A 144,179-nucleotide genomic window follows, 5' to 3' on the forward strand; every position below is an offset into this window, starting at 1 on the left:
TTTATATCCTAATATGATAAGGCAGAAAACACATAAATCTTAAAAGAAAAAGTAGAGGTTGTGATAAGTGCTACAAGTAAAATAAAGCAAGAGACTAGAGAGTGAATGTGGTGTGGTGTGAGGGAGTACCCATGACTACACTAGGCAGTGGTCAGGGAAGGATTCTTAGAGGGAGCTGAGATTTGAGAAGGAACCTGATTATCACTCGATAGTATTTGTTGAATGTATGAATGAACAAGAAGGAGATAGTCATGGGAATATTTGGAGGAAGAACGTTCCAGGCAGAGGAAACAGTCAATGGTAAACATCCTGAGTTGAGAATGACCTTGGCATATTTGAAGACTAGAAAGAAAGAGGTGGGACTGAAACATAGTGAGTAGAGTGTCACTATGAAGTCAGCAAGAAAGCCAAGGTAACCAGGGTCTTGAAGGTTTTATTCTGAATGCTAAGGGAACCATTGGCAGAGTGACATAACCTGATTTACACTTTAAAAATATCATTCTGCAATGTGATACCAGTTCCCACCCACCAGAATGGCTAACATGAAAAAGACAATATCAAGTATTGTTAAAGATGTGTAGCAGCTGGAATTCTCATACCCTGCTGGTGGAAGCAGAGACTGGTATGACAAGTTTGGAAACTGGCCATATCTATAAAGCTGAACATATGTACACCCCATGACCCAGCAATTTCATTCCTAGTTACATACTCAACAGGTAGGTAAACATATGCTCACCAAAAGGTATGTACGAGAAAGTTTATAATAGCTTCAAATGGGAAACTACATAAATGCCCATCAAGAGTAAAACAGAAACGTGAATTGTAATATCGTTGTATGGTCGAGTACTATAAGCAACAAGAATGAACAAGCTATAACTACACATAACCACATGGATGAATTTCACAAAGTTAATGTTGAGCAAAAGAAGCTGTACGGAAGAGTTCAAACTATCTATTCCCATTTATATAAACTTCTTAAACAGGCACAATTAATCTGTGTTAGAAGTCCAAATAGTAGTTCTTTTTGGAGAGTCTAATGACTGATAGAGTTGTGAAGGGGCCTTTTGGGGTGCTGTAATGTCCTGTTTCCTGACCTGGAAGCTGGTTATATGAGTGTGTTTGCTGGCTTTCTCTAGTCATCCCTTTATTCTTGCTTCCCCAGACTAAAAGGATGTTGAGCCTAGAGGGGTGGAGTGAAGAATGTGGGAGGGTATTTTTTTTGCTGGCCATCATAGAGCAATGTCTTCTTTTCCCTTTACAGTTGCAATTTTCTTCTTCTTATTTTTTTTAAATGTTTATTTTTTTTTATTTTTTTTTTTAAATTTTTTTTTCAACGTTTTTTATTTATTTTTGGGACAGAGAGAGACAGAGCATGAACGGGGGAGGGGCAGAGAGAGAGGGAGACACAGAATCGGAAACAGGCTCCAGGCTCTGAGCCATCAGCCCAGAGCCTGACACGGGGCTCGAACTCACGGACCGCGAGATCGTGACCTGGCTGAAGTCGGACACTTAACCGACTGCGCCACCCAGGCGCCCCTTAAATGTTTATTTTTGAGAGACAGAGACAGAGTGCGAGCAGGGGAGGGGCAGAGAGAGAGGTAGACACAGAATCTGAAGCAGGCTTCAGGCTCTGAGCTGTCAGCATAGAGCCCAATGAGGGGTCGAACTCATCAGCTGTGAGATCATGACCTGAGCTGAAGTTGGACACTCAACCGACTGAGCCACCCAGGTGCCCTGCGATTTTTTTTTATTATTTTTTTTAATGTTTATTTATTTTTGAGAGAGAGAGAGTGTGTGCACATGAGAGGGGGGTGGGGAGGGGCAGAGAGAGAGACACACACACAGAATCCAAAGCAGGCTCCATGCTCTGAGCTGTCAGCACAGAGCCCGACGTGGGGCTTGAACCCACAAACTGTGAGATCATGACCTCAGTGGAAGTCGGACACCCAGGTGCCCCGATGTGATTTTCTTCTTTTTAAAAAATGTTTATTTATTTATTTTGAGAGAGAGAGTGCTAGTGTGTGATCAATCAAGTAGGGGGAGAGGAAGAGAGAATCCCAAGCACCTTCTGGGCTGTCAGTGTAGAATCCAACACGAGGCTCAATCTCACAGTTAGATCATGACTGAGCTGAAATCAAGAGACAGATGCTTAATTGACAGAGCCACCCCGATGCCCCAACAGTTGTGATTTTCTCAAGAGTGTTTGGCAGATGAGATTCATTCATTTTACAGGCAAGGACATTGTAGCTTAGTGACCTGTCTGAGGAATCCATCTCTCTACAGGGAGAGCCAAACCTCAAATCCAGGTCCTCAGATGTTTTTTCATGAAGCCCACTGCTGTTTCTGTTTCTCCATGTTGTCTCTCTGGATTGGACCAACTGGTCACCCAGGCCTCCTTCCAACTCTCTGACTCAGAAATGTTACATTTGCATTTGAGAATTTGAATCTTGAAACTAATCTAAGAAAGTACAGTGCTTCGACCATTATGTTTATTTATGGAGTCTTATATCTAATTATTTTTCAAAGCAATGTTTTTAATTAAGGAGATAAAAATATTATAAGTTAAAAAAAAAGAGGTGGAGAGATCTGTTAAACTTTGGCGGAAGAAATGATGGTTTTCATCATTAGATTTTCTCAGCCCCACTGCACGGACATATGGAATTGTGTGTGACACATTTTTGCTTTAACCACAAAATTTCATGAATTTTCAGTCACTGAATAATGAAATGAATCATCATTCTAGATGAAAAGGAGGCAATTTTGAGGGCAAAAAAATATTTCCCTGAAGACATTTTGAGAAACTAAGGCCTTGACCACATTCATCAGGACTGAGCCCTTCTGGGATAAGTGTACTGTACCTTTGGCATGGAAGAGCAGGTCACGGTGTCCCCATCGGATGAGGAGCTGGTGGCCAGGTATCTGAGATCTATTTAGTCTCTTTTTCTGTGTATCTACAGCTATAGCTAATAGGTAAACATTCTTTGTTAATAGGCAAGTAAGAGTTTTCTTTTTGGCCAGTTGAACTGGGACTGTGGGGCAGCAAGGAGAATAGCACTTACTGAGTGCCTATTGGGTGGGTCCTCCACTATCATTTTATTTGTTACCTATTCTGGTGGAGGCTATTTATTCTTCCACATACAAGGACCTCATAGGTATGGAAGTGAAGCTTGAATTTTTTGAGGTGGGAGACCATTGAAGGGGTTTAAGCAAGAAAGAGATCTGGCCAGGTTTATCTTTCAGAAAGACAAATGGATCTATTGATTTTCCCCAAGCCCGCTAGGATTGCCCCTAGCAGGGGACGGGGAGCTAGAAGAGGAGACTTTGGAGCCAGGAAGAGTGGTTAGGGGGCCTGTTGTATAGTCTGGTGAGAGATCATTGTATCCCTATGCAATACACCCTTAAAGCTTTGCCACCTTCTCCCCCACCCCCCATCCTTTCTGCTACCATTGTTATTTACAATGTCATTGTAAATTTAAATTTTAAGTGTCACTGACATTCAAAATGTCACTGTACACTTTACTTCTACATCTGTTATTACCCCCAGCGTTCATAGTGGCTACTGTTGCTTTAGACATTTATAAGGTCATCTCAGGTGCTTCCCCCTCATCAAGCCCTGAGAATGAGGAAAATAACATAATGCCTAAAATATAATTTGGCAACTGTGTCCTAGTGGGGTAAGTGGTTTGCCTGGGGTCTTCTTTCACGTGGGAGGATTTAGAGGGTGACCGCTTAGGATTTTGTGTCTCATCATTATGTCCAGGGAGGAGATGGGTTACGGGCAAATGCCCACTGTCCTCTGTGACGGGCACAGACATGTGAAGACTTGTAAACTGTTACATTAGTGGCCATACCTCATCATCCTTCCTGGTGATGGGAATAGCCTGCCATCTAAACTTTCTGGACTTCTCCATGCTTCCACTGGTTGCCGGCAGAGTGATCTTCTTACAACACTCACCTGGATAAAGACCACTGTGTCCTCCCATGCCAGTCAACCACTTCCCCATATTTCTCCCCTTCTCCTGTGTCATTCCCCAAACTTACCTTCTCTATCTTTTACGCTCATCCTAACTGCCTGGATTGCCATTCATTCAACTCATTCATTCATTCATTCATTCATTCATTCAACAAATCTTTGTTGATTGCCTTCTCTGTGTCAGGTACAGGGAAACAGACGTGAACAGGGCAGCCATTCTCCATTCTCAGGGATCTTCCATTTGGGTGGGGATGTCAACTAAATAAACTCAGGAAAGCAAGTAAGACAATAAATAATTATGATTAAAAGGTGTGAAGGGAAGAAATAAGGAGTGCAAGAGGACAATGCAGTGGGTGGGATGGGGGCTAGGTTAGGGTGGTCAGGAAGGGTGCTGAGGAGGTGCGAGAAGCTTCTTGTGTTAACTGAGCTGGGTAATGCAGGTTCAGTGCTTAGTAAATGGGCAAATCCATTAACAGCTTTAGTTTACTCTTCAGATAAGTAAGCCAAATCAATCTATACTCCAAGTGGGGATTAATTCTGTTTTTTCTTTTTTTCTCAAATACTCGACAAAAGATAAATGTCTCAGAGACTCTGCTAATGAATTCTGCTATTTTTCTCCTTGGTCTTATCTTGAGCATAGATGTCTCTGCATTGCTTCCCTCCCAACCCCTTTTGGAAGGTTCTGATTTTGCAGTTGTCCTGAGGTGGCCCTCTTGTCTCTGAATGTGCGCAGTGCTAATGGGACTGTTGGGGAAACTACAAAGACAGCCTCTGATTCTGAATAGGACAGAATTTCCTGTCTGTATCTTTCTAACTTAGAAACACCTCACATTATTGAATCCCTGTCTGTGTCCTCAAAGCACCATTTTCCTGGACAGCTGGCTTGTTATGGGAGCATTACTGGGGAATTCTGGATTGCATGCCCTGGAATTCTAATTAAATCAAATAAGTGAAATCAGGAGGAAGAGAGACTCCTGGATGTCTTTAGGGAAAGCAAAAAACCAAATTCCCCACATGAAGAGAATAACGTGGCATTTGAACAGGAGCCTAGAATTCCTATAAGATTGCGTGAAAGCTGACATTTCAGAAAACAGACTTCCTTCTCCCCAGCATCCTTAGCATCGGATTCACTCTCATGACATCACCCCAAAGGCTTATGTTGGCAAGATCAAAAATAGGACATTATGGGTGACACTGTGCTAACAGATTAGTTCTCTCAGATAACTTCTTATGCCCGACCCTAATTCCTTCTTTTTTCTTTTACTGTTTATTTATTTATTTTGAGAGGGAGAGCAGAAGAGGAGCAGAAAGGGGTAGAAAGGCTGGAGAATCCCAAACAGGCTCTGTGCTGTCAGTGTGGAACTTGATGTGGGGCTTGATCTCATGAATCGTGAGATCAGGACCTGTGCCGAAATCAAGAATTGGATGCTTAGCTGACTGAGCTCCCCTGCAACCCCCCCTCCCCCACCCCAATCAACCAATTCCTTCTTGATTGGCATTTGGCAGGTATTGTTCACCCTGTACTCTTGGGAAGCTGCTCAGAAACTGTGTCTTGTGCACATTAGTCTCAGAGTCCATACAATGTTTGCTAGTCCCTGTGAAATGGTTGGATTTAACTTATGCATGTTCACTGAGTATCTTTGCAGTGCCAGGCCCTGTGGGGCTGGAGTGGGGGATACAGAGATGAAAGACACAGTCCCTTCCCAGGAGGTGCTCCTGATGAGATGGGGAGAGGAGGAGTCCGTGCCACATGGCTCCACCTGGGGTGAGGGGGTGGTGGTGGTGAGGGCTCATCAAGGATGCCTTCTTGTGGGAGATGGTATCTGAAACAGGCTGAATTGTGTCTCCCCACAAATGCATGACCACCTGGAACCCAGAACGTGACCTTATTTGGAAATAGGGTCTTTCAAGATGTAATGAAGGAAGGGATCAAGATGAGATCAAACTAGTTTAGAGTGCGCCCTAAATCCAATAAGAGACAGAGGAGGACTTACACAGAAGGAAGCCATGTGATGCTGGAAGCAGAGACTGGGGTGAAATGCAGCTAAAAACTAGGGAATGGCAGTTTGCCTGATAATTAACCCCTTCTTTCCACCCAGAGCAGCCCATATACTCCAGTGATGTTTAGGGCCCTTTCACTTGTGCACCTGCTCATTCATTCTGCAGGCATGTCATCACTGTTTGTGTGCCAAGTACTGCCTGAACCTAGAGGTTCATAGGGACCAAGACTCTGTCTGCTCCTATGAAGAGCTTTCCTTCCAGTTCCTTTAACAAGTCTCTACGGTGCTATGATGTAGAAGGAGCTGGAATAAAGGGAGGGGGAGTGCAGAGGTGGGTAGAAAGGCTGGAGAAGGCTCCACAGAGGAGGTGAAGGCTGAGTAAGAGTTCACGAGGCAGGGCAGGGGAAGGCGTCATGGCAGAGGGAATGACGTGTGCAGAGGCACAGAGACATGGACAAGCATGGCATGTTGGAGGGGGGCAGCATTGTGTCAGACATCCTGAGAAGGATAAAGGGAGTAAAACCAGTCATAGTCCTTGTCCTCTGGGACATCGCAGATTTTTGTTATAGGTGGCGAAGGTAAATTCAGCCACTTTCTTCCTGCCAACACTGTTTTCTCTGCTGGCTCCTCTCCAGCTCACTGATTTATGTTGGGACAGGGTGTTTGATATTTTTGTTAGCGTTTTCTTGCAGAGCCCTTGTTCTGTCCACTTCATTTCCACCCCCCTCCCTTGTTGCCTGTTGCAGTGATTAGTCAGGCTATCTGACATTTTTTACTTACAATGTTTTAGTTTAACTGCTGCTGGCTAAATATATTTTGACTTCAGCTCTGGATTGTGACTCTCTCCTTAGCCAGTGAGATGCACAAGCCTCATGCTAAAACCTCTTTCTTTTTGGACTGTGATTTCCTTAGCAGATTGCAAAGGGTCCCTTATGGCAGAAGGGCATTTCCTAACTCAGCTCAGATATGGGGTTTGGCCAGGCGGACCCCCAGGTATGTAAATGCACCTGCCACAGAGACCTCTTACTGGACGCACGAAGTGGCCTGCCGTGTGTGTCCCAATGTGTTTGGCCCTGGTGCCATCTTTCTTTATACATTCCAGGGGACAACTTACTTAGTGCTTCTGTGCCCCAGTGAGACTCATACAAGCTCCAAGTAGCCACAGATGCCAGCAGCTTATTAAATTTTGGATTAAGATGAAGGGAGAGAAAGCTGAGGCATTAGCAAGTCTCTGACAGAAGGAATTTTGGAGGCTGCAGGAGTTTACAGATGGCAAGACTCTCACTTCCAATTCCAGACAAACAGGACCCTCTAGGAGAAGCTCTCATCCTCTAGGCCTGACATAGGTAGGCCATGCTACATCTTCCCCGGGGTGGGAGAGAGAAAGAGGATAAAGGAAGGACACAGTGATCCCTTAGCAGAGGATCTGAGATGCTTGAACTAGGGCCTATCCACACTGACCTCTGAGTTTGAGATGGATTTTAGAGACAGTGTAGATTCAGCAGCCTCATTCTTTTATCCATTCATGCTATATTTATTGAGGACCTACAATACATGTAGGCAATGCCAAGCCCAGCCCTGGAAATGCGGAAGAGATTGGACAGATATGAGCCTGGAGGGGAAGATAGTGATCAAGTAATTACAAGTAGGATGAGGGTCTCAAAGAGGATGTATAGGGACAATGGAGACATTTAATAGGAGAGAGAGCTGACCCAGGCAAGGGTGGGGTACACGGAAGTCCTCTGATGCAGTGAATTTTAATCTGGCTGGTAAGGTATGACTTGAAATTATGTCAGGTGAAGAGGTGAGAGAGGTGTGTATTAGACCAGAGCAAAGACCCAGAGGCAAGAGAGAGGAGGGGGAATAATAAAGGCAGAGGCAGTGGTGGGCACCGTGGGGAGCAGCAAAAGGCAAGGTCAGAGACATGGATGGGTGCTGGGCAGCAGAAAGCCCTAGAGGCTAGATAAAGGATGGGGGGCTCTGTTCAAAGGTCTCTGGGAAGCTGTAAAGTCATTTAAGCAGGAGAGGAACATGAACAGTTTGTGTTTTTAAAAGATTAACCTGGCTGTTGTTTGGAGGGGACCCTGTGGGTGTGGTATCTGGGCCAAGCGTGTTTGGGTGGAGAGCACAGCAAGTGTGAACACAGACAGTGGAAACGATGTGTGAGCCTGGAGGCCAGTGTGGCTGATGCTGAGTTGGGGGACACGGTGCAGAGTGAGAGTAGGGGGGCAGCAGTGTGGGGTCGCAGAGCAATCTTGCAGGTGTCTGAAAGTTGTCTGAGAAAGCTGGGACGGCTTTGGAGAGGTTGTTTTTTTTTTAATTAAAGACATTTTTTAAATTAAGTTTTCTACTTAAAATTTTTTTCTAACTTTTATTTATTGTTGAGAGACAGAGAGAGACAGAGTGCTAGTGGGGGAGGAGCAGAGAGAGAGGGAGACCCAGAACCCAAAGCAGGCTCCAAGCTCTGAGCTGTCAGCACAGAGCCTGATGCGGGACCTGATGCCACCCAATAGCATAGGGGATTGAACTCACGAGCCATGAGACCATGACCTGAGCCAAAGTCGGATGCTTAACCAACTGAGCCACCCAGGTGCCCCAACTTTTCTACTTTAATTCCAGTATAAGCTTTGCAGAATTTTAAACAAGGGAAGGATCTATTCTCACTTATAAATTTGTGAAAGATGCTCCAAGCTGATGGGTTGAGGGAGATTTGGGGGCAAAGGTGGAAGCAGAGACACCAGTGATGAGTTCAGATGAGAGAAGATGGCAGCTTGGACCATAGTAAGAGCTGTGGCTGGTGAGGCGACTGGGCTCTGTCACACCTGAAACAGATGGAGTTGGGTGTGAGAGCCAAGAGCCAAGAGTAGCATCCAAGGCTTTGGGCCCGAGAAACTGGGACACAGGTGTTTCCCTCTCCCAGGATGGGGAAGCCTATCACGGGAGGAAAAAGTGTTCTTGAACATGTTTACATTGAGGTATTTAACATCCAAGTGGAAACATGGAGCAAGCTGTAGAGTCTGGAACTGGAGAACACTGGGAAGTCAGCAGCACATAGCTGGAATGATAAGCCCTACACTGGGGCGGGAGGGGGGTGTCTCTTACCTTGGGAGTGAGGGTAGATGCACAAAAGGTGTAAGGGCTGAGCACTGGAGTGCACCTCCATTTATTAGTTGGGAAAGAAAGAGAGAAGAATGAACTGCACGCAGTAGGAAGAGACAGTGAATGGTGTCCCAGAGGTGGAGTGAGGAAGACATTTCTAGATGGAGAGAGAGTCATCTGTGTTGAATGGTCAAGTCAGATGAGAAATCAAAATGGACCTCCATTTAGGCACTGGAGGCATCACTGGAAGAGGTGGGATTGAGAGCCTGAATAGAGAGGTTCAAAGAGAATAGGTTATAGTAAGAGGCCAGCCAACTGCTAAGGTGACAGGGATCATGATCAAGAGTAGGGGCTGATAATCTGGGCCAGGTGTCTGGACCACAGCCAAGTGGTCTGGGGAACAGAGCAGAGCTTCAGACCCCAGCAGGAGAAACTGAAGGGCAAAAAATACAAATTATGAAGAAAGGGTAAGTCCAGAACATGAGCCTGAAGAGCAGGGTAGGAGGAAGGCTCCAGCTTGGGGTCACTCTGGTGCCAGGTTCAGGGCAGTGAGACCCATTCCAGATGCTTCCATTGCTAGAGAGAAGACTTTACTTATGCTATTGGGTGGCGACAGGGCTGGCCAGAACATGCTGGGAAGCGGGTCAGCACACGAATGTTTCAGTACCTGCAGCCGAGCAGGACAGTGGTTCTTGTTTTTTTATTTGTTTAATTTTTAAAAAGCTTATTTGTTTGTTTGTTTGTTTGTTTGTTTATTATTTATTTATTTATTTATTTATTTATTTATTTATTTATTTATTTTTAAGAGAGAGAAAGCGAGAGAGAGCAGGGGAGGGGCAGAGAGAGAGAATCCCAAGCAGGCTCCACACTGTCAGCACAGAGCCTGACAAGGGGCTCGATCCCACAAACTGTGAGATCATGACCTGAGCCGAAACCAAGAGTTGGTCACTTCACGGACTAAGCCACCCAAGTGCCCAGGATGGTGGTTCTTAATCCTGACCGCACATTTCAATGATCTAGGCTCCACCTGAGAATCCCTGTCTGTCCCTCCGGAATGCGGCTCAGCCCCATTTTCAAACAGCTTCCCAGGTGATTATAATGTGTCACCATCTTCAGTTTATTCTTGAGCTTGGGATTGAGCCAGCTTGGGAAGAACTTTGAGATAAAGAGGGCTAGGGGATATTCAGCCCTGGCATGGAGAGGGCAATAATTGCTGGAATCTGTGAAGGAATTTGTTGGCTTGCCTCGGAAGAGCAATTCTCATAACATTTACCAAAATGAAAATCCTGATTAATTCTGCAGGTTTATAGCTCCCCAGAGGCTGGAGGAAAACATCCTTTGGCACTAGAAACAAACTTTATTCTGGCAGCATAGATAATTTTGCAAACCCTAGAAACTGAATTGACATATTTCCCTGGAATCCCAATGTACCACATCCATAGAATGCAAAGAAACAGGGTCACGGTCAATGTCTCACACTGCCACCTGGACCACCTGCTTCTAGGGACTCTTCCGGGTCTCTCAGCCCTTTAGTTCTGGATTTCCATGATGATCTGGGCAGATGTGGTTTTGGTCAGCCCAGCAGTTCTTCCTTTGGGGAAACTGCCTCTATCTCATCATGTGCAGTGGATAGACTGTCAGTGATAACAGTTAACATGACCTCAGCCTGGAGGGACATGATCTGGGATTACACAGTAGCACAAGCCCTGGAAACAGTGATTGACTCAAGAGGAAGCCATGGAATTAAAAAACGTCCAATTAGGATTATTTTCAGGATTAATATATGGATGATGGTCAAGTTCTGTCTTGAAGATGCAAAGTTAGAAAATGTGAGTCTGAGTTTATCAGTTGCCATTGTCTTCATAATTTGTGGATCAAGAAACTTGTTTGTAGAATGAAATCTAGTAGAGATGAGGTAGAGAAGGAGGGAAAGTGAGGAGAAAGAGAAAGGGGGAGAGAGAGAGAGAGAGAGTTGTGGTGTGGACAGAGAGTTCTGGCAACAATATGTCTGGTTTCAGGCCTCCGGGCTCTGGAACTTTCAGTCCTGTGGGCACTTCCTGCATCCTTTTAGGGTTAAGCTCCTTGGAATTGGGTTTCTGTCCCTTGCAACAGAAAGCATCTTGACTAAGACCAATAGTTTCTCGCCGACTTCATGAGAAGGTGGGAGTGTGGGGTACGCACTGGAGAGTGAGGCAGGCGTGATCAAAGAGTTTGTGAGGAAGCTGTCCCTGGGATGTCCAGGTATCTGTCTCAGGGTCGTAGCAGTCAAAGGAGGCCAAGTCCTCGATGTTGCAATCTGTGGTCAGCCGCCGCCCACCCGTTACATAGATCTTGTTCCCCATCACCGTGGCCCCATGGTGCATCCTGCGGTCTTTCATGTCCGCACACTTGACAAATTTGTTGGATTGAGGGTCATAAGCAAGAATCCTCCTCGTGTAACCTGAAAACCAAATGGCATATCGGCAAGCTCAGTGTTGCTCAGTTGGGAATGGAAGGCTGCAGTCGGGAAACATGGCTGATCTCTGCCATTGCCCAGTATCAAGGCTGCACTCTGAACTAAGGTGCAGTATGCTTTGGTAACCTGCCCAAGGTGTGGGCACAGCTGGGGTTTGGACTCCAATCTGTCTGATTCTGGCCCCTGAATCCTTAGCCTCAAGTTAAGGCAGCATTATATTAGAAGCAGCCTCCTGATTCCAGTGGCTTTCTCAGCCTCAGTGTCATTTTCGTTTCTTTTACACACTCTCCACCTTCCCCAAGAGCCTTAACAATCCAGAGAAGGAGCCTTTGGGAATTCAGGAATGATTTCCATGACAGCCCTACCTGGTCCCTACCAGTCCCCACTTTTAAGATCCCCATTTTACAGATGTGCAAATGGAGGTACAGAAAAAAAAAAAGATTAATAAATTGCCAGAGAGTATACAGCCAGTGGCAGAGTCAGGATTTGAACCCAGGTCTGACCCTAAAACCAGTCGTCTTAACCAAGACACTATACTGCAATTGCAGAGAAATTATCTCTTAATGGCTGATATTATGAACAGTAGCAAACATTATTTTAGTATTTGCCATGTACCCGGGAGAGTGCTAAGTGCTTTAGATATATGAACACATTTTATTATCACAACAATTCTGTGAAATAGGCATTATTTCATTCCCTGTTTATAGATAAAGACAGGGAAAAACTTCTGGATGAGAAAAAAACTTTGCCAAGTCGTCCCCACTCCCCTAGTTGGATGGGTATGCTTTTAACAGCACTGTTTTGTAGAACAACATCTGTCTATTAGTGACCCGTTTTCCACGGGAGATGCCAAGTTTGTGTCCAGCCTCACGATCCTCTGTTCAAACTCACCTCCCACGATGACAATACGTTCCCCCAGCACCACTGCAGGGGCGCACACATTCTTGATCATTCTTGTCTCCATTTTGAACCATGTGTTTCTGGAAATGTGGTAAACCTGAGGGAGAAATATAATCATGGTGCTGCATTGTAAAGGGATATATATTTTTAAAAAGATAGAAGTAGTAGTTAAGAGAGTGAAATAAGAGTGATTTTTTTTCACTTTTTCCTAGTTTTTGAAATGTAGGTAGGTATAATACCTATTATACCAAGCAATATTGATATATTGGTATATACTAAGCAATACTGATATATTGCTATCAATAAGATATAATTAAATAACAGAAAGAATATATTACTAGAAATTGGTCTTTATGTGAGCCCATGAGATCCTTGGCTATGTGTCTATAGAGTGGACCAAGAGTTAGGCATTGTAGTATGTGTTTTCTTACCTTGCTTGGAACATTTTTTTTCTTTTAATGGGAAATGAAGCAACTTGGGTATTCATAAAACCAATGATTTTTCAATCATTTCTATTTCCGGCTCATGTTTAGGTTTCTAAATGTTCCAGTGTATCAGAGAGGGCCTTAGAGCCAAGAATACATTTGGGGCTAGGAGAGGAAGGCTTTCGAACAGTTTGTGCCTGAAAGTCATTAGAATCAGAGAGGAAGTATGAGAAAAGAAAAAAAGAGCATAGAGGTGGGGCAGGACTCCTTGGCCATGCTCTGAAATAGAGTCACAAATCATGATTTCCAGAACATGTTCCCCTCAGTTTAAATAAAGTTCAAATATCAAATATAAATTAATTCAATGTTAGCAAAATTTAACACAAGAGATTTAGGATGGACTCATATAAGAAAAGAAGCAAAACATTTACCTACAGAAGAAAATGGCAATGCTTTCTATATGAAGTATAATTCTTTGCTGGCAATTCTTTCTATATAAAATATAATTGCCACCATATGAAAGACTCTATGTTTTGTTAGTTTACCAAATTTGGTCTTCACAATCATCCTGTGAAGTAGGTACCATTACTTGCCTCCATTTTTTTCAGATTAGATTGAGGCTTAGAGGGGTTAAGTGACATGTCCAAAGTCACACAGCTAGAGTGAGTGGAACAGCTGGTCTGGTTGACCCCACCCGGAGTCCAGGTTCTTAACCACCACACTCATGGCTCTGCCTGGGGCCATGTAAGTGTTGCCTTTCTTGATGGAGCCTTTGAGACTGGAGATCTCTTAAGGTCTCTGTCGGTTCTTGAAGTTGGTGAAGCATAGAGGAGGCCATGTGCTAAAGACAGAGGCAGTCTTGATGGCTGTTAAGCCTCATGGTTTCATCTGAAAATACGTAGGTGACACTTTGGAAAGTAGGATCCTTGGAGCAAAAGCAAACACTGAATGAGTAATTGCCTCCTGACTTTCTGTTCTCTGTCAGCTTGGGGTATGGTTTCAAAGATAGATTAAACAGTTGCTCATAATCCTCATAATACCCCTAGAGAGGCTGGGGCAAGGATAACAAAAGATGGTCTTTGACCTGTGGAGGAAGTGATGTTATGGTGAAGGATTTGCTTAATGCCCTCCAGAAACAGAGGTAGAAAGAAGGCCAGGGAGAAAGGTACACATACACACACAAAGTGCACAGTAACCCCATTGCGGTATAGTTCCTCAAAGAATGCATGCCCGCAGAAGAACCATCCATTAAAGAAAACTCTGAACCTGTGCCAGAAAATCCAACCTATTCCATCAAGCAACCCCCAGCATTGATTTTACACTCTATTTGAATGAATAAAAATTTCGTATCAAAGTTAATGCTAGGTAGACAATAAAGGTTTCCATGAATACTTTTCCCCTTTCCCCCTTCTCACTACTGCAGTATAAAAGGATCACTCATTTGTTAGTGGATTTTTTTCTGCCTTTGCAAGAGTCTTGCTTGATGGTAGTATGCATTTTTTGACGTGCCAGCTTAAAAGCTTTTCTGAGCCTTGTATTTATTCTTAGGAAATCAATAACAATTTTGCAATGTGAAATACTTAGCATAGTTGTTGACTTTATTTTGAAAAATATTTTTTAAAAGAGGGAGGGGCTCTAGCTTTACATAGAAGCACTTTGTTACATCTGAATTGTGTGGCCAGAGCTTGGTGGAGAGCAAAACATGTCTCTCCTGGCTCAAATAAATCATTGGGATTTGGAACAGACTCAGAATCTGCCTAGATGGTCAGGGAGGAGCTGAAAATATGGGCTGGAGAAGTGAAGGCAAGAAAAAACAGAAATTAAATTGGAGCTTTTCACTTTTCTCCATCTCCACTGGCACCAACTTAGCCCAAGCCACCAGTCACCCTGGCCTGGACCTCTAGAACAGTCTCCAGCTCTCCTGCTGTTGTCCACTTAGACCAGTCCTGTCTCCCCAAGCCATCTAAAGGGAACTTCTAAAAATGTAAATTTGATTACTTCAGCCACACTGTTACTCTCAGGCTACAACCCCAATTCCTTGACAAGGTCCAGAAAGCTGGCCAGGTCAGCCTCATCTGCACAAACACCCATCCCCTAAGAATGTTCCAGAATTTCTATAGTAGGGGCTCAGGGGCAGCAGTCTGGGTGGAGAGCACATGGGGACTAACCCCCCAGCCCTGCCTGGCATACCACCTTTCTCCTCCTGCTCTGTGTTGCAGCTACATTCTCAGGCTTTCAGTGTCTCCAGGCCATGGGCTGTGCCCCTTTCTGCTTCAGGGCCTTTGAGCAGCTGCTCCCTTGCCCAGCTTCACCACCTTGCCCTCAAAAGAGGACTCTGCCTCTGCTTAGAGAAGCTTCCCGTCTCCCTCCATGTCAGATCCTTCTATCCACCCAGTGGTTCTCCCTCTTCATTTACTCCCCTTCTCTCTTGCCTCTCTGTTCAAGTCAGCAGACCAACCTCGAAGGTCACACCATCCCCGATTCCTTCTAGACTGGTTTAAGGCACTCCCCATGCTCTTAAAGCACCCCTCCATTTTGCACCTGAATTGCAATTGTCCAGCAAGCTCCTGGAGTGTAAGTGCACTTTCTTCCTCATGCCCACATCCCCAGGGCTCTTACCATGGCTGGGGCTCAATATAGCTCTTGAATAAAATAAATACTAGGAATTTCCGTATCTTTAAAGATAGGCTCATTATTCAAGTTCTTCATATCATTAGGTAAACTGCAGAGATTAGAACTTGCATGAAACACTTCATATTCTGACATTTTGGCCTCTGTTAATAATACTTCTAAGAGAGCTTGCTAGTGATATTAGCATCTACTTATCATTTAAGGCAAGGTTCCGCAACGTGGCTGCAACTGAGAATCTCCTGGAGATGTCTCTGATGTGTAAATGTCAGGACCCCACACAAAGAGATTTTGATTCCGCTGATTTGAGGTTGGGTTCCCAGGGATTTGGTAATGGACTGTGGACCAATGCTTGGGAATCTTACAGGGCCTTGCTGAATTGTTAGAAGCATCTGCAAAATTCCTATAGAATTTCACTATCAGACATTCAGTGTGTTCTAGCTTGGACTTTTCCTCCAATGAAGATAAACTCTTTGTGTACAGGGATTGTATTTGATGTTCCTTTGTATGTGTTAATCTTATACAACAAGAATTCATAAATGGATGAAATCTTGCTGAATTTAAACTTTCTTCTTTCCTTCCTCCCTTCCATCCTTCCTTTCCTCCCTCCTTTACGCTTCCCCTGCAAATGATAGTGTGTATATATGTATTATATGTATGCATGCATGTACTCATGCATGCATGTATACACACGTGTATATGCATGCATGTATATACATGTGTGTATGTATGCGTATATATGCATATGTGTATAAGTATGTGTGTGCATGCACTTGTGTGTATGTGTGGGTATACACTCACGCACTTACATGATGGGAAGGACCAGTCATTTACCTGGATAAGGCGCACAGGATTCTGCATGATGTCCTCTCCCCCAAAAAGGTAGAGTCTTTGGTCTTTCACAGCGACTGCAGGGTGGAGAACCCCCACTGGCATGCTGGCCATACTCTCCCAGATGTTCAAGATGCTGTTGTATCTCTCCATGGAGCCCATGACCTCCTGCCCTTCTCCAATCCCCCCAATGGAAAAGATGAAGTTCTTATGGGTAGTGCTTTTATGCGAGTAGCGGGCGACCAGCATGGGCTGCCCCAGCCTCCACTGATTGAGCTTCAGGGAGTAGATGTAGACGTTGTGGCTGGGCATGTTCTTCCCTGTGCTGACAGCCATGCCTCCCAGCACATAGATGCTGCGGTGCAAAGTGACAGCTGAGGCCTTGTACAGCCGGGTCGGGAGTTTGGCAAGGTTCTGCCACTGGCCGGTCTGTCTGTTGTACAGCAGAACGTCCCTGGTGGTCTGCTGGCTGTCCTTCCTTCCACCCAAGAGGATGAGGAAATCTTGGTAAGAGGTTCTTGGGGGGACATGCCATGGAGGTTGGAGGTCTGGGGCACTGGTGGCACTGTGCAAAGCAAACATCTGCCTCTTGGCTGTCTCCAGGATGGTCTGACATGAGGGCGAGGACTGAAGGAGGGCATTGTTGGCGATGAAATGGTGGAAGAAGGCCGGGTGGATGTACTGAAGCCTGACTTGCTTGAACAGCTCCTGCACGTGTCGTTTCCGGGCCTGGAGGTCATGCTTGACCCAAACCATGAGGGCCTCAAACACCTTTTCCTCATCTGCACAGAGCCCGTCGTCCCCCAGATAGTCTCTCAATTCCAAGACACAGAGCTCCTTCAGGTCTGCCGATGCAGCCACCTCTGGAAAACACGTCAGGGCCACCTCCCTGGCTTTCTTCTTGAGGCTCTCACAACTTAAGATTTCAGAGAGTCTGATCATGCCCAGGCAGTTGCCGGGGGTCAGCTGGCTCTGGAGGTAGGAGGAGCAGGCCTCCAGAAGCTTGGGATACTGTAGCATGGAGGCTGCCTCCATCAAGGGCAGGACGTTCTCAGCCGTGATGTGCACCTCCCCAGTGTACACATACGAGATGATCTGGTCCAGAGTTGGGGGGTCGATGCCCCTCAGCTGGACTTTGGGCTCACTTCTCTCCCGGAAGTTGCTGCAGAACATGGCCCTGAAGTAGGGGCTGCTGGAGGCCAGCACACTTCGGTGGCAGGGGACCTCCCAGGTCCCAGTACAGATGCTCACATCAGTCAGCATCCTGTTTTGCCTTAAGCCATTGAGCTGCCTCAGTAAGTCAGAGGAGAAGTCATGGTCTTTGAAGAGCAACCCATCTGGCAACTCCTCGTCCATTCTACAAGGTGGGGAAGAGGTCCCAAGGGGAAGCATGTGCTGAAGTGTTTAACTGTGTTGGCTCCAAGACTTATAGCATCTATGTCTATTCACCAAGATGCTTGTGGATAACGCCAACAATGTTGCTTAGTGAAGATTGGAAAGAGAGGCCACCTACACCCAAGACCTCACAGCCAACACCTCTCTTTTTGGTTGTGATTACTCTCAAAGGTAATAGGCAAATAGCATCTTCAGATAATCTGAGAAAAATGAAAAAGAACCACCAATGTTGTTGGAAGTTACTTGATTGTCAGGGGCTTAATTAAATGTGAGCCTGAAGCAAAGTGACAGTCCATGCATTTGACCAGCCGAATTCTGTGAGCTTCTCAGCATATGTGTTATTTAGTAAACCCATCTAAACATCTTTCTGGGTGTTAGTCATTCCCCAAGGATGTCATTCTGGGGGCGTGGCCCTCGGGTAACTAGACAGTACTAAAGGATGAAAATGGGCCTTTGCAACTTATTTTTTAAAACATGATTTCACACAGTCTTTGGGGTTTTGTTTTAAACATGTGATAAACAGAAAGCAGAGACCAAACAGTACCCTGGGCAGGGTTTACTGGATGACATCTGGCAGTCTACCCACAGAAGAATTAAACATTAGAGATATTTACCTTCATTTGCTGCAGTGACATCCACTGATGATGCCTGGTCCGGCTGGTCCCTCCGGAGAGCTTCCACCTCTGGATCCAAGTGAGACCATAAACCCAAGCCTTTCCTTCAGTTGGCAGATGATTTGTCCTGGGAGAGTTCTGGATTTGTTTATGCTAACGGTACTTTCACAGTTTTCTAGAACTTCGGGAAAGAAGCACTGGGCAGGGAGACAGTGTATACATTCCAGGGCTAAGAATAGTTGCATATGTACTTTCCACTGTTATGACATGTGACTTTTCAGTTGCCTTTTGCAGCAACCCGAGGGACTGTGGGGCCGGCGCATGCCCACATGCCTTGTTTCCTTGGCAAGTGTTTACGTCGTCATAAATAGATCTGGAGGAACAGCTTCTCTTAGAGAAGACTTTGCTGCCCACTTGGACACATCCTGAGTCCCTTGTCCTAAAAGTGCCTGGGAATTCTAGATGTTTGTAAACAGGTTGCTGTGACCTGGGGAGAGTCACTGGAGATAGTCTGGGGCAAGCTGAAGGTGGTGGATGGCCTTAAGGAAGCTGGAACATGGGCCCAAGAGTACTGGTCGGTGGGTTTCTTATTTCCCATTGTCTGTTAGCAGGATTGTTGGAGAGGGCTATGATTTCCTCCTGCAGGCTCCGAGGTGATGGAATCTGTGACAAAAGTTGTTTTTAATATTTGTGGGGCACCCCGGAGTCTCCAGACTCTGGAAAACACAAAACTTTGTTGGTTTTCTGTTTTCTCCCATCAGGGAGTCTTGAGCTGGACGCAGGAGGCAAGGCACATCTCTCCAGGATGTGCCAGAGAGGGAGGGGAAGGGAGGAGGGAGGAAAAGGAATAAGCAAGAAGAGAAGGAAGGAGGCAGAGAAAGGGGAGAAAGGGAGGGAGGGAGAAGAAAAAAGAAAGAGAGGAGGCAGCCCCCAAATGTAAGAATCAGAGCCACAATGGACAGCTAAGGAACCACAAGGTTGATGCCAGCTCTGTCCTGCCTCTGCCCCCAGGGAGATGCTGATTTGACTGCACCAGCAGTGAGTGGCAGGGGAGCCTGGTTTTCTCAGTCTTGCTCACACTGTGGCAACAGCCTCTCCATATTGACTTTTTCCTTTGCTCCCAGTCTCTCTTGAATCACCTTGAATAACCAGCAGAGTAACCCCGAGGAAGGCAAACTGGAATCTGCCAGTCCCCTGCATCATGCCTTTCAGTGGCTCCCCGTGTTGGCAGGATGAAGCCCAGACTTTAGCAGGAATCAGATTGGTCTCCTGCCTCCCTGGAGAACCATCTCCTGCTGCGTCTCTCTCCCACGTACATTTTTTATTCTAGCTCTAGTAGACGAAGTGCAGATCTTTATATGTGCCCGGTCTCTGTTGGGGAGGCTGGGCGGGCCTGGCCTTTAGGGTACCACAGAGCATGGTGGAAGGAGGGGTATCTCTCCTTGTTAGTTGCAGATCACAGAGTGGATCCTACCCCAAAGAGTCTAGAAGATCAAGGTCAGGCAAGTAAAACCATAACATGTCATTAGGGCCAGATGCCCAGAGGCCAGAACTAGGAGCAGAACACCTGAGCCAAGGGGGTCAGAGACCCATCGGGGTACATGCAGGGAGCTGGAGAGAAGAGCGGTTTAATAGCTATCAGAGCTGGTGATTATTTCTGCACTTCTGAGCCAAGCTGGCAATATGACAGGCGAGTAGCCAAATTCCTTAAAAGGTCCGAGTCCCCTCTGTTTTGTGCTTCTGTGCCTTTGCTTGCTCTTCCCTTTGCCATCTCTTCCACTTTCACCTCTGAACTCCTAGTCATCCTTCAAAATTTGATTTGTAGATCAGCCTCTCTGAAAGTCTTCCTTGACCCTCTCACATCATTAATTCCCCAGCCTTCTGTGTTATTTCCATTCCTATTGCATACTTCTAACATTACATGCCTCATTCCCTCAGTGCAGTCACGTTTACCTGACTGTGCCCCCCGTCTTAGAGTGGCAGTGTCTGGACAGCAAGAACCTTGTCTCAGTCGTCTCTCTATCCCTAGTGCCTAGCACGGTGGCTGACACATATTGGGTAACTTATGTATAGTTCTTGAATTGAGCATAGCAGAATGGAGACTAGGGAAAGAGGGGGAGCACTGTTAGGTGGGCTTCATACCCCTCCCCCCTCACCATACAGGTGTAGCAGGGCCTTCCACGTGCAGCTTGGCACCTGGCCATTAGACTGCAATGTAAACAGCGCTCTGGAGCCATCTGGATGTCCCTCATTGCAATAGAATCCAATAACTTGATAAAGAGAAAAATAAAATAACTGCTTTATACCACAGAGCAAGAATTATGAAGCTCAAGGTTGGGAGCTGATCTTCCCAACCCCGTGCTAGTGCTTTAGTCCTTGGCCTCAGAGTCAGCACAAGGGAAAAATAACTTTTTATTGCTCTGAAATACCTGCATTATTTCTCTTCCAGCTAGTGATCAAGCCAAGGGTTTGTTGTGAGGGCAATGGGTAGGGATTTCTGGGAGTGAACAAATACGGCGCCATCCATGGCAAGCATCTTGGAGCTTCCTCTATGTTCCCTAATTAATTAGAATTTCTGGAATCCAGCCCTGTCAAGAGTTCAAATGAGCCCTGGTGTGCCGAATCAAGGTCTGACCAACTTTAATAAATCCTTTGGATCCTAAGGTTTAGAAAAAAATAGGCCCATTCCATTGGCCTGGCCTACTAAGAGAATTCTGACTCTGCATTAAACGTCTGGAAAAGTCAGATTGAGTCTTGGTATTAACCTCATAGCAAACACACACAAATAACCCAAGTCCAATCCAAAAAGCATATCTACCACCCGCATGTAACCCCAACCAACCCACTTTCAATTCATGAGTCTATTTGTCTCTGAGAGTTCTATACTTTTTGTCTTAACTTTGTGTCTTGACTTTCTCTGGAACACATCTTAGTTTAGGGTCTGAACATATGGAAACCTAAAATAAATGAGGACATTCAGCTCCTTGCCCCTCCTTTTGATGGAAGTCAGTACCATAACGAGTCAAGATGCAGGCTTTGGGGGCAGAAAGACTCAGGAGAATCAACATTTCTTCTCAGCATCCGTATGGTCTTGGGCAAGTGATTTATAGTCTTCCAGCCTTAGTTTATCATCTGTTAAATGGGGATAACCAACCTTGTCACAAAGAAATAATGTATGGGAAGCATCCAGTAAAGTGGCTGGCATAGTGTGTAGGTTCACAGTAAATTATGCTTAGTATTATATTGTTACTCAGAAAATAATCTCATTAGATTCCTATAGGTCTTGGTGCCTATTTTTCAACATCTAATTTGATCTCCTTTCACTCTACCTCTTTCCTTTGCCTTGAACAGTTTGCTATGCTCCTCATTATCTACTCAGCCTTCAGGAATCCTGGATTTGTTCCAGTCCAGGTTCTGGCATGAACTGACTGTGTGTCTTTGGACAAGTCACTTAACCTCTCTGTACTTACTTTCTCACCTGGCTGTGACGGTATGGGCCAGGTGACATCTGAACCCTGCCTTTTCCAGTTCACCCTGTGGTTTGTGTCCTGATGTTGCCAGAGAAGAAACTGTTAGAGGCTGTGCCTCAGCAAAGGGACCTCCTCTGAGCTTCCGTACATCTCTGGCCTGAAGCCAGAAGCTCTGGCCTCAACGCCAGTCGGGCTGCCAGCTGATATTCTTTATTATTTTGCCTTTTTAAGTAAATTCATAAAGCCTTCAGTTTCCTCATAGAGTTTTGCATTGACAATACAGGGCGCTTCGCCTCAGGAGGCCTCTCTCCTGTCTGGGTGCCCTGGGCCCGGATTCCTGTGGAGAGGCAGGCTGATTCGAGTCAGCCACAGATCTGACAACTACAGTCTAGGAGGCCACAAAATGTGCTCCATCATGCCCAGGCCTCCTAACACCCTCTGGGGTCGGGCATCACTTTTACCAGCAAACACTCGCTGTGGCAGTGCCCAGGAGCTGGGCTGCAAGAATGCACAAACGTGCATTTAAAGGCTTTGTGACAGCTTCTTGGTGACTGGAAGGCTGTCTCTGCTGGCACCAGAATATTTCCTGTTGCCACAGTCTGCAGATGAAGAGCAAAATGAGGTTTCGGTGAACTGGATCATTAAAAGCTGTAGGAAGGAACTTGACTCTTGCTATATGAGTAAAAACTTTTCTGTGAATGTGAGTGCCTGTCTATCAGTGTCTGTATCTATCTGGCTGGATGTGTTTTTTTAAACCAGCTTGTGGAAAGCTGAACAGGGACTTTGTACTCCAGACAATGGCCAGAAGAGGATCTGCTCCCTGATCCCAAGGTTGCCATGACGACTGCCCTTTGAGAGCTACAAGTGCAACACTACTTTTACTAGGCCAGCAGTGCAAATGACTGCATCCACAACTCTTCCTCCACCCTGCCCTACCACCAGAAAATATCTTTTTTCCCCCTGGGAGGGCAGAGACGAAGTCAGGGCTGTTGGTGGCTTATTGGTATATAACCCAGCTGTCTACCCTGCCTTTTCCCCACAAACTAAAGTCTGACCTCACACAACATTTATGCCACAGATCAGCTTTCTGGGCTCTAAGTCAAATTGGGAAGAAAGAAATGTGATCAAGGATGCATTCTTACTCTCCCATTTTAGCACTGTGAGTCACAAAGAATAATACACTGCCTTGGCCTCTCTGCTCCCCAGGGCAGGTGCCCCCTGATGGTGAGAGAGGCATTTAGGCAGGAACATTACTCCCTCCAGGCTTCTCAGCCACGGTTTTGATTTGCTGCTGTGGTATAGAAGAAGTTGGGTGACCTGCAGAGGGAGGGTGAACTTTATTCCCTTAGAGGTAGGATTAATTAGGATCCCTAAGGGAAATGTAAATTGAGCAAGGTAAGGGTCTAATTAACTGAAGGTCCAGTCATCTATCTGTCTGTCCATTTATCCATCCATCTGTCTGTCCATTTATCCATCCATCCATCCATCCATCCATCTATCCATCCATCCATCCAACATCCATCCATCCATCCAACATCCATCCATCCAACAATCTATCTAGTAAGACACTAGGGAGACAAACAAGTCCCTGCCTTTGTGGAGCTTGAGTCAGTATAGAAGACAGATGAATAAGTAATTTAAATGTTCTAAGTGTTCTGAAGGAAAGCCTTACCCAGCCTTCCTCCTTCCCACCTCACGCACCACCCACCATGAATTCTAAGACCCCATAAATGGAGAAATTAAACATATATCTTTGAAAAGCTCTCATATCAGGCAAAATGGGTTTCCATCTCTCTCCTGTACCTCCTCGGGGGCAAGGATAAGTCTTAACTCCCTGCCTGCTTTTTAGGAAAGGTAGAGAAGTATAATGGAATTGGTTGACAGAGACTGACGCTGGAGACTTTTTGCTTACTTTTGACTTTTTCAGACTATTTATATTTTTACTAGTGGCTTTCTTTTAATTTTTTCCAAAAACATTTTTTAACGTATGTTTTTCTGGTGATCATAAGTAAAAACAAAATAATGCTTGTTGACTCCCTGCTAGGTAGGAAAAAGAATCTGAAACCCATTTACTTCTTTCTTCCTGGTTTTTGTAAAGATGACCCGGAATTTAAGGCCCTGATTATTATCACCAAATTACTTTATATTTTATATCTTATTTTTTATGAATGGCTTTACTATTTGCTTTTGCATCCTATTTATAACAATTATTTAGACTTAGCTCTGTGTTTGGCTGGTTTACATTTTCACTGCCAGTTTCCCCATTTTTAAATGTTTAATTCTGACTCATATTTTGATCAACTTGAGTTCATTAACTTGCAATAGTTTTTTAGAGAGAATATGAGAAAGGTGCATTTTTCCAAATCCTTCCTTATCAAAGATTCTCTTTTCATTTCCTATCATCTACAAGCAACAACTTGGCTAGGTATATCATAGTTTAGGATCAAATATTTTTTTCTTCAAAAATTTCTGAAAACCACCCATTTTATTCTGGGAAGGCTACAGAGCTAGGGAGTAGAAACTTGATAATTGACTAATTTATATCTTTTTTTGTTTTTTAAACTCTTTTCTTCATCCTTTTAGTTAAAAAATGTTGCCGGGATGTGCCCAGGTATATGTCCTTTTTAAAGCATATAAAATATAGCTGTTGATTTGCCTATAAATCATAGGCATTGATTTGTATACTTTGGCCTTCACTCAGCATAGGAAAATTTTCTTTAATTATATCATTGATTGTTACTTCAATTGCATTTTGGTTTCTTCATGTACCTATATATTTTTAAACGTGGCTTCCTCATGTAAATTTGTATCTCTTTAAATATTTACTTGCTTGTTCTTTTCCCTTACATTCTAGAACACATCCCAGATTTACCCTTTGTACTGTTGGTGTGCTTTTCACAGGGTTACTTTTTCTCTTTACTTATCCTAATGCAGATTTGAAATATGTTATTGCATTTTTATTGCTCCAAAATAATCTCATGGCTCTTCTAGCTTTCTTTGTGGTTAACTTTGATCTTTATGGATTTCTGCCTATTTTACAGAAAAATGTCATTTTTCTTTCTATTGATGCTGAAGTTTTTGAAAACATTTCTTCTGGATATATACTTGGGTCTTCAGAATGGTGTTGTTTTCCTTTGTTCTGCAGTGTTTTTCCATAGTTTGCCTCTTTTCTTTATTTATTCATTTTTTTTAGTTAAAAAGACATAATTCTTTTATTTTATATTGCAATAAAATAAATTAACATTACATAAATGGAAGACTAGAAAGGGGAATTGAAGAATGCCGCTTGAAGAACAATTGAAGAAAAATTTCCTGGGCTGAGTAATGGCCAAAGTATACAAACCAATGGCCATATTTTATAGGCAAATCAACATCTTGTCTAGTCAGCCATTTTATCAAGGCACATGATCAATGTGGTAATACAATGGAAATGATGGCTATGGTGCCTTGTTTTACTTAATCATACATTTAACAGACCTGGAAATTAATGGAACTATTACTCTTAAATCCTATTTACATTGTATATTCCCAAAGATTAAGTTTTACTTCAAAAAGTAAGTGTTAATATTATTTTCATGTACTATGGGAAAATACAAATAGGTTTCAATTACTGGGTGTTTAGAAGTAAGGAGTTTTACCTACTAATTCATCTTTGAATGAGAAGATTTATCCAGACTCAGTGATGGCCAACCAACAGGCTATATGTAGCTTGCTCCTGGAACCACTATCCATCCCTTTGGTTGCTACCAGAATATCCTTCTTATACTACCAGTTGGAGGGATGGCTGATTGTTCTTCCCACTCCCTCACTCCATTCTGAAGAATCTAGTGGCATCCATGTAGTTTGGCACTGCTGGATTGGGGTGTGGTTTTATATCTCTACTGTATGAGAAACTGTAACCCTCAACTGTCTAACAAATATCTGCAGTAGGCTCTTCCAGTCATCCCCACAGCTTTTAAAACTTTATTTATACTGACTCCATTCCACCTTCAGGATCCAAAGGGACTCCTGGCAAGGACACTCCCCACCATTTTCCGCCTCTTACCCTGTTGCTTGTTTGAGAGTTGCCATCTGTGTACAGATATGGAAAGATTTTGTAGTGTGTGTGTGTGTGTGTGTGTGTGTGCACAAACAAATGCACATGTGTGTATAAAACTGTACTCTGGCTGTTGTAAAAAAAATATCACCCCAACAGTAGAGGATAACCAGCTAGTTTTAAAACTAGAAGAGAGTTTTAGATCAATGTATGTCTCAGTGTCTATGAGTCAAGGAGCAGGAATGTGGAAGAAATATCTTCTTGCTGACTTTCAGAGAATTAGGTTTCTTCTCTTCCACAGGATAAAGCATGAATAGATCAATCACAATTTCTCTCAAGTCAACTGCACCTGCTTCTGATATCAGGTTGGTTCTAATACTGGGTTGTAAGCAATCCTAGTCTTCCAAGATGTGGTAAATGTTCACCATTCCTTGTAAATCATTTTTGATGGGAAATAGAGGCTATAGGAGAGATACCATTTTCTATTAACTTTATACATTGTTCTTGAGGTTTCAGTCCTCAGAGCCTACCAGAGGTTCGGGAGCCCCTGAGGTAGAGGCTTCCCTGTCACCTCTTTACTTTCTTCTACACCTGAATAATCAAATGGTAGAAAAAAAGTGTAGGCAAAGACAAACATGGTTGATTTGGCAACCCCCATTCCTAGGAAAGCTTGCCCATGTCCCCAAGGCTTTGAGTAAGGAAGTAGAGAGTATCTTGTGTTTTCCATTCCAATGGGCAGGCCAGCACAGGCCATGGAGTCTCAGACATGAGTTGGAGGTTGGGGAGTCGGCTATTTAAACTCCTTATAACACCTAGTGCATTGTCAGTTGTCCAAAAACATTGCACAATATTGGTAGTAATAATAGCAATCAGAAACCTGCCATTCCACTTGGGAGATGTGCACATTATTCCTATTGTCCTCTCCAGAATTCTCTTCAACACAAATGCCGGAAGGGGAACTTTCTCTCCTTGTGGCTCCCAAAGTAGATCATACAATGGATGTGGGGGACGGTAACTGGTGACGTGACTGAGATTCCCAATTGTTATGGATGTTCCTCCAGAAATGCTTGTGTAAGAACAGCACTAAGGATGACCTTTTCTGATATCAGGAGAGCTACCAGGGCATGCTAATTGATTCTTTCATTCCAACACAAAACTATTGAACACCTACTACACACCTACTGTATCCCCTGCTCATGGAATGCATTTGGAGAGACACACAAAGATCTCATTTTTACCAGACCATACACTTGCCCTCTCTTCTGCTTGAAAAACATTCCCTCTCATGAGACAACAATTAGAAGGAAAATGAAGGGGAGAAGAAAAAAAGGTTGTTCTGGAAGGTGTTATCGAAATTTGAATTATCCCTAGGAAGAGTGTTCCAGTCCTGTGATTAGTTTGTCAGATAAGCGGGTTGGGGTCTGAGAAGGGGCACCTTGGACAGGTAAATAGAACAGTGACAGACATGGGATATGGTGATGTATTAAGGTGGTGCTTTCCTTGGAATGATGTTTCTGAGATGTTGGGGGATTTCTTGACAGAGAGCTACTCAGACTTGGGGTTAAACACTGAAAGGACAGAGGGAACTTGTTTGCTTCCCGGCTGTGCCTGAGGTTATTCGAGAAACTTTGAAAAGGTCCTCCTGCCCGTGCATCATGCAAGGTGCTCAGATGTTCTGATTTAGGAGGAACAGACCTTTCCCACTTGGCATTTTCCCACAAGCTGTCTTCATGTGGTTTCCAAAGGCCCTATTTCCCTCAACTTTCCCCCCCACTATCTCCACATCTCATTTTCTCCTATTGTTCAGCGGAGTCATTTTTGTTTGCAAAACCACTATCTTGTTATCTCTTCTGTTGTCATAGCTCATGAGAAATGTATCTGGACTTCACTGGTTTAGCCACCAGATTCCAGCCTGTCTCCTTTCTTTCTTTGGGGACAAGGAGAGAGCAGAGAGCCCCATATGCTGCGCGGGGGGTATGGTTTTTCTGGGCCCATTTTCTTATGGAACTGAGTCAGTAATCCACCATGGCCATTTTTCTAACCTGTGTAAGGGGGCAGAATTGTTTCTTTTTGGCTGTTAGATAAAGGGAGAAAAGCAGTCTTTGAACAGACCTAGCACTACCCCTTCAACCAAGTGCTGCCAACTCTCGAGTTAGGGACCTATGAGCACTTTTCATTTGGTGTGTTATTAACCCTCAGGATAATCCTGTGAGGCGGGTTTCATCAAGCCAAATTTTCAGCACGGGTATGGCCCAAATATTCAAAAGACATACTTGTGCTAAAATATTTTCTTGTTCTATGAAATTCAAATTTAAGTATGTATCCTATATTTCTATTTATCTTTTTGTTGCTTCTTATTTTTGTTTCTGTTTTTAATGCATCCTGTATTTTTTATTACAATTTTTTAATGTTTATTTATTTTTGAGAGAGGGAGAGAGAGAGAATAAACTGGGGAAGGGCAGAAAGAGAGGGAGACACAGAATCTGAAGCAGGCTCCAGGTTCTGAGCTGTCAGCACAGAGCCCAATGCAGGGCTTGAACCCGTGAACCGTGAGATCTCGACCTGAGTTGAAGTCGGACTCTTAACCGACTGAGCCACCCAGGCGCCCCTGGATCCTGTATTTTTTATTTGCTAAAGCTGGCAACCCTCCATTACACACTACAGGTAAGGTTATGTGACCTGCTCAGGGTGCTTTGATAAGTGTTAACTTCTTGCTCCTGTCCTTTCCTATCTCCACTATTCAAGCAGTTGAAAGAGGAAGAGGAAAGAAAGAAAATATTATTTAAAGTGAATGAATATACTCCGGCTTTCTGCCCATTTGCCATTCCATTAGACATTTTCAGCTCTTGTCAGAAGCTCCCCGGCAGCACTAAATTCAGTAGAGGGCACAGTGATGATCTGATACTTTGGCTGAATCCTGACCAGAAATTTGACCTTTGTGAAAGGGACAGGGCAGAGCAGAGAGCCCAGAGGCCTTGGCATCCAAGGCTGTGAATACCTGCCCTGGCTTTGGCACAGACTCAGCTTATGAACCAGACCACCTCTGTCAATTCTTTTGTGAGTTTTAGTTTCCTTATTGAAAATTGAGATTGGGACTGCCGACCGTCATTCTTCAGGACATGTCATACAGCATCTGATACCAGATAGGCCTGGGTTTAAATCCCAGCTCTGCCACTTACTAGCTGTGTGACCTGGGGTAAGCAGCTAGATCTCTGTGTGCCTTGGTTTCCTCATCTATAAATTGGAGATAATGCTAGTGCAAAACAGAATTAAGGCTGTGTGGTTTTGAGGCAAGGCTTACTGATTAATTCTTTCATTCACACAAACACTTAATTGACCACCTAGTCAACTCCTCGTATCAACAATTCTGATTAAGGGCTATGAATGAATGCCTAGCTCTGTTCTAGGAGCAATGAAGGATAGTTGCAGAAAACCGGATTGATGCCCCGAAGAGCCAGTGATCCCATAGGAGGAGACCAGTTGTACCCAGGTGAAACAACAAGACAATAAAATCAAGGGTGTGATGATTCAGTGCAGATTCAGGCTGGATGCTAAGGAGGCATGGATAGCACCAGTAATGTCTTGTGCTTTTATACTGACTTCAGTTTATCAAGGGCATTTACAGACATTTGAGGTGAGCTGAAGACTGGCCAGAATGAGGAGGGGATGGGTGCAGGAACCTTCTAGGAGGAGGAGCTTCTGGAAGAAGTAATAGGTTTGGGTGGAAAGATGGCATCTCTGATGGCACAAATCCAAAGGGCAGAGGCAGGGGAGGTGGTGACACCCAGCAGGACAGCAGTGGAGCTGAATTGGAGCTACCAGGAGACTGGGGCTGGGGCCTTTGTACTTGCTGTTCCCTCTGCTGGAATATTTTTCCCTCAAGTGTTGTGCTGGCTGCTCAACGTCCAGGATCCGGCTTGGATATTATCCCAGACCCTTCTCTGACCACCTGAACTAGCCTGCATTTCCTTACCTGTCTCTCTAGGTCACATCACCCTGTTTTATTTGTTTTATTACACTTTTTGCTTTATGGAGTTATTCTATTTGTAATGTTTCATTGTTTATTCTCTGTCTCCCTTAACAGAATGAAAGCGTCATGACAACAAGAACATTGGGCCTGTAGAAGGTGCCCAATAAGTATTTGTTGGAAGAATATATGAGCAGGTAGATGGAGACCTCAGAGTGCTAACCTTAGGAATTAGAATTTCATAGAAAATGATGAGGTTCAATAAAACCTATAGCAGTATTCTGTATGTCCCGGAAGGACCCTTTTGTGACAAGAATCAGTGAATGGTTCTTCTCTTTCCTCTTTGCTTAAAAGGAGTCCAGAGGGTGATGGGCGTGTCTAGGAGTGTCCGTGGATGAAAATGGAGGCTGGGTTTCAGAGCTTCCTCAACCTGTGTTAGGCAGTGGTGCTCACTTGGCTTCACATTAGAGTCCCTGGGAAAATTTTTAAGTGCCCAATTCCCAGGCTGCACCCCAGCCTAAGTCCAATAAAATCCAAATCTTCAGGGGTGGAGTCCAGGCATCGGGATTCTGTAAGCTTGCCAGATTCCACTGCACAGCCAAGGGTGGGAACCACTATGCCAGACAATGCTCACATCTCTTATGGACTTCAGACATGATTAACTGGCGTATCTTATTCATAGTGAAAATAAAGTAGGAATCAATAACTTTTCTTCCTCAGAGGCACCCTGCCTCATGGTAAAGTGCAGCCAGCTGAGTTCTTGGGTGCATTTCTATATTTGATGACCTGTTTGGAATTAGCCAGACATTTCCCTGCACTGGGGTGGACCAGTTCTGGGCAGATCTCCATGCCATCCTGATGAAACCTTATTTCGGGGTTGGTTGTTGGCAGGCCTGAGCTGGCCTCTGTTCTGCTGGCCCCATCAGCAGGCTCATTCCCAGCATCCACTTTCGCTGCCCTTATGGTTGTCACATCACCCATGTCCTCAGCAATCCTGTGGACCTACAGTGACTTGACGTGGTTGGTATTATTTACATGTCACACGGAGATGCCAAGCTGATGTCACCAGCAAGTCTCATGCTCCTGCTCCCCAGCTGGCCCAGGTCAAGGGCCTGTAGAAGGTCTTCCTCTTGGAAAGGGACTTGTGAAACTCGTTTACTTTTGGAACTTGCATTTGAGACCTGTTTTGCTGGGTGTCATCTCTTCCCCCATCTCTGTATGCCAGTATCTACGATAATCTTCTTGGGCTCCATATGCAGTGCAACCTCTGATGAAATCAAACATCTGGGCAATTATCTCTGGACGTGTTTCTAATTGGACTAATTGGAATAGAATTACTAGAGCTGCAGAGAGACCCGCTGCTCCTGTCTGGACCTCTAAATGCCAAACAAAAGAAGCAACCAAGTAGTAATTCGGATGGTGGATGCCTCGGGCCGTTCAAGACCCATTTTCCTCATTAGCCAAATCTCTGTTGCCCTCTTTCCCCTCTCCTCTTCAACATTTGCTTCCTAGTGTGATATAATTTTCATGAATCACATCCATGTGTCTTGTTTTGGAAACTATGAGTAACTGCTGTAAACATAGCATTGCATCTCCCTACATTTGAGTACCCTGAGATTTATAGTGCTTGTGGTGGCTAATACATTAATTAGGCCTTCATTTAATAAACATGTCAAATGAGTAATTTGTAAACAAATCTTTATTAAGCACCTACTATGTGTCAACCACTGTTCTAGTCACTAAGGTTATAGGTAGAAGGCAGACAATAGATAATGCAGAACAAATAAATCAATAGAGATGAGATGATTTGAGATAACGATAAGTGCTATAAAGGTGGCAACATGACTGAGAAGGGAAAGACTATTTCACATTTAGTGGTCAGGGCAGGCAAGGTGGTTAGAGGTATAGAGAATTACTATGTGTGTTGGACTGGAAAACTAGGTAAGATGTGGCCCTTGGTCTCAGCTGGAGATATGGGTAAAGAGAATGATAAAGAATAATGCAGTATGTGCTCTGATGGAACTGTGTGAAAGGGAGAGCTTGGAGAGAGTAGCTGACTGCATGGGGAGAGGGGCAAGCAGGGCAAGGGGTGATGCTTGAGCCACAGCTGAAAGAGAAAATAGACTGGAGAAAGGGAGGAAGGCAATTGTGTTGGTAGTTCACCAATTCAACCACTTTTATTGAGCATCTACTATGTGTCAGGCATTGTTCTAGGTGCTGGGATTACATGGTAAACAACAGATAGACAGTCCCTGATGCCCTAGAATTTATCTTCTGATGGTGGGGGCAGTGGGGGTAGACAATGAATAAGTAAAGAGATAAGATACTTTCAGATGGTGACAATTGCTATGAAGATAATACAGGATAAAGTTAAAGGGAGATTTGGGGCATGTTCTGAGGGGTGTGGTGGAGATGGGGCTTGATAGGTTGACCAGTGTAAGCCTCCTGAGGGAGTGACATGTGTGATGATGTTGGATCATGGAGTGGTCTGGGAGAAGGGGAGTTCTAGGCAGAGGGAACTATGGTGCAGAAGTCTTGAGTCTGGAATAAGGGTGACAAGTTTGAGGAACAGAAAAAGCCCAGCACAGTCAGTGACTGGTAAGTGGGGAGGGAGGTGTATGCCTGAAGGACTCAGAGGTGAAGCAACTGGGGAAGTAGGAGACCAGTTATGAAGCTATATTGTAGGGGTCTAGGCTGGAGAGGATGGAGGCTTGACCTGGATTGACATCTATAGAGGTGGTGAGTCATGGAAACTTTAAGACGTTTGGAGACAGAGAGCTAGCAGAACTTCTGATAAATGGTCCTTGAGGATTGAGGAATAGAAGGAATCAAAGATGACTGTGGTTTGACCAGCTGACTGGCTGGGGGTGGTTACTGAGGGAAATGCAGGAAAGGAACTGGTTTTGTGGGGGAAATGAAGATTTTTCTTTGGATGCATTTAGTCTTAGATGCTAATTGGACATCCCAGTGGAGGAGAAGCAGCCCTGATAAAGGCTTGTGGTCTGAGTGGCCAAACCTTCACTGGGGACAGTGTGGGAGAGAGCTATCGTTAGGGAAAGCAGTGCCAGCTGTGGGGTGGGAAATAGCCCGGAGGAGGATGTGATGGGAGGTAGTGGGGGGTGTCTGTCATGTTAGTCCAGGTGGGAAAGGGTGGGAGGCATGAATCTATTTGGCATCCACACCTTGGATTTGCCTCATCGTGCAAGAGCCTGCTTCGTGATTCCATTTCAGGGTTGGCTACCCCAGCACAGATGGGGTGACTTGGTTAGACAACCAAACAGCAGGAGTGTAGGGAGCTCTTGGCATGGGTTCATGTCTGTGCTAAGGGCTTCTGATACTTTATTTCATTTAATGTGCACCAAGATCCTATAAGGTAGGTATGGCTCCTCGACTTATTTGTTAATGTAGTTATCATGCTGTTGTTTTTCATAAGCTCAAAATGACTGAATAAGTGACCTCTAAAAACATCTCTTGTTAGCAGGGAGAGCTTCCCTGTTTGTCCTGGAGGTGGTATTGTTCTCATGTATGAAGGCTTTTTTGCTTTTGGTCCTTAAGTGTGGGAGCTTCTGAACTATCACCATGCCCATTTAAAGATGAAGAAGCTGGGTCTCAGGAGAGCAAAGTGGTTTTCCAAAGTGACATGGCCTATGAGGGGAGCTGCCTGAAGCCTCTCCCTGGTCTTTCCTTCTCCTATTAATCACTGTGTGGAGGGTTAGGTATTGGGATATGTGGGAGGTGATGACAGTGACTTAGAGGTCTTTGACCTAAAAAAAAGCCTGTGTGATTATCATAGACAAATCAGTGTTTCAGAAGGAGGAAAAGATGTGTGCACCTTTTGCAAGATGGACCTTCAGAGTTGTCATTGATTCTTTTTATTTTAATCGCAACACACCTTTATTTAGTCTTTCCAAAGCTTTCAATTTAATGTTTATAGAAACAAGAAGTCCTCTTTTTTTTTACTATCTAATTAAATTATGTAATTACCATAGTGAGAACAATAGATATGAACAAATTTGGGAACAAATACAGCGCACTCTTGCCAAATGCATGATCTACCATAAGACAAAGGACTTCCTGCTCAATCCTGTGCCAGCCACCAGCCTTCAGAGTCTCCAGGACATCCACAAAATAAATTCCATAGAGAGCATGGGGCACGTTGGTTAATCTGGCAAATAGTTTAAATGAGATTCAGTTAAAAGAGCTGCTACTGGTAGAAATACATATACAGTGCATATTTTTTGTGCAGACATGTGAATGAAATACTTTTATGGAAGTGATTATGCTTTTCTTTTATCTTCTGGCTCAACCTTTTGCAAAGACTGGTTCCAGTTTCAACTGGTCCAGTAGGATTTCAAAAACAATAGCTTTGATTTTGTTTTCAGTTCAATAAAAAAAAAAAATCAATACTTGGGTTCAGAGTTCAGTCAATTCGTGTGTCCATTTTGGTTTGTGAGTCATATTATCCTGGCCCACATTACAGTGAGGAATGATTCAGAATCAGTGCTTTTTGTCTTCTAGCTAAGAGTCTAAAAATGCCTCAGGCCTTTTTTGTCGTAAGACATCCTTGTTCTAAGCAATCCTGAAGTGACACTTATTGGGGACCAAAAATCATTAACAGGAAGAGAATGGCATAAGAACCCGCTATTTCTTGATTTTGACACTGAAGGTGGTTGTCTTGCTCTCCATTTCCCCTTCATGGTATCAGTATTGGTTGAACACATTTTGGATTCATTGAAAGTTTGTTACCTTAGGAACAGAACACATCGGTATTTCTGACTTAGTCACAAAAGAGTCACGGAGCATTCTCTTCAAAACCTAAGGACAATTCCATGGGTGCCTGGTAGTGGAGGAGGTCAGAGGACCACTCAGCCATGGTCTACCCTTTCTTCCCAGACCTGGGCCAAACTTGGCCATTCAGAATGGAGATACAACCAGCGGCACATGCAGGGGCACTGTATGGTTTGCTTTGATTCTCCCCATGGGTCCTTTCTCTAGGAGCTTCCCTCCCACTATCTTGCCTCCTTGTGCTGTTTTTAAGGTGTCAAAATCCCCTTTTTTAGTGTGAACTATATGGTCATGGATGAAAATTGACACAGTATGAACTTGTGTGTAATTTAGTATAGATACAGATGGATCTATGTCTGTGTCTAAATCTATATCTATGTCATATGTCTACATATATGGTACAAATATAGATATGTGTGTATACACATTTATATTTCCTAGCTCTGTCCACTGAGCGGGCTTAGAAGTAATGACACCCCAGTAGCAATGAGCACACCTAGTGCTCAGATCTTGGTTTCTAAAACCATTCTCCCACAAACAGAACCAGAGCTCCTTGGAGAAATAGCAGATTCTAGGGCTGGGAAAGGGAATATGCAAGGTGAATGTGGAGCACCTAGCAGTGCCAAAAGTTCAAGAAGTACTAAAAAGGCAAAGTGAGGGGGTATGTCAAAGGGACACAGGAACCAACTGAAAGAACTCCCAATAGAAAAAGCTGGAACATTTTGAGTAACAAAATAAATAATATAGTATTGGATTTGTACCCAAAGTACAAAATAAATATTCCTAAGCCTATACTGATATAAATAAATTATTGAATAAATAAATAAAGGGAGAGAACAGACAAACCTCCTGAACAGAAGAATCCCAAATAATTTATGTAGATACTTCTCACTCAAAGAGGTGGAGCATAATTTCCTACCCCTTAAGTGTGGGCCATCACAGAGACTTTCTTTTAATGAGCACAGTGGAGATACCTGACAAACTGCCTGAGCCAGATGGTCAACGTCAACGTCAACAGTGATAAGTCATGTTGATAGCATGTACCTTTGATATGATGTGGTAGGAATGGCACTTTCCCTCTGTGATCTTCCTCCCCAAATTCCCAGTCTATTCATGAGAAAAAAAACCCAGACAAACCGAAACTGAGGAACATTCTGCCTGCCCAGTACTCCCCCTAAACTGTCAAGCTCAACAAAAACAAGGGAAGTCTGGGGAACTGTTGCAGTCTAGAGGAGCTTAAGGGGCATGAAGACTAAATGCAATGTGATAGTCTCATGGCAATCTAGTACAGAAAAATGACATTAGGTAAAAACTACAGAAATGTGAATAAAGCTTCATTCAATTATAATGTATCCATGTTAGTTCATCAGTCATGACAAATGTTCCATATTAATGTTAGCACTATGAGACACTGGGAGTGGGGTATATGGGAACTCTGTAATATACTCATACCTTTTTCTGTAAGTCTAAAATGTACAGAAATAAAAATAAAATAAAAAGTTTATTTTGAGAAATCGCCCCAACCCCTGTTGCCACTTCTTTTCTTTCTCCTGACCCTATGTTTACCAACATATTAGTCTGCATCCTGTGCCTTGGTCATGCAATAAATTGCAGTGACACTAACAGGCAGCCTTCACATCTCTCTGAATTCAATGTGGTAGCTCTTGCTTGTTGGCATGAAGAGTTGAATACCACTTCTGGTTTTCCAGCACCCTTGTTTCTTGGCTTATCTAGTTTCTCGGGGCTTATCTGAGGCATTTTTATTGGCTATAATATGTCTGAGAAATAGTTTGTTTGCAGCTTAGTGGAGACTTGTGCATTGTCTCTTGCTGCTGGAGGAGACAGACTGCATTCCTAGGTCAGGGACACATTGCCCTCCACGTGAGGATGGCAGAATCTTCCGGGGCTGTCACATCTAATTCTGATGACGCTGACATCTTTCTGAAGGCAGCCTGGGTAGCCCTCTTCTGCTTCCTTGTGCTTCTTCACCATCTATCTCCTTGAATGTGATAAAACCTCTGTTTCATCTTCTGGAGCATTATTCCCATCTCCTTTTTCCTCTTAATCTTTGCTTTCAAGTATTCTCCTAAGAATAGATTTGCGACGGGGCGCCTGGGTGACTCAGTTGGTTGGGTGTCCGACTCAGGTCGTGATCTCACAGTTTGTGGGTTCAAGCCCCGTGTCGGGCTGTGTGCTGACAGCTCAGAGCCTGGAGCCTGCTTCGATTCTGTGTCTCCCTCTCTCTCTCTGCCCCTCGCCTGCTCACACTCTGTCTCCCTCTCTCTCAAAAATAAACATAAAAAAAATGTTTAAAAAATATTTTAAAAAAAGAATAGATTTGCGAGGATTGATTATATGGCGGTATAAGGTACCAAGAGGGGCAGAACTTAAAGTGTTTAGAATTAGAAGCTGATAACAAGGCATTCTGTCTAGGGAAGATCTCTTGAATGTCCCCTTAGGTAAAAGGGGTTACCTACCGTTCCAGGACCACTCCATATGGTAGCTCTGTGCAAATTAGCAGGAAGTACCCTCTCTAGGCAGCAGCTAGCTACCTCTCTAGTTTCAGCCCTGCAGGCAAAATCTGATGGGGAAATTAGGACTGGATTTCAGGTCCCAAACGTCTCCTCAGCCAGTCAGCCTTGTGCAGTAGACAACATAAACAACTATTCATTATGACCCTGAATGTATGGTAGGTAATAATCCATTGCAGGGAAGAGTGTTCAGGATAACCACTTCTTATGTGAGTACCTGGAATCAGGGTTCAAATTGTCTTGGGAGTCCTCTGGAAGAAAGGGGTTAAGACCCATGCCAAGTGGAGTGCTGGACTTGGCTCCTATTGGTTCATGAGGTTTAATTATTAACTTTTCAGGAGTTTTATGAGTTAGTTATTAAGCCTAGTGATTATTAAAAATTAAAGTATACAAACTTACAATTAAATCATATTGATACAAATGTAGTGAAAACCCAAAATTTATTACTTCCTAATTATTTGCTATATTTTACTATCATCTATGCTCTTGAAGTTATTTACATCTATCGTATCTGTATGGTGGAGATAGTACATACTGGTGTGCTACCACTCATCTCCTGACTCTGTTCAGTGACATCATGTCAATAGCTTGAAATTGACCATGGTGGCCACAAAAAAAAAGCAAATCAGCTCCCACTCCCCCAGAAAAGGGAAAAGCAGGGAGATGGGCTGGGACCCACAAATGTTAGGGGTGGGCCTACAGGACGAGAACCACTTGGGACTCCCAGAGATCCTGAGAGGAACTGGGAGGCTGGATCTCCCATGTTGGTTGGTCGGGGACTTCCTTTGCTCCTCAAAGGAACATTAGCTTCTGCAGTGGTTCACTCAAGCAAGCGCCCCCAAGGTCTATGTTACCATGTCTGGGTGACTCAGGCTGGGTGAGCAGTGTTATGGAGCCCAATGGGGACTGGAACAGAATTTCATGGGGAAAAGTATGGCAGGTTACCACAAGAACCCATGGGACCTGCTCCCTTCTGATGCAGCTCCACAGGTGGTGTTCAGACTCCTCCCCATCTATCCAAATATCTGGGGAGGAGCTGTGGCTCAGGAGAAGGGTGATGGGTGGGGGACAGTGTCACTCAGTGGGAGGGTGACAAGGTAATGTTGCTCTCACCCTCTCTCTCTCCTAACTTTGTCCTTTCTTTCTCCCCTGAACCCCCTCCACAGGCAAGCCCTGCCTTCTGACAGCTCTGGGAACAGGGGTCTTGGGTAACGGTGAGGTGGGACTTGCGCAGGGCAAGGGTGTGTGGAGAGGAGAAGCAGGAAATTCCTGGTCTGCCATGGGGTGGGGCATTCTTGGGACAGACCAGCTCAGACTTCTCCTGAGGCAGCCCCCAGCAAGCACACAGAAATGGTCTTCTGCTGTGAACAGTGAGCAGCTTTCAGCAGCTACAGAAAGAGGTACCCAGTGCCTTGCTCAGCAAAATTTTGGAGAGAGCACTTGTGGACCTGAGCTAGTGTGGCAAAGGGCTCAGGCATTAGAGTCAGAAGAACGCAGGTTTGAATTCCGGCATTTCCTGTGCGAGAACTTAAGCAAGTAAATGACATTTCCCCTCAGCCTTGCTCAGCCTGTTTCCTCGCCTGTGAAATACCTTCCTCTCCTTTGTGTGTGAGTGATGGCCTTCAACAGTCTCCAACAGTGGCTGTTTTTAATAGATCTCCTTTCACTCTGTTGGTTTGTTTTTCTATCCTTACCGTGAGTTCAGAACCCAAGAACTGGTTGTCTTGTTTCTGTTTTTAAAAGCAGCTTTGGCAACAAATAAGTAAACATGAGTATGTTCTATCACTGAGCTTGGCTCTAGAAAACCTTTTTATGTGTTAAAGCTCATAATGACAACAATGACTGCTAGACTGATAAAGCAGCATGTGGAGGACACAGATGTTATCATAACTTCTTAATGTGTCAGTCACCATTTTATAGCCACTGGAAAGGCACACCATGATATATACTTTTATACTGAGAGTTTGGGCTATTTGCTATATGTTGATTGCACACCAAGTCAATGGCTAAGGCCCCAAACTGATCATGTTTCTCACTCCTTAAACATCTCCAGTGACCCCCCATTGCCCAAAGGACCGGGCCCACGCTTGGCAGGCAAAACCATTGCTAATGTGATCCAAACAAACTTTTCAGCAGCTTCATGGCCTGCCTCCCCAACCCTCTCCCTCCCTTCACCGCATCTATGCCCAGGAGAATGGATTTCACCACTTCCTGAACATATCCTGCTCCCTCATGCTTCTGAGCCTCTGCTTTTACCCTTCTCATTTTGTTTCTCTGGAGAACATTCTTCCACATTCTTCAACATCCAGCATTAATACATCTCTGTGAATTATTCCCCAATTCCTTCAGGCAGACCTGTGTGTACCGTCTTTTTGCTAATGGGAAGAGAGCTTTGCCTGCCTATATTAACTTACTTACAGCATTCTGTTGAATACAGAGGCATCGGTCTACATTACTGGCCTGGGAATGAACTCTCCAGTTTCTTCAACTGATACATGGGAGTAATAGTAACCTTATAGGGCTGTTGAGAGGATTAGACATGAAAGTGTGCTACTGAGCAGTGCCAGACACAAATAATCGCCCAATGAATGATAACTGTAATTATTGGATCAAAGTGTCCATGTTCTCTTGACAGACCCCTCTACGTCTAGTAACTCATGGCTGTGAGACAAACATCTTGAACAGAGATTCTATTGGTGTGGAACCAATCCATTTGAGAGTCAGACCATTGACCTTGATCCTGTTGGCACCATGCCCAGCCTAATTGTATTTGAAGATCAGAGGTAAGGCTCAAGTGGGTCAAATGTCTAGAGAAATAAGAAGAACCATTTATACAAGGTAGCCGTGAATCTTACCCCTAGTTACATTCCACACGGGCACCTCAATTGTTTCCTTACTGCTAGCCTTGATTGTTATCTTTGGTGGTTATTAATTAAAGTTGTTATATGCCTTTCCCACATATGTTTGAATTTCACAAGTCATATACTTCCAGGACAAGAGCCAAAACCAATCAACCCAGTCTTTGGAAAAGCAGCTGATGGGGGCATAATCCACTTTAATTAACATTGAGCATTTGAGATTGAACGCACAGAAGGAACACTGATGAATTGGTTAATTTTGTCTTCCCTGTACCTTAACCATTCAGTCTTTACCCGCCTCTATTTGATACATACTCTTCTGAATGTTTTATTACAAGTATAGTGTTTTCATCAACTGCGAATTTGTGCTCAGAAAGCATTCAGGTTGCCACGCTAAAGGAAAGCTGAAAGGCAGCTCAGATACTTGCTAAGCCAGCATTCAGGGTGACCTGCACAAGTGTCTTGAGGCTGCTGCCCTTCACCTAAACAGCTTGGCCTGGTTACAGTATTCAAGCTGGCAAGAAAATAAGCCAGAACTCTTCAGTAGTTTTTGTGCTGGAGTCACATTTGCAAATCTGGTTTGAAATGGGCTCTTGACAAAGGTGGCTCCTCCCTGTCCTTCCACTGCTCTGGCTCGCTTCAGTGCAAGAGGGCCACCAGCAGTTTCTGGAAGTCCCCAGATGTGTCTGAGCAAACCATGTCAGACAGAGACTTCTGATACTTCTCTTGGAACTTTGCCTTTATCCCCTGAAGGTCCACCTGTAGGAGAAATGACGACAGCAGTGAGGACAAGGACATCTATAGGGTGTTCACTATGAATGCAGGTGGGCACTGTTCTGAATACATTACACTCATTTGCTCATGTATGCCTCAACACAACCCTTGGAGGTAGGGGCTATCACTGTTATTACTATTATTTTATGGATGGGAAAAGGAAAGCCGAGTCCAGCTCCGGTTACAGAGGTGAATATATATATATATATCCCAGTATAAATTTATTTATGGACACAAAAACTTGAGTTTCAGATGATTTTTATGTATTACAAAATATTTTTCCCTTGAGTTTTATACAGTCATTTAAAAACGAATCATTCTTAGGTAGCAAGCCTATGTAAAAACAGGCCCGCCTGCAGGTCACAATTTGCTGACTCTTGGTATAGGGTTAAGAAAATTATCAACACAGAGATCTGAAATGAAGCTTTTTTTTTCCTTCTTGTACCCTGATCAGCAAGACCATTAATGCCAATCAATACAATTCAAATCAATACCAATTTGTAGGACTTATTTTCAACCTAATTCATTGAAAGCTTGAAAAACCTGGGTGCTGGAAATGGGCAGAGGACTCAGAAGAAAAACAAATAAGATTGTTCCGCTCCAGATATTCTTAGAACCTAGTGAGGGAGACAATACTGGCAACAGAAAAGATGTAAGTACAGAGAGAACACAGTGTGTCTCGTAAAAGAAGCAGAGAGCTCTCTTTAACCAGGAGTTGTGTTCTTTTTATAATTTTTAAAACTTTAGACTCTATCGTGCATTCCAGACAGATCCACAACCCGTCATTCAGCCTTCTGGTTCTTTTTCCTCCTGCCCCAGTTGGAGGGATGAACTAAGAAAGAAGATGAGAGCAGAAGGCAGGGGAATGAAGGATTGTGCCAAGCGGATGCTGAGCAGGAGGGAGACTCCGGGCAGGATGTTGCCTGTGCCCCCTCCCCGTCCCCCGACTTGTCCGCTACTTGGCTGGGGGAGGGGGCAGGACGGTGTGGGTCAGTGCGGGGGTGGGATGGGGCACGCCGGGGTTCTGTTCTAGTATTATGGGGCTTTGGGGAGATTAGGGTATGGCCAATATATCTGGCTGGGCCTGAAGCATTCCAAGGAGATGCTTAGAGTCTCCTAAACTATCCCAGGACATGTGGCCAATACTAAGATGGGACAGAGCTCTGGTGGGCCCTCCAGAATGTTCCAACCCTCTGGGGTCTTTCAGAATCCCCACCCTGCTCCGTGTTGCACATGCTTCGATGAGCCTCAGAATCTCTTGAGACTTTGGCAGGAGCATGGGGGGATGGGGATGGTTTGCTAAGAGACAGAGAGACAGAGACCGTGGAGATCTGGAGAGACAGTGGAGGAGAGAACTCAGGAGAGTGGCAGAGAGATGGGGAAGGGAAGGAAGGGAGAGCAAGAGAAACAGACAGTAAGCCAGAAGAAAACTATGAACAGTGGAGGGGGAGGAGAAATTCCTGGAATAGAAATAAAAACGAAAGAACGGTCTTGTTGCTAAGTTATATTTAAAAATGGTGTCAGATGTTAAGTATTATTTGTCAAAGCCATGGGCCAGGATTTGGGTTGGGATCTGTCCCCCTTCATTTAACAATTTTTTTTTTTTTTGAGGGAAGATGTCTGTGGTTTTTCAAGTGCTCAGTTACACTTCATTCTCCAAGGCTTCTCCCACTGCGGTCGAGATGCCATTTCCCCTTCACTTGTCCCTCCTTCCCTCTGTGACCCGTGTGCCAGAGCATCGGTGCTGAATCTCGACAGCTGCTCACAGGCCGTGGGTGCTCATCTCCCTCTTTCTTACAGTCATGCATTCGCAAAGGTGGGCGATATCGCTCCCAACAGGGCAAAAATGCATTCTTAGAGGGTGAAAAGAACCTTAATCTTTTTATGTCAAAGCGCGCGCGTGCACACACACACACACACATGCGCGCACACGCGCGCACATACATACAGAACAGAATCTATAGATGTGTTTACAGAACACAATATATACATACAGAATATGACAGAATATGTGTAAACGGAACATAAACAGATACAAAGTCCCTCTGTGGTGTTCATGTTTTGGGGGAGTGGCAATTAGGAAAAAACTGGGCCCCAAAAGGCTCCTTAGTGGGACGATTACTACTAATAATTTTAAAAAAGGTTGAGGGACGCCTGGGTGGGTCAGTCGGTTAAGCGTCAGACTTCCGCTCAGGTCGTGATGTTGCGATTCCTGAGTTTGAGCCCCGCATCGGGCTCTGTGCTGACAGCTCGGAACCTGAGGCCTGTTTCAGGATCTCTCTCTCTCTCTCTCTCTGCCCCTCCCCTGCTCGTGCTTTGTCTCTCTCTCTCTCAAAAGTAAATAAACATTAAAAAATTTTTTTAAAAAGGTTGAGAAATACTGTCTTGTACTGATGTGTCTTTTGTGCAAAGCTGTGCTTCTGTGGTGTGTTTAATTAAAGGCCTGGCTGGGGAGCGAGGCAGTCATTTGCTCATTGTCTCTGCTGCTGGGTGACCTCGTCCGTCCCCATCCTTTCAGTGTCTCTGGTTCGTCTTCCTTACAGTGGAGCCGAGCGTGGGCTGCACTCCCCCAGGTCCCCGTGCACAGGCCCCGAGCTCTCTGGAGCCACACATGGCAAAAATAGAAGCAACTATCATTATTGTATTTTTATAAAAAGAAACAGATTGAAGCATGGCACAATGTCTTCCACAAAGTCTGGGAAGGCGAGGGCTGTCTCTGTTTCACTTTTTCTGTAAATAAACCCTTAAGTAAAACTTTGTTGATGACATCAGCGGTGGCCAAAAGAGAAGTGGTGGCCCGCGTGCTGGGAGTGGAGTGTGTCTTACCTCAGCCCTGGTCACGATGATGTGAATTAGTGTCTCCTCATCGGTGCCTGCACCCTTCATGGACTTGTACAGACGGTCAGCAAAATAGCCCTCCTGGTCCCGGGCACACCTCACTGGGCAGGACGAGGGACAAGAGAAGGTGAGGCTTTTACATGTTGTTGAAGAACATGGAGACCCTCCGAAGGAACAGAGCTGGCCCCCCGTATCACCTGGCTGTCCTTGGAGCTGACTCAGTTGTGAGACAGGTGTTTGAAAGGAGCAGACTTCACACTCTAGTGGGATCTGGAAGATTCCCCCGGGTCAGGGCACCTGGGCTCTTCAACCAAGAACTGAGTCAAAACCCCTCTGCTGGTCCCTGAAGACCCTTCAGGGGAGGAGGAACGCTGTGGCCACCCTCAGGCTTTCCCTGCCAAGTTCATGGTTCTTACCAGCAGGAGTAACTTTTCTTATCTGAATGAAATCTCTGATGCTGGCGTTGGGTTCAGAGGGGAAATACAGATTGGCTGGGGACTCTGCTGTAATAAAACTTCAGAATCTTGAAGACTCACTCAGCTGGACTGCCGCCAGGATGTGCTAAACATCTTTCCCGCCCTTTGTTTTTCCTCACTGGGTTTGCTCGGTGAGTTTCATCTTGGAATCTTTTCCAAGTGCCCCACAGTCTGAGCTCTCCATCTGGGATGCGGCCTCATGAAATGTTTGATGCTGTCTACAGGCCACCTTCCTGTGTTCTTGCTAGCTGCTCTTTTCTGGTCCTCCCCTTGCCTGCCAGCTTTGATCTAATCCACAGATTAGTGAAGCACAGTGCCTCTCTACTCCTGGGGAGAAATCGTTGTTCCTCTCCCCTCCTCCCATGCTTAGGGGGGGCCATCAGGACAAACACTTTGGGGAAACGAACCACTTACTCTTTAGGTGTTGGCATTTACCTAGAACACTTAACATTTTTGATGTTAGTGATTGATAGCAAGTAATACATTGAGCGTAAGTGTGGGATGTGCATCCTTGATATGTCCTGGGATGGGAACTCTTGTTTTCTATGTAATTGCCTATATGATTGATGCTTCCGAGAATTGGAAGGGAACAGAATTAGGGAAGTAGCATCTAGGTTGGGGGTCTGTCTCTTTTATAGGCCATGTGGAAGCCACCAGAGTTTCAGGAGAACAGAAAAGCCCAGCCCCAGGTGTCTGACCTCTTTATCCTGAGAACAATCCAAAAAGCTGCTGGATTGGTGGTGGTTGGTGGGGGGAAGCCTGTCAATTTGGGGAGTGGCATACTTGAGACTCACTTAAGACCCCCTCCAAGGCAGGACACATTGATGCTGAAATGCCTAATGTCCGTGTGTTCCAACCCTTCATAGGTGTCTTCTCCCCTGACATTCCTTCTTCCTGATGTCCTGGGAAGAGAATTCTCAGCTTTTCTATTGTATGCAATCTATGCCTGGTGAATAAGGTCTGTTGTTAGCTGCCGAAGGAATCCCTCAAGAGTCTGGATGGGGCTAGCCAGGGAAAATGTGGGCATATACCCTGTGGTATCTGGAAGGCAGGATAGCCAGCCATCATGAGGAGAAGACAATCCCTTGGGGAGCTTGTAAAAGTGCGGCTTCTGGGCTCATTCTTGGAGATTCTAATACGGAGCCTGAGATGGGGCCCAGGAATCTGTATTTTCACACACCTCTCTATAGGTGATTCTGGTGCAGGTGGGCCCTGGAGCCCACTGGAAAAGTGCTGCCCCAGAGCATCCAAGTGGTAGGAGTCATTTGGTCTCAAATTTAACCGTAAACCGGCATCTTTATGAGTCAGGTATGAGTGGGGGTGGGAAGTGTCTCGAAAATACAACTGTAAAGTCATGCTCTACAGCTTGTGTGGTTTATACTTAAGGTCGTTTCTAATCACTTTGAAGTTTCCTACCACCGGAGCATACCTAAGTCCTGCATTTTATGTTCCCCGTCTCCAGGGATGTGGCCCTTCCTTCCTCTGTACCCTCCTCACTCTGGTTGTTTTTGTTTTTATCTTTACTGTAACCTAATCTGCTGATTTGTTTGTTTCCACCATGTACTTGAAACTTCCTAAGAGCAAGAACTGGACCTATTTACCTCTGATCCCCTCACTAAGCGCAACCCCCAGCCCGGGTAGGTGCTAACTAAATGTTAAACAATTGAATGGTTTTGTTACTGTTAATAATATTGATAGTGGTTTATCATCATTGGTATAATCTGACTGAACTCTGGTATTTTCCTGATTCTTTGCACTGCCAGCACAGAAAGGAAGAATTTGGAGCCTTTGAATCAGGCTGTTGGTGGATCCCTCCATTTACTTAAGAGACTCATCTTTTAAGCCCCAAGCACAGTCGTTCATGTATGTCCAGTTGGGGTCAGGAGTGACACTAGGGATGTTTAGGCCTCTGTACATCATGGTAGAGGTCAAATTAGTAGAGGCCCTGCTAATTTGAATGCAAAATGAGGACGGACTAAAAAAAATCAATTGCTGACATTGTTTAAAAAAATTTTTTAAAGCCCCCACAAAAAGCAAAACAAAAAGTTTGGCAGATAGAGCACATTTTTTAACTTCCAGGACTACTTTTTCAATTCTTCCTCTTCCGGGGATCCGTCTTTCCGTTTCTTGTGCTATTTGAGATGGTGCCCTCGACTCCTCGCCACAGGAGAGTATGGACAATGGACAATGGCTTCATTCCGGGGCTTGCAGAAAGGAAGAAAGGAGCCTGCCAGACACAGCCCCATGCCCGTCTCTCCGCTCTTTCCTGCCTATGGGCAACACCTGGAGAGAAGGTGCTGGTGTGCTCGCTTGGCACAATAAAGATCTGGTCTCCCTCCCCACTCTTTCTCAAGAGACCTCATTCATTCTAAATGTTGAAGGGAACCAAGTGGAAAAGAACACCCTCGAGCCATCAGGCATATGCAAAAACTTGTTCATAGGTTGGAAACCTGGCTGAACCACATATGGCTCCCTGAGACTAGACAATGCTGCAGCCTGTTGACAGACGCTCTTCTCGTCGACCCACGATCTTAATGAGACTGTAGTGGATGCCATGATGCATCGCCCAGAGGCCCTCTTTGGGACCAATGCACTCATTCCATCTGCGGCCTACTGGCTGCTCACAGCTGAGTCCCTCCCCAGGAATGGCCCTCCAAGGCCCTGCCTTACCCACCATTGCAAATGCTCCGGGGTTGCGGCCAGCATCCACCGGTTGCTTGGCGTGTGGTTTAAACACCTTGCCCCTTGCCTCCTGGCTCCAGGGCTCCATGGGGGACCAGCAAAGCCCCCGCCCCCCGTTACAGCTGCATCATGCTTACTCTCTCCCTTACCCAATGCTGCTGAGGTGTGTTGTTCCCGAACTATTCCCTAAAGTCTTCCCACATGCAAACCTCCGACTCCGAGCCTGATTCCAGGGAGCCCACCCTAAGTCAGGGACTCTGCTAGGTTTACTTTACCAAGAGTTAAGTAGGCCTTCTGCACGTCTCCCGACGTTTCTGCTTCAATGGCCTCCTCGATGTCTTTGTTGATGAGCTGGAAGGACAATCAAAGGCCAGCCATTATCACAGGTCTTGCTCTTGGCTTTGGCACTCCTGGGGTCATTTCTCTACAAAAAGCACTAAACTCTTCCAGATTTGGTCACGTGATTTTAAGGAACCTATCCTGCTCCGTGCCTTACATTTGAGTGGGGGCTCTTATGGCTGATGACTTTTGACCCCTAATGGATTTGATCCCTTCCTTGGATCAGGACAATTCCCTTGGCCTCAGTTTCCTCACCTGTAAAATTGGGAGTGGAAGAACAATGAATATATATTGTAAAATAATTCTTTACATCTCTATAATAGTTTAGTTTCCAATATGTTCTTAAAATTCTTTTCATTTCCAATTCTCTAGGAGGTTGTGGTTATTAATCATCTTACCCACACTTTTCTTATCTCCCACGTCCTGGGACTGGGGACTCAGCCACCCACAGTTTGGGCGACATAAGTAGTACAGGCTGTGAAGTTCACAGTAAGGACTTGGTCCAACGTTTTTGATAGAACGGGGCTGCGTGGCTGGAAGCCAGGGGGCTGACCATGTCAAAACGTCACTTTCCTTCACTCTGGGGGTGATTCTAAATGATCCTATATTCACCACCGTCTCACATATCACTCTGCACAGCATTACACGCTGGGTTTCTTTCCAAATATTTACAGAAGCTGAAGTTCGGAGTGTATTGTGACAATGCTTAATGCAAGTACCACCTGGGCCAAACTCAGGGCAGACAAATAAAAGAAAGGAGAACTCTTTGTTGGGTTTGGGGAAGTGCAGTTAAGCATTAAGAATACAGAAACTTCTTTCTTAGAAGTTATTTTTTGAGGCTATGACACAACGGTGGTTCCATAAATAGTTGGGGCCTTTGAGGACACACCAGTCAGAGTGTATGTAGTTTATTCTGAAAACACTAGTAAACAAAATAGCCTTTGTGATGCACACACAATTGATGTGGCGGGGGGGGGGGGGGAGAGGTCGAGATGTAATGAGGTTTCTCGGTCTCCTTGTCGTGGTTTGACACCTAGAGGTCTGGTGTGGGTAAGGGACGTAGACGGTGGGGATTGGCTGGGGGCTTTCAGTTCTGTCCCTTCCTTAGTTGCTCCTGGCCTCTCTTGGGTTTGATGTGGGAGCTGGTGTTTTGAAAGGGACTGGTACCACTTTCCCATGAACAGCATTCTTGTTCTGTAGGCTGAGATTGCATTTCAAGAGGACATCTTGTTCACACGGGTCTGCATTTACTAAAAAAATAATCCTCACTTTAAACCGCTTTCTGTTTCTATTGTTAGTGCTGGGACAGCATTGCCAGGTTTCTGCTTTCTCAGTCTTTTTGCCACACAACTCCAGGGGGCACTGTTCACATTGCCCCCTCTTCTCTATCAACCTCCTGCCCACATTCCCCTCCTGGTAGCTACCAAGGCACCTCCAGGGGCTCCAGAGAACACAAATGGAAAACAATCGACTGGCCCAAGTGAATCTCCTTTGCAAATGGCAGGCTTTTCACTTCAGTTCCCGGAACACTTAATTCTTAGGGGGCTCTTTAGACAGATCAGGTTTTCTGATCTTAGTACAAAAAACATCACTGGGGTAGATTCCACACAAGCCTTAAAGGCCTCTCGTTACCAGGTAGTGTTGACCATAGGGAGATTACTAGAAGAATAGGGGAGACATTTCTTTCTTTCAAAACCTATTCACCCATAGTGACAGCATTCTCATAGCAGAATCCTATGCCCTCTGGGTTTGGCCACAGAAGGTACAGGACTGGAGGCTCTGGAACAAGCTCAGGAACACATAGAGGACAGGAGAGAAGTGGTGACTGATGCGGTGGGGACGCAGTGTGCCCGCGCTGTGGGTATGTGTACCTACAATTCATACTAAGGCCTGCGTAGGGAACTTCCTTCAGCTTTATAGCTGCACAAGCCTTTCATGTTTGGTCACCTTCGGGACGGTGATATTCCTGCCTGGTGTAGCAGGGCTGCAAACGCAGTTTCTTGGTGAGGATTTCTGGGAGCGTTAGTAGTTAAGACTCAAGCTTAGAGGGCAAAACCCTAACGTTTTCATGCCAAAAATAAAAATTCATCTCTATGCCAGGGCAAGCTACGCAACGTAATAGACTCCCATGATCTCATGCTAGCGGTTTATTGCTTTTAGCCAGAGACCCTTGTGAAAACTTATGAACTAGGGTCATGAGATCAGGGTGAACTCACAAAAATCAGTGATAAGAATCAAAACAGATGGTGTTCTGGGGAAGTTTTGGGAATAGAGGAACAGGTAGCATTTTAGAGCTAGTTTCATGTAAAGAATCACTAAATCAGTAAATTATTTTATTGTCCATTTGGGCTTTGTTGGTTCACATAAGGAGACAACTAACAGTTGCTGGTGTTTACTGAACGCCTATGGCATGCCAGCACTTTATTTTTAGCACTTTATTTCTATTAATTTATTAATCTTTACTAACCCTATGAAGTCAGTACCATCGTTATCCCTGTTTGACAGTTGGGGAAACTGAGGTCCGGAATCCTTAATGACTTGCTCTGGCTCATAGAGCTAGCGCTCTAGAGCAGACCTTTGTGATTTTAACAGGCACTAGAATCACCAGAAAGACTTGTTGAAACACACACTCTAGGACTCCCTCTGATTCAGTAGGTCCAGGGTGGGGGGCTGAGCATTCCCTCTCTTTTTTTTTAAGTTTATTTATTTTGAGGGAGAGACAGCAGGGGAGGGGCAGAATGAGAGGCTGAAAGAGAGAATCCCAAACAGACTCTGCACTGTTAGCATGGAGCCTAATGCGGGGGTCGAACCTACCAACCGTGACATCATGACCTGAGCCGAAATCAAGAGTTGGACTCTTAACCAACTGAAACACCCAGGTGCCTCTCTCTCTCTCTCTCTCTCTCTCTCTCTCTCTCTTTAAATAAGAGAATTCTCATTTTTAACATGTTCGCAAGTGATACTGATGCTGCTATTTGGGGATTAATTTTGAGAACAATTGGCCTGGAGAATATCTTTGTAGGTCGTTAGCAGTTCATGTATATACACACACACACACGCACACACGCACACATGCACGCTAACATGTATGTGTGTTTCCACAGTGATCACCAATGGCAGCCATCCCCAGAAACTCCATCCATGGCCCCAGCCACATGGAAAGAGGGTGTAGGTCATGGAGAAGCCTTCCAGCTCAGAGTCTCCCCCGTTCCAGGAGCAGAGGCCAGAGGAACGCAGGGTCAGCTGGCTTTGATCATGACTCTGGGCATGATTTGAAAGCAAAAGGCCCTCCAGGCTTATATACAGTAATGATAAAATTCCCAAGCTTTATTGTCTTTTCATCTGTTGGCAACACATAGGAAATGCTATTTCGAGTGAGGAGTGGCCAGCTCCCGCCGAGGTAGAAGCTCGGGCTGGGGAATCTTGCTGTTCTCATCCACTTTCTGCTACCGGCTTGCTGTGTGGTCCTGATAAGTTACAGATGGCGCCTTACTCATAACAGACTTTCCTTGTCCAGCAGTTGTAGGTAACAATGGCTGCTTAGCCGACATTACCGTTACAGGATTGTTGTGAAATTGGAATGAGATACAGGGCACAGAAGTGCTTTGAATAGTTAAAAGCACTCTACAAATATAAAATAGGAGACCAAAAAAATCTGATACTCCACAAAAGGCTTCTTGCAATGAAAGACTGATTTTCAAGGAAGGACTCACCACTAAATGCTTTGAAGTAACTAACTCATCTTGTTGGCTTAAGATTATCATCAGATAAAAAATAATTGTAAACAGCAATTTATACACATCTTTTCAGGAGTATCTCTGAGGTATATCTCATCTGTCTTGGGAGTGGTAGGCACTCTGTTAACCCAACTATAAACTGGAATAATAGTAAGAGAGAACATTTGTGTGCTTACCACACGCCAGGTACTATTCTGAGCCTTTTACATTTATTATTTAACTTTTTTTTTAATGTTTATTTTTGAGAGAAAGACAGAGAGAGACAGAGCATGAGTAGGGGAGGGGCGGAGAGAGAGGGAGACACAGAATCCTAAGCAGGCTCCAGTCTCCGAGCTGTCAGCACAGAGCCCGACGCGGGGCCCCGAACTCATCATGAACAGTGAAATCATGACCTGAGCTCAAGTCAGACGCTTAACCGACTGAGCCATTGGGGCTCCTCTATATTATTTAACTCTTGAAAGAAGCCCAAGAGGGTGTGACGATGAAGATTATTGTCCCATTTTACAAATGAGGGCAGAGAGTCTGCCAGTGATAGGACATGGATTTGAACCTGGATGTTGACTCTAGGGCTTTGCTCTTCAGCTTGACACTCCTCTGCTTTCCTAGCCTCTGCTGTTAAGCAGGGGTTCCCAACCTTGGCACTACATTTGGAGCTGGATAAGCCTTTGTTGTGGGGCTGTCCTGTGCATTGTAGGATGTATAATAGCCTTGACCTACTAGATGCTCTTAGCGTTGCCTCCCCAACACCCAAGGTGACAACCCAAATGTTTCCAGACATTACCAATTATTCCTTGAGGTGGGGAAGAAGCAAAATCATCTCTGATTAAGAGCTGCTGTTGTAAAACACCCCCACAGTTCCTTATCCCTGATCTGGACTTCTTTTGGAAATAGTAGTTTTGGTGTGAACTCCATTGCCCTGGTGCTTGTTTACTTACAATCTGGTAGGCTTGAAAGGTGGCCCGTAATTGCTTGTGGCTCCTCTTGGCCAAGACTTCATTGAAGGCAAGCTCATCAGTGCCCCAGCGGTCCTCCCCTGCCTGCAGGACAAATGCGAACATTTTGGAAAAGCCTTTTGCGTAAAAGACTGAATATACTGTTCTATGACCAGGCCTTGCTTACAGGCAGTTAGAAAATATGCACTGAATAGAAGTCAAATTGATCAACTAAGCACTATACCTGAGAGTTTACTTCACACATCTATTTATAATATTTATACCTTCCTTGTTCCAAAATGGACCTGAAGCAGTTAACTCTGAAACGCAAGAATAGGAACAATTCTTTTTTTTTCTTTAATTTTTATTTATTTTTGAGAGAGAGAGAGGGAGAGAGAGAGACAGACTGTGAGCCAGGGAGGGGCAGAGAGAGAGGGAGACAGAACCCGGAGCAGGCTCCAGGCTCTGAGCTGTCAGCACAGAGCCCGACGCGGGGCTCGAACCCACAAACCGTGAGATCATGACCTGAGCCGAAGTCGGACACTTAACCGACTGAGCCACCCAGGCGCCCCAAGAATAGGAACAATTCTTACAGGTTCACAAAGACTGTATATATTGAAAATATTTTAAAGATCATACTTATTTCTCAAGAAACTCCCATTTGCATGAAACAGAGGAATATTTGTTGAAAATAGTGCTAAGAAACTTCAAAAAGGACAAAGAATTGGCGGGGACTGGTGCATCTGCACACTTACATCATACAGATCCTTGGCATCCCGACCAGCTAGATCTCTGTCCACCTCATCTCCTTCATCACGATTAGCCTAGAAAAATTGACACGTTGTTATTAACTTGAGTTCCCACTTGACCACAGAAAACAAAAAGAGAAAGTCCTGGAAAGCTGGGGGTGATTGCAGAAGGGTGGTCTGGAGGAGATGGAACCTGGCAAAGTGGCAGTGTTGCTCTTTGCTGCCATCTTTAGGCACAACTGATAAGCAGGCTAGCTTCTGAAACAACACTTGAGTTTTTCTCGTAGAAACCAGGGTGGCTCACAAACCCCACTGACCTCTAAGCAGGCTGAAAGCAACCTCGTGATGTTCCCTGGAGTGACTCCATTGGAAAGCTAATAGTGATCCTTTCAAAATATCTTACTTCACCTCTCGGGGGTTCCCAGTGCTGAAGAACCCTGAAACTTGGTCATGGAAGGTTCTGAATTCTAACCTGAGCCCTGTGTGGCCAGCGGAATCCTGAGTGGTCCAACCCTTATATGACCCCCTTCCCTTGAGTGCGGCTAAGACCTGTGAATATAAGCTGTCACTCCCACGATGTTATGTTAATATAAAAAGGAGATTTTACCGGTGCAATTAAGGTCTGTAATTAGTTGCGTTGATCAAAGGAGATATTCCCCTTGGTGGGCCTGATCTTACCTGTAGCAGGGACACCAGAATTTTCTTTAGGGTTCCACTTGTATCAGCTTTGACATCTGATTCAAGGCTCCTGTCAAACACTTTCGAAGAAGAAAAAGGGAGGAGAGAAAGCAGATGATTTCATTTCCCAGAAGTATTTTGAAAGGAACATTCTTTATCCAAAGTCAGAACAAAAGGTCACTTACACCTTTGGTAGGCTTCTTTAATGGCCATGATCTCCTAGGAAGGGTAATAAAACAAAAATCAATACTCCAAGGTGGGGTTGATCAGTAGGAGACACAGAGATACACAAGGAAATGGCCAGAACCTGTCTCCAGGCACAGGATGCCTCCGTGACTTCCTCCAAAGAGAGCCATCCTATGGCTCAGGGCCTAGGCCTGGGGCGGGTCCCTGGAGGTGTGAAGAAGCCCCTGGGTGCAAACATCTCAAACCACACACCAAACACATGCATACATTCTCCTTAGTTAAAAGCAAAACTACCCCAGCTAAGCTAATGTCTTACTTTGCTGCCTCCTCACTCCGTCTCACGCTCCCATCTCTACTCAGGTGGCTAGTGTCACACAGTGGGTATCTTCCCAAGCATTTGTCCTTACATTTGTATACAGATAGGTGTGCTACTGAAAACATATAGAATTGTTTTGTGTATGTGTTTCCAAAGTGGAATACTGTATGTGTTGTTCTTGGACTTATTTTTTCACTCAGTAATGTGTCTTGGGGATCCAGCTACGCTTGTCCGTAGTCACCTAGTGTTTTTTAGGTGGATACAAAACGTCTCGGCCTACAGCAAGCCACGGTTTATTTAGAGAGCCTCGGATGGATGTACATTCAGGTTGCTTCCAATTTTTTCCCTACTGGACACAAGGCTTCATGCAGTAAACAATGTGCTGCGTGCAGGGCTGCAAGTTTCTCTCTGGGGTGTGTACTGGGAAGATGTGCTTTGTGTTTCAATGACTCAGGCTAAGTGGCCCCGTCAGGAGCTGCCTCAGTTTACATTTAGGCCAGCAGTGTCTAGGAGCAGGCATTCCCCAGATGTTCACTGGCAAACTGTTTAAGAGTTAGCAGCAGGCCAGGGAAAAGGCAGTGGGGACAGTGGGACGGGGGGAGCCGGGGGGGCCGGAGGATGTGAGAGTTGGTGGGAGCTGATCACTTGTGTCCATGAAGCTCTTTCTTTTCTTCTCCTTCTAACCCACTTCCAGGATGTGCCTGAACCCAAGACCTGCTCTCTCCCTACTTTTCTTTTTATTGTCAGATCGATTTGATTGTGGGGGAGAAAAAGAGCTTGTTTGTTGTTTGAGAGCAGGGCTTGCAAGAAACTAGGCTGAGGGGGAACCACATGTGGTCAAGTGAGATTAGAAAAATAATGATCAGAACCTTCTTGCCAAGGCAGCCTGCCGATTACCCTAATATTGGACGCCTCCTGGCTGGGACTGGGGAGCTTCTGGAAGGTGGGGGACCTCGACCGGGAACACCGTATAACTGCAGGACCGAACTGATACCATCCTCCTTGAAATGGAGGGTTTTTATTATCTTGTGGAAAGAAAAGAAGTCCAGGGATGCTGAGGAAAGGGGTTCAGGGGTTTGGAGAAATGTGCTGGACCCCACAGACTGAGCAGAAGGAACCAACCCAAGGTCATCTACATGCAAGGCTTTTAAAGTATTGTTTTAGCATCAGAGATCTGTTGAAGTTTTTCCTTGCTGTTGGCTCCAAACACTGCTTCTGTTTCCTACCTGGAGGCCTCAAGGATGTTGGGGACTTTCTGGCTTTTTCCTTGCTGGACTCCCCCCATTCTACATGATGAGTGGTTGCAGCAGAGAGTGGGGGTCTCCAAATAATGATTTGTGGACCCTCTCTACTCATGATGAATTCCTTGGCCCTCGTGGCTTCTGGAACCAAAGATGAATGAGCTTCGACTAAAGCCTTAACAAAGGCTCTTTTCAGCTCCTGAAATGGCAGCATGTGCCCAGGGACAGGGGGAGAGGTCTGCTGATAGAAGTAGATGGAAACCTCCAGGAAGGTGCTGGCAGCCACGAGAGGTGTTCACGGGGATCCCCTCTGCACCAACTGCTTCCCTGCCTCTTTATGGTCCTTTTTGTACTCTATGCTAGATGACAGCCATGGACAAGGCAGCTGCACAAACACGCTTAGCCCATTTATTGCATTATTTGTGCCGAAGACCTGCAAAGCCAGGCTGGGTGGAGGAAAGCAGAATCTTGCCTCCTGCATAGAAAACTATGCATTCCTCTCAGAAATACAAAATCTGCGTTGACACAGCTGTTCTGGAAGGATCTATTCTGTCAAGCCAGAGGCGGAAACACAAAGACTGACAGCTGGAAGATTGGAAGAGGGATCTCTCCTGCACGTGCCAAACAGACATGTTTCTGTCCAGACACTTGCTCACCTCACGAATGGAATGTGAGGTGTAGTTTTCCTTCTGGCTGCTGCAACCCTCGGGGCTGAGGGCTTGGCTGGCACTCACCTTATTGGTTCTTGTGCACAGGACCTCGATGATCACTGCCTCATCTGTGCCCAGACCCTTCATGGCCTTTTGCAGCTGGCGGGCATCGTACTCACTAGGGCGGTCCAGGAGGGCCAAGGCTGTCTTCTCAAAGCTTCCACTCAGTTCGCTCTTGAACACCTCCTCCAGGTCCTGGAGGAAGATAGCAGGAGCTCTGACTGGGGAATGGCCCAAAGCAGAGGACAGGCTTCCCGCTGCATGGCCTCAGGGTCAACAGGAAGATTGCCAAGGACACATGGGGAAGGGGAGTGAGCTGGGCAGAGCTCTAGTGACATGAGTGACCTGCTGTGGAGGACAGTCGTCACTGTGACTTCCTCTGGGACTGGCAGAGAGGCAGAGAAGATCCCTTGCTCGGGGCTGGAGACCCCAAAGATGAATCACAATAACAAACAGCATTTGCTGGATAGTTTAGGGTTCAGAGAGCCTTCTCGCTGATCTCCAGAATAGCCCTGGCAGGAGAGGGGAGAGGTATTGGCATCATTTCTATTTACTGACCTCAAAAAAATGAAGGACTTCCCCGCAAACACTTGCGTGACTAGAAAGGCCTGAAACATGAGTTTGTTGTCTCTGGGGGATCAGATCATTTGTCATCCAAATTTAAATGGTTCTTGTTTTGTTTTAGAGAGAGAGTGAGTGGAGGAGAGGGGCAGAAGGAGAATCTCAAGCAGGCTCCACGCTCAGCATGGAGCCCAACGTAGGGCTTGATCCCACACCCTGGGATCATGACCCGAGCCAAAATCAAGAGTGAGACGTTCAACTGACTGAGCCACCCAGGCCCCCCTGAGGTGGTTTTGAGAGTGAATGGGGGAAATAATAAGCTAGCAGTAATTACAGCGGCATAACACGAATAAATGAGGGCCACCCTGGGCAAACCAGATGTGTAGTCACTTTGGTTAACTTGTTAAATCTGGACAGGGACACACGTGGGAAAGCACTCAGGTAGGGAGAAGAAATGAAATACATTAAGGAAGAAATGAAGTATATGAAATGCCCACTGGCGTCTGTTTTTAGCAAGTGTCCATCTTCAAGGATGTTTTCTGGGAGGTGCGGTCTTATAGGTGAACTGCCTGCTCCTACCTGTGTATCTCTGACATGATGGGTTAGTGACAAAAGGGACAAAAATTGGTGTTCAGTCTAACTAGTGTCGCCAATGTCCCAACTTTAGTGAAGGACCTTGAAGAGGGAACCTCGTGTCTGGATGTGGATCAGACTGGGAACTCGTGGAGCAGTTAGCAGCTTAGGAACTCAAATTACATCACGGAGTAGGTGTGGCCACTCAGCAATGTGGCATGATGGCTAATGACACGATCACAGCAGCTGTGTGACCTTGGAAATGTACTTTAACCAATTGTCAGTTTCCTTCTCTGAAAAATGGGGGTCTGATGAGACTCACCTCTTTTTTTTTTAATGTTTATTTTTTGAGAGAGAGAGAGAGAGAGAGAGAGAGAGAGAACCAGCAGAGGAGAGGCAGAGAGAGAGGGAGACACAGAATCCAAAGCAGGCTCCAGGCTCTGAGCTGTCAGCACAGAGCCCAACTCTGGGCTTCAACTGACAAACCGTGAGATCATGACCTGAGGGCAAGTCCAACGCTCAACCGACTGAGCCACCCAGGCACCCCAATAGACTCAACTCAGGGTTGTTGGGAGAATTAACTGAGACAATCCATGTAAAGCCCAAGCCTGGAACACTTTAAATGTTCAGTAAGTGGGTATTACTATTATTCCACCCTGAAAGGAACTTTCTAAGAGAAGGCTAATCAACTGTTTCTTTTATGAACCTCTGGGAAAAAAACCCGGAAGATTTTGCCTAATGAGTGGGGTTTGCAGTCTTATGTGGGGGCCGTGGTATCACTGCCTCTGTCTTCAGGCAGCTGCTCCATCTAACGCTACATCCTCTAAAGGCAGGCCTTTGGTCAGTACTCTACAGTGTGGACCCATCCAAAGACTGGAAATGTTTTTTTTTCAGGTCAGATGGGCATTGCGTAGAACTTCAGAGAAGAGAAACCCCAGCTGCCTACTCTTACAAGCCACAAGCATGAAAACAGATCCTTGTGTGTTTACATTCTGTTTGGACACAGAAGCCGGCTCAGGATATCTCAGCTCTAATCCTGGTTTTCCGGCTCACTTGCGGTGTCACCTTGGGATGCGAGTTCTCTTTGGAGCTTGGTTGCCATGGAGACTTTGATTTGTCTGTTTCTAACATCTTTGAGCTTCAGATGTGATTCTAGACCACCTCCTTGGCAGTCTCAACTGTCTGAAACAGCCACGAACTGGAAAGTAAGCAAAGATTGGCACGTGTTGGTATTGCAAAGTTTGGTGCTAGAGCATGCCTACTTTATCTTTAGCAGAGCGCCTAAGTCCTCACCTCGAACTCATTTACTCTGCTTTACACTCAAGTTTAAGAAGCCTGTATCTGACTTTCCATGTCAGTAGGGTGGGGGTACACATAGCACTTGAGAGGCTGCTACAGTTAGGCGTGCCGACAAGCATAAAAGTTCAACGTCATTCAATTCAATTCCATGCAGCTGAGCTGAAGATTCACGGACTTTCATCAATGTCATCAAGGAATGACACTGACAAGCCTGATTCTGAAGAGAGAAGCAGAAAAACTATAAAAGTGTAGCCTTGTGGGCCATTTAGTGTAGAAATAAATAGCTCCTCTCGTGGCAATGAGTTCTTCAGGAGTGGACATTGGCCCTGGAGTCAGAAGACTGGGATGGGAGTGTCGGTTCTTTTTCTTACTAAGTGTGTGATTTTGCTTGAGTCACGGAAACAGAGGAGCTCCAGGTTTCTTCTCTATAAAATGGAAACAATCGTACCTAGGATAGCTTCCCTTTACTGATACGTGCTGCTGTTAGCCTGTTTGATTCTCTCAGCAACCTGAGAATTACATTTCATTCTGTATGTGAGGACACCAAGGCCTAAAGAGATTATTGTCTGCCCAACATCAAATAAGTAAGAAAACCCATCTCTATATCTATTTATACATGGAGGGATTGAAACTGTAAAGGTTTTATAAACATGTATTAAAATACAGCATGATAATTAATATTCATTTTGCACGCTGATAATTCTAATGACAGTAAAAAGTGGTTAAATTGTAGGGGCACCTGGGTGGCTCAGTCGGTTAAGCATCTGACTCTTGATTTCAGCTCAGGTCATGATCTCACAGTTCATGAGTTCAAGCCTCCCATCAGGCTCTGTGCTGACAGTGCAGAGCCTGCTTGGGATCTCTCTCTCCCTCTCTTTCTGCCCCTCCCCTGCTCTCTCTCCCTCTCTCTGTGTCTCAAAAAAAAAAAAAAACCTAAAAAAAAAGAAAAGGTTAAATTGTATTCATCTTATATTAATAAAGAAAATAGAAAGCCTACTGCATACTTAAAAAAAATTGATACATAACAACATCAACAACAACAAAACAAATGAAAGAAAAGACACATAAAGAAAGAAAAAAGTGGTCATGCTTAACGAAATGGAGGGTTTTTTCAGTGTTCTATAACAATCACTTATGAAGAACATATCATTCTTGAAGACAGATGGATAAATGAAAAATTCTTATATAAAGACCCACCTGTGAAAACTGATTTTCAAGTTATTGGCCTATCTGTAAGTTAGTATGTAGAATTATCAATGGGAAAATGACAGAGGGATTACTAGGAAAAGGAAGTCAGTTTTCAAAAGGAGTTAAAGAATATTGATTATATAGGCTATGAAGTTAACAAGGCAATTTCAGTTTTTCTGAAATCAATTAAAATTGTAAAGAGTAGTTTACTTTTGTTTGCTCTTGAGCTAACTGATTAAAGCTTTAAATATATTCTCTGCTGCCTTGGGAAGGTAGAGAAAGCAGAGACCTCCAAGGCCAAGGCTGTGTGCCCGTTTTCAGGGACGCTTGGAATCACCTTGCCATACGTTGCCTTGTACTTTTGCTTTATTTGTTGCCTCTCATCCGATGTCCTGCTTGATAAGATTTCAATGATGGCTGCTTCATCGGTTCCTAAAGTGCAGGAGAAAGAGACAAGGCCAAGAGTGAACAAGAAAGAAGATGGAGGTTGATTTTACTCAATTCCAAGGAAGCTGGGGCATTGGTTAGAGGCTTCAGTGGAGCCTAGATGCATCCCTTAGCTTTAATATCTCATGGAGAAGTGTGTTCTTTTCACTCACTTGACAAATATCCATGGAGGCCTCACATGGCATGAAGCACAGTGCTAGACATTGCAGTGGAAAGAGAAACGAGTATGGCCTTAATTTCACTCCCAGTATTCAAGAGAAATGAAAACAATGGCCACACAAAACTTGCACACAAATGTTTGTTGCTTCATAATTCATAATAGCTGAAAGGTTTCTAACAACCTGAATGTCCATCAGTGAACAAACAGATAAACAAATGTGGTATATCCATACAATGGAATATTACTTGGCCAGAAAAATGAATGAAGTCCTGATACATGCTACAGTTTGAATGAACCTTGAAACATTATGCTAAGTGAAAGAATCCAGTCACAGAAGAACACATATATATATTATTCCATTCATATGAAAGTCAAGAATAGGGAAATCTATAAAGATAGAAAGGAGATTAGTGTCTGGGGATGGGCTGGGTAGGGAGGTGACAGCTAAAGAGTAGGAGGTTTCTTTTTTGAGGTGATGAAAATGTTCAAAGTTGACTGCAATGATGATTTTGCGTATCTGTGAGTATATTAAAAACCATTGAATTGTACATTTTAAATGGGTGAATTGTATGGGATGTGAATTTACACCTCAATAAAACTGAAAAAATCTGAAAAAAAAAGTATGGTCTGTTCCTTGGCCTCTAGGTACTTAAAGCTGAGTAGAAGAGAATAAAATATAGGCCCACATTGCTACAATATGAAGCCCACCCTTAAACTTGTCAATGTCAAGAGAGAAGTCCAAATTGGGACCATGATGGGTAATTGTCTCTTTAAGCTCCTGTTACATTAAAATTTTTTTAATATTTATTTATTTTTGAGAGAGAGAGAGCATGAACAGGGGTGGGGAGAGAGGGAGAGAGAGAGAGAGAGAGAGAGAGAGAGAGAGAGAGAGAGAATCTGAAGCAGACTCCACGTCATCAGCACAGAGCCCCATGTAAGACTCGAACCCATGAACCACAAGATCATGACCTGAGCCAAAGTCAGACACTCAACCAACTGAGCCACCCAGGTGCTCCCTGACTCTTACATTTTTAGATTACACTCTTTCTAAAAAGTTTTTTCCTCTGATGTTCCAAAAGTACCACATGCTTATTGTAGGCAATTTGATCAGTATCAAAAACTATAATGAATAAGAAATAAGGGGAGAATATCCTTTTTAAGAACATGGAGACAGGATTGGAAAGCTGATCCAGGGATTGCAGGTGTGGGAATGAGAAAGTCTATTTAGCCAGCAAACCCTGAATTCGATTCTTCAGCCTGGATTCAAGTAATTCTTCTACCCTTATGGACTATATGGCATTGACTATATATACCATTGACCCTTGAATAATACAAGGATTGGGGTGCCAAGTCTCCTTGAAGTAGAATATTCATGTATAACTTTTGAGTCCCCCAGAATTTTAGTACTCCAGTAATAGTCTACTATTAACCAGAAGCCTTAGTGATAACATAAAGTCAATTAACACATATTTGTATGTTTTGTGTATCATATATTATTATAGTAAACTAGAGAAAAGCAAATGTTACTGAGAAAATCATAAGGAAAATACATTTACAGTACTGTACTGTAAAATTCTGCATATAAGTGGACCTGTGTTGTTCAAGGGTCAAACCTGTTTTGTTCAAAGGTCAACTATATATAGATATCACTGAGTCATTAAACCCATGATTTTGCTGATATTTTGTAAAGGACAGGGGTTGAATGAATAGATTAACTCAGTAGTGCTCAGGTTGACAAAAATCATGGAAGGTGGTAGCTGAATGATTGGGGTTTGAAAGCCTGCTACAGAATGTAGACCTTTGGCAACAAAGGCACAGGGAGAGTGCCATGTGAGAGCGGAGGACTGGAGAGATGCATCCATAAACCAAGGAACTCCTGAGGCCACCAGAAGCAGGGTAGAAGCCTGGAACAGGTCCTTCCTAGTGCCTTCAGGGGGGAGTATAGCCTACTGACTTCTTGACTTGAGACTCTGGCTTTCAGAACTGGGAGACAATAAATTTCTGCTGTTTTTAGCCACCTGGTATGTGGTACTTCATTATGGCAGCCCTAGGAAACTAATGTACCCATTATCCTCAGCAGTGTCTCAAGACTTCAAGAAGGTCTTCACAGCCGGAGTCTGGAGAATCCTGCATTGGCCTTTTCCCAGCCCTACTCCTAATGGCCGCTCCCTGTGACTAACTAGCATGTGCTTGGTCATTTTCGATTGGAACTGACTTAGTTGAACTTGCGTGATCGCTCCTACCCAGCTGAGAGCTCAGAATCCCCAAGAAACAAGAGATGGTAGATGCATTTCATAGAAGAGTTGGGAGGAAGAAAAATCTGGGTCATGGGTGTGGGGAAACTGTGGAAGGGGGACATAACTACAGACAGAGGGACGGGAACAAAGAGACTCCCCTTATTTCTTTGCTGGTGAAGGCTTGAGGTGTTCTACCCCTGCCTCGACCCTGGTATCAGTCCTCACGGCAGTATTTGGGGAGACAGGGATAAGAGAGCTGCGTGCTTGTCCTGGCACAGCCATGAACTTTGTGTCCTCAGACTATTCACTTAGTCTCAGGGATTAGTTCCACCTTTATAATTCTGGGAAGACCTAGCTGTTTGATTCCAAATGGAGAAATAGAAAATTCTAGGATGAGCTCACCTATAAGAACAGCAGTGATTAATTGCCTGCCTCGTTCTGGTTCATTTCCAGCACTGTTATTTATGTTGTTCCTCTTAATTTTTTCCTGCTGTTTCAGCTTTACAAGGGGTATCCAATTACTTCCTCTGTGACTTTTTTTTTTTTTTTAACTTTTGAGTGCCAGAAATCTCACCTCAGAAGGGGTTTCTTTTTCTGGCAAAAATCTCTTGAATCGGTCCCTTTCTTTCTGTGAGGGCTGCTCCTGCCCAGGTCCATGGCCTCTGCATCTCAGGTCTGGATTCTTACAGGTGTCATCCCTAAAAGGAGCCTTCCTGCTTCCCAGGTGGCCCATTCGCTATATTGTGCCAGCCAGAATCTGGGGCTCATCCCTGGCTCGCTCTTTCCCCTCACCCCACTCCAATTAGTTACCACTAAGACCTCACTATTCTACTTCCTTGATATCTCTCATATCCACCCTTTTCTCTCCACCTTCACCTCTGTCACATTGCTCAGCAGAACTACTGATACCCAAATGGGGTTCCTGCATTATACACACCTTTCCAGCCGGCATGCACTGTCCCTAGAATGTGCTTGCTTATGGGCAGCTCACCTGTATCAAAGCTTGTAATAAAGGGCCCTACAAATCCAGAATAGAGTCTCAACTCTTCAGTGGGGCATATGAGGCCTTTTAGAGTAGCTCCTACTTGCCTCTCAAAGTCATGTCCCTCCCACTCATGCTCTTTTGGGTTCTCCATAAAGCACGTGCAGCTCATAGAACAGGCAACACTTTTCTTTCTCACCTCTGGCTCTTCCTTCTACCTGGAACACCTTTATCTTTGATCCTCACCTTCACTCCATTCCTCGTTCGGGACTCAACTCACTGGACTTTTCTGGAACGGAGGAGTCACTCCACCTTCTATGTCCCTCACATGGTCTGTTCTCCGTCCCATTTCTGCCATGCCACACTGCAAGTCCCATGGGACAGAGGGGGGATTTGCTCACTGCTGTATCCACATAGAAGCCTCTCAAAATTCATCAGATGACTTGTTGAATGAATGGATATTTAAATCCATGCATATAAATGTGAATGATTGAATGAGTGGAGACGTTTGCATAGCATCATGACGGAACCTTGTCTCTGCATTCGTGTAAGCTGCGCTTGCTGCTCGGACCAATAGGAAATCTACTCTGATGCCAGAGTCAACCCATAGCAGGATAATTCAGGAAAATTGAATTAAAATTTTAAAAATAATGTTTTTTAGATTTTCCTTCCTGGAATGCATTAGAAAGTGAGACCGGAGACCAACGCCGTCCTGGGATGGCTTAGCATCACCCTGGAGGTTGGGGGGAGAGCCTGGAAATGACTAGATTTCCCTCAAGCTCTTTGAATCTGGTCTCAGGTTTATGCTGGGAGCCTTTCCCACTACCCGACCAAGAAGCGATTTACTGAACAATGACCTCATTTTACATTTCACAATATGTGTGTCATATAAGCAGTCTGTGCTGCTGAATGGTTTCCTGTAAACATTTACAATGGTTTGAGACACTGGGGCCAGTCCCCAGTAGTTCTGGGAAAGACTTTTTAGAAAGCAAGAAGGAACCTCTGCCCCAACTGTACATTGGACACTGCAGAGTAATTATACAGTAGAGGTCAGGCCCAGGGTGATAATTAGCCTTGGGGGTGCCACAGGGCCTCCTCGCTTTTGCTCTCCCAGCAATTTTCTGGGAGGAGACAGAGCTGAGTTTCAGCAGGATGGAGGCCGCTGGGTGTGAAACGCCCTCCGCTTCACACCGGGGGCCCATGTGCCACGTGAGTGATCTGAGTGGTGTGCGGGCGGCGGTGGGGGTCTCTGCTTTCCCCACAGGCCCCTCATGCCAGCCCCAGGGGCCTGGCTGAGCTGCGGAGGGGGGCAGGCTGTGGGCTTCCCAGTCCTTCAGTGTCTCCTTTGAAAATGGGAGTGCAGGGAAGGCAGGGGAAGCAACGAGTGGGGGAGAATCTTGCGTGGCAAGGAGGGTACTTGTCTACTGTGTTTCCTGAGGCTCCTATAATAATTACCACAAACCCTGTGACTTAAAACAGCAATATACTCCCTCACAATTCGGAGGCCAAACGTGTGAAATCATGTCGGCCACACTCCCACCAGAGGCTCCGGGGTCAAATCTGTGCCTTGCCTGTTCTAACATCCGGAGGCTGCAGACAGTCCTTTGCTCGGCGTCTGGAACATTGCTCCACTCTCTGCTTCTGCTTCACGCGGCCTCTTCCTGAGTGTTTGCTTCTGCCTCTCTTGCTCTCTCTCCTTTTAAAATTTTTATTTATTTATTTAAGTAATCTCTGTACCCTGTGTGGGGCTTGAACTCAGAACCCCGAGATCAAGAGTCTCGGGCTCCACTGACTGAGCCAGCCAGGTGCCCCTCTCCTGTCTCCTTTAAGGACATTAGTCAATGGATTTAGGGCCCACCCAGGTAATCCAGCTTCATCCTTTCTCAAGTCCTTAACTTAATTACATCTGCCAAGATCCTTTTCTCAGTTAAGGTCACATTCACAGGTTCTGGGTGGATATATCTTTGGGGGGAGCACCATTCACCCTGGTACACTCTCAGTAATAAAGAGCAAAGGCCACTCCGGGGGTGGGGGTGCTCTTTGCTGCCCATACTGATCTAATTGGCTTTGTGGGGATTTTGGATCTGAGCTTATCCTTTAAAAGGAGCAGATTAGCATGTAATGAGGGCCAGAGTCGTGCTGAGACAGTGCTGCCTTCTGCCTCAGCACCTGTCTGCAAGGAGGCATTAATTAGCCCATTCTGCATTTGAAATGGGGCACCAGTAGGTAGCAGAGCAGGGGCTCAAACCCAGGCCTGAAGTTCATTCCCGTGCCTGGTGAGGGGAAAGGGAACTGGGCTCAGGGTTACCAGATCCCAGTTCTAGGTCTGGTTCCACTCCGGTGTGGCTTGAGAAGCATTAACCTCTGTGCTCTCAGATGGACTAGACCTTGCTCCCAAAGCATGGTCTCAGGATCTACAGCATCAGCATCACCTGGGAGCTTACTGGAACTGTAGGATCTCAGAAACCACTCGGAGCTACCAGTCAGAATCTGCGTGTTAACATCCTGGAGACTCAAAAGCACGTTACATTTTAGGAAGTCATGAACTAGAACTAAGGTAATCTTCATGGCAACTTTTCCTTCAGAGAGACTGTTTCTGTGTTTCTATGAGGGAGAATGACAAGCATCCTTTTACATTTCAGAAAGGATAATGGGTGTTGGGTCCATACGCTGTCAGGTGTAAGGCATTCTCTTCAGAGAATAACCTCTGAGCTTCAGCATTCTCTCTGTTAAGTTGTTACAATACAACTTTATAGGGTTGTTGAAAGGGTTACACGAGGTGATGTGTATGCAGTGCCCAGCTTAGCACTTGGCACATAGAAGGTGCTCTACAGCAGTAATCAGCACAACAGTGGTCCCGCCTTCAAGCCACATCCAAAAGGGAGAAGAAAACACCGGGTGGCTTTGGCATTCAGTAGGTACTCTATGTTGAATGCACTGAGTGGCTGAAAGCACAGGGATGTATCATTAACTGCAGCTGAGTTATTCCCACACCCACTTTGCTCCTGTCTCCAACCCACATCCAGGTGTCAGGACCTCACTTGAGAGGCAGCAGGGAAGCACCTGTGAGGCTGGCTCAGCCACTCAGTAAAACTCAGAACTATAAACATCCCGCCACTTCCAGGCAAACATGGCTCCCGGCAGCTGTTGTCCAAATACAACATGAGCCAGGTCAGGATATGAGCAAGAAGCAGCTTCTCTCTGCTGAGCTTTTCTCTGATGCCCCCCCAAACCAAGCAAGCTAGTTGTCATCCTTCATTTCCAGCTCCCTCTCCCTCTGATTTATTCCAAAACACTTACTATATAGAAATCCCTTTTACCACTCTCCTACAGGGTCGTCTCCAGACCCAGCTCCCTTGGGACTTCTCCAACATTTCTTGGGCAAGACAGACTATTCTATATTCAGATAGTTCCTTATGTTGAAGCGAAATATGTCTTCTTAGAACTTAGTTCTTTCTGTGGAGTCTCAAAGAATTTATGGTCATATTTGTTCTACCACAAGTACCCATTCTTAGGAAAGTAAATCTTCACTGATTTACTTCTAAGTAAAAATCTAGCACTTGTTTTTGCAAAACAATATGCCAAGTGAAAGAAGCCAGACACAAAAGGTCACATACTGCATGATTCCCTTTAGATGAAATGTCCAGAATAGGCAAATCCATAGAGACAGAAAGTAGATTATGATTGCCTGGGCCTGAAGGGAGGGGGGAGTGGGGAGTGGATGCTAATAGAAATAGGGTTTCGTTTGGGGGCAGTGAAAATGTTCTGGAAGTAATAATGATTTTTATCGATCCTGTGAATATACTAAAGCCCAGATTTCTGGGACTAGGAAATTTTTCATCAGTGATCTCCTTGGGTCTCAGAGCCTCTCTTCATGGTCTTATTCCTAGATGCTCTTCCCTTCATCTTACCTTGTTACTGGGGTTACCTTATTCCTGATCTCTTTCTCAGTCTCCTGTTCTTGGCTATGCACTTACCTGAGGCATTGATGTAAATAGTTTCCCTGGCCTTGACCCTTGATTCTTGACCTCGGCCACTGTTTTATGTTTACTCGATCTACTTCTAGATGCCATTCCAGATCCCTAATCCAGCTTTCATCAGACCTAATTCCCTACCGCCTCTCATGAGAGGGACCAGAGAGACTTGGATGACATTAGGATTGCATAACTACACTTCTCATGAAGTTTCTTCCACCTTAAGGTCAGATGCAATGTCATAGTATCCAGTTTTTAACTATCCTGTTGGACCTTGAAAAGCATTAGGATCTGATTATAGTTTGGGTATCTTTTACAAAGAGAACCCTAGAGGTAATTAACTTGGGTTAGTTCGGAATGTACAAGATCAGTGGGAGGTCATCTTCCTAAGATCATGGGGAAGTTGGACAAGAGATCAAATGTAATCGACTTCAAAAGTAAATTTAAAAACAAAATAGATTCCATACCCATTCCTTTGCAGGCTTCGTTCAGCATTTTGGCATCCTGATCCACATCAAAACCTTGATGACTTCTCGCTTTGGCCTGGAGAAAATAATTGAAAAGGTGAGTGGACAATATGGGCATTCTTGAATTATCTCTGGCTGATGTCGGCAGCTGTTTAGAAGATGAAGAAGTCATCCAAATGAGGGACCAGCTGCCACTTTATACATAGGTACCTGCGGAAACAAGCTTGGGAAACTCTGGCCCCAGAGAGACGACTGGTACTCCTTGGAGCCAGCTGGCCTTGGATGACCACTGAGAATGGGCCTCTCTGTTCATAAGGACAATCAGCCTGGCCATCTCTGGGTTGAGACATTTTGACATCAAGCCTACCTTTGTGTGACTGCCCCTGAAACAGAGAATAATACAGTGGGCCAATGTCCTGGAATGCTGGTTCTACCCTCTTGTCATGAGACACAAGTGTGTCTAGGGAGTAAGTGTTGCCAGGCAGAAGCTGAGGGTTCTAAGATTTTATGACAGATCCATCCATTTGGTGACCTGGGCTAAAGCTTTGCCATCCACACCACGAGAGACATAACATTTAGTTTGCCAGAGACACCTACCGACCAGAAATAGCAGAGTTACTGGTTTTTACTGTTCCTCGGGGAGAGAAAGTTCTGTTCGTATACTAAGTTAGGGCTTCTCCTTTTACTTCAGTCATTGGTATAATAGATGCACCAATTTGTCCACAGCTACCTAAGTCTATGTTACTATTATCTGCTTACAATTTTCCTTTCAGCTGACTTAGCTGGGTTTTACTTAAAGTTATTTTTAAAAGGAAATTTTCTATTAGCACTAAAATGGAAAAACAATATTCGTTGCCTAAACAAAAGCAACATCAAAATAAATGCATCACTATTAAAAATTTAAAGATTTGAGGTTAATTGCAGTGACACAACTATTAGCTTTGAACCTACCCTGTGTTTTTGCAATTCTTTGCCTTTCCTCACAGAGATTATCTTTGATGACACGTGTCACTTATTTCCCACCCTTCAATGAAGGAGTGATCATGCTACTGTCTACACCACCTACCCAATTCCCCTCTCCCGCCTTTCGTTTTCCTTGGCCCCCATTGGGAAGGCATAATAAACCACATAAAGCACAGTAGACATATTGCACTTATGCACAATGTCTGGCATTGCTATTCCTTTGGTGGGGGGCTTCCCTTTCCCCCATTTTATATGTTTTCATGGGGGCTGTCAGTCATGAGGCTTGAGCCTCCTTGTCCCGCCCTTGGGTGGGCACAAACCCTGCCACTCTGGCAACTGTGACTGGTTCAGGAGTAGGAGTATAATCCAAGCAGTATCAGAGTCTTTTCTTTGGTTGATATTGAGATAGAGAAAGAGATGTCTTCTGACTGGGCTTGTTCAGCTGAAAGAGTGAGTCTAGGCCTGCTGGTTGCCATTTTATCCTCTGCATGAAGGGACATGAGTTCAGAGTGAAGCAAGGCAGAGGCAAAAAAAGTGGAAATATGGAGAGAGAAAGAGAGACTGAATACCACTGTATAAATCCTCGGACGCAGCAATGCCTGTTTCCTAGCTCTTCCCATTTTCATTAATAGACTACGACTTTCTCGAAGTTAGTAAGTTGGGTTTCTGCCCTTGCAACCAAAAGTGTTCTGAGTAATATCCACAGAATAGAGGAGGGCTGACTTCTAGGCCTTTCTTAATAGAGATTCATGTAATCCTAGAGCCAAAGGGATCTTCTAGGGCCGCCAGTCATCTCTCTGCCTTATGGGATCCCTCCATTGCACAGCCCATCTTGAAGTATCTCTTTCTGAAGCATGCTGGGAAGGGGACTTACATCTCTTGAGCACCTGCCACATGCCAGACAATTTCTTCGTTTACAGACCTTTCTTCATTATTAACCCAGAAGAGTAGCCATTAGGAGTCTAAACTTACAGAGAAGGACATCAGGCAGGTTAAGTAAGGAAGGTGTCTGAACACTTGCGGATACAGGCAAGCCCAGCATGGTTTGCCTCCTAAAGCCCATGCTCTCAGTCCCATGCACCATCCTGCCTCGTGCTCTAAGTAGGATGGGGGACTTTATGTTCAGCATTTTTTTCTTTCCAAATCTCTTGTGTGGTGTGAGAAAGCTATCTGGTGCCGCTGAAGGCTTGCTGGCAGGACCATCGACAGAATTTTCAGGGCTCAATGCAAAATAAAAATGTAGGGTCCTTGTTCCAAATGGATTTAGAACTTCAAGATGGTGACATCAGAGCGTTAAAGCAAGCGCGAGGCCTTTCTGAGTGCTGGGTCTGTGCACCTGCACAGGCTGACACTATGGAGCCCGTCCTGCCTGTTGATCAAGTTCTCTGAGTGTGGGAGAGTGGCAAATGGCAATCTCAGAAGAGTGAATGGGGTCTTTGCTTTTCATTAGAAGGATTTTGTGGAAGGCTTGGGGAGTGAGGTGCCATTGGACCAGAGCAGCACACATCTCCTCTTAATAAGCTGTTCATAAACCGTTCTGATGTCATTTGAGCCTCATCAAGGCAAAGAATCTGGTGGGACACTTATATTTGCCCCACCTCACATAAATTGAAACAGAGGCACAGGGCTCTGTGAATAGCTAGGGAGGTTGTGCCCTGGCTGAGGGGCAGGGGGGCTGGAGTCCAGCTGGGATTACATTTGCTAAGCCAGCAGGGCTGCTTCTCCCCCAGAGAGACACATTTTTTCCTCAGTTGCACAGAGATGCAGCCAGGACTTGCAGAAGCCCTGTGGAGACTTGCTTAAGATCCCCTGGCCAGGGGATGGCTGCGGGGGAGCCAGGGGTAGACTCGTTCTGTCAAGTATGAAGAGACACTTCCGTCCTTCGTCCCCTTACTATTTTAGTGAGGTGGGTCCTTGATACAAAAATAGAGTTAAAGGAGCCAAAAATAAAGGGGGGGGGACCCTCTGAACATATCTAGTTTATCCAAGGCCAAAAGATGAAGTGTCATTTAGTCCCCAAATAACAGTGATATCGGGGGGTGGGGGTGGGGGTGGGGAGGGCAGTGGGAGAATGTTGAACTACACGTTAGGAGCAAAGATGACGTGGAGACAACTTTTTCTTTTTTGCTTAACTGAACACGCAGCATTGAGCTAGTGAGACCCTGTTGGACTTCCAACCTATAGAACTATAAGACAATACGTTTATGTCATCTTTAAAAAATTCAGTGTACAAGTTTGCATCCGACACACTTCAATCTGCCATCAAGGCAGGTGGAAGTTAGGAGTTCCCAGGTTCCTTCTAAGGACCACTCTTAGCCATGTTGGTTATCTTTCCTAATCCAAAGAGTCTTGTTCCTCATAACAGCAGGCTATTTGATGTCAGAATAAAAAGATCACATGATGGGACTTATTTAAAGGCAGGGAGGGAGGCAAGAAAATAGGCTGTTAGGAATTTCCCCCTCTGCGTGGCTGGGACTGCCTCCACAAAGGACATATTATTCATCAGTGCCACCCAGTGTTGATGCAAGGGGTGTCCTTGGCTTGTTCTAATGAGCTGGGTAACCATCTTCTCTGGAATGTATACGGAGCGGACATTCCACCGTTCATTGTTCATTGTTAGCGATCCAGGCAGCTGACTTTGGGACCTCAGGCCCATTTGCCCCTCAGATTTCATTTTTGAAACCTGAGGCCACGGAGCAGAACTTCCACATAAAGCAGGTCTGCAGGAATATGAGTCAGGCACAAAGTGAGGGTACAGGGGACTCCAGTATGAGGACAGATAGGACTGTGATGATTTGAGCAAATACACAATGTTCCACTTGCTTTCAACTTTAAGCAAAATAGAGGCAGAACAACATTCCTTTTTTGTTTTCTTTTGATTTGTTGTTTAACAGCATTTACACTGACACTCAAGGGACACATTAAAAAGACAAGATGTCAGATGTTAATAAAAATGATTATAGAAGTCTGGGCTTTGAGCCCGCATGAATCCAAGTTTGAATGTGGTTCTATCCCTTAGCAGCCATGTGAACTTGAGCCAATAACCTCTAAGTGATCATTTCCTCACCTGTGAAATGGGGACAATGTCTGCCTTGTAAGATTTGAGGCTTATGCGAGATAACATTTCAAAGGCCAGATAGATAAGGAGCCACAGAACTGCTAATTTTTCCCTCTGCTTCTTTGGGCCATCTCTTGCTTTTTTTGCCTTACAGTGAGGTTAGGTTTTCAATTCTGCATATTTCCACTTGACAAGTTTGAAAGATTTACATCTATCTATCTATCTATCTATCTATCTATCTATCTCTGAGAGATGTCTTCCAAACTTGAAATTGTAAGATGTAGATCTATCTCCAGTGCTCCAAACTGTGTTTGAATCCCAGAATAATTGCTATTACTCATGTGACCTTCGGCAAGTTTGGGAGCCCCTCTGTGCTGTGGTTTTGTCATGGCACAATGTGGCCAATAATAGTGTCCACTCATAGGTCTCTTACGAGAATTTAAATGAAGTCATTCATACCAAACATCTAAATGAAGCCTAGCAGAGAGCATGTGCTTAAAAAAATGTAAAGGATTAATAATGGAAGGCAGAGACAGGCCAACTTCAGCACATCGAGTGCCTAGGAGGGAGGTTGGCTGTTGTACCAATTCAGATACCACATCCCCTACCCTGCCCCACCAGCCACAAGGGCCAGAGTGGTGACACAGACAGCTGACCAAAGGCTTCTCTCCCGGTCCAGGTCAAGGAAAGCTTAACTCTTGGGATCAAAGGGAACATTTTAAGAAAATCTTCCTCCAGCTTGCAGCAAACTCTGGGGATGGAGTTTGTGAAAATTTAGCTGAGGGATATGATTGGCAGACTGTTGCTATGTATTATGTGGTAACCAGGATGTTCCAGGACCCAGCCTTAAGCGCACTCCTATTTAAGGCCACTCCCACTCATCAGTCCTGGTGACCTGATGTATTTGGAGAGCATCAAGACTGGGAAATAAGAATATACTTCTCACGAGAGACATGGGAATTAATTAAAAAGCAATACGCCACAGGCAAATTAGAATCTCCTCTGAATGGTTCCTCTTCTCTGCCCGCTTCCTTCTTCTTTCCTCCTCTTTTTTTCCTCCCTCCCCTTCCTTCAACAGACAAGTAGTGAGGGTCTGCTGTGGGGCCAGCACTGCCCTGGTGAGGGGGACTTGATCAATGAAGCGCAGGTCTTGTCCCCAGGGAAGTAAACATGCAAGCAGATCAATGACAATTCCGTTTATAATGGGGCATGGATGTTGGGTGCAAATCGCTGAGAGGAAGAAGGGGAATTTTTAGGGAGAGGTTGACATCTGTGCTCGTTCATGAAATATGAGTTAGGCAAGCATAATACATACGTATATACATACACACATATATACGTACATACATACGTACACAAATAAGGAGGGGTGGCCTGCCACTACTGCAGAATGACATGATTGATCTAAACAATACACAACGATGTAATGTGGACTTGGGAGTGGGACCTACAGCGTTCAGTTATGCTTTGCTCCTTACTGGTTGTACGGCCCCCGCCCCAGGCAAGCTGACCCATCTCTCTGAGCCTTTGTTGTCTCAGGTTTAAAGTCGAGGTGCACCTGTGCATGGGCAGCGTGAGGTTTGGATGCAGTCGTGTTGGGGATGTAGTGCCAGGTTACAGTGAGCACTTGGTTGGTGGCACGTAGGAGGTGCTCAGTGACATAAGGATGTAGGGGTCATTTGTAAGCCCTGAAGTATTATCAAAATGTAACGGGAGTGGCATTTTGTTTGCTCTTTCCAGTGCAGTTCCCCAGAAGCCCTGGCTTGCTGCAATTTGCTCGGTAAATATTTGAAAGTGGTTGCTTGGTATCCAGGCTCTGAGACAGGAGAGCTCTCAGGAAGCGCTGGAGAGCAGAGGGCTCATTGTTACACTGATCTCAATGGTGTTGCTTTTGGAGCCAACATGAAATCAGGAGGAGGCTGAGGAGATTAAAAATGAGAGCCAGGATTAGAACCAGGTGGTGGCCTGGGCATTTTAAACAGGAGCAAGGTGGAGGCAGGCAAGGGTTGTGCCAGGGAGAGCCTCAGACATGCCTGAATTCTCCCCAACATAAGCAGTGACCGTTGCCCCTGCTAGTTAATGGTACCTTGAGCCAGTGCTGGTGATTTGGGCTAAACCTGCATAGATTTTAGTCATTAGAGAGTTAGGGAAACTGAGGTCCAGTTCGGGAAAGAGACTTCTTCATGGTCACGTTGGTATCCATCCCCCCAAAGATGTCTACCCTTGAACCTGGCATGATGCTATTTTTCTCTCCTTACCCTTTCTAAGCGTCTCTTTTCCATCTGAAAGATAACAAGGTCTTGGGGGTTGTTACAAGGATATGCATCAAACATACTTGGCAGGAAGCTGGGCACATGGTGAGTGTTCAGTGTTATTTTTATTACTTCCTTCCATCTTGACCTGATTCCTATGGAGTGTTGAATGAGCCCCTGACATGTTGCTTTGTGTGGCACCTTTAAAATAACTGATTACATAATTTTGTCCTAAATCAGAAACCATTTTGTACTTAACAGATAAGTAGTAAGCTGGGCCAAGCGTTGAAGAGAAATTTAAGGGATTAACACTTAAAATTGAGAATGACAGCAAAATACAAAGCACTTACTATGTGCCAGGCACTGGCCCAAACAACTTAATCCTCACAAAAACCCTATGAGGTAAGTATTATTACCTCCTATTTTGCAGTTGAGAAAGCCAAGAAACAGAAAGGTTAATAAGTTATCTGAATCACACAGTTACTAACTGATGGAATTCAAACCTACACAATCCACCTACAAATTCCACCATTGGCTTCTCATTAACTAATTTTTTTGTCTCTTTCAAAATTATTATTTTTAAATTTAATGGTAGGAAATCTCAGTCCAACCCTCAGAATGCTAGTATTTTATAGATACACTGGCTAAGACCTGTGATTTGTCCACTGATCAGGGAAGCCAAGGACCCCTTGCATAGCTGTGAGATCAGGAACTGTTCTTGATAAGACAATAGGAAGTGAAGTGGAAAATGAAGGCCAGCTACCACTATTTGCAAGGCAAAATGGATAGCCTCTCCCTGTGAGCAGAGCATATGTGCAGGAAAGGCACTGTTGTCAAATTCTGCTCTCAGTATCTTTTTGAGTCAAATGGAATCATGTGTTCTGCTTTTCATCTGTGAACTAAGACTAATACCTATGTAGCAAAATCTTGGGAAGATGAAATAAGACAATGTGATTCATTACAGCATTATTCACAATAGCCAATACAGGGAAATAACCTAAGTGTCCATCAACAGATGAATGGATAAAGAAGACATGGTGCGCGCGCACACACACACACACACACACACACACACACTTACACTTACACTTACACACAAAATGAATATCAAGCCAACTTACAGAAACAGAGACTAGAATGGGGGTGGGGGAGAGGGGAGATGTTGATCAAAGTGTACAAATTTCCAGTTATAAAATGAATACATTCTGGGAGCCTAATGTACAGCATAGTGATTATAGTAATAATACTGTACTATATACTTGAAAATTACTAAGAGAGTAGATCTTAAATGTTCTTACCACAAAAAGAAATGGTAGTTATGCATAATGCAGGCGTTAGCTAAGGTTATAGTGGTAATCATTTTGCAATATATAAGTGTCTCACATCAACACACTGTTTACCTTATATTTATGTGATGTTGTATGTCAATTATATCTCAACAAAGCCATATGAAAAGATATTGTGAGGGTTCTGGGCAGGGAGATTTCATTATGATGATCCAGAGCTGGCAGGGGAGAAATTGGCTTTTCTGCCCTTCTCTAGCAGGCTGTCAGGACACCTCCCCCTTTTCCTCCTCCTTCCCCATCTTACCTCAAACCTTCCTGTTCCCTGTTTACTAAAACATCTTGCCCTTTGAGTAGTGGAGAGATCATAGCTAAGGGACTGTGGTGTGCCAAGGGGTTGAAATTTAGCAGAGGCAGTCTGAAGACAGAAAAGCATGAGGCCAGAAGGATGATCAAGGTTTCCAGCATGTTTATTCTTAGGGGTGACTGCTTTCCAGCCTGATAAACTGTCACATGTTTTCATAGGTAAAATTTCATTTCTCCCTACCTGCCGGAATCTGGGCAAACTGACTGCAGATTTACCTTATTAGGAAGGGTCCATGAATGTTCAGTGGGGGAGGAAGAGGAGGGGTACTACAAGCAGGCTCCTCACTGTAACTTCCCGAGTCCTCAGAGGGCCAAGGGGTTTGGGGGGTGACAGCACGGGCCTCATGTTCCTCCATTTCTTGAACACCCGGTTGCCCACTGTTGAGTCCACTGGCAACAGTGGAGAATGTATCTGCTTAAGGGAATTTGCTGAAGCTGTATCCCCTCTCTGAAACCACTTATGACCCTCTTGGGAAGGATTGAGGACTTTCTGCCAGTTGGGCCTAAGGTGGCCAACTGATTGCCCAAGACTCAGGGTTTCCTAGGATGTGAGATTTTCAGTGCTAAGACTGTGATGTTTCCCGGCTAATCAGGATGGTTGGTCACCCAAGCTGGAGCTGACTTTGCAAGCTTTCAAGAGACAATTGTGTGCATCTCTTCCCAACTCTGTGTTCAGTGAGGCCATGTTGGTAACTTGAAATCAGCTGTGATTTCATATTTATACTATGGAAATTGGCTCATGGCACAAATTGGGTTTTTGTCCTCCCCCGCCCCAAGAGCTGGTTGTGAAACATTTTCTGGCACACCAGTTTCTTTTTTGTGCTTATACTCCATTCTAGAGACTTCTATCAGATCTTCTTAAGATACATTATTATATTTATTCACTAATTTATCTCCCTCCCTAGATTGTAAACCTCTTGGAACCAAGAACCATGTCATATTCCTTGTCATATCCAGCACCTATCATAATGCCTGGCACATTATAGGCACTTGGTAAGTGTTTACATATTGATAGAAGCTCATTTGAATTCTCTGCAGCTATAGGGTATTTCTCTTCCCTTCTAGAGGCAGAAGAATCTTCTTCCTTTGTATGTTACAGAATATGCCACATCTCTTTTCCTTTGCATCCTGGCCTTACTCTAGTTTGTATCAATGTGGGGTCAGTGGCAAGAGTGGAGACAGAAGAAGGGGAGAGTGGAGTTATCCAGTTAGACATCTTGAACTGATAATGATGTCAAGCCTCCTAGGGTAATGAAGCAGAGAGTATGATAAAAGGAACAGTAAACTTAATCAGGACACCTGGGAGAGCTCAACTGGACCTCACTGGGAGGCTTAACAAGAAACACAAATGAAAGTGAATGCCTAACGCTTTTAGGTCTGGAATAGTTTGAGCTAAATAGAATTTGATGCTCTTAGACTTAAGACCTATGGAGGAAATAGTGGACTCTGAGGAAGATGCCCTGAACACAGATGGATAGCTTTTCAACCCTGGATACACATCAGAATCATTTGAGATAGTTTTTTTTTTTAATTATTTGAGAGAGAGAGAGAAAGCAGGGGAGGGGGCAGAGAGAGAGAGAGAGAGAGAGAATCTTAAGCAGGTTCCATGTTCAGTGTGGAACCTGATGTGGGGTTCAATTCCATGACCCTAGGATCATAACCTGAGCTGAAATCAAGAGTCAGACACTCAACAGACTGAGCTACCCAGGCACCCTGAGATGTTTTAAAATAGACAAATGACTGAGTCCCAACCTGATCCTATTAAATCAGAATCTCTGATATAAGTATTTGCAAAACTTACCAGGTAATTCCAACGTGAAGCCAGGGTTAAGACCCACTGGTCTGACAGAAATTAGAAACTTTCCCATTGACATCCCAATGAATCAGAAAGACAACTTAAAAATGTGCTGAGGCTTTACACAAATAAGAAATCCTAGACTTTATTAAAGGAGCAAAAGATAAAGGGAAGAGGTTTATCATAGATTCTGAGGGTAGAAATTCAACCCAGGGTTTTCAAAATGGGTGACATGGAACACTGAATGTATTAAAGCCTGTCGGACTTTCAACTGAAAAAGGAATTCTTTTTAAAATTCTCTCTCAGTTCATCATATTGAGTCATTCTTTGCCTCGTGATAGTATGTCTTTCACACTCTTTCAACCCAGAGATTGGCAAACTATGGGCTATGGTCAAATTCTGGCCCATCATCTGTTTTTATAAATAAAGTTTTACTGGAACATAGCCAACCTACTCATATACATTTAGTCAAAGGCTGCTTTCACACTTCAGTGGCAGAGTTGAATAGTTGTAACAGAGGTTGTGTGGCACACAAAGGCTGAGATAATTATTTTCCCAACCCCTTCTCTTCTTTATGCAAATAGATTTTTTTAATCAGAAAACAGATGACAGAATCTGAGCCTTCAGCTGGCAGTAGTATCTAGTTAGAATTTAATATAGTCTTTTTGCCTTCATTTAGTTATCCACATTTATATCAACTGATAATTGATTTTCCATTTATGATACTAACATAAAGTTTCTTTTTAAGATTAATTTTTTATGTCAAAAAATGAGTGAATTTAAAGAAAAGAGATAATAGAGCTATTAGCAGCATAGACAGCATATGTGTTTGGCAACATTCATGAAAGTCATATTTAAATCTGAAGTTTGGGAAACATTGAATGTATATCCAGTCCCCTCATTTTACAGGTAAACTGAGGCCTAATTGTTGAGTCATCTGCACAGGGTCACTTACTTGCTTATGGAAAAATCTGGAGCCCTCCCTCTCAGGACAATGTTCTTTTACCTCTCACTGGTTACTCATTTGTACTTTGAAACTAATTAGCATGAATGCAAAGTATTGTACTATTCATGAATTCAGAAACAGAAAGATTCTGGCAACATTTCCATGGGCATGTTTAGTAGACATTGATGGGCAATTTGAAACACAACAGAGGGGCCATTCACATCTTTAAACATGAATCTTGGGTGATAGTGGCATATTGTTTCATTAAGTTGATTGTTTCTTAGGCATGGTTTCCTTGGAACAATACATTTGACTTTTTTTTTTTTAAGTCTTGCTTTTTTTGTTGTTTTAAATCAAAATCTACTTAAATGCTTATAGAGCAAAAAGACTACTAATTAGAAAATATATATATATATATTGCATTGTACTCTGTGGGGTCTATTTAAACACAGTTTCAATCGTATAAGAGTATTTGGTATTTCACCATGTACTTATTGTTCTATTATCATTCTCCATGGTCATAGCAAAGCTGATTCCTCCATTCTTAGATCGTCTGCCCACTTGGACCCTTTCAGAGATCTGTTAATCAAGGAGGTCGACAGGATAGCCAGTCAGTGTGTAAGAAGCCTGAGAGTTCTAGCTAACCTTAAAAGGTGATAAGAACACATAGAACTGTTACACTATTGATCTATCCTTTCAGAGATGCAATTTTAAAGTGACACATACGAGGGGCACCTTGGTGGCTCAGTCAGTTAAGCGTCTGACTTCAACTCAGGTCATAATCTCATAGTTTGTGGGTTCAAGCCCCACATCAGGGCTGTGTTGACAGCTCGGCGCCTGGAGCCTGCTTTGGATTTTGTGTGTCTCTCAATCCCTCCTCTGTTCACGCTGTCTGTCTTTCTCTCAAAATAAATAAACATTTAAAAAAATTTTTTAAAAAGTGACATGTATGAAATATGTGTTTGGCCATCATTCTAAATGGATAGGAATATTTGAATCATTTGGCAAATAAGTCTGAAAATAGAAAAAACATCCACTTGAATCAGATCTTGATATGATTTACATATGTATGCTGACTGTGTATTCTTGAAAAATGAGTGAAACTTTTCAGGTTAAAGTAAATGACCTGTCTTCTAAACGTGGGATTATCTATATGTTGGCATTTTGAGACCACTTTTAATGAAGATTGATATTGTTAGATCATTTTCCAGAAAGACAAACTTTCTCAGGCTATGCTTTCTGCGTTATACATTGAGTTGGTGTGAGTTGAGTTGGCATTATGCATTGAGTTGGTGTGATACATTGAGTTGGTCACCTATCAAAAGGTGACTAGAAGGTGGGGACCTGACCTTAAGGAGATCTGACCTTAAGACTCTCCAACATCTAGCGCCCTAAGGTGGTGGGCACCATCATTTCTGAAGGTACTGACAATATATTCAGAAGTACAAACAATGTGACTGGCCCACCATGCACTGAGCTCTGATATAGGGAGACTATATGGGGCAGTCCTTTCAGGGGCTACACTCAGAGGAGAGGTGAACAAATGGACTCATGATTGTTTCAGTCAGTGACTTTCCATTGAGCACTGCTCATCTGGGCAGGAAAACTTAGCTCAGCTCAACGGCCTCAGTGCTGGATATTTCTGTAGAGAAGCCTTTCTCACTCTGGCCATCAGAGTTACTCATGGATTAACAGTCTTTTGGGGGGAAACCGCTGCCTCTCGCCTGCTGTTGTCACTATCAGGAGGACAAGGGTCAATCTTGAAGATGGATTGGCTCTACCCTGTGATAAGAAAGGCAATCAGTGTGAGGGAATATCTAGGCCAGAGGGGCAGGAATACATGGTTGCTGGTAGAAGTTCAGTCAGATAAAGACATTATGGGGTCATCTCCTGCCCTATTGCCTTGCTTTCCCTAAGGTCTGTGTCTCAGAAGCAATTCTGTCTCTCTGGGGACATTTGGCAGTATCTAGAGACATTTTTTGTAGTCATAAGTAAGGGAGTGCTACTTATCTCTAATCCTAGAGATCAGCGATTCCTCTAAACCATCATATAAGGCACAGAACATCCCCTCACAGAAGAATTTTCTGGTTCCAATATCAATAGTGCCAAGATCTAACACGATGAGTGTCTACCACCCTGGCCTAATGACTGCAACAATGCTATAAACATGTTTCTTTAAAAGGTCTTGAGAAGGCTGGGCTTCTGGTGCAAATGGCACATAGGTACCGACGAAGGCAAGGTCCCCAGTGACAAAGAGCAAATTGCTGTGGTTACATAAAAGGGAGGATTAGAAGTGGACCATGATGTCTTTCTTCCTTTAATTTTATTTCAAAGAAACTAGATGACAAATCTGAAAGGTAACTAGGTAACTAGGAGGAAGAATCTGACTTAAAGTTGGTCATCATCCTGTCATCACCCTCTGTTCTTTGTCTGCATCACAGTTGTAGGCTTCACAGCCTCAGCTGGCAGGGGCCTCATCAGGCAGCCTCAGCTGACTCATTCTTAGGGGCCCTTTAGTATTGTGGTGGGCTGGACAGCTCAGAGTTTCTACTAGAGGTGGAATTACATGCCCTGTATGGAAACAAGATCGCATCCTGGGGGAAAGTGACTGCTTTGAGGTTGTCCACAGATTGTTTTGGGAGTCAGAGATCTCTAAAGAGTGTTAAAACTCCAGATATCCAATTACTGCTGTATTGCATCAATGAAAATGAACTTGGAGGATAAGGTGATTGTGGGGAGATGATGGTCATTCCTCAACCATGAAAGGAACCATGCCTTCAAGAGTTATGAAAAATGAAGCACTTTTCTCATTAGAAAAGAACTATCCGTTTCCTTCTTCTATTGCCAAAGGCCGTTTTTCTGCCAATTCAATGAGAGTATAAACTTGGGATTCATTGCTTGCAGGAAAAAAAGAAGCAAGTGTACTCTGGGGTCCTCAAGAGTCAATGATAAGTGGGTAGACGGAATTGGAAAGAGAAAATACTGGGGGCTGAGCTGGGTCATTACAGCATTGAATGGTGCTGTGTAAAAGGCATAGCCAACAGTATGTGGACAAGTTTTGATTTGCTAAAAAGGAAACAAGGTAAAATAGCTAAATTTGCTTTGAGCAAATTTCTGTCTCCATCAGAATCAAAACAATGAATGTTATTCTTTCCCCTGGTAAGAGTTTAAATATGCATTGGATCCAATCCTATTAATTACTTCTTTAAAATTCTTTTAAACATTTTAATCTTCCTTTTCATTTCCACCACAACCATCCAAACCCCCATTACAGGAAGGGTGAATTATTTGACTGCCTTTCTATCTTATCTTTGAGTCATCATTCCCTATTTCAGTCCATCCAATACGGCAGCAGACACAGCAGTAGTCATATTAATAAAAATCATAGTTATAAGAAAGCAATATGATAAAGCAATATCCCCAAGCCCCAAGGATTGGTAAAGCCAACCTCTGCCACAGTGACAGTTCAAGGATTAGGTACATGACCCAAGTCAATCAGAATTTTTCCCTGACATGTGATAGAAACTTAGGGGGGAAAAAAAACCTCTTTTCCTTGATGTTGTTAACGTGGAGCTACATGAGGCCATGGCCCTCTCTGTGGTGCCCAAACTATCTGTGGCCATGCCTCCCTCTCACCAACAACTTTTGCCTCCCACACCACTGGGGAAAAGAAAAGGTTCATTTTCAGTGGGAGAGAATGAGCCCAACATGTAGAAAGAAGGAAAGAGAGCGAGAGAGTGAGATTGAGGAAGAATGTGCTAGTTGACAAGATGATATCTCCAGCCCCAGGGATGAATCACGATTCATGGCTGTCCTCTTCCCCTTGGCCAGTGATTGGTCTAGGGACAGGCTTTTGACCAACTCTGACTAATGAGATGGGATGTGATGCCTGCTTGGGGGCTTTCCAAAAAGATTATTCTCAGTGATAGGGGAGTGGTAAGAAGAAACATACTTTTTTCTCTGTCCCCTTCCCTCTTACTTGTGATCCTATCACGTGTGATCATGAACTTAAACACAGACCACTATCTTGTACCCAATGGGGGGAGCTGCTGCGAACACATCAAGGGTGGCAGAATGGAAAGGTAGACATGGCATGGGTCCTTAATGATGTGACTGAACCACTCAACCAACACTGGAATCCCCTCCTTTCAGACTTCGTGTGAAGGCTAATAATTAAATGTCTTTGTTACTTACGCCACTCTTAGTCTTGTAGTCTACTACTTGTACTCACATACTGACTTGAAAACAAAACAACTATGAAATTGTACTCCTCAAATTACCTCAAGTGCAGCCTTCTCTCTTGAGTTTCAGATCCAGCTACCTGCTAGGTGTTAAACCCAGGTGTCCCATGGATATCTCAAACTCAGCAGATCCCAAAGCCAAATTCATCCTCGCATTGAGCAAACTTCCAGTTTGTTCTATCCCCAGGATGCACCCCATTCACCTGGGTACATAAGCCAGGTACCCGAATCACTCTGTAGTCCTCCTTGTCCCTCACCTACCTGTCTACTTAGCCAGTTACATCTATTTGACCTTCCCATCAGTCCTCTCCTCTCTGATCCCACTGCCACTGTTTAAGTTGGGAACACAGGCTCATCATCTTTCTCCAGGGCCACTGCCTCCTAAGTGTTTTATTTGCCTTTGGTCAGGAATCTCTCCAAAACTTTCTCTACTAGCTTCTAGCATGGTCCATCCAAAGTGCATCTCTGACCTTGTCATTCCCTTGTCTGAGATTAGTTATGGCTCCTCTATTGCCTAAGATACTAGTTCTCAAAGTGTAGCCCCTGAACCAGCAGCAGTAGCATCATCAGGTAACTTGTGAGAAATGTAAAATTTGGGGCCCTGCTCTACTGAATCAGACACTCTGCAGATAGGGCCCAGCTCTCTGTTTAAACAAACCTTCCAAAGGAATCTGATGTACGTCGTTTAGAAAACACTACTGGCCTAAAGCAAAAAAACCCAATTTCCTTGGTGTAGTAGGTTGAATAGTATGCTCCCCGAATGCATGTCTACTTGGAACCTCAGAGGGTGACCTTACTTGGAAATAGAGGTTTTGCTGATGTAATTAGTTAAGAATCATGGGTGAGAGCATCCTGGATTTAGAATGGGTCCTAAATCCAGTGACTGGGGTCCTTAGAAGAAGAGAAATAGAGGGGAGGGCCATGGGAACATGGGAACATGAGATTGGGACTCCCCTGCCCTGAGCCAAGGACTGCAATGCCTGGGGCCACCAGAGGCTGAAAGAGGCAAGAAAGAATTCTTCCCTACAGTCTTCAGAGGAAACGGTGGCCCTGCTAACACCTTGATTTTAAATCCCTAGACACCAGAACGTTGAAAGAATACATTTCCATTGCTTTCAGCCACCCAGTTTGTGGTCCTTTGCATATTAGCCCTAGGATACCAATACACTTTGCATAGCAAACAAGGGCCTTTAGGACACCCCTGTGCATCGGAGTCGCTGCTCCCTGATCAGTGATCTATCAAAAATATGCGTGGTGCGCCTGTTATGTGTCAAGCCCCAGTGATGGAGCCGTGATGAGCGGTGGCAGTGCGGGCCCTGCCGAAGCTCCCGGCCAGGGGGAGGGGCTAGCAGCTGCACAGGCAGGTGATGTTTGACGGATTCAGTGCTCTGCAGGGCAAGAGCCTTCTTGTACCTCTCTGCATATACTCTGGCACCGTAAAGATTGCCCTTCTGCACCTTAGGAAGCCTCTCCCACTCCTTCCTCCCACACAGAATCACTCTCTCCCCTAAGTTTTGGACGTGTTTCTATTAGTGCATTCATTGCACATCGTTGTAATTGTTTACTTGTTTGCCTCCCTTGCTAGACTGTGAGCCATTCAGAGGGCATGGACTGTGCTCTTTGATTCCTCTTTTTATCAGTGGTGCCTCAAACAGCACCTGGCTCATGGGAGTTTCTTTAAAAAAAATGTGTTGAACTGATAACGAGGATGAAGAGTGGTTTCCTTCCCCTGTTGGCAGAGGGACTCGAGCTTACTTTTCTCCATGCAGCGCTAGGATGAGTTGTGGGAGAGACTGCAGCCTGGGGTCAGTGGAAGGGGCAGAATGGGGCAGTTCCCTGGACTGCTTTTGGTGTCAAAGGCCCTGGAGGAGGGTGTGGGACTAAGTAGGCTTTAAAAGCCATCATCCGGGCATCTCTGCAGGCTGAGTGATGGGAATCGTTCAGTCAAAGCTGGGGCACAGCTCCAGCCTATGCCTGTGAGAGGCTTTTGCTTCAAAGTTGATTTTCTTTCTTTCTTTTTTTCCCCAAAGTTTATGTATTTATTTTGAGAAGGAGCGAGGAGCGGGGGAGGGGCAGAGAGAGAGAGAGAGAGAGAGAGAGAGAGAGAGAGAGTCCCAAGCAGGCCCCACACTATCAGCACAGAGCCCAATGTGGGGCTCGATCTCATGAGCTGTGAGATATGACCTGAGCCAAAATCAAGAGTCAGATGCTTAACTGATTGAGCCACCCAGGTGCCCCTCAACACTGATTTTCAAACTTGAGTGTACATCAGAATCACCCGGAAGGCTTGTTCAGGTGCAGTTGCTGGGCCTTCGCCCCAGAGGTTCTGATTCCATAGATCTGGAGTGGGGCCCAATAATTTGCATTCCTAACGGATCCTAGGTTATTCCAGTGATGGCCTGGGGGCCACATTTGGGCACATCCCTGCACTAGAGGAACACGTGACATAAGACCCATGGTTCTCAACTTTGGGTACATTAGAAATTAGTTGTGGAGTTTTTAAAAAGTACAGATACAGGAGAACCTTACTCACACATTGGTCGGGGTGGGGGGTGTAACTGGTCATAGGGATTTGGACTCCAAATGAGTAAAACATTGGTTTGAGTAAGCCTTTCCCGTGAAACATAATGAACTGATGAGTTGATCACACGTTTATTGAGCATTTGCTATGTGCCAGGGTTTGTGTCAGTAATGGGGATACAGACATGAACAAGACACTGTCCTACCCCCAGTGAGCCATCAGTCCAGTCTGGGGAGGATGTGTGAGCAGCTAGTTCTAAAATCCTGTGGGAGGGGAGTGATGACATTGTACACAGAGTAGCATGGAAACACTAAAGGGGAGCATCAGATCTAGGGGAAGAGGAGGAAGCTCAGGATCGGGGGTAAAGAGGAGATAATGGTCCACTTCAACAGATTTAGAAATCCCAGTAGGTTAGCATCTAGTTGGTATAATGTGAAGAATTTCTACCTAAATCCAAATGCATGCTTCACCTCTCCTTGGTCAAATTACCTCATCTCTCCATGCTTCACTTTCCCCAGATTGCAAAGGGGATAATAATCCTGTCTCCCTCACAGAGTTGTGTGGACCAAAGGACCAAAAGGACACGTGTACGTGGGGGACTTGGTAGAGTGAAGGGCTCAGAGTTCATGCACACAGTCCGGGCCCCCAGAGCAGCTCACAGTCTAGCAAGCACTTGAGAAACGTCACTTATCCTCATTGTCCTTCCAGAAGGCCCCCTTGAAGCCTCCAGTTATGCCCACCATCACTGGGAATTTGAGTTCTGGGTGCTGTGCAGCAGGGCAAGCATCTGCCAGATTCCATCCCCTACACCAAGTGGCCGACCGCCCCGCCCAGGCTCCTACAGCATTAAAGCTCTTGTGTCAGTTTTTCAGTTTGCAAGTTCTTCCTTCCATTGGTATATTTGTCCTTGGCAAACTTTCCCCCCACCTTTAAATGACTTTAAAATGGGGGCGCCTGGGTGGCTCAGTTCGGTTAAGCGGCCGACTTCCGCTCAGGTCACGATCTCACAGTTCATGAGTTCGAGCCCCGCATCGGGCTCTGTGCTGACAGCTCAGAGCCTGGAGCCTGTTTCCGATTCTGTGTCTCCCTCTCTCTCTGCCCCTCCCCCATTCATGCTCTGTCTCTCTCTGTCTCAAAAATAAATAAACGTTAAAAAAAATTTAAATGACTTTCAAATGACTGCTTTTTATCTTCCAGAGACAAGAAACCCCTAAAGCCAACATTGTGTATGATTGTGTCTCAAATGCAGCCAACTTTGAGTGGGAGGCTTGTTTTTAAAGGAAGAAGGTATGCTTTAGTGCATGTCCTGTTTTGACATCAGAGGCCCTTTTTGTTTCCTTCTATACCCACGGTGGTGTTCAGGACTAATTTGGGGGGATAAATGATTTCCCGATAGGAGAGGTAGGACTATGTGGTCTTAGTTTCTTTCGTGGTTTCTTTAGGGTTTGAGAATCACACTTCAATGCACACTCTCGGTTAAAGCCATACTTACTTTATCCCAAACTCCCAGTCACATTTTTACTTCCCTCCAGAGCCTACCTTCTTTTCCCAGGCATCTGGACCTATTCCCACCTCATGTGTGGCTCCTGGGTGTTCCTAATCCACCTGCCTCGGAGCTTGCCTGTTCATCTGCTCCAAGTCCCAAACTGTTTTCCATTTTAGACAATATTTACATTGGCTAAATATTGGCACAAGCAAGTCATAAAATGTGGCATGCTCACAAACACCATGGCAGATCGCTGAGCAGATGTTCTAACATTTACAAGTCGGTTTTCACTTATGGACATTTATAATGACACCTGCTTTCATTGGCGGTATGCTGATCTGTTCTTGTAAGAATAGTGTGTGCTCCAGTTCCGCGTTTCTCAAACACAGCTGCACATTTGGAACCACCTGGGGAGCATTTGCAAATCCCAGTGCCCAGACCAACCACCAGACCAAGTAATTCAGACTCTCTGGGGGTAGAACTCAGGATTCAGTGTTTTTTAAAACTCCCCCGGTGATTCCAATGTGCGGCCAACTGTGAGCACTCATTCCCCAGTTTAGTGCTTCTCAGACTGTACTGTGCGTAAGAATCACTTGACGATCTTGCTAAAATGCAGATCTGATTCGGTAGGTCTTCAGGAGCTTTGGTTTTCTGCATTTCTAACAAGCACCCAGGCCATGTAGATGCTACTACTAGTCCAGAGACCACACTTGGAGTAGCAAGGCAAGTCGTGCCTAGTGCCTTGAAAATAATTTTCCAGAAATCATTTGTCCTCTTGAGTTTGTCCATGGCTCCCTCCCTATTGCTCTGCCCATACGCCACAGCCACACTCCAATGGCGAAGGGATTTCACTATTGATTTCAATTTTCTATTTTCCTCCAGATAACGATTCTTCTGAAAACAACCCACACAAGAGAAGAGTCATCTAGCTAAATCTGAGCAGATTTTCCTGTGCATCTTATTTTTCTGTCTATGCACAAAGCTCACTGAGCACAAGGTCATGTCCTCTAGGCTAAGCAAACTCTTTGAATATTGCTTGATTAGCAGATGATAGTAATCGCGATCATTACTGCTCCAAATAGGTTAGTCACAAACACGATGTCTTCAGTTGAAAAGAATCATTAATGATGGCAAAGGGATTGGGGGGAAGTGCAAAACAAAAAAGTAAATTTTCAATTCTCAGAATTGGCTAGGAAGCCCTCTGTATCACAGCACCTTGGAAAATGTAATTTCCTGGCCAATATCCTACTGGCTTTGGAGTATTGTTTGTCAAGCATCTGTCTGTGCATCCTGGTCTGTGGACATATCCTTGGGACTTTGTAACTTTCCTAGTAGGCTTTTAAAATATGTATTTACTGCTGGTAATAACTTAAAAACTAAATATAAAGCATATTGAGTCATTAGGATGACCAAGGCTAGCACATGATTTCAACGCCTGCATTTGTGTTTCTATTTATGAATGTGTATATGCTGAATAGCCATATTTTAATTGTTGCAAGCGAATGATAAAAGAACAGAGAACAGAGGGAGGTTTAATACAAAAATCACACATTTTAGCCAAGAGAAGGCCCGATTGTTTTATAGGGAGTCTTACAAACAAAAGTTGCTCAGTTTTGGATAGAGAAACATAATAGTAGAACTAAGAAATCATGCACCACATCATATTTTAGACATGCTGCAACACAGAAGAAACCACATTATAGCCATCAGGACCATTTTAACATGGAGTGTAGTCATTTAATCCCGGCAAAATAACATGGTCTATTATGCTAAATCAATAACATGCATTTATTTGCACATTAGCAACTTGTATTTTACTAGTATTTAATTTTATATATTTGTTTTGGTTATGTAACTGCTTCAAAACTACCAGCATTATAGTTTGAAGCTTGTACATGTTCAAGTAACTTTCTAATACGAGTAATTCAAGTCATTACCAGGACAGTTTTCTGTCCAAAAAGGTTTTGCATTTACTTATTTTGAAACACAGTCTTAGAACATATTCATTCCTTGTGCAATGTTAAATTCCATTAGTATTTTCTAAAATGTCCTACTGGCCATGCTCTCCATTGTAAGGCACTGTTAAGGGGACACCAATGGGAATGGAAACTGAGCTCCTAGATTACATTTTTACATTAGCTACAAACATTGAAACAGACATTTGTTTGTGTGGGGAAAGATTTCTTTGCTTGGAAGTAATGCCCGATGATGACATTTTCAGGCCAGAGGATTGTGGAGGATCCACTGTGACAAGTCATTGGTGAAGAATACTGGGCCCACGAGAGAGCCCAGTCGTACCTATGATTTGGAGGGAAAATCAGTGCTTACAGGCTGTTGGGTCTCTGGCTCTCCATTCCCTGGTGCGTGGCTGAGGGGCTTCACGGCTGCCGAGGGTTGGATGTCCCCTTTGGGCAAATGTTGACTACCTTCTGAGAGGGAGTAAGACTGGCTCTGAAGATTCAAAAAAGAGATACATAAAAATGCTAGACCACTCACACAAGCCAGAGGCCCCATGGGGTTGACATTCAAAAGATGAAAATGTCCTCCTGAACTGCTATGGCAGGGACCACTTATTCCTGAGGCCCTCTGTGGCTATCAGCAACATCTTAAAAGTAGGCTTCAGGGGCAGCTGGGTAGCTCAGTTGGTTAAGCGCCCGACTCCCGGTTTCAGCTTAGGCCACCATCTCACGGTTTCATGAGTTCGAGCCCTGCATTGGGCTCCTGCTGACAGTGCAGAGCCTGCCTGGGATTCTGTCTCCCTCTCTCTGCCTCTCTCCCACTCACGCTGTCTTTGCCTCTCTCAAAATAAATAAATAAACTTAAAAAAAAGTAGGCTTCAGTTTCTCTGGAAGATATACTGAATGTAAGGCTCATAATCTTGACCGGCAAGAAAATGTTATCCACAGAAGATTTTAAATATAACACCTCCCCAAAGAAGATATTTGTAGGCTTGCAACCATTGAGTGCAAATTTAGTTTATAGCAAAGGGAAAAAAACCTTCATGAACAAAGCGATAGTTTACAGAACATTTTTGAATTTTTTTTGTCTTTGCTTCTAGTTTACATACAATAAGTCATTTCTTGCCAGGGGAAGCTACAGTTGGTGCAGTAAAACCTTGTTAAAATTTTTATTGCAACAGTTTTAGATATACATTTTTCAATGTAAAAAAAAAATCACAATTTAACTCAGACCTGCCTTGTGTGTCGTTGGTTTCAAATTTTTAGTCATTAATAGTTTATAGACACAGTATTCACATGAGCGTAGACATTTCAGAATAAAAACCTAAATGTTAAGTCCATTCCTTGGATATCTGCAAATATCTGATTATTTGATGCTGCTTAGAACTAATACTGCTTAGAAATAATATTTTCACTTTTCAGTCCAAGTTATATGGCCTTGGCCTCATAGGAGTACTTTTGCCTTGGTTTACGGATATTTGTAACATGAACCTGTCTTCCCCACAAAACCCTTATGGGCAGAGCCTACCAGATTTTATGCAACTTTGCTATAACTAACAGCTTTAATCATACATTCCACAAACACGTATTAACCATTTGCTTTCTGTGGGGCACTGTTTACTATCTTGTTTTAAATACTTCTCTTTAGCCTCTCCTAAGAGATTTTTGACCAATGGAGAAAAAGATATATTCCAAATGCATTTTAAAAGCATGGTATGCTGTTGTGAAAACCAACAGTAAGGAGTAATCACAATGGTATAGTGCAAAATTATTAATCATGATTTCATAGTTTAAATTTCTCCACATGCTAACTAAAATGAAAACTTTGTTTGATTCCCAAAGGCAATACTTACATGACGATTGCCCATTTTCGTTTTTCTAAGATAGTTGTTCTGTATTTCATTAAGAGATCAGGTCTCCTTCAGGCCAAGTTTATAATAGTTTTCCCAGGGCGTAATATCTCTTGTGTTTAATAAGTAACTTTTGGCATTGAATTTGAATACATTATTGGGGATGGGTAGGGAGTGGTGAGAGCTACAAATGAGCTTAAGCTTCCCAAGCTACTTTGTAGACCATCTTTTTAAAATAAAATATTTATTAATACATCAAGTATGGGCTTTTTAAGTTGAATAGAGAGCTGCTTTTCGACTAAAGGGCTAAACCTGTCTCACTTCTGGATTATTGAAAGGGTCATAATTTGTTTATTTTGGGTGTTTATTTAAAATTTTATAGCTTGTAATAATAAAAGCATTAACCGAACAAGACTGAAAAATCTTACCGTTTTACTAATATCACCATTATTATTACACAGAATCTCTTTTACACAGAATCTTTTTGAGGGCAACATTGAGTTATGTTAACATCATCTTTATAATCTAGCTGGTTTTTGAATTAAAAAGTAATATGTGCAGATGGTAGTTTTTTTTCTAATAGTGTGAAAAGGTACCGTGAAAAGTAAACCTACTGACTTCCCAGGCCCTCCTCCCGGTGGCTTCTTCTGAGTCCTTCCAGAAATTGTTTGCATACACAGCCACGTCTGCCTGTCTATTTACCTTTCTTTCTTTTTCTTTCTTTCTTTCTTTCTTTCTTTCTTTCTTTCTTTCTTTCTTTCTTTCTTTCTTTCTTTTGACTGTGTTTTTTTGTTTGGTTTTGTTTTGCTTTGTTGTCAACACGTGGGTCTATACAATGCATTCTTTTCCATGCCTTGTATGCTTCATATACTAAAGACACGGACACATTTCTTTTTCAGTGACCACATAGTAGTTTACTATGAATATGAACCAAACCTTACATCATCAGTCCACTCTTCAAGGTCATTTTGGGTTTTTTGTGTGAGTATTTTCATTTATACATCTTTGCCTGTGTGTGCGTGTTTATCTATAGAATAAAATCTAAAGATGTAATTGCTGGACAAAGAGTGAATGCATTTACAATTCTGACGGATCTTGCCCAGCTGTCCTCTGCACAGGTATTGAAACATTGAACTACTCTCAAAGTCCAGCTAACCCATGAGCCTGACTTCATTTTTTAAAATTAATTGATTTAATTATTTTGTGAGACTGACTTTTTTATTTTTATTTTTTTTAAATGGTTATTTATTTTTGAGAGAGACAGACACAGAATGCGAATGGGTTAGGGGCAGAGAGAGAGGGAGACACAGAACCCGAAGCAGGCTCCAGGCTCCGAGCTGTCAGCACAGAGCCCAATGAAGGGCTCGAACTCACCAGCTGTGAGATCATGACCTGAACCGAAGTCAGACGTTCAACAGACTGAGCCACCCAGGCACCCCAGAGACTGACTTTCTAAAGACAAAATGTATATCCCCCTAAAATAATATGCCAGTGTCCATATTTTTCTACATACTGGCCACACTAAATATTATGAGAGTTTTTCATTTCTTCCAATTTCCAAGATGAAAAATGGTTATCTCAGTGTTTAATGTACATTCCTTTCTTTTGATATTCTTTTTGTTTCTATATAGCATCATTTTAATTTTTTTTTCTGTAAATTTTTATTTAAATTCTAGTTAGCTAGCATATAGTGTAATACTGTTTTCAGGAGCAGAATTTAGTCATTGATCATTTACATTCTTTTGATATTCTTGATATTATATATCACTTCCCTTAAAAGTCATTTGCATGAATTTTTCTGTGGTCTGCTTATGTCCTTTATTTTTATTTTGAGTTATAAGTCTTTTCATTATTTATTTATAACAACATTTTATAATAAGATCTAGGCCTTTGTCAAATGTAACAATTATTTCCCCCCAATTTGTTGTTCGTCTTTTGTTTCTGTTTGAGTGTGTTTTGTGTATATATGTGTGAGTGCAAAAAGCGTTAGTTTTTATGGATGTATTGACTTGCTTAGAAAAACATCTCTACATTGAGATGATCAAAACTTCTTGTACATTTTCTTCAAGTTTTTTAACGGCTTCTTTTTTAAAGGCTTACATCTTTGATCCATTGTAATTGACTTGATGTAGAATAAGGAAAGAATGGATTCAGATTTAGTTTTGGTTATTCAATAAAGCCTAGATAGTTATTAAATAATTCATCATTCCTCATCTAGCCCAAGATTCCATCTTTATTTATTTTTTTCAAGATTCCATTTTTTAATGCTAAACTCCCATATAATATAGTGTTAAAAATTCTGGTAGGTTTATTAAATTCTGATTGTATATATTTATACTTTTGTTCTCACCTTTATCTATTGAGTGCCTTGGATGTGCTAATTGGTAGGACTATAACGGGGATCAAGATAGATTTGAATTTTCTCTTCCTAGAATATAGCCCAATGGAGGAGCTATTCAAAAAACAAACCATTACAACATATTGTACAGCCTGTGAAGAAAATCAACAGGATGCTATGATAGAGGATAGTGTGTGTGTGTGTGTGTGTGTGTGTGTGTGTGTGTGTGTAATTTACTTTAAAAAGAGGTAAGGCTCTTCAAGGAGATAACATTTAAGCTGTGAACAAAAGGATGAGAAGGAACCCATCATTTGAAAAGAGAGTGTTCTAAATCAGATGCTCGTAGTTTACGCTGAGGATCAGAAATAAGAAAGAGCTTTGCTAATTGCAGGAAAAGAAAGATGGCGAGTGAGGCTGGATTCTACAATGCGCCAGGTGGGAGGACAGGTGCAGGAGGCAAACAAGACAAAACCCTCCTCCAGGAATTTGCAGTGAATGTGGGGGGAGGGAAATGACAAGAAGACATGAATTAGCAACTTAGACTTTGACCATTCTCTATGATTTTGGCCTTGAAGTGTCTAATTTGGGCTCTGTAGCCCAAATTGGGACTCCCAGCCCCAGACTTTTCAGGGACAAGTTGTCTTGCTCCATGTCTCTCTGCTGGTTTGGAACCACCCTCTGCGTCACTAACCCTTCCTAGAGTGCTTGATCAGTGAAGTCTCACTCCCTCCCTTCCTCCCTTACCCCAGGCTGTCAAAGCTCAAAGTTCAGGAGGAACAGGGCAATTTCATGTGCAATGATCAAAGTGGAGATAAGTTCTGTTTAGGGCTCACAGGAACTGGTACAGTAGAGATATAGTTTATGGCCCCAGGGAGGTGAGATAGAAAGCTTAGAAGCCAAGTGAGAAGTCGACAGACCCTTTTATTTTTCTAGAATGCCACCACTATAGCCACCTCTTGATAATTTCACTTTGCCCATGCTCAAGTTTGGATCTGACTAGAACAGAGCTGGTCTAGTGTCATCTTCTTTCTGCTTCCCCAGCTGGATGGGCCCACAGGAAGGTGGCTGGAATAATTCCCAGCAAGAGCAGCAGGAGGAAGGAAAAGGAATTCCCTGTGACCCCAGGTCATTTCTGGGAGGTCGTCGTGGTTGGGGGCCCAGCGGGAAAGGAGAGGCTCTGCCTGGGAAAGAAGAGTAAGCAGACATTTTAGGAGAGAGAGCACAGAACAGTGAGGGAAGGGTTTTTGTTTGTTTGTTTGTTTTACTATCATCTTACAGATTTAGTGATTCCAAATTATTACAGGTGCCTCATATTTTTCTCTACTAGACCTCTACTAGGTCTGTTCATTGACATCTCTTGAACTTTGGTGGTTTTCTTTTTTTTTTTTAATGTTTATTTATTTTTGAGACAGAGAGAGACACAGCATGAGCAGGGAAGGGGCAGAGAGAGAGGGAGACACAGAATGTGAAGCAGGCTCCAGGCTCTGAGCTGTCAGCACAGAGCCCGACGCGGGGCTTGAACTCACGAACTGTGAGATCATGACCTGAGCCGAAGTCAGACGCTTCACCCACTGAGCCACCCAGGCGCCCCGAACTTTGGTGGTTTTCAAAGTGGTGATGTCAGCCAAAGTTCTAATCTCCTTCTAACCTTATGGGTCTCCATAGCAAGTCATAGATCAGTCTTGTCAAAGAAAGTCTCTCCTTCTGTATCACCCACCAAGGTTAAGCTTCTAACACTTCTTAACAATGTCATTTATGGGACACCTGGCTGGTTCAGTCGGTTGAGTGTCTGACTCGTGATTTCAGCTCAGGTCATGATCTCACAGTTCATGAGATCGAGCCCCGCGTGAGGCTCCATGCTGACAGCATGGACGGAGCCTGCTTGGGATTCTCTGTCTCTCCCTCTCTCTCTGCCCTCCCCCCTCAAAATAAATAAATGAACATTTTTTAAAAAAAGGTCATTTATAGGGGCACCTGGGTGGCTCTGTCCTTTAAGCATCTGACTTCAGCTCACATCATGATCTCGCGGTTTGTGGGTTTGAGCCCTGTGTGGGGCTCTGTGCTGACAGCTCAGAGCCTGGGGCCTACTTCAGGTTCTGTGTCCTCTCTCTACCCTCCCCTCTCTCTACCCCTCCCCTGCTCATGCTCTGTGTCTCTCTGTCTCTCAATTAATAAATGTTAAAAGTAAAAAAAAAAAAAGAAGAGGAACGTACCACGTGAAGACACAGACACACAGGGAGAAGGCCATGTGATGATGGAGGCAGAGGTTGGCGGGATTTAGGGTGTAAGGTGAGGGACGCCAAGGACGGCCACCCACCATCAGGAGCCAGGAAGAGGCAAGGAAGTATTCTTCTCTACAGGTTTCAGAGGGAGCACGGCCCTACCAGCCCCTTGATTTTGGACTTCTAATCTCCAAAACTGTGAAACAGTAAGTTTTTGTTATCTTAAGCCACCCGATTTGTGGTACTTCGTTATAGTAGACTTGGGAAACTAATAAAACCTCCAGAAGAACAAAAACAAAACCCAAACTCACCAGCTGCTGCGATTACCGCAACACGTTGTGCTGTAGAATTTGTATTTTATAAAATTTCCGTTTAGAAAGACTTTGGGAGAATTTCATATTATGTAAGCAAAAGACCATAAGTATTTCAGATTATTTTGTAGGCTTACCGTGCTCATTAAAATAACAAAAGCACATAGATGCTACTTTTCTAAAGATAGCAGTCAAGTGGCACATTTCTACAGGGATAATTAGCAGTATTTTATGGACGTCTGGTCACTTAGAGAGAACCCAAACATTATTGTTGATCTTTGGACTGATATTTTCCTCTACGTAAAAAAGCCAAAAAATGTTCGTCTTTTTGGCATGTTTGTCTGTAGTTGTTTTTCCCTCCACATTAGTTCATACATTTTCAAGTGCAGAGACAGGCCTGTTGCTTGACAAGTCTTTGCATTGTCTGTGTAGAATGGCTACTTGACTGAGACAAAAACACTGGCATCTGCAGGCAGTGATTACAGCTGCTGACAACATCTGTATTTCCACACTTTTCTACTTTTCTAGTATTAAAGACCCTGCAGGGCGCCTGGGTGACTCCATCGGTTAAGCATCTGACTTCGGCTCAGGTCATGATCTCACAGGTGGTGAGTTTGAGCCCCACATGGGGCTCTGTGCTGACAGCTCAGAGCCTGGAGCCTGCTTGGGATTCTGTGCCTCCCTCTCTCTCTCTCTCTCTGTCCCTCCCCTACTCATGCTCTCCCTCTGTCTCTCAAAAAATAAATAAATGTTAAAAAAAAAAAACTTAAAAAAAAAAAGACCCTGAAAGTAACACATTGTCCGGCAAGCATAAAAACAAACATCTCAAGGTATAAAAAGCCTTCTTAACTCAGTGACTGGCTAACCTGTACTTGCGCATTTGCCACGGGCAGGATACTGTGCTAAGCTAAGGACATGTGGACAATGTAGGACATAGGTCTTATGTTCTAGTAGGGGAAATAAAACATCCATGGAAGAAAAAAATGCCTCGATTTGATAGAGCATTCTGTGGCAGAAGCACCATGGCACTGGGAGAGCAAAGACCTGGGTCTAGGGTGGTCTCTGTTACAACTTAGGAGTGTGCTCATATTAGAGTCACGCTCTCTCCGGTTCTTTGGTTACTGTTATATAAATGTAAGGATTGAACTCATCTCTACATTTACTTCCAGACCTAAAATACTACGAACGATTTGGATTTTGGAAGACCTATTGGGACTCTTTGGGTTACAAGTGACTCAAAACTTGGCTCATAATAACTTAACAAACAAGGAATTTATTGGCTCGCACAACTGGAAAAGTTAGTTAGCTTCAGGTGTAGCAGGATCCAGCTGCTCAATATATATCCCCAGGATCTATGGTCTCTCTTCACTTCTCAGTTCTGCTTGCTTCCCTCTCAGAGGGATCCTCTTTCTCAAGGGCAAGATGGCTGTCAGTGGGTCCACATTTTCTTCCTCACAATTCCAAATCCAGTGAAAAGAAAATGAGAACTTTCCTTTCCTCCAAATTCAAATACACATCCTGATGTGAATCCCTGGTGCCAATTAGTACTCATACTCTCTCTGAGCTGGCCACCGTAGCTGGGGGGGACGTAGTGAGGACTGGATTTCATGTCACCTCTAGAGCTGAGAGAGGAGTCAACCCCACCTAAACCATGTGGTCTGAGAGTGGAAGAAGGGGTGGGCACCCAGAGAAAACTTGTGTGCTCTTAATGAAAGAAGGGTGAATGGATGGTAGACTGCTCAAAGCAAGAGATGTCCATTGCAGAGGGCCAACAGAGCAGCATCAGGGAAGTAAGAGGAGACAATGAAAGAGAAACAGGAGAGATCCTGAGGATGGGAAGAGAGGTGGAAACAGTAGCCCAGAGTATTTTGAACCCAGTGAGAGGCTGAGATGTGACACCGGAGCCTCCAAAAGAGGAACAAAGTAGGGGCGACTGGGTGGTTCAGTCGGTTAAGCGTCCGACTTCAGCCAGGTCACGATCTCACGGTCCGCGGATTCGAGCCCCGCGTCGGGCTCTGGGCTGACGGCTCAGAGCCTGGAGCCTGCTTCCGATTCTGTGTCTCCCTCTCTCTCTGCCCCTCCCCCGTTCATGCTCTGTCTCTCTCTGTCTCAAAAATAAATAAACATTAAAAAAAATTAAAAAAAAAAAAAAAAGAGGAACAAAGTGCCCTTCCCTTGGAGCTGTCACTTCTGGTACAACTTTTTATGCATCCTCTTGGGCAGCCTGCCTGTGGTTGGCCACTGCTAGGGACATGCTCAACAGCTGCCCATGCACCTGTGCAATGCCCCCTCTCTAATGGCTCCATCCTTCCTGTGGGTTTTGTCCTGTGAGTTTTGCTTCAGGGCTCCACTGTCCGTCATTCCGTGAAGATGAGCCACCACGTTTGGCCTACACTGCAGAATTTCAGAACTCCACTTTCATTCATTAGCACATGTATCATTTGCTACATTGGGAGAATTATAACGCTGTGCTAAGCTCCATGGGGCAGAAGAAAGGAAGGTAGAAAACAAGGTGCTTTCCCTCCAAAAACTTAACATTACCTTTCTGTAGGGAATAAGATATAAAAAAATAGTAGGAGACCAGGATGTCATTGATGTACGAAATGACTACTACAGACTATATTATAGACTCTTATAGACGAATACAGACTAATACAGGCCAGTCTGTAACTAGTAGGTTACAGGAGTTGGGGAAGAAGAAATGGCAACCCAAAGGAATGAGGGAGGCTTTCATGGGGTCATGGGCCTCACTCTGGGAATGTGGAGTGGCCAGGGCTGGAAGGGCCTTGAGGGGAAGGGCATGGAGGGGATGGCATTGGCAGTGGTGAATGAGTAGGGAATGAGCAGGAGGTGGCCAGAGTAGGCTGTGTTGAGGGGCAAGGGCAAGCCGAGGAGCTCGGGAAGTTCATCTAGATGGGAATGCCTGCCCTTGAATTCCCTGCAAAGGGGAAGCTATGGAAGAAAATCCAAGATTTCAAGTGCGAGTTGCCGATGTTCAGTGCTGCCATCTTTAGTTATGGAACTGTGTAGGATGGAGCTGCTCTAGGAGGCAATGTGGGCACCCAGGTACCAGACAGCCTGCAGAGACAAGAGTTTCGAGGGCAGGAGGAGGAAGAGCACTGGATTTGGCTGAGAAGTCAGGGATGGAGCCGTTTGATCCATCCACACAGAGGGATGGTAGTGTCTTGAGATGTGTGTGGGCAAAGGAAGCAGAAAGAGAATAGAAAGCTGAGGTCAGGACTTGGGAAGCACATTTGGAGGGTGGCAAGAAGACGTCAGAAGGTTCATCAGAGGAACAGAGACAGAAGGAGCAGAGACTAAGAGCAGAGCAAAGTTGGAAGACTGTGATGTCTCAAAAGGCAAGAATGTCTCAAGAGGGAAAGTAGTTAACGATGCTAAACGCACCTGAGAGAAATATGAAGCAAACAAAGTGTCTAAAATACGTTTTAATTGTACAAATTCACCTTACAGGTTTTCAGGAATATGCCTGTCACCTGACTGGAAGCCATCTTTTCCTCAGTTTTAGTTTTTAATGACTAATTAATAATAAATAGATTCTTATTGAATTAATTTAATTTTTAAAGATTAGTAAATTTATTTTAATTTGTGTAAAGAGATTTGATTACAGTCAGAGTCGGTCTAACTGGGTTCAAGTAGAGCAGATAATGTCTCACAAGATCATGGAAGGACATATAGTTGTCCCCGGCCACCTCACCCTCAAGGCACTCTGCACCATGTCGCTTCTCTGGAATAAGCTTTTGTCTTTATGGCCTTTTGTGTTTATAACTGTAAAGCAAGGGGGTTAGACCAGTACCTTGTAAGGTTCCTTCTATCTTATAATCAAAGACTACTTTGATTATAAGATTTCAGGTAGGACAATTTATTTAGTCCTTTCTTACTGAAATGTACTAGCATCAGTGAAAAACCTTTTGTTGGTGTTGTTCCAAAGATTTGCTAATCTGTTAGCGTTGCCTGCGTTAATGTGCAAAAGAATATTTTTATTTCTGATTTTTCATTTCGTGATTCTGGGCCAAGCAGTGGCCTATTAGGAGCAGACTCCTATTACTTTCATGCCATCTTTTAAAGCCTGTTCCATGTTAGAAATCAAATTTTGCTTTATAAGGTACACAGTGACTAAGATACCTGAGATAAGATGTCTTTGCTCCCCCCACCCACCCACATTTTGGCTCTGTTTTCCTGGCTGACTTCAAGACCTGAACTTTTTATAAAGAAGGTACATATTGAAAGTTATTTGTTCCGAGGCCCTTTGCTCTTTCAAGGACCACAACATGTGTGGGCTCCCCTCAGGAGCTTTATAAACTTTGTTTGATGATGTACACATGGCAAAAGGTAGACTACTGCAGTGCCACAAAAATTGTTTTCAGCCTGCATTTCAGATCTCTCGAATATTCCAGATCTATCTTTAAATAAAGCCTATAGAACATTGTGATATTAGTTATGCATAGTAATAGCGGATAAATAATTAATAGAACAGGAAGCTAATAAATCACCTGCTGACCAATATGCCATAGAAAACATAGTTGCCAAGGGTGAAGTGATAAAGGTTACACATCACTTTTTAATGGATAACTAAGTCTTTCTAACCTTTCCTGAGAGTCAAGACTACTTACAGAGATGGAATTCTCAGAGTAACAATGGAATCAAGTGTTACGGGGAATTTAGTTAGTAATTAGGTACAACGATGTATTTTATTTTCCACAATTTCATTTTTAAAATTCCCCCTTTTCATTCCACTCACATTTATCAGCCACCCCACCCCCCACTCCGCCCCGCCCCGAGAAGAGCAAGTTGAAATTTTGTGTTTCATTTCTGCGGTGCATGGTAAGTGGCTAGAAAACATGAAACCTTTTAAATTAGCAGTGAGGGAAGATACCTAGCCAGATGCTAATCACCCAAGGATGTTTAAGAGCTAGCTGAGAAAACCAACACATGGACAAAGTGATTATGTGCTAAGTAGATGCACAAAATGAATGGTGGTAAGAATTGAAAAAGACACTCCCCGCACCCGCCCCCCCTGCCCCCCGCCCTGCTAGCAAATATAAAAATCCCATACGGATTTTTTCTAATTCTTTTCTATGTAATAATATTCATTTGTTGTTGATTCAGTGTCATCAGGAGAATTCTGGTGGTTGGAGGGAGCCCTACTGAGGCAAGTGCTTAAAACTAATTACCACAATAAAGACTATTAAAAGGAACATTTTTATTTGGCTGAAAAGATACACAAAAACCTTGTAGAAAAATCAACCGCGTTGTATACACATGTGGACATCACTCAAGGTCAACAATAGTGAAACCCCAGGTGGCTAATTATAGATATTGTATATGTTGCAGATTTTTTTTTTTAATTTGGTGGAATTTTGTCCACAGCAACCACCCCAGCTACTGTGGTAGCTGAAGAGAATCTAGGTGCCTGCGAGGCCAGAGAGGACTGGAATGGAGAGGAAGGCCAGAAGTCAGTGTACTTTGGGTTGGAAAGTATGCTGGTTAAATTTATGTTTTAACTTGACTGGGCTAAGGGAAGCCCAGATGGCTAGCAAAACATTATTTCTGGGTGGGTCTGGAAGGGGGTTTCCCGAAGAGATTAGCATTTGACTCAGTAGACTTGAGTAAAGATCTGCCCTCATTGAGGTGAGTACCAGCATCATCCCATCAGTTGAGTGCTTCCCCTCCTCCCCCCCAACCACATAGAAAAGGCAAAGGAAGGGCCGATTTCTGCTCTTTTTTCTTGAGCTGGGATGTCCATCTTCCACCCTTGGACAGTGGTGCTCCCCGTTCTCAGGCCTTTGGATTTGCCCTGAATTACACCACTGGCTTCCTAAGTCTTCGCTTGCAGAGGGCAACTTGTGGGACATGTCGGGCTCCATAACTGTGTGAGCCAATTAATATAATTAATATAATATAATATAATATAATATAATATAATATAATAGTGTGTATGTGTGTATAGGTCAGTGATATGTATATTTTCTATTGATTCTGTTTTTCTGGAGAACTCTCAATAAAAGTTTTGTTTTGGTTTCTGGAGAACTCTTACAGAGAGTTTTGTTAAAGCACACAGTACTGAGTTGACTCATGGTTTTGGTAATTAGAGGTATTATCACCCACCCCTAGGCTTCATTCAACTTGACCACACAAGATGTTTTATAAATGTCTGCCAAACCCAACTCTCTCCCTACTATATGCTGAGCAAATGCTAAAGATATAAGTGATAAAGACGTTACTGGTGTCACTGCACAATTGCTGAAGAGACACGTAAGCATCATTTTACACGATGTGGAAAGTGCTACGTGGAGGCTGTCCTGCTGTGAGGCCTGTGTACATCTGGACATTATTCTTGTTTTGTTTTGTTTTGTTTTGTTTTGTTTTGTTTTGTTTTTGAGGGGTGACACCAAGTTTATTGAATTAGATTTTTCTTTGTTTTAATCTTTTTTTTTTTATTTGAGAGAGAGAGAGAGAGAGAGAGAGCACGAGTGGGAGAGAGGGGCAGAAGGAAAGAGAAAGAGAATCTTAAGCAGGCTCCACGCTCAGCACAGAGACAGACATGGGGCTCAATCCTGCAACCTAGGATCACGACCTGATCTGAAATCAAAAGTTGTCCGGACGGACGTTCAACCGACTGAGCCACCCAGGTGCCCCAAATTAGAATTTTCTATTCACAACTGAGCTAATATCTACATGCTTGTCTACATGGGTACGTTAATCCTAATGAGTTTAAACTTACTATGAATGGGCTCAATCATACAAAAACACTCACTCACTAATTATCTTAAAACAGTAGTACATACACTACATACTCCTGTAAGGCCAGCTTTGATGAAAAACCTCTAGTTTCAAAGATTAGTCTGGTTTTGAAGATGAACCAAGATACACATTGTATGATTCTAAAATCTATTTCAGCCATTTTGTCCAGTTGCTATCTTTTTGGACTACAGTATATGTTTTTTTAAAAGGACACAGACTAGGGGCACCATCCAGTGTTAACTTCAACCACAGCTTGGGCCCCCTCTCCACAAAAATCTTCGGCCGAGAGTTCTCCGTCGTCGTGAAGACTGAAAGGGCCCAGTGATACTCTGGTAGCATGGTGGTAACAGAAGCAGGCCCGGGCCCTCCTTTGATTCTCCCACACCGTGCAACCTGCACATGGTTCTGAAATTGGAACATATACCGCCATACTTAAAAACTTTGGGACATGGACCATCAACTGATGAATGGATAAAGAAATTGTGGTTTATATACACAATGGAGTACTATGTGGCAATGAGAAAGAATGAAATATGGCCCTTTGTAGCAACGTGGATGGAACTGGAGAGTGCTATGCTAAGTGAAATAAGCCATACAGAGAAAGACAGATACCATATGGTTTCACTCTTATGTGGATCCTGAGAAACTTAACAGAAGACCATGGGGGAGGGGAAGGAAAAAGAAAAGGTTAGAGAGGGAGGGAGCCAAACCATAAGAGACTCTTAAAAACTGAGAAAAAACCGAGGGTTGCTGGGGGGTGGGGGGGAGGGGAGGGGAGGTGATGGGCATTGAAGAGGGCATCTTTTGGGATGAGCACTGGGTGTTGTATGGAAACTAATTTGACAATAAATTTCATATAATAAAAAAAAATTCAGGTTAAAAAAGCAAAAAAAAAACAAAAAAAAACCAAAAAAACTTAGGGACATGGAGAGTCAGCTATAATAGGGGGAAAGAAAGTCATAGGTGGTGTTGGGGGGGGTAGGTGGGCACATGTAGAGCCATGCTGATCTGTCCAACACCTGTGTGCGTGAGCTTTAACTAAATGAACTCAGGAGGCCAACAGCAGTAGACCTGCTCAATTCACCTTCCAAATCAGAACAACAAGACTTAAAAGCTCAGGCTTGCACTTTGCACCAGGCAGAGGTTTCGCCGGTGATGGGGAGCTCAGAAGCAGGATCTCTACTCGTCCTGCACAATCTGACGCATGCACACAGCACGCCCAGCAGCTGAATAGCTGCAAATGCCCGCACGACCCAGATGATACGCATCACGATTTCTCGTAGCTCCTTCGCAACTAGAGCCTCACATCCCTCGGCGTAAAGGTCGGATCGGTGGGCCAGACCGTTGGAGCTGCTGGTGGTCTCTCTGCACAGCTAAGAGGGACACTCTGGTTTTTGGTTTCCTTGAACCGGTCTGGATTGTCCCAGTCTGAATAGTTGTGAATTCCACAAGAGTGCAGCTATCTCTGTACGTGATCAGCAGCCCGGCTAGTGTCACTGGGGTTGGTTCCACTGTAGGCCTTATATACACTTTCTGAATGCTGCAGTCAACCTCATTTTTCACCTTTGTTCTGTAAACGTATCCCCAAACCACTACAACAACTTCTGTGACAAAACCAAGAGTAGGTTGATGACAAACGTGGCGAGTCTGCATGGCTTTCTCGGATCGTGACCCGCGAGCCAATGATCCCAATAATGAGGAGCAGGGCTCCTACAGCTATGATCACTACGGCGGGGATGAGAGAGTTCACATCTTCAAAGAAACGGTCCGGTTGTAGTCCTTGGAGGTGATAAAGACATAGCTTCCCGTGTAGCATAAAATGCCAGCTGCCCCTCCACCCCCCCCCAGAAGATGAGGTTGAGAAACACCAGCATGGTCTTGGAGGAGGTGATGTTGTGCTGGCCCATGGTGCCTGCAACCTGCTAGGAAGTGGACAGCATGCAAGGCACTCACTGCAGCCCCAGTGCCCTTGGGCGGGCCCTGCCCCAGCCCCGCCCAGCCCCAGCCCCAGCCCCAGCAAGCTCCAACACTCCTGGCTTGGGAGAGTCACTATTTCCTGGTTCCGCTTTTGACCAATGGGAGGCTGAAGACAGGAAGGAGCCAAGAGATTCTTCACCGCTTTGCCCCACAGTGACTGTTTTGAGGTACAGTCGTTTCATATTGCTTCTTGAGAGGCATCACACAGGACTAAGCAACTCACTGTGTTTCCTCGAGAAGCTGTGGGCCTGTTGAAGGAACACAGTTCCTTATATTTGCTTTCTGGCCTTTCCTGCCTTATGTTGTTTCTCTTGTACTCTCAGTGCCCTGGGATTGTACTCCCAATAAAGTGTTAGCATGCACTGTATTCACCTGTTTGCTATAGAATTGGGGCTAAGACATTGTCTTTTAAAGGTCTGGAATATTATCCTATCCCTTGGTGCTATGGGGGGACCTAACCTAAGGTGAACGAGTAGGGGAGGAAGGAAAGGGAGAGGAAATCAGGGAAGGCCTCCAGATGGAGGTAACCCTTGAACAGAGTTTAGAAGGAAAAGTAGGGTATCATCGGGCAAAGTGGGGTTAATAAAGGAGGATGAAACAACACGAGCAAAAGTACAGAGACATGGAATTGTGTTATATTCAGGGACTAAAGTTTCTCCTTGGAATGCTAGCAAAAAAATCTGGAAGTTCTGAAGTCTTACTAATATTGATTATTTATTATTGTTACTGCTACTTAATAATGTTTATAATTAATAGTATTATTACTAATTTTGCAGGAGTAGAGACAGGCTGCTTTAACTGCTCTCTCAGTTAAATCTTCCACTGAGGACACAGTAAGAGGTGAGAGCATTTAGGAATACCCTGGAGTTTGCATACGGTGGCCTGACAAATGAAGCTGACTGATAGGCATGTCCCCATCAGTATTGCCCACACCATGGGTTATTGTCTAATTTGAATGGGTTGCCCATCAGATTCACACAAAACTCTAAATTCCTGTTTCCCTTGAAAAATCAGACCAGATAGCACAGGGTTTGTATCCCCACATGGATCTGATCAGCAGGTGCCTTCGTTAGGTGAAGTGCAGATGTTCAGGCTGACAGGGTCCTCACTACCCCCTGACTGGGCTCACGTTTCTCTTCCACATTCGTCTTGAAGTTCTTCTAGCATTTAAGTCTGCAATTCTGGGCATTCACTTGCTACTGGGTCACTTGAAGTAGTGAGAACATTTCTGCCACCTTAACCTCCCAGGGCTGGATGCACCTGGAGCCATGAGAGCTCATGTTGTTGAGACTGAGCCCATGGACCCCATGCCTTCTTCTTTTGGTCACCAGCTGCTGACTCAGGCCCAGACAGGAGCACGTCTGAATGTTGAAGCTGAAGGCTCATGCTCACACCTTAGCTGCAAAGGCAGCTGAGAAGGAGAATATTTGGCATTTATAGCTCCTCTGATGGGAGGCGGGCTCTGCCTCCAAGTAAGATCCGTAATGTTTAGACATTCAACAGTCAAATGAATGATAAAAGTCTGCTAGAGAGGGGTTGGCTCTCGAAGAATGGAACGTCTCCCAGTGGAGCACACGAGATGATCTTATGTGGAACACAAAAAAACGTTGCCACCCAGGTGCCCCTAGAGTACTCGTTTTTGTTCCAAGTGGTTTGTAGTCTAGGGGACAGTTCTCAATGTTGACATTATTGACATTTGGGGCCAGATAATTCTTTCTGTGTGTGTATGGGGGAGGGGCTCACCTATGGATTTTAGGAAAGCATTCCAGCATTCTACCCACCAAATGTCAGTAGCATCTTCTCCAGTTGTGACAACCAGAAATTGCCAGATCTTTCCTGGGGGCAAAAATTGCCCCCTGGTTGAGAACTTCTGGTCTTGAGAATTCTGAGGTATCCCAGTGAGGAGATAATACCCATAGGATGAAATGAGGTGACTAAGCAGTTCTGGTATGTTCTCCTGGGTGTTGTTGCACGATATCATGTCATTATTTGTTATTTGCAGGTGTGTCTACCTTCTCATATCAGAAATATGCAGTACCAGCTTGTACCAGTTATCATCCTTTTAATGCCGTATGTGATAAACCTATGTGTTTTACTTACAAAATGAACAGCCAGCTTCTTATTTTTCTAGAATCCAATGGCATTATACTTGGCAGGAAACTACAAGTGATCTCAATCTCTTTACACATTTCTTTCTTTGACTGGGTGTTAGAAATTCTTTGGGGGGGGGGTTCTCTGTAAAAATAGGACAGATTATAAACTAGGTCCATTTGTTTATTAGCATTTTACTTATTTATTTATTGAGTTTTTGTGTTTTTTTTGTTTATTAGTATTTTCAATACAAAGATCAATATTACGATCGTGATATATTAATATAGCATAAAACACTGAAGAGCTAAAGAAAGACAGCTCTTCCCTCAAGTGAGGTTTTCTGGTCACCAGGGTCTAACAAGAGCATCACTCAATCCTTTTTATTTTAGCGTGTTCTGGCCTCCATGGCATCTTCCATACCAATTCTTGCCAGCCCAAACACCTTCCCCTCCAATCCCTTAGGATCTCTTCAGGCAAAAACACTACCTCCTCTGTGATTGCCTCCAGAATCCTTAATCAGAAGAGCCACTTTCTTCCACTAGACCCTTTATTGTCTTATACTCATCATTGTATTCTACTTTGGTTTCATCAAATTAAGAACCTGGATTCTCAACCCTACAAAACTGTAAATCACTTAAGGGAGAGGATCATGCTTTATTCATCTCTATTCCCAAATAGTTACCATAGTTCTTCGCACATAGAAAGCACTTGGCAAATTTTTCTTGAAAGAATGTATCCTTTTGTTAAATTAATACTTCTCCAGAATCGGAAATCAATATTTGGCATTGGGACAAAAATCAATTACTAACTCTATTTCTCTTGTTGGGCTGCAAGAATCAGGAGGGTGGTGAGATCCAGGCGGAGAATCTTCCCATCCTTCTCCCTGATGTACAGAGTGAGAGATTTTCCTCTGGGATTTTCTTTAGTCCCAATTGTTGTTTGCTCTGTGTTTCTTTCACACTCGGGAATTAATTGCAGTCTTTCATGTTAATTTCGTTGATCGAATCCATGAAGCAATCTTGCCCTCTATACTCTTTTAGCCCCGGTCAGGGTTGTCTGCCTGGACAACCTGTCTGCCACAGGAACTTAATCCCTCAAAGGACTCTCATAGTTCCCTTAGATACAGGCCCTTGGTAAGTCACAGTTTGGGCCTTCTTAGCCATCCCACTTTCTCAGTGGCCCATGGAACCTGCCATACTTCCCCTCTTGACAAACCCTGCTGTTGTTTACTACCTGGGATCCTAATATGTGGCTACTGATACTATCTTGGAAGGCAGATAGTGAGGGACAGTCCCTCCAGCTCAGCCTTGCTCCCTCTTATCCTCCATGTGCAGAAAGTAAACCACGGCTCAGATTAAAGCTGGCAGGTGTTTGGGAGGTGAAAATGTTCACATGTGACTTTACAGACAACGAAAATGTAGCTGTTTTATTTTTGAAGATGGGTTTTATTATCTTCACATCCTCACCCCACTGGGTAGTGTTAGGGGTGGGGAGTGGGGCCTTAAATCTACTAATTAAGATGCTCTTAAATCAACCTCTTTCTGTTGAAGTCCAGTCATCTCCCTGGGGTGGGAGGGGGAGGGGGTGGGGTGACTATTCCGGAAATACTCTACCTTGAAGATTTCATCTTCCCCTTCTGTTTTTCCTCAAGATATGCCAGTGGGAACTAAAATAACTTAAAAAACCTTTCTCAGGGGCGCCTGGGTGGCGCAGTCGGTTGAGCGTCCGACTTCAGCCAGGTCACGATCTCGCGGTCCGTGAGTTCGAGCCCCGCGTCAGGCTCTGGGCTGATGGCTCGGAGCCTGGAGCCTGTTTCCGATTCTGTGTCTCCCTCTCTCCCTGCCCCTCCCCCGTTCATGCTCTGTCTCTCTCTGTCTCAAAAATAAATAAACGTTGGAAAAAAAAAAACAAAAACAAAAAAAAAACAAAAAAAAAAAACCTTTCTCAACCAAGCCTAGCTTCCAAGACTACTACTGTCTTGCTCACTCAAAAATCCTACTTTTTATTTCCAATGGTGAACCTTGACTCTCTCTTTCCCTTTCTTTGTAGTAATCCTTATCTTCTCAAAGGCAAATGGATGATGTTGGCCTTTTAATTGATTTTTTTCCCTGACGTTTGCTTTCTTGGGCCTACCTTTTACCTTTTACCGGGTACATGGTTCAGTTGGCTTCCTATTAAAAAAAAAAGAGAGAGAAAGAAAGAAAAAGAAAATCATTATGCATTAAATCTATACCAAGTCTAAGAAGACATGTCACTAACCACATTTAACTATATCTTCACAAATTCTAAAAGAAAAGAGAATTCCACATTTCTGCAAAGTGAGAGAACAAATGTTTACAAAGACCTGGGCCAAGAAATAGATGATTTACATTGTTCTGGGATCAGTTGTAGATGTACCCAAGAAGGTATCTATCTCTCACTCAAATCTCACTAATAGGGGTCATGAAGCAGTTCCGCTATATGTGAATTTAATCCCTGATCACAGTTTACACTAGTACATAAACTCTTATTTCTTGTTAGACAGTCAAGAGATTACATGTTGCTAAAGGTATAAAATTTGGATGACATAATGTAAAAGGAAACAAAAAATACTTCATTTCAGCCAAGTTCTAAGCCACTGTGACAATACACCCAAATAAACTAAAACTATCTGAGATGGACCCAGGTGTAACACAAACTCAGATAATTTCCATTAGTCCAAGAGTGTGTAATTCTTTATTTCTCTCAGGGCTCTCCCAACATTATCAAGAGAAATTATGTCCTTAGTCTATATGAATGTGGAACAGATGCTTGTGTGTATTTGTTTACAAAAAAGCCTGGGGCAGACTGGGAGAATTTTTTTTGCATATGCAAAGTAAATTATTTTGGCTGGTCATGGAATTATTGTGTTGTAGAGTTAGAATGCGCGTTAGATGTCATCTTTGTTCATCTCCTCATTTTATAAATTCAACAAATTGCTTATTGATTACCCGAAGCCCGAAAGGCCCTGATAAGTGGTTACCAACCTTTGCTGTACGTTGAATCATTTGGGCTCCAACTGAGGAATTCTGATAGGATTGATCTGGTGTGAGGCCCGGACATTGGTAATTTTAAACACTTCTCAGGTCATTCTCATGCTCCTAAGACTACTCCCTTCCCTTCATTGAAAAAAACACAAAATCTGGCATTAAAAACTTTCATTCCATATCTTACCCACATACATAAATGAACTTATTTGATGAAGTAAAGGGGACAAAAAATGAGAAGAGCTCTCCAGATGGCTTCTCACTTTCATAGGCTTTCATAACTTCCTCCCTTCGACCTCTTTATTTTTCCAGCGAGCGCTACCTTTTTAAAAAGATACAGTTGAGGGGCATCTGGGTGGCTCAGTCAGTTAAGCCTCAGACTCTTGATTTCGGCTCATGATCTCACAGTTTGTGAGTTTGCACCTGCATTGGGCTCTGCACTGACGGTGTGGGGCCTGCTTGGGATTCTCTCTCTCCCTCTTTCTCTGACCGCCCCCCCCCCAAACTTACAAGTGCTTGTGCTTTCTCTCAAAAATAGATCGATGATAAATAAATAAATAGATAAATAAATAAAATAATTTAATACCAATGGTAGAATTCACAAATCCCATTCACTCAAAATGTAATTTTACTCCTCATCATGGATACCATGAAAATACTTTCAATTAAGGATAAACCATGCTTTGTAGCTGATGGATTTTCTTGTCTCCCTGGGCTACCAAGAAGCAGAAAACTTGAGGCTCAGGGGTGCCCTTGAGATTGTGCAAACCTCAGTTGGACCACTGCCCCACAGTCCTCACTGCATCAATTTCCAAGGAAGAACTGACAACATTTGGTGCTATCAGATATGGGAGAAAAGCTCCAGTAAATGAAAAACTTAAAGGACTTTCAGGCCTGAGAGATTGGTTTGGATAAAAGTCAATAAAAAAGGAAGTGAAGAATTTGCAGGTTTTAGGTATAGAAATGTTGTGTGAGATCAGCCCCTAGTGGGCACTTTAACTATTACAATAGTTCAGCGTTTTAATTGTGTGGAATGTTCATTTCCACACCAGACATGTTCAAAACGCAGACTGACTTCAGATGGCAGAAATGTGTCATTTCCGATATTATAGATAAATATAGAATATAAATCGTTCACAGGCTCTATGACTTTGCCTCTCTCTAAAACAGACTTGTAACTCCCAGTTGCTGTCCAACATTTGCAGAGGAAAATCCTAGAAACTCCCTAACATAGAGAAAAATGGTCCCACATTTTTCTTGCCCCTTCCTGCTTCTCCAACCTTGCCTCTTGATTCTTTAGTACTCTGTTAACAGTGTCAGGATGAGAAGTTTTCAACGTAAATAAAGTAGGAGGAAGCACACAAGAGAGGGGTTATCGTATTTGGCATATTTAGGCAATGGCAAATGTCTTCATGTTTCTAAAGTGTAAAATGCAAGAGAGGATGGACAGCTGAGTCTTTCAGTGTTTTTCTTGTCTTTTCAAGTTTCAACACATAATAATACAGAAATATTTCTCCACTCCAAAATAAATACAGTGCAAGTGGGATATTTTCACAACTGATAGTCTCCATGACAGAGGTGGTAGGAAAGAGTCAGGAGTGTGGTCCATGGGAGAGTCTATGTTCCCTCTGAGCCAGATTACCTGTCCTCAGCTTCACTGACTGGTGGGAGAAGGGGGTCTGATGCTGTGGGATTTTTCACATTTGCATTTTATTTTTTTTTTTAATTTTTTTTCAACGTTTATTTATTTTTGGGACAGAGAGAAACAGAGCATGAACGGGGGAGGGGCAGAGAGAGAGGGAGACACAGAATGGGAAACAGGCTCCAGGCTCTGAGCCATCAGCCCAGAGCCTGACGCGGGGCTCGAACTCACGGAGCGCGAGATCGTGACCTGGCTGAAGTCGGACGCCCAATCGACTGCGCCACCCAGGCGCCCCCACATTTGCATTTTAAAATAGGGAATAGATCTGGGTTTGTTTCAAAATAAATGTTGTTATTTCTGAACTCTTGCTTTCTTACAATATTTTCCCACTGATTGCAAGAGATCAAATTTCTCAGAAGACTTAACTAAAGTTTATAGCATTTAAATATATTGATTACATGTGCTATGTTATAAGTTAATTTTCATAATTAAAGAATATGGGGATTTATGTTTAGCATTACTTGTCGTACCCATGAGGAGTTCCCAATAATGTGCACATGAAGAAATCTGGACATTTTAGAAGACTTTAAGAGTAGGTAATTTCTCTCTCTCTCTCTCTCTCTCTCTCTCTTTATTTTGCATGTTTCTAACAATGGTTGTGGGCTGTAAGAATAGAAAGTTAAGAAGTTTTAATGTAATTATAATTAGATTAAATGTTTTCTATTGAAGCATAATTGACATACAATAGCTTATGAGTTTCAGGGGCACAACATAGTGATTCAATATTTTTATACATTACAAAATGATAATAAATCTAGTTACCATTGTCACAATACAAAGTTATTACGATATTGTTGACAATATTCCATATGCTGTGCATTATATCCCTGATTTACTTATTTTCTGACTGTAAGTTTCTAACTTTTAATCTCCTTCATCTAATTTGCCTGCCCCCACCAACTTCCTCCTTCTGGTAACAACAGTTACCTGGACCTATGAGTCTGATTCTGTTTTGTCTTATTTGTTCATTTGTTTTGTTTTTAGATTTCACATACAAGTGAAATCATATGGCATTTGTCTTTCTCTAACTTATTATTAGGTAATTACAGTACCCTCTAACTCCATCCATGTTGTCACAAATGGTAAGATTTCCTTCTTTTTATGGCTGAGTAATATTCCATATGTGGGCTGTTGTAAATAATGCTGCAGTGAACATTGGGATGTATGTATCTCTTTGAATTAGTGCTGTTATTTTCTTCAGATAAATACCCCGAAATTGCTGGATTGCACGGTAGTTCCGTTTTTAATTCTTTGAGGAACCTCCATATTGTTTTCCACTGTGGCCGCAACAATTTACATTCCCACAAGCTAGGGCTCCTTTTCCTCCACATCCTCACTAACACTTGTTATTGTCTTTTTGATAAAAGCCAATCTGATAGATGTGCATTGATATCTCATTGTGGTTTTGATTTGCATTTCCCTGATGATTAGTGGTACTGGGCCTTTTTTCATGTGCCTGTTGGCCATGTGTATGCCTTCTTTGGAAAAACGTCTATTCAAGTCCTCTGCCCATTTTTTAATCAGATTTTTTAAAAAATACGAAGTTGTATAAGTTCTTTATATAGTTTGGACATTAACCCTTTATTGGATGTATGATTTGCAAATATCTCCTCCCATTCAGTAGGCTGCCTTTTAGTTTTGTTGATGGTTTCCTTTGCTGTGCAGAAGCTTTTAGTTTGATGTAATCCCATTAGTTTATTTTAGCTTCTCCTGCCCTTGCCTGAAGAGACTGGTCCAAAAAAAATACTGCTAAGACTGATGTCAAAAACCTTACTGCCCATGTCTTATGGTTTCGCGTCTAGCAGTCTTTAATCAACGTTGAATTTGTTTTTGTGTATGATGTAAACTAGTGGTCCAGTTTCATTCTTTTGCATGCGGCTGTCCAGTTTTCCCAACACCATTCATTGATTGAAGAGATTCCTCAGGGCTGGCAATGGGGTGGGGAGGAGCTCACCGCTCTTTCATTATTTGAAGCCAGCTATGACTCCCTCCCCAAGCCCATCATTCTCAGACAGCTTACCCCTGTGCCTGAAACGGGAGCTACCTGGGTTCACACACTGGGGAAATGAAGACATCCGATGGCAATGCAGACCCAGGAATGTATCTCAATTCATCCGGAGACTGACAGCCTGAGCCAAGCACGTGGGTAGGGGGCGGTTACTCCTTACTTTTTCCTTACCACCTTCTCGCCCCGCCCCACAGAGGGCAGGGGGCGGGGCAGGAGGCCTCTCGGCGCCCCGCCCCTCCGGCCTCGCGCCAGTGGGCGGAAGTGACGCAAGTCCAAAGCCATTTCCGGCGGGCCGAAACTAGGAAGAAACTTGGAGCTGCAGAGGCGCTCCTGGCGCGGGTCACCGCTGCTCCTGTGCCCCGTGGCCCGGCAGCGCGGAGCTGTCGGGAGCCCTGGCCATGGGGCAGCCCCGGCTCTCCGCAGTGTGAGGCGCGAGGCCTCCCGCGGGCTCCCCGACAGGCCGAGGGCGGGCAGGCGGGAGGTGTCGTTCCAGCTGCGGTCGCCGCTGCCGGCCCGGGCTCCCGGCATCATGAATATAGACGTGGAGTTCCACATCCGGCACAACTACCCCTGGAGCAAGTTGCCGGCCAACGTGAGGCAGGTACGGCCGGAACCTGTGACCTGGGCCCCGCCCTGCCGTCACCTGCTTGCCGTGCCCGCGGGGCCGGCGCTGCTGCTCCAGGCCGAATCCCGCCCTTCCCCCGCTACGGTCTCGGGGAAATCGACCTGCAGGTCAAGGGTTAGGGAGGGACGGCTCTGGGGCCACAGGGGCAGGATGGGGCCGTTGCTAAAAGGGATGGACTCGCCTGGCACCTTTGCCCGCAGCCTCCTTTAAACTAGGCACTGGGCTAGGCGCTTGCGAAATCTGCTTAATACGGTTCTTGACCTCCAGAACTTTAGGATGGTGGGGAATAGACGAACGTTAAATAAATAAATACGTTACAGAATGATAAAAGCTCATACGTACTTGTATTATAGTATATGTGGGCACACAGAGGAGGGAGTAAGAAATTGTCCAGGGAGTGTCTGGAGGCTGTGTGGTGGAGGCATTGAAATTGGGCCTTAGAGGACGAATGAGAGATAAGAGGAAATAAGATTTTCCGGGAAGTGGGAAAGTTGTTTTACGAGGCTCGCACGAGTGAAAGAGCGTGTTCTGAGAGTAGCTAGCAACTTAGTATCACGGGAGGTGGAGTTGTGGGTATATTGGTGTTTGGAGGTGGGATTTTGTGAGTGCGTGGAGGTTGTAGCAGATGAGTCTGGAAAAGCAGGCAGGGCCAGATTTTGAAGGGGCTTTTGTACTTGGTTTTGTGGCACTTTATCCTCTAGGCAAGATAGGTTTATTAGAGATGTTGCAACAGGAGACTGACAGGAGGTTTTCTTCTGAGGGTTAATTCTCAACTGCTTGAGTGTCATTTCTGTTCAGTGCTCAACAGATAGTAATTGAACACCTGCACACTGTGCCTTCTTGTAGGTGCTGGTGGTTAATTTGCACCAGTCAACAAGACGGAGACCCTGTTTTCATGGATCTTACACTTTAGTAAAGAAAGACAGTAAACAAATAAATGAACAAGAGCCTAATACAGCAGGTGGTGTTGAATCTTAGGAAGGTAGTGATACATGCTGCCTATAAAGCACTGTTTCTCAGACCATAGACCATAGATTGACCTTCAGGTTTCCTCCCTTTCCACTTGGTTGAGAGTGAAATTCTGGTTTCCATTGGTGCTGGGGAGTTATAATCAGAGTTTCGGGTGGTGGTGGTGATGGCATAAGGATTATTTGCTTTTTCCCTCGGCTTGGGGGCTTAGTTCTAAGAAATGAATAGTTTAAGGTTCTGGTGATGCGTCATGTGGCAGGGAAAGTGCTTTCACTGAGATACCCCAAAAAACTAGAAGGTAGAAAGACAGAGAAGGAATTCTTGGTTGTCAGTGGCTGCCCATGTGGCATTTATCTTGACTTGAAAGAACAAAGCTCTAAACTTGAGTAAATTTCTCTTGTTAAGCTTGAATGAGGGCTTTGGTACTTTTGTTCTTTAGGGTTTTGTGGTGTATCCAAAGACAACTGGAGGAACCAACAATCTTTTTCTTTGTTTCCATCTTTTCTCTACTCTTCTTTTCACAGAAATAAATGTAGCATAATGGAAGAAAGATGGATGATTCGATTATGTTCAGCATGAATAATTGATCTAAATTCGTATTGGCAAAAGCATATCTAATACTTAGTCATGACTATTAAAAATAATCACAGATCAGAGTTATAATTAGGTACAGATGTGACATTAAATTAAAATTAGTTTTGGTAAGATCACTTAAAAAAGAGTAGCCATTTTAGCTTAGAAGGAGCTTCCGCTTATAGAAGGTGTTGGAAAACCCATCTGTACAAGTTGCTTCCTTGGACTTCATGTAGCTATGCCACTGTTGGCCTAGGTCAAGCTCGGCCTTTGATTACTACATCACCTTTCTACTTGGTCTCTTGTCCGCAGGATGGGACTCTCTCCCATTCATTCCTCACATTACACCGGAGCGAGATTTCTAAATGCCAACTCAGTCCTACGCTACCTGTCTCCTCCTAGAGATTACTTGTAGCTTCTTGAATGTCAGAACTCTCCAGGGAGGTTTCCCTGACTTGCTACATGTGGAGCAGTTGATCCTCCACAGCGCTGCGTTTCTCACCCACAGCACTGACCCCACTGTGTTGCATTTGCTGCATACGTTACTTGTTTTTTGCTTTTGCATTTTGAGCACCTATCATGTGGTTGGTTTTTAGTAAACATTTTTGGAGTGAATGAGTGATGGTATCAGTCTGAGATTTCTTTTCAAGGAGCTAAAGCTCAGTCACTTTCAAAGTGGGAAGTAGTCCTTGTATGGAAAGAATTTGTTTTTTGCCATTATAATACTAAGTAGTTTGATAGCATTTCCAGTAGCTTTGATGAGTCTAATTTGGAAATGACTCATTTCCCACTTCTGAAAACTGGGGGAAGGTGATTTCAGATTTTTTTAAAAAAGGTATGTCAGGCCAGAAGGTGATTTCAGATTTTTAAAAAATGTGTGTAAAGCCATTAGTTTTTATATGGGTGGGATGAAATGTTTTTATGTGATATGGCTATACAAAAACTTAAAAAGTACATTAAAAAGTTATAGATAAGGCCATTATTTCAGGATATTTCTGTAGTTTACCAGTATTTTGTATTCATGATTCAAAAACAATTTATAGGTGTTTTAAGGGAAGTCTTATGATGAGGTTCTGTGTCATGTGAGAAAGGTCAGTTAAAGATTTGGTGTATTTTGGGGGGGGTGTGATTGGGGTTTGTAGGAGAAAAGTCCGTAGAAAAAAATTCCTTATGCTTTTAGCATAATCTGGTGCACAGTGGGTATTTTATAACCAGTACCTATGTCACTCTTTCATCTGTTATAGTTCCCATTATATGCAGCTCAGCTTCATTGGTCAGATCTGGTCAGTATTTCTGCAGGGTCAGCGCGTCTCAGAGTAAAATGACCTTTCTTTTAGTTTGCCTCCTGTAGTGGTAACAGTGTTTTAGTATGCGAATGGTGGGAAATTTGGGGTAGGAGTGGGAGGGAAGCCAAAGAATCTTTGTGAACAAAGCAATTATATTTTATGTATATGGGTAGTGAAGAATAAAATCAACTTTTAATGTAGTTTTTAGATATCTGTGGGTACACACATGTATTGATTGATCAGGACCAGTCATGACTTTGAATGCCTGGCACAGAGGCTTAGGCATTTAAACACTGTATTCTCTAACTAGCTTAGAAATAACAGACCCTTCCATTTTGAGCGGCGTGATTACACTCTTTGTTCTCGAGTTACCAGGGATGAAGTTAGAAAGGGAGAAAATGCTTGTAAGTCATGATAAATGAAGAGATTTATTTTAAAACAGAAGCGCAAAACCTCATGTTGAGGTTGCTGAGATTCTAGCAAAGTGGTGCTCTGTGTGTGTGTTTTGTGTTCCTTGAGAAGGAGACTTATGTGGCAGCGGAGCTGGAGGAGACCCTTTACAAATTTCACAGCAAGCCCAGTGTTTAACTCCCCTCAATGTCTTAATTACTGACCCTGGCTTTGGTGCTGGGTGGAGGATGTGGAGCGGTTTCTCCATAATAAACTTCGTTACTAACCACTTGTAACTTTAAAGAAGAATGAAACAATTTAAGCACATATATTCAGGCAGTAAAATGAGTCACGGTTTAGCCTGTGATAAACTAATTAATTTAGATGAAGGAAGAGAGATGTTAGTTTTCTCACATCACCTTTTTCTTTTTTTTTTTTTTTTAAATTTTTTTCAACGTTTTTTATTTATTTTTGGGACAGAGAGAGACAGAGCATGAATGGGGGAGGGGCAGAGAGAGAGGGAGACACAGAATCGGAAACAGGCTCTAGGCTCCGAGCCATCAGCCCAGAGCCTGACGCGGGGCTCGAACTCACGGACCGCGAGATCGTGACCTGGCTGAAGTCGGACGCTTAACCGATTGCGCCACCCAGGCGCCCCTCACATCACCTTTTTCTTAAAATACATCCCACCAGTGGGTCCAGTTAGGTGCTGGTTTATTTAAATATGAGTTTTATCTGTCTTGTAAGATGGCCTTTGGTGAAAGCGTGTGTGTGTGCGTGCGTGTGTGTGTGTGTGTGTGTGTGGACGTTTACCTCAGCTTTCAAACCTGTGAGTAGGAAGTATAATAACTGAATCTTCTGATCTTTTTGCCATTAGTCTCCTGTGATGTCTAATTTTATTTTACAGCGTGTTGGGAAGATCATACCCAGTAATTAGAAGGGGGATAGCAGTCATATATTAAATTAAGTTTATGGTCGCACATTGAATATAATGTTGACTGTAATCAGACACACTTATGCTTTGCTTTCATGAGAATCTGTCTTTGAGCTTAAAACACTAAAGCACAGTGGGAAAGTTTTTTGCTCTTTAAAAAACATCAAAATTCTGAAATTGTCTGGATTTTTTCTAATGTTTATTTTCAGACACACACACACACACACACACACACACACGTGCATGCGAGTGGGGGTAGGTAGAGGCAGAAAGAGAGGAAGAGAGAAAATCCCAAGCAGGTTCCACGCTGTCAGCATAGAGCCCAACATGGGGCTCAGTCTCACAAACCCCAAGACATGACCCGAGCTGAAGTTGAGTTGGACATTCAACAGACTGAGCCACCCAGGCGCCCCTAAATATTTTTCAATGAGGCCATAAGGAGATGATGTTTTTAAGAAGTTATCTTATCATTTAGAGGTACATTTGAAATGTACATTCTCCAGAAATGTTAATTTTTGATAATTATAGCCATCAGCTATAAACAATTAGCAGACAAGGTCTTTTGTTGACAGTCTTACATTTTAGAAAAATGTAGGTGCATGAAGCCATCCGTCCATTAATCCATCTGTCTATTCAACACACGAATTAGGGACAATCAGGAACGAAGTCTTTGTAAATAGAACTTAGTTTTTTGTTAATGAAGTTATATGCTCTCAGACTGCTCTTTTATTTGATAAGCACTTTAGGTAATTTCAGTAAGTCCTTTAAGGAAGGCAGGCTAAAAATAATAAACACATTGAATTTTTGCTCTAATGTCATAGCATGAAAATTAGTATAATAACATTTAAAATATTCTGTATTCAGTTCTGGAAATTAGAGGTATGAGGATAAAATTAGAGGGAGTGGTTTTGAAATTGTATGAGGAAAAAGTACTGTTGTTTAGTTCAGAGGCTATTTTTAAAACTATTTGAATTTTTTATTTTATTTTTTTTTAGAGTCTTGGAAATTCACAGAGAGAATATGAAAAGCAGGTTGTTCTGTACAGTATCCGCAATCAGTTACGATACAGAAATAACTTAGGTAAGTAGAGACATTTTTATATTGAGGTGGAAACGACTATTGCTGACTTACCGTTTTCATTAATCCTATCTTTTAAAAAAAATTTTTTTTTTTTTAAATTTTTTTTTTTCAACGTTTATTTATTTTTGGGACAGAGAGAGACAGAGCATGAACGGGGGAGGGGCAGAGAGAGAGGGAGACACAGAATCGGAAACAGGCTCCAGGCTCTGAGCCATGAGCCCAGAACCTGACGCGGGGCTCGAACTCACGGACTGCGAGATCGTGACCTGGCTGAAGTCGGACGCTTAACCGACTGCGCCACCCAGGCGCCCCTAAAAAAATTTTTTTTTAATGTTTACTTATTTTTGAAAGAGAGAGGGAGAAAGCACACACGAATGGGGGAGGGACAGAAATGGGGGGGACAGAGAACCCGAAGTGGGCTCCGCCCTGACAGAGAGCCATATGCGGGGCTCAGACTCATGAACTGGGAGATCATGACCTGAGCCGAAGTTGGGCGCTTAACCAACTGAGCCACCCAGGTGCCCCATCCTGTCTTTTCAGTACATGTTTCATAGTACTGAAAGTATTCCATGTACAGACTCTAAGAAGCTCTGTACTGGGGTGCCTGGGTGGCTCAGTTGGTTGAGTGTCCATCTTCGGCTCAGGTCATGATTTTGCGGTTTGTGGGTTCGAGCCCCACATGGGGCCCTGTGCTGACAGCTCAGAGCCTGGAGCCTGCTTCAGATTCTGTGTCTCCTTCTCTCTCTGCCCCTCCCCTGCTCGCACTCTGTGGCCTAATTGTTTCTTTGTTCCAACTTGGAGTGTTTCGTTTGCTCTCTTCCAACTACTGTGCTTTTATTTTTTATTAAGGTTGGTTTATGAAGTAGTTCCTATTGCATTTGTAATTATATGTAAGTGTAAGACACCTGACAAAAACCGGATAATTTCTCTTCCCCAGTTAAACATGTCAAGAAAGATGAGCGCAAATACTATGAGGAGCTCCTCAAGTACAGTCGCGATCATCTCATGCTGTACCCTTACCATCTGTCAGATATTATGGTAAAGGGCCTGAGGATAACACCCTTTTCATATTATACTGGGATCATGGAGGTGAGTTGGCAGTGTACATGGGCCATCCCGGGCTACTTGTCAGGGACTCTGCCGACAGGGACCGGCTCTGCACATCTCGGCCACATTGGCCATCATTCTTGAGTTTACAGCAGAGAGGGGAGTGTTCGTAACAAGTTAACCGCTTGCACCACACTCATCTAAGCAGGTGCTGGAAGTTCCAGGTGTTCACCGCGGTGGAAGAGTATCTGTTTCTCTTCTGGGTTCTGGAAGGCATTTGTTGACCCTTTGTGCTATTGTAGCATTAATGATTTATGTTAGCAGGGTCTCTGTAAAACAGACTGCTTTTAACACATGATGAAGGTCGAAAATGCAGGTGATGGAACTGACCACCGGGCTCAGAAAAACCATGCGTTTAACTCTTCACTGACTACAGAAAGAATTAATGATGCAATACGTGTGTCAGAAACAGAAATATGTTTCTAGTCCCGGCCTCTAATTTCTTTCCTTTATTATTAACTTTTAGATGTTAGCCTTCCTCCAAAAGCAGTTTTTTAAATACCAGTTATATACTGTTTTTAAGTGAGCTGTATGTAAAGATTGGCAATGTTTATGTAGTATTCATTTGCTACTTAATTTTATTTGAGTGCTGCTGTTTTGGGCCCACTCACCGCTTCCAGAGCAGAGAGAAGCCTAGAACTAAAGGAGTTGGGAACCTACGAGTAACAGTGAGGTTCCTTTCCAATGTGGCTTCCTTTGCAAGATCTCCCTTTGCTTTTCTTCCTGAGCCCCTTCTTCACGGGCACTTATGCTGTCCTGCGTCTCCCGCGTCCCCGTTCGGAAGGAAATATTAGAGAAATATTGAGGCCTGACAGCCCAGGTTTCTGTCAGTTCCTTTTCACTAGAACCAAGGCAGCATAATGAAGGCGGTAGCTAATCAGTAAGTAGCATCGTTATGGCTGTCTCTTTATTATTTTGCTGGTATTGACCACAAGGTTTAGGAGAGAAAATGGAGGGAGGTTTTTCCTCAGTTACCCGCTTTCGGTTACATCCACGTGCTTGTTGCTCTCTGGTTTCTGTTCTGACACCATGGGGTATAGCTGCTGGGCTGAAAATGGGCCCTATCTCCACAGTAAACAGTTGGTTTGTTATTGGAGAAACAGATGGGAGTTGAAAAAAGCCGGATACTGCGTTTAACTCTGCTGCTGGTTGGGTCTCGTAGGAGCAGAGATGACTAAGTGGTCAAAATCTTGGTTGGTAGCACATGTCTCAGATGCATATTGATGGAGCTGTGAACCATCATGCCCCTTGCTTCGGGGTACGCCTCTAGGGTTGGGTGTGAGGTGTGGAGAGGCTGGAGCCCAGAGCTCTAAATGCGGTATTCCTGGCACAGCTTCCAGAGGGCAGAGGTTACAGGGCAAATGTTTGGGGTTCATAGAGAGTGCTGTGAGAATCCAGACCTGAAAGTCCGATCTTCAGTTACTAGGTTCGAACCACATAGTGAGTACCACAATGTGGCATGCGTGTTTTAGGTTGCAAACTCTAATCTCAGGGCTTCGTGCCAATAATTAATTATTATTCTGTTTGGCTGTAGTAATACATGTTTATACAAATTTTTATCTAAGGATATTTTGCATTTAGGATTTTTAATTGTTTTTTTTTTGAAAGGACATTATGAACAGTGAGAAAAGTTATGATTCGTTGCCCAATTTTACTGCTGCTGACTGTAAGTATTTAATTATGCTGAAGGTAATGATTAGAGTCTTTCTGTGTGCATGCTATAGTCCGTATCATCATGTGTGTTTTTAACCTAAAACACTTGAAACATGGGAACAGCAGGCACCACTGTTGATAGGAGATTTATCAGTTTTATACCAGTCAAGTGTAAGATGTAGTCTAAATGTCTATGAGGAATATTTTGGAGTGGTAGAAGGAGAAAAATGAGACTAATCTCTGTATTTCTAGAAAGTGAAATTCTTTCTGATGCTTGGGCAGTGTTGTGTGCGGAATGAGGGAAGAAGATTTGTCCACAGTGGTTTTGCAGCATTGACACACGGTTGTTACTAATACAACCTGCTGTGTTATGCTCATTTTAAGGAAGTGTGTATCTGACATGTGACACAGTTCTGTTGTGTAGGAAGAAACTTTTGCTGAGAAGGATGTCCTGACTTCCTGAAGTCGGGAGGGCTTCTGCTCTGTAAAAATTGGCCCATGTGACATTGTCACAAGTGTCAGCTTGAGTTCATCTTTCCCAGTTTGGGTTTTCTTTTATATTTCGTTTGAGAATTCCTTTTAATTTGATATTGATTATCAATCAGTGACCAAAAGGTGAACAAAAGCCAAGGGGTTTTTTCCTAGAAGACCTGAGTGTCCTGGCATTTTAAGATGCATTACATGTTTTTAAAGGAAAGGCTTTCTTTCAGGTCTAAGGCTCCTTGGCATAGGAAGAAACCAGTACATTGATCTGATGAATCAGTGTCGGTCATCAAAAGTGAGTTTCTTGTTTTCCTTCCTTTCTCGTTTCTTCCTCCTTATCATACAGTCTCATTAATTGTTTTAAGTGGTAAAAATAATGAATTGAATTTCTTCGATCAAGTAAAATATGCATAATACAGAAATAATACCAAAAACACCTCTTCGGTATTCTCTAGGTTATGCTTATGCGATTACTGAATTTTAAAACATTTAAGGAATAAAACATTTATTCTTAAAAATCAATTTTGCTCTGCTGGTCTTTTTACCTGCTGATTCCACTCCCAGGGTTCACTTAATGGTTGAAATGAGTACACATTTTTCAAATTTGTTTTCATCTCCTAGATTTCCTTTGAATTTCTGGATTTAGATCGAGACTTAATGATTTGTGTTTTGAAGTAATTTACTTTGAAATAATTTAAGAATGACTTTTTCTATTGAGTACATCTAGAGTACTTCAGATTTTAAAACATGGGAATTTAAAAAGATATTTAGCCTGTTGGAAACAGTCTTACACTGTGATCAATAAAAAAGAAAGTAGTGATTTCAGGCTGATTGCAAATTCTTAAATGTTTGTACCATTGCAGAAATTTTTCAGAAGGAAAACAGCTCGTGATCTTTTGCCAGTGAAGCCGGTGGAAATTGCCATAGAGGCTTGGTGGGTGGTGCAGGCTGGGTATATCACAGAAGATGACATAAAGGTAGGTCCCTTTAGAAACTAAACATGACTTTTATTTTTTAAATTGTAATTCTTCATCATAGTTCTGTAATTTTTCTGAAAAGTAACACCGTTTGGTTTTCCTGAGAAAATTAAACTTAAGTTCAAAGTTAAATGACTGTAGTAGGGTAGCATATGGGTGGGTTTGAAAGACACTCTTTAGTAATGAGGAAGACTTGACTTGGTCCATGTACAGTAGTCTGGGGACTTTAACTAGAAGTTTCATGTGAAGTGATGTGATGCTGCCATGACACCGGCCAACACTTCTTGAGCACTTGCTGTGTGCCGGCTCCACCAGGCTCTCCTGCAAGCACTTTTATAGCGTCTCGTGATTCCTACAACACCCCAGAGTGGTGTATTATTCGTACTCCATTTCACATAGGAGGAAAGTGAGCACGGAGAAGTAAGGTAACGGCTCAAGTCACAGTGGTAGCGAACGTCCAGGATTTTAACTGAGGCAGTTTGCTATGGAAGTTGTGCTCTTAATCACTCTGCTGAAGCGCTGTGCTGACGAGGTAGGTGCTTTGATGGGGGATAGTGTCAAGATCAAGGGAAGTGATATTCCCGGTGGTCAGACCGCATTGGAGGTAAGCCTTACGCATGGTAGAAGAGATGCTAATTTAAAGGTAAAGGGGCAGGGCCGTGGACCAGAGGGCCTAGAGACTAGGTCATGTCTCTCTGTGGTTGAAGAAATGGAAGTGAGCAGGTGGACTTTTTTTTCAGTTTACATTTTATTTTACTTCAGAGGACAGATTAAATCCAGTGAGCAGAAGGCTTAGAAATTTTGCTTTAGTGTGAGAACAGAGCTATAGTGATGTACTTCCTGTGCTGATAATAGCCATGTGGAATTTGAATAAACTTGTGATCTGAGAGATTCAGAATCAGCAAATGGATCTGATTCCCATTCAAAGAAGATGATTAAATATTGGTATTTATTAGGTAACACTACTTATCAGCAAATATTGGTACTTATAATTTGTCCTCGATTCTGTTGGTGGCATATTCTGGCACGTTAATCGACAGCTGTGTGCATAGGTTTTTCTTCTGAATTCCAGAGCAATAAGAGAAAAAAAATACGTAGTACATTTAGCTAATGGCACCTAATATTTATAAGCATACATAATAGATAATATATAATCATGTATAATAGTCATCATGATAATCCTTGACTTAAACATGAAGAGATTTCAAGAGACTTATAAATTAATTTGGACAGAATTTAATTGAAATTATTTTGTTTTTCTTAGATATGCACTTTGCCTGAGAAATGTGCTATTGATAAGATCATCGATGCAGGCCCTCAGCTGTCTGGATCACTAGATTACAATGTAGTACATAGTAAGTGGTTAGTAGAAGTGGTCTTTTGTCAACATAAAAACTAATTTTAAACCATCAACAATCGATAGCAATTTTTATCAATCTTTTATTCACATACACTGCAAATTTATACAAATGAATCATAAATAAAAAAATGTTTTTAATTTTGTAGTTCTGAGCAGATGAAGGAAACAGATTTGAAAACTTTAATTCTTTTCCTCTTCTGTTTATTTTTTTTCTCCTTTACCTAGTATTCAGTTGTAAGAATCTTTGCAGAAAATCAGGAATCAATTTTGGTTTCTTTTTAAATTTACTGTTGTTTAGTGTTCCATCTAAAACAGCTACTTTTGCTTCTGTAGGCTTATATAACAAAGGATTTATTTATCTGGATGTACCAATATCTGATGACAGTTGTATAGCAGGTAAGTATATGCTAACACTTTCCAGGGTTTTTTGAATGGTTACTAGGTGCTGCACATTGCATGTATCACCCTAATAAATTAGACACATAATCTAGGATCTATGATGTTAGAATCTTTCAAAGAAAGACATTTCTCTTTTGTTATGTTGTAACACATTGTGGTGGTTTTATTTAAATTCCTTATTTTTTATCTTCATGTTATTATACATGCTATGTTAAAATAATGGAAGTCTGAAATAAATTTCTCACATCCTAAATCAGGTTAATGTTTTCGTAAATTTATGTCCTTTTAGTCTTTGTTCAGTGCATAACTGTTTTTACAGATGTTCAGTCCTATCATAGCTATTATTTTAACTCCACATACCTGTCTTACTTTGTCATGTTGAAGTTATCTTTTTTGTCTTTATCTACTCCTTCCTTCATCCTTCATCCATTCCCTAAGTTAAACCAATATTAAGGCTCTTGTGTATTTCCTTATGGATGTATCAGTTTATTAGAACATTCTCCTATTGCTGGTTATTTAGGTTGCTTATAATTTTTCTTTTTCTTTCTTTCTTTTTTTTTTTTTTTTTTTTCCTGTAGTAGTGATGTGCTTAACATCCTTGAACACAGTGAAGCTTTTTTCCTATAGGTTAGATTTTTTAACAAATTTAGGTTGTGTGTTACAGGTATGTTTTTATGTTTCCCAGCATATCTTTGAGCTATGGTTCTTTTTTTTTTTTTTTTTTTAAGTTTATTTATCTATTTTGAGAGAGAGGGAACACAGGAGGGGCAGAGAGAGAGAATCCCAAGCAGGCTCCTCACTGTCAGCACAGAGCCTGATGTGGGGCCAGAACTCACAAACCTGTGAGATCGTGACCTGAGCCGAAATCCAGAGTTGGAGGCTTAACCGACTGAGCCACCTAGGCGCCCCTGAGCTATCATTCTTATTTGTTGGTATCTTTTACCATATTAAGATACTTAATATTTGTGTAATGAAATATAAATGTCAAGAATTTCCAGGGAATGACTTTGAGTGATGGTAGGGGCTTATTGCAGAAATACTCCCTCATGTCAGTGTTGAATCTTTACAGGTTATCATGCTGTATTGTATCCTGACCTTTATCTGTGTTACCATGTGTTTGCGGTTCTTTAATAAATGGATTTTGAACCATGTACATACATGAATTCTTTAAATTTGGAAAGAAAATCAAAAAGTAATGAGATACTAATTCTTGTTTATATAATTGATGCTATAGCAAATAAAATCCTAGTTTTACAATTTGAAAGGTTTTGACAAGGAAGAGATTTCTGGAGGACAGGGCTGGTAGTGGTTTCCTGTCACTATGGGAAAATATGAAGGCATTACTCTAGCCTTTACTGTCATCGATCAACTGATATTGACTCATTTGAGAATCCCCTGAAAAGATAGGTTTTTGATTAGTTCATTTCAGTCCCTGTTGACTGATAGTTTGAATATTGATTGACTCACGTTAGCACTAAGTGCATTTAAAAGATGTAGTCAGAGAAGGGCCAAGTGGATGGCTACTCCATTACAGTGATGGGTTCTGCCGTGCTTTACCTACTGTCTAGCAATGTTTGGTGGTGCGGACAGACTCAGGCTCTTATTACTGCTGAATTTACCTTCCTTATCACCGTGGAACATGGAATGTTCACCAAATTGTAATAACCTATGAAAAGCAGTTTGACAACGTGGAAGCCATCAAATTCAGCACAAAAGACGCCTGCAGTTGATTTCAGAGAAAGCATTTCAGCTGTATTTCAACAAAACAAGCACTGTGGTTGGTGGAACAAATAAATTGGGGGAGACAAATACTTTGAATAGTCACCAAAGGGTCTATGGTTTTTTAAATTTTTTTAATGTTTATTTTTGAAAAAGAGGGGGAGTGGGGGGACAGAGAGAGGGGGAGACACAGAATCTGAAGCTGACTCCACGCTCTGAGCTGTCAGCACAGAGCCCAATGCAGGGCTTCAACTCACAAACCGCGAGGTCATGACCTGAGCCAAAGTTGGTCGCTTAACTGACTGAGCCACTCAGGTGCCCCTGAAGGGTCTATTGTTAAAATATGTTTAGTCCATCATTCATCAAACTGTATACTTGTTCAATTTATGTCTCCCCTTTTGCTTATAGATTCTAGATTTCTGTTATGCTTGAATAGAGTACTTTTAAGATATATGTGTATGTATATGTGTGTGTGTGTATGTGTATATATGTACACATATATGTGCATATATATGTAAATAGTCTAAAAATTCTTAAAAACTTTTGTCATACAAATTCAGACCTGTAGTTGGAACTTATTTTTGTATTTGATGTGAAATAAGGGTCCAACTTGGTGTTTTTCTGTTTGGAAAACCAATAGCATTTGGGTAAATTCCAGGACTGTTTTTTCAGTAACCCATTACCACGGGGTGGAAATGTAACTTTTGTCATACATTGAATTCCCCTCTCCACTGGAGCTAGTTCTGATAGTCTTTTGTCTTCACAGATTTGTTTTTATTTTTATACCATATTGTTTTGATTACAGTGACTCAAAATAATCTTTAATGTTAGTTATTGCCAGGCGCACCTGAGTGGCTTGGTCAGTTAAGCATCTGACTCTTCGTTTCGGCTCAGGTCATGATCTTACGGTTCATGAATTCAATCCCTGCATCAGACTCTGCGCTGACAATGTGGAGCCTGCTTGGGATTCTCTTTCTCTCCCTCTGTCTCTGCCCCTCACCTACTTGCACGGTCTCTGTCTCTCTCAAAAATAATACACTTAAAAAAAAATTAAAAAAAATATATTAGTTACGGCTAGGCCTTCCTTGTGAGTTTTTTTTTTAAACTTTCTAGGCTATTCTCAGGTATTTTTCTTTATACTTATTAATTTTTATTAACATGTTTAAAATTTTTATTTTGTTATTTCTTTATTGAGATATAATTGACATACACACTGTGTTGGTTTCAGATATAAATTGTAATGTTGATAGTTATATATATTGTGAAATGAGCATCATGAGTCTGATTAACATCCATCACCACACATAAAAGCAGAAATCTTTTTCTTGTGGTGAGAACTTTTAAGATCTACGCTTTTAGCAACTTTGAGATATGCAGTGTGGCATTGTTAACTATAGTTGCTGTGCTGTACGTTACATCTCCATGACTTACTTATTTTATAATTGGAACTTTGAACCTTCTTATTCCTTTTACCCATTTCGCCCATCCTCCACCTCTCATTTCTGGCAGCCACCAGTTTGTTCTCTGTGTATGTTAGCTTGATTTTTTCAATATATTTTTGAGTAGGCAATATTATGATATAATATTCTAAATTTATAAAAGATTATAAAAACATCTGCTTCTGACCCCTGTGCCTGGCTACACAGTTTCTCTCTCAGTGGCCACTCTCTCAGTGGCTCTCTTAAATTTCTTGTTTATCTTTCCAAAAGTGTGCTAAGCACATAGGCATGTATGCATATATCCTTTTTTGTATGGTTTTTGTTTTACGCAGATGGTGTGTTGTAATTCATACTTTTTTTTAACTTAGTATGTATTGGAGACTACTCAGTATCTCTTTATCTAGATGTAAATTGTGTGTTTGTAACCTCTTAAGTGTCTTGGTTTCTTCATCTCTGAAATACAGAGGTATAGTATTAGACAACTCATGAGGTTAAGAGGATTAGATGAAATTGTGTGTGTCAAGTACCTGGAAGTCGTCTGGCACTTAGTATGTGCTCAGTAAATGTTTGCTATTATCCACACAGCTGATAGTGTAGGAAAAGAGTTAAGGATATCAAATAGGGGGTTTCTTATTGATCCTTATTGATCCTTAAAAGTACTTGGATGACTAGAACTATAGGTAACACTAAATTAGAAAATGACCTGAGGGGCGCCTGGGTGGCTTAGTCGGTTGGGCATCCGACTTCGGCTCGGGTCATGATCTCACGGTCGGTGAGTTCAAGCCCCGCGTTGGGCTCTGTGCTGACAGCTCAGGGGCCTGGGGCCTACTTTGGATTCTGTGTCCCCCTGTCTCTCTGCCCCTCCCCTGCTCCAGCTCTGCCTCTGTCTCTCTCAAAAATAAACATTAAAAAAAGAAAAAAAAGTGACATGAGCCAGATCTAGAAAGTGAATAATCTGTCATTGTGATTTTTTGCAATGTCTTCGTTTTGACCACTTAAGTTTTGTCTTACTTCTCTTTGTTAGGAATAATTTAGGTTTTGGGTGCAATAGATGCTATTAGGTCCAGGAGACACGGGACCCCCAAGTCCTTTGATGGCCTAAATACTCTTCCTTCCCAGGATATTTTCAAGGGAAACGTGCACAGTGGAGAATGGTAAAGGAAAGCATAGTGCCTCTTTATTATCAACTGGGCAGAGTGCTCTAGTAAATTGGATTAGAGTTTCTGGACCAACGAGATGGAGAGAAATGAGTATGAATCCACTTTCAGGTGAACAGCACCTGCTAGGCTGCCTCCTGTGATGAAGAAGGTCTTGCCCTTCTTAATACTGAGGCCACTGAAGAGGGTATAGAAAGAAAGCCCCAAAGAATGAATTAGTGATTGCTGGTAAAAGTGGCCGTCGTGCGGGTGAATTTCTTCGCTTCTCAGCATGGAGCGGGGATGGTGGGAGAAAGGCAGCCAGGACAGTCTTTGTATAGTCTCTCAGTCTTTTGCTTTTCTGCCTTAGCCTAGTCACCCCTGCTGTGTCTCAGGCATTACAACACACCCATTGCAGCCTTCCCCATGAGGAAGCAGCCCCAGTGCCCCTGCCTTTCTACCAAGTTCATGTCCTCCAGCACTTCCTTTGCCTCAGTAATCTGAGAGTTCCATGGGATTAAATTAAATTAACTCTTTGTAGGATTTCTGCTCTACTGTCAGAGTCCTCTGTGTAGACTGGGTTGTAAATGTCCTTAACTTTGGGGGTTTTAGAAAACTTGCTGTGTAGTGGATAAAATCAAAAGCTGAATTCAATCTCTAAGGTAGAGGTTTTGCTTTTTGAGTAGATATTTGAATTATGCTTTCTTATTTTATAAAATTGTATCACTAAACTAAGTCTATTTTGTTTTAGTGCCTCCTCTTGAAGGTTTTGTAATGAATCGGGTGCAAGGTGATTATTTTGAAACTCTACTTTATAAGATATTTGTCTCAATAGATGAGCATACTAACGTTGCAGAGGTAAGTATGAACAGTGTTTTATGAAAGACTTGGCCTCGAGGTTATAAAATAATCTTTGTGCGAAGTAAAGTTATTTAATGATGGTTAAAGTGTTTTTGGAATCTGTACATGGTAGATCATAGACCATTAATATACTTACGTCACTGTTCTTATGTTACTTCTTGTATATACATACTGAGTTTTTTTTTAGTAATAACATAATTTGGTAAATAACTTTTTATATGACTTCTTGGTAAAAGGACTGTAGGCTGTTGATTGATATAGGCATTTTCTTATTTTAAATGAAACTCAATTAAAGAGAAAAGAATCTTCCATTGTTATGGTCCCTATCTAGACTCCTACTACCCTAAACATCTTAGACATAAGGAAAGGAGAAAGTTCTGATTTCAAAATTTATTCAGTCTTTCAGTTATTCTTAATTTAAAATTTTGCTCTTTATGGTTCAGTTGTTTATTACAAGCTGTGTAATATTGATAATTCTAGGAATGTAAATAATTTTTTTTTATCTTCCAGCTTGCAAATGTCCTTGAAATAGACTTATCTTTGGTTAAGGTATGTAATTTTTATACTCTTTTTACTTATAAATACTGAATGGCTTTTATTATAAGCCATTGATAAGCTACTGAGAGATAGAGACAGTGAGATTCTTATCGCTCTCCAAGGGGACAGTAAAGGGGTCCTTGCAAAGATAGAAAGAAATAAGGATCCTGAAGTGGAATTTCACCCCACGCAGTGAAAGCCGGCATTCACATTCCTGTGCACGCAGGAGGCAGAGTGATCAGTGTCTAGTAAGGAGGTCAGTTAAAGCAACAACTTCTGCTAAACTGCACCACTTCAGCCTCTTGCTTCGTAGACAGCGGCAGGCCTGAGGGTTGGGAGCATTCGCTCTTCTACGGATGTGAAGACCATAGCAGATGAACAGGCCTACTGAAAAATGGCTTTTTCTAGTTATGGGATGAAAATGTGTGAGGATCACTGTAAGCATAGTCCGTGGTTATATTTTCTCTCTACAAACATTCTGATGTCTGGTTCATTGTAAATGCTAATTTCCTTTCTGTTCCTTTCAGAATGCCGTTTCAATGTATTGCCGATTGGGCTTTGCCCATAAGAAGGGACAAGTAATAAATTTGGACCAGCTTCATTCATCGTGGAAGAATGTTCCATCCGTAAACAGATTAAAGTAATTCATTTATTTAGTATGAGATATTAGAGTTTCCTCTTAGGAAAAAATACTGTTTTATGTACAAAAATTTTACTTACCAACCTGTCAGTTGAGGTGAACCCTATATATTAGTGGTTTTTAACCTTTTTTTGTGTGATGAATCTTTTTTAGGATGATGAAAACAAGAACCCTTTCCCCAGAGAAAAGTAAATACAGTATTTTACATACAGTTTTTTTGTTTTTGTTTTTGTTTTTGTTTGTTTTAGTATTTTACATATAGTTTTAAAGAGTTCTCAAATTCCCTGAAGCCTGTCCATGGGTCTTAGTTGAGAACCATTGCTGTATGTGGGCAGAGCATTTTCAGGCTTGAACATAAGACTGGATTTGGATGGATATTCATAATTTGAGTACTGACTTTAGTAGCTATTTTTATATAAGATAATGTATATGTCTTTTAAAATGTGGATGTATTCTTCGTTAATAGGAGTACTTTAGATCCACAAAAGATGCTGCTCTCATGGGATGGTGGGGAAAGTAGGAGTCCTGTACAAGAAGCTTCATCGGCTACTGACACAGATACTAACAGTCAAGAAGATCCAGGTTAGCACTTACTCACTTTAATTTAGAGTGTTTATAGATGATGGCCTGTGTCTATACATACACTCACAGAGTTAACTCTCCTAGCTTTGTTCTCGGTATCATTCGTTTGGTACATAGTCGTTGAGTACTTACCCATATGCTGGGTACTGTGCTAGGTCTTAAGGGTATAAAATTGACAAGAATATGGTACCTTCCTTCTGAGAATTAAGTCTAGGGAGAGAGAAGGCAGGATAACCACAAAACCCACAGCAACGTGAGAAGTGTTTTGGTGCTTGTGGGAGCAGAGGGGAAGTGCTCCCTTGTTGCCTAGAGAGAGAGGTTCAGGAAGCTTTCCTGGAGAGGAGGATAGTTGGGCTAAAAATGAATAATAGCTTGCCAGCTGGTGAGTGAGGGAAGGCCTCAGTATGGGCCAAGCACAAGGGGAGGCAAAGCTAATGGACGAGGGGGCTACATGTGGTTTATGTTGGGGTGTGGGGAGGGGAGCACAGCATAGGCTCTCATTCTAACCCCAGCCTCTTAGCTGAGCCAGGTGACTCGTCTGAAGAGTTTAGGCTAGCTAGTCTTAATGTTCTGTCAGTTATCAAGTCTTGGTTTATTATTGGCTTTTAAGAAGTTTATTATAGGGGTGTCTGGATGGCTTAGCTGGTTAAACATCCGACTTTGGACTTTGGCTTAGGTTGTGATCTCGCAGTTTTGTGAGTTCTAGCCCCACATCGGTCTCTGCATTGGCAGCACAGAGCCTGCTTGGGATTCTCTCTCCCTCTCTCTCTGTCCCTCCCCTGCTCGCTCTCTCTCTCTCAAAATGAATAAATTATAAAAAACATAAAAGAAAAAAGAAGGAAAGAAATTTATTATAGGGGTGTCTAGCTGGCTCAGTCAGTTAAGTGTCCCGACTCTTGATTTTGGCTCAGGTCATGATCTCATGGTCGTGAGATTGAACTCTGCTTTTGGGTTCTGTACTGAGTGTGAAGACTGCTTGGGATTCTCTCTCCCTCTGGCCCTCCCCTGCTCGCACGCGTGCTTGCTCTCAAACAAACAACAACGAAAGAAATTTACTACACAAGTACCTTTAAAAAAATTTTTTTTTAACCTTTTTTAGTTTGAGATAGGTGGGATTGGGACCTTTTGGGACTGCAATATTGGCTTACATTTAGTTATGTAATTTTTTTAATTATCAAAGTTGAAAAGAAATACTTTCTCATTCTAAATGATAAGCAAAGAATAATTTTCATTTACTCGATTTTACGTTATGATTTTTTTTTTCTAGCTGACACAGCCAGTGTAAGCAGTTTGAGTTTGTCCACAGGATATACAAAGCGTATTGCTTTTCTCTTTGACTCAACTCTCACTGCCTTTTTAATGATGGGAAATCTTTCACCAGTAAGTCAAATTCTTGTTTAAATATGACAGTGTTTAAAGATTAGAATTAAAATAGTTCATGCTTTTAGGTCCCTTTTTAAGAATTAGATTAATTCCTAAAAATGCAAAATGCAACTGTCTTTGTTTTATATTCCTTAGAGGAGCATAGTAACTCTTTAGTGAGGGTTACTTCTGTAATCAGAAGACTCAGCTTCACATGTCACTCACTTTTAAGTGTAATTATATTAGCATAGTATAAATGTGAGATGTTAATGCTTCATATAAGAAGAGAAAACTAGGACTTATGAACAGTAGACTCATGTAAGGTGTTTAAGGTCCATTTTAAGTTTTTTTGTTTTGTTTCTGTATTACAGAACTTGAAAAGCCATGCTGTCACAATGTTCGAAGTTGGCAAACTGTCAGATGAGTCTCTGGACAGCTTTCTTATAGAACTAGAAAAGGTAAATCTGGACTGGTCAGTATGGGATGTCAGGGCATTTGGAACCATTTCTTGATACAACATCAGTTATTGATTGTATAGGTTTTCATATATTCTTGCTCATTCCTGCCTAATTCCTCACCTTAATACTGCAACAGTCATTTAGACTTTAGAATATCAAGTGGATGAACAGATTTTGTGATTTAAAAAGTGATTTGTGGACCTTATCTATCACTTAGCGTGATTTGGTTTAATGAAATGGGGTACAGAAATAGTCTATGTAATTTTTTGAATTACGTTTTTCTAAAATAGCTTTTAATTTTCTTTAGTATGATTTTCCAAGATCTCCTTTCAGCTGTTTTATTTGAAGTTTTTGTTCCCCTTATCTTAAATCTGAAACAGTGTCCCTGGGTATCATGTTTATGTCCACTCTCACCATCCCCTTTATTATCTGGAAGACTTCAGCCAATGCTCTTAGCCACCTTCTTCCCCATGAGGACAGCCCTACTTGGCCTTAGCTCTAAATCTGGATTGCCCTTTTGGGGTTTTCCATTTCCTAGGTTTTTTGGGTTTTTGGTGGTGGTGGTCGTGGTGTGGTAGAGATATGTGTGTGTGTGTGTGTGTTGTGTGTGTTCGTTTTCGTTTTTGTTTTTGTCCTCTGTTTTCCTCTCTGCAAATAGTTTATATGCTGAATCTGTTACTTGACTAATAATTTTGGTACCTTTTGTGTTTTAGTGGTGAACTCTATGTATTAAATGTGCTACTTAGAGGATTTTATGATTCCATTATCCTTTATATCTTAAGAAAAAGACCATGACATTTTTCACTCTTCCTTCTCCATAAATTTTTCCTTTTTTTAGGGCAGAAATGTATTTGAGATAATCCTTGCTATTAATTGGTCTCTTATTGTTACCTTTATACATCCATTATTCCCTCAATACTTTTAACACCTTGTTAACCCCATTTCTTGTTGTGTATTATCTTGGAAAATTTGCCAATAAATTTTTTATTTTCTAGCACATTCTAAGTTCTGTTTTTCTGACTTTTATTTTTCTCACCTCCACTAGTCTTTTACCACGTTTAGCAAATTGGAAGATCACTTTATTTTTTATATATCTATATTCTCTTATATCACATAGTTATTTTTGGGAAGGCCTTTTAGTCTGAAGTCTAGTTTTTAAAAATAGTTTCTTAGCTATTTTTTAAGAAGCTTCATCTTGATGAGGCTTAAGTGGTTATCTTATTTTTTAATGCAGATCTAATTTAGTCATTTTCCCCTATAGACCTGTCTTTCCATTTCGTGTGTTGTTTCTGGGATGTGTGTGTTTTTACGTATGGAACAAGTACCTGACTCAGTGTCAGAAGAACATGCATTAAAATGAAGTCCAGTGAGCACAGCGGTTTTGTCCACTATTCAATCCATACATCCTAGACAGGTCATCCATAGCACATAGTAGGGACTCAGTGAATCCTCGTTGAATGAATTTAAGCTGTATATTTAGTAGCGTTGAAACAGCCGTGTTGAATCACATACTCCACTGAGCTTTGCAGCCAGTGATACAGAACTGTGGACACGGTGATGAGAATTAGGGGCGTAATTGGTGACCATGGATTGGAGTACTCTTCTGGAAGAAGCAGAATGTAGAATGTAGATCTTAGAGTTTTTTTAAGCACTCCATTTGAATCATATGTGAGACATACAACTTATATAATGGTGTAATTTAACATTATTTGGTTTGTTAGTTTTACTTGCTGAGATAATTTCTATCATCTTCAAGGATGTATTCAAATAGAAACTCAACTGAGATTTAAGCTAATGTTTCAGTATTGCCTGGGCAAATTTGTGGTTTATTGATTCTTAATGTCTTAATATCTCTACTGTATGGTTACATATTAGGATGAATGGTTTGAGAGTGGTACTGCAAAACTTATTTTCTCTTGGTTTAGGTTCAGAGCACTGGTGAAGGAGAAGCACAGAGATATTTTGATCATGCACTTACTCTGAGAAACACAATATTGTTTCTGCGTCATAATAAAGATCTAGTTGCACAAACTGCACAGCCAGACCAGCCCAATTATGGTATGATAAATGTACTTGATTTTGAAGACATGATCCTATGGAACTTCTTTAAGAAATTAAACAGGTCACGCTCACTTATTTAATACATTTTGTGTAGATGGCATGTCGAGTTTGCAACTAAAGGCTTGTTTTGTGAATTTCTTTGCTCGTGAACTCTTTCTTACCTTATTTTACTCTTTCTCCTTTCTTATGTGCCACTGTAGTATTTGTAGCATTTAAATCTGTTCAGTACCTATAAGAAGGGTTGGAGTGTTTAATTTGTTTAAGTGGCTGGACAGAATTTAGAACAGGCCTCAGTTTGAGGGGTGAACAAGTGCCAAAATGTAGTTGTTTTAAGAAGCATAAAATTTCATGAGTGAAAGATTCCATTGTAAAAAATAATAAACAGGAGCTTCCTATTGAAATGCTGCTGTAATATTTACTAAAGTATTTTACACTAACAAATAAAAAAGAGGACGGAGAACCTTTTTAAAGAGTAAAAGAAGTAGTGACCCTTGTAATCTGTGATGAGCCCTGCTGTGGCGATCACCTGGCATGCGCTGTCAGTGTTGGGATAGATGAGGGTTCCCAAACTGGGGGTCAGTGGATGGTAGGTCCTGCGTTGTGCAGCGCCATCCAGGAATATATGTTTTGAGAAGATGACGTGGCCTGGGCACCAGTGAAGAGCATTTGGCTCAGATCCTCAGACATTCGCAGGAGCTGCATCTCGGAAGTCTGTGAAATCTTGGCACCACGATAATATTTACTCTCACTCATTCTTTCATTCACTTGGAAGTTCTGTTTTCTGGCCAAGAACCTTCGAGTGTCTTAGTGACATCCATTCTCATTCTACTTCTTTCACTAGCATCTGGCTTTCTTTTCAACTCCATTTAAAAATTTAAGGACGGAATCAGTTGTCACTCCACAAAAGTGGTTGTGGAGGTGACCGCAAAGCTGCCAGGTGGTTGAGCTGAGTGAGGCTGGACACGCTCAGTTTCCTGTGACTGGGCTCTGCAACCTTTGCGTGTCAGGTGCAGAGATAGACGTGAGCAGAAAGAGGAACGGTCCCATGCTGGGGCTCTTTTTGAGATTGTTCGTAAATAGTTAAAACTGAGACTATTAAATCAAATGCCAAGCGGCCAAAGCACTTACTCATAAGCGTTTGTTAATAGTAACCTTTTTTTGGCTACCAAATGTTAGATCATGTGACCTGAGCAATGAGCAGCACAATCTTGAAGATGTCTTTGTACGCAAAAGTTACCGGGACTTTTTAGTGACTTATGGAGATAACAGGTTAGAGTATTTGAAATACTCTGCTATAACCATCTTAAAATATATCATCCTTCCGTGCTCATGATAGAATGCAGGGATGTTGGTGCTAGTGGCCAGGCAAGTTTAACTCATTTTATAGATAAAGAAATTGAAGGTTGTCTCAGTCAGATTTCCCGCCCATATAAATTATGGTCTGTATGATCAGTCAGTGGAAGAAATGGGATTTAAATCCATGTCTCTTGAATTTTTTTTTTTTTTTGCTCTGTCCCTTTTATTAACTTCTCTTGAGCACTAAGCTTTTTTTTTTTAATTTTTTTAATGTTATTTATTTTTGAGAGAGAGTGAGAGAGAGAGACAGAGCATGAGTGGGGGGAGGGGCAGAGAGAGAGGGAGAGATAGAATCCAAAGCAGGCTCCAGGCTCTGAGCTGTAAGCGCAGAACTCAACACGGGGCTCAAACCCATAAACCACAAGATCGTGACCTGAGTTGAAATCGGACGCTCAACCAACTGAGCCACCCAGGTACCCCAGGCACTAAGCTTTTTATTGATTTATTCATAAACGACCTCTCAGTAATCTGGACTAAACTTTTTCACCATTAATTTATGTACCAAAATGTATGTTAAAGGGAAAACCTAAACCTTATCTGTGTGAAAGTAGTTAAGTTTATTTTTCTAACCTCGGAGGTTGGCTTGATACTTGACGGGTTTTGGGTACCAGTTAAAGCTTTTGTTGTTTAGTCTCTCCTCTCTCAGATTTTTTTTATCATTTTTTCACTTGTGGCTGTGATTTCTCCATTTTATTAAATTTGCTTTTGAATTGTTGTACTTAAACATAAGTTTCTCTACTCTTTATAGAACTTTTCCCCTTCTCTCCTCTTCCTAAGCCAACTGCTCACCTCTCATTGTACTTCAAAATGAACATCACATCTGGGTCCAGCCAGTCTTGTCTTATAGCTGCTTTCGGTTCTCTGTCTTTCCTTTGTTTGCCAGAGGTGTGGACCCGATGTTCTTCCTGACATCTGTAGGACTCTCTCTCCTCCATTAACATTAAATCACAGACTCCCTGCGGTTTTTATTTTTTTAAACATCCTATTTGGAAATATTTTAAATTTACTAAAACGAATAAAAGTAGTATAATTACTTTCAGCCCAGAATTTGGGAGTAAGTGAAGTATCATGGTGTTAACTCCACTAAATTTTTCAGGGTATGTTTCTTTTCTATTTTTTTTAGTGTTTATTTTTGAGACAGTGCAAGCGGGGGAGGGGCCGAGGGAGAGGGAGACAGAATCAGAAACAGGCTTCAGGCTGAGCTGTCAGCACAGAGCCTGTCGAGGGGCTCGAACTCACGAACCGTGAGATCGTGATATGAGCCAGAGTCAGACACTTAACTGACAGCCACCCAGGCGCCTCCTCTCAGGGTATGTTTCCTAAGAATGGGGCTATGCCCTCACATCAACTTCAGAAAATGTAATGTTGATACAGTAATCTACCGTTTGTATTCCAGTTTATCAGTTGACCTAATCATGTCCTTCATAGCATTTTCGCCCTTCAAGTGCAGGATCTGGTTTAAGATCAGATCTGCATGAAATTGTTGTGTCTCCTCTATCTCCTTTATTCTGGAACAAATCTGTAACCTTTTTAGTCCTTTAGAACATTCTTTTTTAAGAATATAGTCCCTTTTTGTTGGTTTTACCAGAAAGTTTCTCACCTGGGGTGTAGGTGATGTTTCATTGTGTTTAGTAGATTCAGGTTGTGCGCTCAAGTCTAGAGTATCATGTAAGTAATGTCATGTTCTAAGGGTATGACATCTGGATGCATGTGATTTCCATCTGTCCCCCATTGTAATGGTAATTTTGATCACCCAGTTGATGTGTTTTCTGATATTTCCACCGTACAGTTAATTATTCTCCCCACCCTCAACTACTAAGTAATCTGTGGGCAGATACTTGGAGACCATGCACGTATCCTACTCCTCATCAGTATTTCCTCTCAGATGGAGCATCCAGTGATGGTCCTGTCTGAACCATCCTTCACTGTGATGGCTGCAGGTTGATCACTTTTTTCCAATTCCAGTATTTCTTCCAGTGACAGCTGGGACTAGGCATTCTTTCATATTCTCAGTATGGATTGATGAATTCCTATTTTTTTCAGTGGCTTATAATCAGTCATTGCTCTCTTAATTCGTATGCTGCAGTTGTCTCAGGTTTTGCCAGTGGGTTTCCCTTCAAGCCGGCTCCTGTTTTCTTGTGCCATGCCTCCATCCTTTAAATTTTTTCTTTTTTTTTTTTTTTACTTTTGTCGCAGTTCTTTTCTCTCTGGCAAAACAGTGTTATCTTGTCTTGTACTTCTGTCCCATTCCTGGAATCAGCCTTTTCTCTTAGGAGCCTGGTTTCTCATACTAGGGTATGATATTAAAGACCAAGGTCCTGGTGCTAGTTGTGCTCAGTGCTTCTGTGCCCTTCCAGCAGGCCATGTGTTTTTTGATTCATTCTTGGCTTGAGGGAGAGATGGGCCAACTTGACCTTCCAAAGTTTCTTTCAGCCTTAAATATCTCTTTTTAGAGGGCAAACAGAATTGGTATTTTCCGAAAGGATCAAGAATGGGAACACTTAAAATCTGTTGCATGCTGAGTGAGTTCATGCTTTACGGACCGGCAGTCTTGGGTACATATTGTTAGCTGAGGAACTCGTTCCTATGCCATACTCAGAACTTGGTCTTGAAGCTCTTTGTAGAAATCAGAAATTGGGGGAGGCAAGGTGACAGCTTTTTTTGTGGCACTTAGGTGTTCATAACATGCCATTGCCCTGGCGTGGCTGGGGATGGAGAGGAGGCAAGGTGGAGCAAGCACGTACTTTTAACGGAAGAGGTGGCCTCACAGAACACCAGTAGACCATTAATCTTTCTAGACCAGGGAATAAAGACCCTTAGTTTTAAGTCTTAAAGTGTCTTAGTGGTCTCCAAGGAAATTGGGCATTTTTAATAGAGATAACTCTGTGAAAACAATGTTTAAATATCAAGGCAATATTTTATTTTAGACATTTACAATATTTAAATATTTTACCAATATTTTGTCTTGGACATTTTTGCTTCACATTGTCAGTCTTTCACTCTATGTGTATGCTTGATCATAATTCAGGTTTTCCTCTGGATCTCTTACGCTGTGAAAGCCTTCTTGGTTTGGACCCTGCAACTTGTAGCAGAGTTCTGAACAAAAATTACACACTACTCGTCTCCATGGCTCCTCTCACCAACGAAATCCGGCCTGTGAGCAGCTGCACCCCTCAGGTAAAGAGCCACCTGGAGTGTCACTAGCCGTGGCATTTCAGACTTGGTCGTGGTGACTTGAAGAAGAGGCTTTCCGGTTTGATTGTGTTATCTCAATTTGCTGATACCAAATATGAAGATCAGGGATCAGTAAGCAGCTTTGTATTTTATGCTGTTGTAAGAAGTTCAGTTCGTTGGGGAGAGTTGGTGCATTTTATTCATGTATCATCTCGTGATTGGTGCCACGTTGAAGTTTTCTTGATGAATGCAGTATTTTAAAGAGAATGTTTTGGATGCTCTAGGAAGGAAGCCTGGATTGCCTTGAGGGATCAAGTCAGTTAGGAAAAATGAAATGTTTTAGAAGTAGGGCTAAGATGGTAAATAAACGGGAAAGATTGCGCTTGAAAGCTAGAACTTTAGTTATCTCTAAAACTGACTTGTGAAAATTACTGCTGCTCTTTTACTTTTTCAGTGTAATCAGTTGTGTATTTGTGTACTTTGCAAGGATGCCATTTCAAAGAGGGGGGGATCACATAGCTGTTCTTCAGGGCTGCATCCTGCCTGGTTTCCTAGATATGCGAGGTTAATGGTGTAGAAGAAAGGAAGGGATCCTTGAATAAGGTTGATTTCGTTGCTGTGCTGTTGTAGCTGCCCTGGTGAGCACACCTCCCTCACCTCCAAATTCGTCCTCTGTTCGGTAGGAGTGGTTACAGATTTTACATTGACCAACTTTTTTTTTTTTTTTTCATAATTCTTTGTGTGTCCCCCCAACCCTATCCCATATACACATTTTCTCCTGTTCTGTAACACGATTTCTAGGCACAGTAGGAATCCATGAACTGAAGGAATGGTAAGATGGATGGAAGGTTAGATAGTCCCTTTGTGAGGAATTGCATGTGACTAATGACAATGACTGACTTTGAAATAGAGCTTATTATTTGACAGGCACTGTTTTAAACCCTTTTGAGCAAGCGTACAATGTCTTTACAGGGTAGATATTTTGTTACCACATCACAGAAAAGCAAAGAAGTAACCTTCTTAAGGTGATACAGCGGGGGGGGGGGGGGGGGGGGGGGGGTGGCGAGGCCAAGATACAGACCTTGGTGTTTTCCTCCAGGGTCCATCTCCCAATTATGGTGATAAGACGTGCTTTCTCAATTCTGGAATAACATGGAAACCGCTTGGATGGAGCGTTTAAAATTTATTTTCATAAGAATAATAGCAGTGAGCATTTATGTGAGGCATTAGCTGTTTGTAAGACCATCCTTGGTCCCTTGTGAAATTTGGCTGCTTTTGAGAAGTATTACAACTTTATCTTACTCGTTTCACGATTACAGCACATTGGACCAGCTATCCCAGAAGTCAGTTCTGTCTGGTTTAAACTATACATTTATTACATCACCGGGCAAGGACCACCATCTCTTTTACTGTCCAAAGGTACAAGACTTCGAAAACTGCCAGATATATTCCAGGTATGTTGTGTGAGGTTTGTTTCTTTAGTTGTTTTTGAGGAGGGTAGAGATTGGTAAGCAGCATTATAGCATTGGATATAAACTGAGATCTTCTTAGTTTTTGTTTGTTTTTTAAAATTTCTAAATGCCATTTTATCTTCATTCATTTCTTTTCCGTAGGGTTATGATCGATTACTAATAACATCTTGGGGTCATGACCCTGGGGTAGTCCCTACGTCCAACGTGCTCACGATGCTGAATGATGCTTTAACACATTCGGCAGTTTTGATTCAGGTACAGTTGCTTTGTTTGAAACAACCAGTTTTGGATTTTTATTTTTAAAGATTCTAATTTGTTAAGTCACAGATGTCGGTGATTTGAAATTTGTAAAGCTGAAACATAAGAGATGAGATACGGATTTTTGCCCTGGCCTTTGTCTGGCAGTGTGGGAATCCCAGAAACAACATGGATTTTGTAGTGAGACCCAGACTTGAATTCCAGCTTCACATTTGCTACCTGTGTGGCCGTAATTGTTTGATACATGTAATCGCTCTATCAAGGTATAATTCACGTAGTGTACAGTTCACCAATTTAAATTGCACACTTCAGTGTTTTTTAGTGTAGTTGCAGGTATCCACAGCCATCATCAAGCTCAATTTTAGAACATTTTCATTACCTCAAAAAGAACTCCTGAACCTTTAGTTCTCAGTCCCCTAGTCCCCAGCCCCAAACAACACTAATCTACTCGCTCTTTCTCTAGAATCTTCTTCTGGGCATTTCACACACACAAAGTCACGTAATGTGTGGTCTTTTGTCACCGGTCTCTTTTACTTGGCAGAATGTTTTTGAGCTTCATCATGTTGTAGCGTGTTATCAGTCCATCATGAATCATTACTGCGTTCCTTTTTATGGCCAAATAAGAAGTCCCTTGTGCGAATATACCACGATCTGTTTTTCCCATTCATTGTTGATGGACACTTGGGTTGTTTCCACCTTTTGGCTATTAAGAATCATAGTAATCACTGTTGTAACTGTTCATTTATAGGTTTTTGTGTGGCCGTATTGTCATTTCTCTTAGGTGTGTGGTTAAGAGTGGAAACGCTGGATCATATGGCGATTCTGTGTGTAACTGTTTAAGGAACTTCCAGGCTGTTTTCCAGAGTGGCTGCACCACTTTCCATTCCCACCAGCACTTGGTATTATCTGACTTTTTAAGTTAGAACCCACCTGGTGGGTGTGAATGGTATCTCATAGTTTTGATTTGTGTTTTCTTGATGCCTGGTGATGGGGCCCTCTTTTCACATGCTAATGAGCTGTGTGACATTTTGAAGATACTTCTGTTAGTTTCCCACCCATGAAACGGAGATGGTGACATTTACTGTATAGCAACAAAAAATAATGTAGCAGCTAATGGTGAGATAAGCAATTTATAGTCCTAGGATTGTTGAGAGAATGAAATAAGAATGTGCTGAAGTGTGCGGCACACTTTCTGTTTCGTGATAGGTTCTCAATAAAGATTTCATTGGTTTATTCAACTATCAATCGTTATGTGCCATATTCTGTGCTAATTAACGTGGATATACAAATAAGTCACGGTCCCTGTGTTCAAGGGATTTAAGTCTGGTGGGAAAAGTTGCATAAGCAGCCAGTTTCAGTTTTTTGCTGAGTGCTGAATAGAATTATCTATGCTGCAAGCATTAGAGAGAAGTACCTAGTTCAGCCTTGAGGCAAGGAGAAAGGCTGAGGGGACACTCAGAGAAAATGAGACTCAGGCTGCATACAGAAGGATGATACAGAAGAGAGCCAGGTCAGGCACAGGGGTTAGCATGAATAAACCTGTGGGCAGAGATGTTTTTCTTTTCCTCCACTGCTATTTCCCTAGTGCCTAGAACAGCACCTGGCTCAGAGTAGCTACTTACGAGTGTTTTGATGTAGGCAGGCCCTGGAGAGTAGTGTGCCTTGACCCTTTTGCTACCGAGCTTTGACTGTACCCTATAGATTGATGAAAGAGAGCAAAGGGTGCTGAGCAGGGGATTTATGTGGTCAGTGTGTCTTGGGAAGATCAGCTTGGAGAGTATGCTGAGAAGGGTTGGGTAAGGTAAGATACTTGAAGCAAGAGGACCAATTAGCATTTGGTGTAGGAGTCCCGATAAGAGGGGAAGTCAGCCTAGATTAGAAGAATAAGTACTGAAAGGAGAAACTGGATTCAATAATTCTTACAAATTAAAATTAATAGAATTGATCAGATGTCTGAGAAGGCTGTGAGAAGAGGAAGGGTAGGATTCCTGGGGGGTTGGCTTGTGAAGGTGGAAGAATGGTGATATCCCTGCTTGAGCAAACAGAGGAGGAAGAGCCGGTTGATGGGGGTCAGGTGATGTGTGTTGTGTTTGGGGCAGGCTGAGTCTAAGGTGCCTGTGGGACATTTGGGTGGTAGGGCTATCTAGTCGGTAATGGAAAACATTTTGAAATCCAGACGAGAGTTGAACAGGAAGCATTGACTTGAGTGTCCGCATCAGCACGTGGAGGTAGTTGAAAGCACGAAGAACAGGATGCGTTCGCCAGCAGGGGGGACACCTAGCAGGGGTAGTGGTGGCAGATGAGATGACCTCCCAGGATGGATGAGACGTGGGCTGGAGTCAGTCTGCCTAAGTTAAAATCTTGATTCCACCATTTATTAGGAATCTTGGGCAAATTAAATAATCTTGAATTCCTTCACCTGCAGACTAAAGATAATGGTTCCTAAGGTCGTTGAAGTGAATGAGCGAATTGCACCATCTACATAAAATGCCTGTACCTGTGCCTAGCACACGGGACGGTCCCAGAAGGCGTTAGCCGTGTGGCGGTAGTGGTAGCAGATGTGGCCCAGTTTTAACGTGTTTATGAGGAGTTTTGTTTTTGCTAAAAAAGAATGCCTCTTTTATTTTAAGTTTCATGGGA

General features: G+C 43.0%; 3 protein-coding genes and 1 pseudogene across 3 annotated transcripts in view; 1 reads left to right on the forward strand and 3 right to left on the reverse strand.

The window, feature by feature from the left end:
- Window positions 1-11,222: 11,222 nt before the first annotated feature.
- KLHL38 (kelch like family member 38) lies at window positions 11,223-17,703 on the reverse strand. The gene is made up of 3 exons (XM_047073889.1): window positions 16,315-17,703; window positions 12,419-12,524; window positions 11,223-11,512 (listed from the first exon to the last, which is right to left on the reverse strand). The coding sequence occupies exons 1-3, from the start codon at window positions 17,701-17,703 to the stop codon at window positions 11,223-11,225; spliced, it is 1,785 nt and encodes a 594-aa protein (XP_046929845.1).
- A 22,903-nt stretch (window positions 17,704-40,606) lies between these two features.
- On the reverse strand, window positions 40,607-90,250 carry ANXA13 (annexin A13). Its single transcript, XM_047073810.1, has 12 exons — window positions 90,236-90,250; window positions 88,753-88,875; window positions 67,514-67,589; window positions 59,584-59,678; window positions 55,650-55,820; window positions 53,358-53,391; window positions 53,173-53,252; window positions 52,501-52,569; window positions 51,749-51,850; window positions 47,013-47,088; window positions 43,568-43,680; window positions 40,607-40,726 (listed from the first exon to the last, which is right to left on the reverse strand). Exons 1-12 carry the CDS (start codon window positions 90,248-90,250, stop codon window positions 40,607-40,609), a joined length of 1,074 nt encoding a protein of 357 aa, XP_046929766.1.
- Window positions 90,251-102,980: 12,730 nt separating this feature from the next.
- LOC124507562 (tetraspanin-3-like) lies at window positions 102,981-103,772 on the reverse strand (annotated as a pseudogene).
- Window positions 103,773-112,957: 9,185 nt separating this feature from the next.
- FAM91A1 (family with sequence similarity 91 member A1) overlaps window positions 112,958-144,179 on the forward strand; it is a 44,559-nt gene continuing 13,337 nt past the window's right edge. The window contains exons 1-18 of the mRNA XM_047074154.1: window positions 112,958-113,249; window positions 118,421-118,505; window positions 119,443-119,594; window positions 121,221-121,278; window positions 121,976-122,043; window positions 122,612-122,725; window positions 123,990-124,080; window positions 124,419-124,481; window positions 129,530-129,636; window positions 130,150-130,188; window positions 130,704-130,816; window positions 131,283-131,398; window positions 132,666-132,778; window positions 133,132-133,218; window positions 135,144-135,276; window positions 139,664-139,812; window positions 141,129-141,263; window positions 141,423-141,536. Coding sequence (XP_046930110.1) covers window positions 113,178-113,249; window positions 118,421-118,505; window positions 119,443-119,594; window positions 121,221-121,278; window positions 121,976-122,043; window positions 122,612-122,725; window positions 123,990-124,080; window positions 124,419-124,481; window positions 129,530-129,636; window positions 130,150-130,188; window positions 130,704-130,816; window positions 131,283-131,398; window positions 132,666-132,778; window positions 133,132-133,218; window positions 135,144-135,276; window positions 139,664-139,812; window positions 141,129-141,263; window positions 141,423-141,536 — 1,809 coding nt within the window. The 5' untranslated portion in view covers window positions 112,958-113,177. The remainder of the gene's footprint in view (window positions 113,250-118,420; window positions 118,506-119,442; window positions 119,595-121,220; window positions 121,279-121,975; window positions 122,044-122,611; window positions 122,726-123,989; window positions 124,081-124,418; window positions 124,482-129,529; window positions 129,637-130,149; window positions 130,189-130,703; window positions 130,817-131,282; window positions 131,399-132,665; window positions 132,779-133,131; window positions 133,219-135,143; window positions 135,277-139,663; window positions 139,813-141,128; window positions 141,264-141,422; window positions 141,537-144,179) is intronic.

The sequence above is a fragment of the Lynx rufus genome, unplaced genomic scaffold (genome assembly GCF_022079265.1).
Source record: "Lynx rufus isolate CCGP_SWC_20201006 ecotype Redwood Valley unplaced genomic scaffold, mLynRuf1.p SCAF_12, whole genome shotgun sequence".
In the NCBI taxonomy this organism is placed as follows: domain Eukaryota; kingdom Metazoa; phylum Chordata; class Mammalia; order Carnivora; family Felidae; genus Lynx; species Lynx rufus.

What these genes read in the sequence shown, in the direction of transcription:
- KLHL38 (XM_047073889.1), bottom strand. Translation starts at nt 17,703, where the DNA reads ATGCTTCCCCTTGGGACCTCTTCCCCACCTTGTAGAATGGACGAGGAG. An exon ending in ATCCTGTGCGCCTTATCCAG is followed by an intron (nt 12,525 to 16,314) that starts GTAAATGACTGG and finishes TTTCTCCCTCAG; the next exon opens with GTTTACCACATTTCCAGAAA. An exon ending in ACGTATTGTCATCGTGGGAG is followed by an intron (nt 11,513 to 12,418) that starts GTGAGTTTGAAC and finishes TTTGGTTTTCAG; the next exon opens with GTTACACGAGGAGGATTCTT.
- ANXA13 (XM_047073810.1), bottom strand. An exon ending in AGCCAGAGACCCAACAGCCT is followed by an intron (nt 67,590 to 88,752) that starts GTAAGCACTGAT and finishes TATTTTCTCCAG; the next exon opens with GCCAAAGCGAGAAGTCATCA. An exon ending in ATGCCAAGGATCTGTATGAT is followed by an intron (nt 51,851 to 52,500) that starts GTAAGTGTGCAG and finishes TTTGTCCTGCAG; the next exon opens with GCAGGGGAGGACCGCTGGGG.